At 42.3% G+C, this 144,179-nt stretch overlaps 2 protein-coding genes and 1 long non-coding RNA gene across 4 annotated transcripts in view; 2 read left to right on the top strand and 1 right to left on the bottom strand.

The window, feature by feature from the left end:
* Positions 1-2,433, top strand: part of LOC129620702 (uncharacterized) — a 9,820-nt gene extending 7,387 nt beyond the window's left edge. The window contains exons 2-3 of the long non-coding RNA XR_008698678.1: positions 1,598-1,786; positions 2,233-2,433. This is a non-coding gene — a long non-coding RNA (uncharacterized LOC129620702). The remainder of the gene's footprint in view (positions 1-1,597; positions 1,787-2,232) is intronic.
* Positions 2,434-37,087: 34,654 nt separating this feature from the next.
* Positions 37,088-38,543, bottom strand: GPR65 (G protein-coupled receptor 65). Its single transcript, XM_055536457.1, has one exon. It carries the CDS (start codon positions 38,111-38,113, stop codon positions 37,088-37,090), a length of 1,026 nt encoding a protein of 341 aa, XP_055392432.1. The 5' UTR covers positions 38,114-38,543.
* A 25,067-nt stretch (positions 38,544-63,610) lies between these two features.
* Positions 63,611-120,750, top strand: GALC (galactosylceramidase). 2 transcript variants are annotated; one of them, XM_055538830.1, is made up of 17 exons: positions 63,611-63,807; positions 74,901-74,969; positions 75,227-75,290; positions 76,821-76,934; positions 81,434-81,573; positions 83,904-83,942; positions 88,599-88,729; positions 96,257-96,412; positions 97,301-97,425; positions 98,851-98,978; positions 104,847-104,936; positions 105,656-105,742; positions 107,737-107,887; positions 109,124-109,304; positions 115,295-115,458; positions 116,850-116,926; positions 118,908-120,750. In XM_055538830.1, exons 1-17 carry the CDS (start codon positions 63,613-63,615, stop codon positions 119,052-119,054), a joined length of 2,058 nt encoding a protein of 685 aa, XP_055394805.1. In that variant the 5' UTR covers positions 63,611-63,612; the 3' UTR covers positions 119,055-120,750. The 2 variants fall into 2 exon arrangements, with proteins under 2 accessions (XP_055394805.1, XP_055394806.1); XM_055538831.1 differs by lacking the exon at positions 63,611-63,807 and adding an exon at positions 74,447-74,735.
* The last annotated feature ends 23,429 nt before the right edge of the window (positions 120,751-144,179 follow it).

Genomic DNA, 144,179 nt, shown 5'->3' with positions numbered 1-144,179 from the left:
CCCATCCACAGCATCCTGTTGGCTCTCTGACCCCCAGACCACCGCACTCTAATTCATTCTCCTCACTGACACCAGAGTCATCTCCCTTTGATGCCAACATGCTCATGACACCTCCCAGAGCAAACTCCCCGAGTGCTCAGTTGCTCAGTCATGTCTGACCCTTTGTGACCCCATGGACTGTAGCCCACCAGGCTCTTCTGTCCATGGGATTTTCCAGGCAAGAATCCTGGAGTGGGTTGCCATTCCCTCCTCCAGGGGATCTTCCCAATCCAGAGATTGGACCCGTGTCTCCTGTGTGGGCAAGCGGATTCCTAACCACTGACGCCACCTAGACCCCTGCTCTGTGGGATCACTGTGTATTCCTCAGGTGTGCAGTTGGTCCTCTTATCACCAGCTGTGTGTGAATTTACTCTTTCCACCTAAACGCACTTCTCCCAAATCACCAGGTGGCATTTTAGTCACCTTCCTGGTCTTAGGTAAGGTTTTCTCTGCTTCAGGAAGCAGTTCCTGACTTCTCAAGTTCCAGTTAGGGGCCTTTGTATTCTAGAGCATCCCCAGACAAATTTTACTTGCTGTTTATTTATCTGGATTCCGTGCCACACAGAAGGCCCTATGAGAGCTGGAGTCTTTTCTGTTTAGTTGAGAAGTATGCCTCTAAAATCTGCAATGCAACCTGAAACATGTGAGCACTCAACAAAAGCTAATTAAATGGAGAATGGTGTCAAATGTCTTAGGAAGACCTAAAGTATTAATGTAAGAATTGACCATCATGCATGAGTTCTGACAACCTAGAGGCCCCTAATGGCCTCAATAGGGGCAGTTTCAGTGGAGAAGTGACAGCTGAGGCCAGGTCTCATGGGGCTAGCAGGAAGTGGACACAGGAAGTTGCTTGGTTTAGGACATCTTCCCCCACTCCACGACTGGCCAAGATGCCCTTATGAGGTCTATGGGCAGGACAAGCAGTGGACAGAGGAAGGTACTAGACACCCAGGATATTGGTCTGGAAGAAACAGCAAAGGAGCTAAGGCACCAACATAGGCTGAATTCTCCACGAGGCACCAGAATCAATGTCTAGAACCCCCCAATACTTGTAGGGGCCCACAAGATTGTTTTAATTTCATTTTTAAAAGGAATAACAAAATCTGCCTAGAATCCTCATGAATCTCCATTCATGATGCTTGGATTATAGTCTTCCTTATACCAACACAGTCAAGAAATATAATTGGTGACATTATTTAACAGAGGAAGGAGATCCCATAGGAAAAGGGCCCCCAGCCCACAGCAATCTCAATGCACCCCAGCAACTTTGCTGACCTCAGGAAGTCTAGTTTTTCCTCTGAGATTAATTTGTCATGAATCAGGTCACCCCCTTTCTTCTTTCTCTCGGCCTTTGGCCCCCCACTAGCTTCAGCTCTCCCATGCTTCCTAGGTTGATGTGATGGGGAGACAACCCAATCCTCTGATATTTCAGAGACTGTCATTTGGAAAGGTCTTAGAGGTTCCTGACAAGGCCAAGAGCAAAACTGTATTTTATGATTTTTAACTCAGATATTGGGTTCAGCATGCGGGCATGTCTGCGGATTTCTCTTTCCCCTAGGGGTAAGCAAAGTCTACAAGCAAAGATACCATCTTCCTGGAACTGAAGAGGGAGAAAGACCATTCAAACTGCCAACACAGCACAGAATCTGGAAACAGGAAGTGCTGACTTTGTTGAATGAAGCAATTAGGAACTACTGTTCATGACCAGATGGGTGAAGACACCCCAGGGAAAGAACAGGGAGCCTGGGTAAGGATTGCCTCCCCAAGAGGGACACTGAGAGGAACAAAGAAAGCTTCTTAGGAAACACTTGAATTAGGGACACCTTTCCCATCCAGACCGACTTTGTTCTAAGGGAAGGTCTAATTTGCTTTAGAGAAACTGGGAAGTTCTCAACTTTATAAGAATCTGCACTTTTTAGAGGAGATAAGTCTCTCTCTAGCCCTTGGTATAGGGGGCCAGGGTGGGGTGTATGTGTCGGGGGGAAGGGATTGCATTCAGAGTCCATATAAAGGGCTTTGTTTCTTCAGGCTTTTCCATGTGGGCACCACCTGCAGCCAACACACACAAGGCCTCCGTCTGTGGGAGGGTGAACCAAGGCCTGGTTCAGAGCCTGAGTTCCATGGCTGCACGGCAAATGCTTTGTCTCATAGGAGTGTATCAAATTAAGTCATTAATCCATTCATCCTCCTAAGCCCCTTCAGATGCTGGAGATTAAGCGTGAAGAAGCCCGCCCGGCCTGCTTCGAGGCACTTCGCTTTGTGCCCAGTGTCTGGTACGGTCGCTTGTTTACTGCCTCTCCCTGACTCTGCTCCGTGAGATTATAATCTCCACGAGACTGCGGACTTGGCTCTTTTGCCCACTGGTCTGAATTTAGTGCCCAGAACGGCTCCTGGTATGGCTGAATAAATGTTTGTTGCCTGATTTTGGATGAATGAATGAAATTATTTTATCATTCCTAATCCTGAACAAACTGTTAAAAGAAAAATCCAAGAGCTTCATTCATTCAGTTTTGATTACCATTTTCCAAGAATTTGATTTTGGAAATGTTTATAAAGACATGGTAAAATTAACATGGAAACATCAACACTTTTCTTTAATACAAACTTGATATAAGTATGTAACAGAGCACTCCCAAGCTCTACCTAAACTTCTTATGTTACTCACTTGAAGGAATTTGAACTTCACTTGAACTAGCAATTGTCTTTAGTAACTTCTAAGTATAGCTTTCACCAGCTCAATAATGCAACTCACCTTTTAGTTGTTTGAAATAGTTCTTTCACACAAGGCTAAATTTCCTACTAGGAAAGATTAATCTGTTTGCAACGAGCTCTGCACATGTTCAAAACCTGGTTGGTCTGTTTTGACATTTAAAAGGAAAACAGACTTGGGCTCTGAACCAAATCAAACAGCTCTGCAGGAGTGAGCCATATGGCCTCGTAAAATGATCTGGTGACAGAACTCAGCCTTAAGAGCATCAGGTATTGAAAGTCACATGCAGTGACTGTCTCTTGAGTTCCTCTATTGAAGAGTCAATCCTTTGGTGTCAAAAAGCTTCTTAATCTTTACGTTTTCCCCTATAAATTTGGGAGAACTAAATACTCTAAGCCATCAAGTCTTGAACAGCCAGTCAAAATTGTGAATTAGTGAAGTAGGGGGATACAAGACAACAGGGAATCTGTGGTGGGGGTGGGGTGGGCGGTGGGCATAAATGTTTATGGCTCCTAATTTCTACCCAGTAGCAACTTCAGACTTTTACTTAGAAGGATGACCACCCAACTTGGGCTGGGGATGGGATGGGGCAGCTGGTGGTGGTGCTTGAAGCTAAGTTTGCATAGTCATTTACATAAAATAAACATAACATGCTTTGTTCCTGTCAAGGTGTGAGGACAGCGCACAAACAGAAATTGTATGGGAAGGATAACTAAAGGTCCCACCGGGATGCTATTCCTGGCTCAGATCCATTGCTGCCCTGTGAAAACTGGGCCCAGCCTTGTTAGAGCACTTGCATTTTCTAAAGAAGTTGAAAACCTCGATTTTTATGAGAAATATCCTGGTGGTGGTGGCGGTGGTGGTTTAGATTAGGTATCAGAAAAGGCCTGCTTGATAAATAAGGTGACATCTGAGTACCGTCTTGAGGAAATTGCGAAAGAGTGAACCACGAGAGATAACAAAAGATGAAGCAAAGAGTGCACAGCCCTGTGGCTGCAGTGTGCCTGTGAGCCAGAGAGTGGCCATTGTGTCTGAAGAGGACCAGTGGGGAGAAGAGAGGGTGGATACGACGGCAGAGGAGGAGCAGGGAGGGCGGAACATGGAAGCCCAGACAGGTCTGGGGAGGGCCTTGATAAGCCCATGATGGGAGTCACCTGGGAAGCTCCTGGGAGGCTTTGACTGCAGGAGTAACTTGAGCCAAGCTGAAATCATTTCTGGCTGATGCCATGGGGAAAATAATTAATTTTTTAAAAAAGGAATGAGAGTGAGATCAGGAGAAAAATGAGAAGGCATATTGTCTTGAATGAAGTTCAGCAGTGCCAGTGTTCTCCAAATAAGAGACAGTGAAAGTGAAAGTCACTCAGTCGTGTCTGCCTCTTGGCAACCCCATGGACTGTATAGTCCATGGGATTCTCCAGGCCAGAACACTGGAGTGGGTAGCCTTGCCCTTCTCCAGGGGATCTTCCCAACCTAGGGATCGAACCCAGGTCTCCTGCATTGCAGGCAGATTCTTCACCAGCTGAGCCACAAGGTAAGCCCAAGAATACTGGAGTGGGTGGCCTATCCCTTCTCCAGGGGATCTTCCCGACCAGAAACTGAACCGGGGTCTCCTGCATTGAAGGCAGATTCTTTACCAGCTGAGCTATGAGGGAAACCCCCAAACGAGAGAGGCTCTAAGTAAAGGGTGGGGATCCTCTGGTGGCTCAGATGGTAAAGAATCTGCCTGAGATGTGGGAGACCCAGATTCAGTCCCTCGGTTGGGAAGGTCCCCTGGAGAAGGGAATGGCTACCCACTCCAGTATCCTTGCCTGGAGAGTTCCATGGACAGAGGAGCCTGGCAGGTTACCGTCCGTGGGGTCGCAAAAAGTCGCAACTTTGAGTAAAAGGTGGTTTCTCTCTCATTCGTAAGTTCAGAGGTCTGAATCTAGAGGTCGATGGGAGCTTTGTTTGCCAAGTCCTCAGGGAATCAATAACTTTTCAAGTCATTACTCTAAGGACTTGTCTAGGGCCCGAATACAGATAGAAAAGAGCAAACTTAAGGCTGCCTATCTGTGGGTTAAAGAGTCAACTGTTTAGCAGGAAGCAGGATGAGAAAAAGATAAAGAGAAAGCCATAAAAGGTACCTTACAGCTATCTCTTAAGGAAGCTTCCTAGAAGTTCCATAGATTTTCTGCTTATATCCTCTTGGCTACACCAAGCTGCAAAAAGTGTTAGAAAAATCTAAATTTTGTTAAAAATTCTATCAGTGTAGAAGGTGGGAATCTAGATATTGGGAGGAAATAAGCAGGTTTTTAAAATTTATTTTTAAATTTGTTTAGGTTGTGCCTGCTCTTTGATTACCGCGTGCAGGGTCTTCAGTTGTGGCGTGCAGACTCTTAGCTGTGCTGCGTGAGATCTAGCTCCCTGACCAGGAGTCGAACCTGGGCCCCCTGTATTGGGAGTGGAGTCTTAGCCATTGGACCACCAAGGAAGCCCCAGAAATAAACAGTCTTGAGCCCAGGACACAATCATAGTAATCCAGTGAGAGATGATGGTGATGGAGGTGGTACAATGTGGTCAGATTTTGGATATAGTCTGAAGTAGAGGAAAGAGGACATGCTTATGCACTGGTTGTGGAGGGTTAGGGAAAGAGGATGGAGGCTTTGGCTTAAGCAACTCAAAAATGGAGCTACTCACATTGAGCAGGATTAAGGATAATCTTTGGGGACTTCCCTTGTAGCTCAGTTGGTAAAGAGTCTGCCTGCAGTGCAGGAAACCTGGTTTGATCCCTGGGTCGGGAAGACCCCCTGGAGAAAAAAATGGCAACCTACTCCAGTATTCTTGCCTGGAAAATCTCATGGACAGAAGAGCCTGACAGGTTACAGTCCATGGGGTCGCAAAGAGTCGAGCATGACTGGGTGACTAACATTTACTTACTTACTTGGGCTTCTTTGGTGGTTCAGTGGTAAAGAGACTGCCTGCAATGCAGGAGACGTAGGAGGTGTGGGTTCGATCTCTGGGTCAGGAAGATCCCCTGGAGGAAGGCAAGGCAATCCACTCCAGTATTCTTGCCTGGAAAATTCAATGGACAGAAGATGCTGGAAGGCTACAGTCCGTAAGGTCACAAAGAGTTGGACACGACTGAATTGATCAAGGACGCATGCAAGAATAATCGAGTTTGATTTTTGGGAGAGTTAATTTCGGCACCCAAGTGGAGATGTCAGGAAGGCAGTTGGATATGCAAGCCTGGGGTTAAAGGGAGACCTCTAGCTTAAACAAGAAACCCATCTGCATAGACATGGTGTCAAAAGCTACGAAACTTGACAAGATCGTCTAGAGAATGAGTGTACATCAGTTCAGTTCAGTTCAGTCACTCAGTCGAGTCTGACTCTTTGCGACCCCATTGAATGCAGCACACCAGGCTTCCCTGTCCTTCACCGTCTCCCAGAGCTTGCTCAAACTCATATCCATCGAGTCGGTGATGCCATCCAGCCATCTCCTTCTCTGTCTGAGTGTATGTAGCAAAGAATGAACATAAGATATGGAGCCCAAGGCATCCCAACATCAAAGGCTGGGGAAATAGAGAAGTGTCCAGTAAGGAGGGCAAAGAACTGAGAGGGCGGGTCCCTGGATAGCAAGAGAATCAAGTATTTCACAAAGGAATGATAGACTGTATGAAATGCTGCAGCAGTGTGTATGCCCAGCAGTGGGATTGCTGGGTCATAAGGCAGTTCTATTTCCAGTTTTTTAAGGAATCTCCACACTGTTCTCCATAGTGGCTGTACTAGTTTGCATTCCCACCAACAGTGTAAGAGCGTTCCCTTTTCTCCACACCCTCTGCAGCATTTATTGCTTGTAGACTTTTGGATCGCAGCCATTCTGACTGGCAAAACCAATACAATATTGTAAAGTTAAAAAAAAAACATATAAAGATTAAAAAAAATAAATAAATGCTGCAGCAGGTTGAATAACACAGAGATTATTTATTAATTGACCATTGGGTTTGGCAACATGAAGGTCATCAGTGATCATCATATCAGCTGCTTCAGTGAAATGGTGAGGGAGAAAGCCTATTTGGAGTGCGTTCAAGAGAGAATGAAATTAGAGAAAGAGTGAATATAGACAAATTGTTTTCAGGGATATATAAAAACTAGCAGAGAAATGAGATAGGAGTTGAAAGGAGGTATGGAGTCAAGTTTTTTGTCTTTTAGAATGAGATCTATTACAGCATATTTTGTGTGTTGATGGGAAAGATCGAGTGTAGGGGAAATTTGGGGATGCAGGAGAGAAAGGAGAGAGTTGTTTGGAGTAAGATCTGTGAGTAGAGAAGAGGAAAGGATGCCCAGTGCACATATGGAGGTTTTGGCTTCAGAAAGGAGCACAGACAATTCACCCAGGAGGGAAGACAAATTCCATGAGAACAGATGAAGGTAGGCAGTAAAGGCCTGGTGGGAGCTCGTGGAAATTCTCCCCTGACTGCTTCTGCTTTCTTACTGAAATAGAATTCCAACTCCTCAGCTCAGAGTGAGAAGGAGGGTAGAGGAGCTAGAGATGTGTGAGGAGAGAAGAAACTATGAAGTAGTTCTGTAGGAGGCTGGGTGAGTGAGTGAGCTGTGGAAAGGTGATGAAGCTGCTGGGCACCACTGGGACCGATGTCATGCCAGGCCATGGGCTTAAAGCCTGTGACTGTGGGGGTGGGCAGACAGTTGGATGGAAGCAGAGCGGGGGTAAGAAGAAAGGGCAGCAGAGAGAGAAGTGCTGGGGAAGGAGGGCAAGGGTGAAGCGTGGACTCACCCGGGGGAGTCACAAGAAGTAAGAAGAGACCATACAATCTCACCTCGTCCTAAAGGAATGGGATGGTGATGAGGGACAGTGTAAAGGTCTTGGATTCAACGGATCACCTATAGCCTTTCTTAGAAAAGTTGAGCCCCTGTGACTACTGTTTAGCATGACATGTTAGAGAATGCTAAGCCGCAGTTAAAATAAAATCCAAATTTCAGTGGCTTGAAAAGCAAAGAGTCACTATGATAGGATTTGAGTTGGTGGCCTCTCTGCACCACACAGCTACTGAAGAAACCTGCCAGCTTCAACACGTGACATCTAGAAGTCATCCAAAACCTTCCCACATCAGTTGGTCAGCAGGGAGAAAAGGCATAGAGGGACAAGTGGCAGAGGCTTCTATGGGCCATGCTTGGGAGTGGCATGGATCACTTCAATCATACTTGATTGAAGGGAACTTCGTCATGTCTCTGCTGGGGGTGCTGAGAAGTGAAGTCCAGCTGCGTGCCCAGAAGGAAGGGCAGAAGGGATTTTGGTAGACATCTAGCAATCTGTATCACAATTAGCCCCTTTGGTCACCACCCCGCCTTACACAAAACATGCATACTCTTTAGGGGAGAAAAACCGACATTTCATCTGACAATTTTATCGGTTTTGAAGACTAGAATCTCCAGGTGAGGCTCAGACCACTGCTTCAGGTCCAGATCTGATTTCTCAAAGTCCAGCATGCTCTGAACCAAAAAACAAGTTACCTGCCTTCTCTCTGGTCAGCTAATATACAAAGCGGATAGGATGATCGTGATAAAAACTCTCAGAGAAGTCCCTAGTCCACAGCAATGATGGACTCCTGTTTTGGGGGATATTGTAAGGAACCCCAACCCTTTGAAGAAAATGTCTTGGTAGATTCTGGGTCTGTCCTTTCAGGGGGCTTTCTTGTCCATTGTTCTTGGTGGCTAGAGGACAAGAAAAGTCTTATCCGTTATTCCCATGGTTATGTATGGGGTGGATATTGGGGAGTATGTTATAAGGAGTTACACACTTTTCAAATTACACTTTCTGATCCTGTATGAGAGCAATTTTACAGACACAAGCTTGTGGTTTCCGGGCAGTGCAGTTTGCCTAAAAACATGAGAGGCTTCTGACTTACTTGGTTGCAGTCGGTTTCGTGTGGAAGTAAATAAGCTCCAAATTCTTTTCTAGGTTGGTTCTACAGTCTTTTTTTTTTTTTTCTCAGCCCATCCACTTTGCCCTCGTGGAATTTGCATTGACGTCTGAAATGGTCATCTTAGGTGGCAAGGCAACGTGCTTGATGTTATCTTTTTTTCTTTTTTTCTCAGCCCATCCACTTTGCCCTCGTGGAATTTGCATTGACGTCTGAAATGGTCATCTTAGGTGGCAAGGCAACGTGCTTGATGTTATCTTTGTCACTGGGCTGGCTCTCCCTCCTTTTTTATGACCTACAAATCTTCTAGCATTTGATGTACAGAAAACACCAGTTTTCCCAGCCCTAAGAAGCTCTGAATTCTAAGAGTGTTTTTATTTAGTTTCACTTCAGCCGGCAAACTAGACCATTTTTGCCTGAGATCATCTCTTTCTTGTAATACTTTGCTAAAAGCAATAAATAGTGGCCAATGTACACTAATATTCTTGCTGCTTCTAATTGCTTCCCCTAGAGCTACAGACTTAATAGGCTTTTGGTCTGCCTTCTGAGTGATCAGAGGTGATAATTTTATTAAGTTATTTTTCCCCATGGATAACACGAGCTCTAGTTCTCAGTCTTAGATACGTGCTTGCCTCCTTCCTTTGTTCTGAACAGTAAACTAATTCCATACGTTTTAGGTGTTTGCTATGGTACTTATGTTCAGGTAATGATTTCAGGTAATTGATTAGGGAATATGGTAACATAAGCCCCTGAAATCCAGTGGCTTAAATGAAAAGCGTGTTCTTCTCTCACTGAGGGAGCGCAGGGTGGCGGTGGCTGGGGCATAGGATCTCAAGGACCTGAGTGTGATGGTGAGCCTGCTGTTTCCCACACGGTTTCCTTATGGTTCCCTCCCCAGTTGCCTGGAGAGGAAAGCACGTGGAGGAGCATGACTGGGGGTTAAGGAGCTTGCCCTGGCAGGGTGCACACGATTTCTGCTCACATTCCACTGGCGAGAACCTAGTCACATAACTGTAAAGGAAATCAGGAAATGTACCCCAGTCCAGGAAGAAGGAAGGAATGGATTTAGGCGGTCAGCTTGTGGTCTTTATCTCACACAATAATAAAGAGTGAGGACAAATAAATGGGACTAATTCTTCCTACGTGTGTGTGCTAAGTTGCTTCAGTCACCTCTGACTCTTTGCAACCTTATGGACTGTAGCCGGCCGCGCTCCTCTCTCCATGGGATTCTCCAGGCAAGAATACTGGAGTGGGTTGCCATGCTCTCCTCCAGGGGATCTTCCGAAACCAGGGATTGAACCTGAGTCTCTTACATCTTCTGCATTGGCATGTGGGTTCTTTACCACTAGCGCCACCTGGTCGGCCCAATTCTTCCTATAGAACAGCTTAATGTATTTGAAGTGTCATGACATCATGGGAAGAATAAGAGGAGGATATATATATAAGGTTTATAGAAGGGACAAAGGGCTAAATTAAGGGATTAAAAAAAATCAATGGACGGAATTCATTAAAATCAGTGCCTAATAAAGAAAAAACTTCATCTGATTTGATCTGGTTTGCAGCAACAGAGATAGACGAGAAAACTATCTTTTGAAGATTATTGATTTTTCCATTTCTAGAAGCTGAGATATCCTTCACTTTGAAAAGACCCTAAGAATAAAAGTGACAACAAGGAGGCTCATTTTAAAGGAGAATACAGTGCATGATACACTTCAATTTATTTCAGATTAAAACAACAATGCTTTGCTTATCACAAGAATTATTTGTTGTTTAGTGGCTAAGTTGTGTCTGACTGTTTGTGACCCCATGGGCTGCAGCACGCCACCCTCCTGTGTCCTCCACTATCTCCTGGAGTTTGCTCAAATTCGTTTCCATTGAGTCGGTGATGCTGTCTCACCATTTCATCTCTGTCACCGCCTTCTCCGTTTGCCTTCAATCTTTCCCAGCTTCAGGGTCTTTTCCAATGAGTCGGCTCTTCACATTAGGTGGCCAAAGTACTGGAGCTTCCGGCAAGGACAGATAATAAAACAGAGACCTTATTTTACAATAGTAAGCAAAAAAACTTTTTGAAAGGAATAATCCAAGACCTCTGATTTTAGGCAGATAGTGGATCACATTAATACAAAAACTTGCATAGCATGTAGAAATTCAGAATACTATATATAATATACAGAAAAAAATTAAAGTGTGCTTCCAGATATCACATAATAGAAAGAAACTTTGCAGAAGTAAGAAATAAATAAGGAATGAAAAAACAACCATAGGTCCAGACGATGTTATAGGCAAAGTTCTAACAATTCTTCAAAAAATACAAACTGGTCTCATACAAACCAGTCTAGAATATAGAAAAAAAGGGAAATTGTTGCATCTCATTTTATGCCATATGGTAATCGTTGTTTCATCAGCCACACTAAAGCCTCTGACTGTGTGGATCACGACAAACCGTGGAAGGCTCTTCGAGAGATGGGAGCACCAGACCATCTCACCCGTCCCCTGAGAAGCCTGCATGTGGGTCAAGAAGTGACAGTTAGAACCCTGCATGGAACAACTGATTGGTTCAAGATTGAGAAAGGAGTACGACAGGGCTGTCTGCTGTCAGCCTGTTTGTTTAATCTGTATGCTGAGCACATCATGAGAAATGCCGGGCTGGGTGAGCTACAAGCCAGAATCAAGATAGATGGGAGAAACATCAACAACCTCACCTATGTGGAGACCACTCCGATGGCAGAGAGTGAAGAGGAACTAAAGAGCCTCTTGATGAGGGCAAAGGAAGAGAGTGAAAGAGTTGGCCTAGGACTAAATATTAAGAAAAAACTAAGATCATGGCATCTGGCCCCATTACTGCAGGGCAAATAGAACGAGGAAAGGTGGAAGAAGTGGCAGATTTCCTCTTCCTTGGCTCCAAAATCGCTGCAGATGCTGACTGCAGCCATGACATCAGAAGATGATTGCTTCTTGGAAGGAAAGCAATGAGAGACCTGGGCAGTGTGTTGAAAAACAGAGACATTATTCTGCTGACAGAGGTCCACATAGTCAAGACTATGGTCTTCCCAATGGTCACATGCTGTCTCGAGAGCTGGACTGTAAAGAAGGTAGAACAGCAAAGAATTGATGCCTCCTAACTGTGGTGCTGGAGAAGACTCCTGAAAGTTCCTTGGACAGCAAGGAGATCAAACCCGTCAATCTTAAGGGAGACTAACCCTGAATTCTCACTGGAAAGACTGATGCTGAAGCAGAAGCTCTAGCATTTTGGTCATCTGATGTGAACAGATGACTCATTGTGAAAGTCTCTGATGTGGGAAAGATTGGGGGCAGAAGGGGAAGAGGGCGTCAGAGGATGAGATGGCTGGATGGCATCACTGACGCAATGAACATGAACTTGGGCAAACTCTGGGAGGTGGAGAGGGACGGGGAGGCCCGGCGTGCTGCAGTCCATGGGGTTGCAAACAGTCAGATACGACTGGGAGACTGAACAACAAAAACAACAATCTCCAATACAGAGAAAGCTTTCATAATACTAATTATTAATGCTAATACTAATTTGTAATAGAAACTTATAATACATTTTTTGACCTGAAAAAGGAAATCATAAGAAAGCATAAAGCAAATATTACACTTAATAGTGAAATCTGACAAAGAAGTCTGTTATGCCAATTTTATTCAACATTATTCTGCAAGAGCTAGTTAGCAAAGTAATGTATGAAAGTAAGTAAAATTTAAAAGGATAGGTAAAGAAAAATCAAATTGTCACTACTCATAAGCAAAATATTAATTTCTACATAGAAAACTAAAGGAATTTAAAGGCCCAAACTAGAGCTATTAAGAGACTTCATCAATGTTGCTCGATACTAGATTATCTTATGAAAAATGAACTCATTCTTGTGCATCAGCCATAACCAACGAAAGGATGAATTTTTAAAAATGCTATTTGCAGCATCAAAGTGACCTAACAATAAATCTAACATAGATGTCTAAGATCTTTATGGAGAATATTATAAAACTTTATTGAAGGCCATAAAAAACATTTAACAAAAAATAGAAACATATGCTAACTTCCTGGATGGGAAGTCATAAATATGTAAAATTTCCCAAAATGTATCTGTAAAATTCCATGCAATTCTAATTGCATTGAATTCTACAATTCAATAGAGTGTCCTCAGAAATTTGCTAAATTGGTCCAAAAAGCTTGATGAAGTGTAATGGTATAGAAAACGGCACAAATCCTCAAGAAAAGAGGAGAGGGTATAGATACAGACTTAGCTGCATACCAGAATTAAGAAATATGTAAAAATGGGATTGTACAGTGCAGGAAGGATGGTTATTCAATTAATGGTGTCAAAAATGTGCTTCCCCTATGGGAAAAAAAAAAAAGATGTTTTAACTTTTACATACACATCACGCATTAAAATAAATTTCAGAGAGGGTTCTGAGTATGAACCATAGACTCCCCAACCTAAGAAAGCAGCATACTTATCCACCTACATGATGATTTATAATTGGCAACGTGAAGAAATGGGGCAAAGATGGTTCCAGGCTGAAGGAGCAGCATTTGCCCTGAGGCAGAAAGGATCACAGCAAAAAGGAGGAGCCCTGTGTGATGGAAGCTTAAGGAAAAGGAGGAGATGGCCAGAGTTGAGGGTTGATATATTGTTAGGACCGTGTCAGACCCCAAAGCTCGTGTGTGCCCTGTTAAGAGTTTTAGAATCCATTCTAAGAGCAGTAGCAGCCAAGAGGGCTTTCAGTGGGACGTGTCCTAATCAGACTTTCCTGAAGATCCCTCTAAGCGGCTGTGTGAAGAACGGATGGGAAGATGAGGAAAGACCACGCTGGAGGCTCTATTGGGTGTCCAGGGTCTTGCGTGATGGACAGGACTGTGGTATTATGAGAGAGACATTTTAGAAGGACACCTAAAATGGGAGACGATAACAGGAACAAAACTGTATTTTGTTACAGTTCTTCCCGTAATTTCACACAGGAAGTCTAAAGCTCTAAAAGTTGCTAAGGCCACCAATAACGTCTCATTTCCTTATGTTTAGAGCTAACAGACCAAGGAAGCAGAGAGGCCTCACACTTGGGTGGAGGCATGGAGGGATGAAGAGAACTCTAGACTCACTTGGAGAGCTTTGTTCAAGTTACATCCATCCTGGCCACTCCAACCTTCCAATTGAGATGCGGGAGATTCTAACAGGGGCCAAAATTAGGTGACTTATTGGGAATTTAACAGGATAGCATATGAAAACTTGGGCTTCCCAGGTGGCACAGTGGTGAAGAATCCTCCTGCCAAAGCAGGAGACACAGGAGACGTGGCTTTGATCCCTGGGTCATGAAGATTCCTTCAAGAAGAAAATGGCTCCCCACACCAGCATTCTTGCTGGAAAACTCCCTGGTCAGAGAAGCCTGGCAGGTTGCATTCCATGGGGTCTCGAAGAGTTGGACATGACTCAGCAACTGAGCACACACGCATGCATATGAAAATTCAACCATGTTGTTGTCTTACTACTTCGAAGAGAAGTTCGGCTGACCACTCTTGGCGATAGGACAAAGCTTGCTGCTTTTACACAGACTGAGCTCTTTATGACCCTCAGAAAAAATGCTTACTCTATTGTGAGATCTCCAGTAGTCCACGAGGAAGTAAAGGGAAGGGGGAAAGGAGGTATAAACCTCAAGTCAGGGGCATTTTCAAGGGAGCAAAGGAGGACTGAGCAGGGGTGGAAGACCACAGTCCTGGCTGCCGTGGCTGAGTGCAGTAGCATCCTGGCTGGACGTTCACGTAAAGGGCCAGAGCTGGACAGCATTGTTACACAGGGGCTCAGGGCCTAGACCCCTCAGCAATTTCCCAGCATCCTGTAACCTTCGACAGTGTAGGAAAAGGAGCCCTAGACATCACTAGAGCTTTCTCAAACTAAGCATCTTGCTATCTCTGCCCCCAGGCCCACCAATAATCGTGGCAGTGAAAATTCTAGAGCCTCTCTCTTAAGGAGTCTTTCCTAAGGACAGCCCTTTTAGCACATTGAGTTCTCAAGAGTTTTCTCCATTCAGGCTTCTCTGGTGGCACTGTGATAAAGAATCCACCTGTCAATGCCGGAAACTCGAATCAATCCCTGGGTGGGGAAGATCCCCTTGAAAAGGAAATGGCAACCCACTCCAGGATTCTTGCCTGGAAAATCTCACGGTCAGAGAAGCCTGGCGGGGTTGCAAAGAGATGGACACGGAGTGACTAAACAGCAACAGCACCTAGATTCAATCTGGAAGAGACCCGCAAGAGTGTCTAAGCCGCATTTTACAGAGGAGACAGCCAGGCACTTGGTTCAGGTCATACAGCAAGAGTCTGTATCACTGGGACAACGATTCAGGTGTCCTGCCTCCCCATCCAAAGCCACATCATCACACACTTTCCACTTCAGGAAAGGGAACTTGGCCCAGAAACACAATCTACTTCTAACCTCCCTCGACGAAATGTGAACTGCTGCTTGGTTTGTGATCAACTTATGGAGTTGATATTATGAACTCCATACTATGAACGTACAATAGGAGAAATTCATCAGGATGCACTCTTTCCTTTGGGCTCCCTCCTGTTCTCACATCTATTACTCAGCTCTCAACAGGGCATTTCAGTTTCAAGGAGTCCGTGAAATAACCATGTGGTGCCATTATCTCAAATGCAGCCACTAGGGGATAAACATCCATGGAATGCACAATACCTTGGGCAGGCTAATGGCTTGTTTTGAAAAGGTTTATTTCTAGAAAACAGCAAAACAACTTACTTTTGTTTTCGATTGAAAAAGAAGGCGAATTTAAAATGTTAAAGTGTGTGTCCTTTTATATTTGGGTTTCTGGCCATTTCCTGCAAGAACATCTATTTGTCATCAGGCATTTATACATAGGCCTGTAGAAATGTTTGCCAAAAAGACTCTAGGGTGATTGGGGTCTTTGAGATATTTCATGAGAACGTGCAGGAGAGTTACAGTCTCGCTTCCTCTCTTGGACCCTCAGCAGGTTCCTTTAGAAAACTAAAGACTTTGGAAGTTTTTTCATGTAGCCCTTTTGCCAAATTTCTTTGACCATGAAACCTTTGTAAATGTTTTTTCTTTTAGCATCCCTAGAACTTCGGTTCCCCAGGACACTCTGGGAGGTGCTGGTTCATGATAACTCTTGGGAGCTTCCAACCCAGAGGGCCTTTTTTGGGCCCCACTGTCTGTCTGTGGAGCCTCACAGATGTAGTTCCAGCTGTGAGCCCAGCACCAGGGCGATCTGACATCGGCAGGTTCTTCCCTGTCACAGTGTGACAGACAGCATCTTTCCACTTCTTTTCGCAACTCTTGAATGTCTGAATGACTCTCAGTGAATATTAACTGTTACTACCTTGAGGCTTGGACCTTGGAAGAAGCATTTGTGATCATCCAGCTCCTGTTGCCATGCTGAACACGTCCCCTGGGCTGAGAGCTGAGCCCTCGCTGGGTCAGCAGGCTGCCCTGACCCCAAGCCCTGGGCGTGCAGATCTCAAGGGTCACGGCAGGCTGTTTAGAACTTTCTTCTCTACCCCTCTCCCTCACATTTGCTTCCCCAGTCCCGCAAAGACCATCCAGTTCATCTCCTTGTCCCATGCCTGTGATTTTTGGAAACTGCTTTGTTTGGGACATGCCCTTGAGAGGACTCACCTGAAGCATCAAATATTTACAAGCATTTCTGCCATACTGATGCAAGGTTCCTCCAAGAAGAATTCTGTTCACACTTTCCCAGAGCACTGTCATTGAGACCACATAAGTGTAAAAAGGGAAGAAGCCAATGGTAGAGCTGGCTTAAGGAACCGAAGTCCTCCTCCCCTTTCCCTGCTCTGCGGGTCCGCGAGTGCTGTGATCAGCCCTGGCTGCACGTCCTGGCCATGTGAGGAGCTTCTTTTTTTTCAGATTAATTTTTATTGAAGGGTAGTTGCTTCATAATAGAAGGAAAACTGTATCTGAAGAGCTTTTAAGACACAGGCCTTGGGGCCCACCTTTAACAATTCTGACTTAAATGGGGGAGTCCATGCCTGCATCAGTTTTAAAGCACCAAGGTAGCTCAATGGTACACATCAGGGTCGCGTCTCCCTGATTTAGAATAAAGAATCAATGACGGTGAAAAACACCACCGGTAGCCAAATCATCAGGAAGAAGAGCAGCTGAAATATTTCACAGGAACGAATCCACCTGGCCACCCACAGCCCCTCTCCAGCTGTCCGCCTGATCACCCACAGCTCTTCACACGACTTTCCTTCCAGATGCTCCGAAAAGTCTGACAGCACAGTGTTCACCCCCGCTCCTGCCGCGTGCACTCGCGGCTTGTGAGAATGGGAAAATACAGCGGCAACACTTAAGGCACTTTCTTTACAGTCGTCACTGGTGTGACGTTACAGCTAAAACTTTACAACCTGGGTTGGATTTTCATCCAGCTCTGAGGCGCCCAGTGCAGGGCAGTAGTAACTACAACTAACAATATAATTTGCAAATTCCATTTTTATGGCTCTTTTATGGTTTGATGTCTAGGGTCACTTCTGATGCCAGTCATTTAGCTGGAGGTCCCTTGAAAGCACAGCTTAAAGGCTTGAAGATAACCCCAGAGATCAGGACGGGAGGAAGGTAGACGTGAGCACAGCTGGTATGAGGCTCTGTTGTAACCAGGCTGCCACTAGGGGTGACTGACTGCTCCGTTCTGTGCGTCCATCCCCCGAGAAGACCACAGACTGCATCGTAGGCCTGTTCATTAGTCAAGGGAGAGAGAGGAAATTATTCGGTAATAAACTGATGAGCAGTAAACTTGGTTGGGCTTCCCTGGTGGCTCAGCCGTAAAGCATCGCCTGCAACGCAGAAGATGTGGGCTCCAGCCCTGGGTCAGGAAGATCCCCTGGAGAAGGAAATGGCAACCCACTCCAGTATTCTCGCCTGGGGAATCCCATGGACAGAGGGCTACAGTCCTGGGGGGTCCAAAGAGTTGGACATGACTCAGTGACTAAACCACCACCTTCAAACTTGATCATCCATTTTGTATGGATGGCTTGGCTTGAGTCTGGAAGGTACAGGACTGGAAAACCAAGGACAAAAGTCTGAGGGAGAGGTACATAGACTGGCCCAAAGGAATGGCACGAAGGTCTGCAGCCCGTCAGGGAGCATCCACTGCAGGGGCTCTTCCTACAACCAGCAGGGAAGGATGACTGTGCCGGACAACGGGGCCAAGAACAGAGTGGGCGTGCGGCAGAGACGTGACGGGTCCTCACCGTCTAGCTAATGCTGCTCCGGAATGCCCAACCTGCTGGCAGCGAGACCAAGGAGATCACCCGGGCTTGGTAGCGGGCTGTTTACAGTAGACATCGTCCACTCTGGGGCACAGAAATTCGTCCTTATGGGATTGATACTTAATACAAATTTTCTGTATATAGACTCTAAACATATTTAATAGTTGTATGGCAACATCTAAACTTCCCTGGTGGCTCAGATGGTAAAGAATCTGCCTGCAATGCAGGCGACCCAGGTTCGATCCCTGGGTTGGGAAGATGCCCTGGAAGGGGGCATGGCAACCCACTCCAGTATTCTTGTCTGGAGAATCCCATGGACAGAAGAGCGTGGTGGGCTACAGTCCATGGGGTCACAAAGTGTCAGACACAAATGAGTGACTAACACACACACACACTCACATGCACACACACACACATTGCAACATTTATGGCTCAACAAAGGCAAGGAAAATAAGGGCTCAGTTTTCAGATATGAAGGTCAACGTCACCCCACCAGGACACCAACCCAGACCAGGATCCCCTGGGACGTGGAGTCAGGAGTAACCTTCCTGAAGCACAAATTTGATCCTGTCATTCACTTGCTTAAAATTCTTAATAGCTACGTATTGACCTCAACAGAAAAGTCCAAATGATTTATCTGTGCTAAGAGATTCTCTGGGGTCTAACTTCTGCTTCTTTCCACGTCTTTTTTGCCACTGCTTCCTCGCAGTCAGTGCCAACAGAGCTGAACTGCTTTCACTTCCTCAAGATAGAGCAGGCTGTATGCTGCCCCACAGCCCGAAACCCCCTCTCCCGACTTGGTTAATGCCGACTCAGCCTTTTGACCTCAGAGGAGCACCTAGTGTTCTTGGGTGCTTTCCTAGCTCCAAGACTGAGTCAGTGGTGGGTGTGCCCACTCACCCTTCCTCCTCACTCTCACTGAAACACTCGCTATATTGCATTGCTTGTCCCTGGATCCCTATTAGATTATGAATTTCCCAATATTCCAGGAACCCAGCAAAACTTAGGCACCTGATGAGAATTCATGAAAAGAAATAGTAAGTGAATCAGGCACTTTTCTTTTCTATTAAAGTGTTTACTATCCTTTGTATCATTTAAGAAGATGAGTGTGCATTTTTTTCTCATGCACTTCTCCGATGTACTTAAGAAGTAAAATGAAATGGAAGATGAATGGCGTGAAACTGATGGGAAACCTTACCCGAGTAAAGTTTATTTCATTGGGCTTAACCTCTTATAGTCATCTTTAAGGAAAAACAGATTAAATTCCATATATAGGTTCTCAATCGTTGCATATTCTCCTACATTTTTATATTTCACAAATCCCAGGTTATATTTTTACCACAACAGTGTACTGCAATACTGAACACTCTGCCTCTTGACACTCTCGCTGGTGGCTTTGAATTTTGTGACATCATAATTAGAATTCAGACTTCATAGTGACTGACAGAGAACAGCAACTCAATACAGCTGTTCCCTTCTCAGCTGCTGACATGGGGTCCTCAGGGGATAGTGGCAGTCCTTTTCCCAGAAAAGTGTCCCCAGTATATCTGCAATGGGTACATAAGAATCTCCTGAAATGAGAGGAATAAAATTCCCTCTGCATCTTGACCCAAGTAAGACCTGTTGTTCAGTGAGGATCAGTCAGGGTTTATTGGGAGAGAGAAAGAACAGCATGGAAACAGAGCCTATACATTAAGGAGATTAGGGTCCCAAGCTTTGGACTCAGACATTTGGATTCAAATTCTACTGCTTTAAACCTCTCTAAGCTTCAGTCCTGTCATGGACGATGGGGATAAGAACGTCTACTTCAGATGATTGTTGGGGAGATTGTCATGGACGATGGGATAAGAACGTCTACTTCAGATGATTGTTGGGGAGAGTGAGTAAAATATCGGATGTGGACTTCTCAACCATCTCAGTGCGCTCCTAGGAGTTACCATGGCTGAGTTCTCACAAAACTGGAACATAAGAGACTCTGATGGAAAGAGTCTTAGGAACCAGAATATTCACAGAAGGCTGGGGCTTGAGGAAAAGGGGGATTAAAGAGGGACTGAGGGGAGTGTCTCCCTTGTCTCTAAGGTGTGTGCTAAATCGCTTTAGTCTTTGTGACCCTATGGACCGTAACCCACCAGGCTCCTCTGTCCATGGGATTCTCCAGGCTAGAATACTAGAGTGGGTTGCCATGCCCTCCTCCAGGGGATCTTCCCAACTCAGAGATAGAACTCCTGTCTCTTATGTTTCCTGTATTAGGCAGGGTTCTTTACCATGAGTGCCACCTGGGAAGCCCTGCTCTAAAGCAGTTTATATCAAACCAGAGCTTCCGATCTGGGGTTTGAAGATCAGGCAGTCATCCTAGAATGCAGCAGTGCAGAAATGAATTGTGATAAGCCTAGTTATTTGATGGAAAATATTCTCAGCAAACTGCAGGGGAGAGATAGCAGGAAGACCCATGGCTAATGCACAGCTTTTAAAGGGTTTGCATAACTCACTGGGACACATGGATGTTTTCTGCTTTTGCCTACTCATAAAGAGATAATAAGCACAGTGACTCACTGTCAGGCAGAAAACTTGATTAACCTTTTTTATTCTTCCCCCAGCAATAAGCAGAATCGCAGTAGATCATTTCCTCAGTGCAATCCTGGAGTAAACTGGAGGTTAATTTCTCATTAATTCATTTCAACTTTCCCATGGTTAAAATATACTGCCAAAGAGAGAGTGACGCAGATCGGCTTTAGAACTTTTCCTGATGTAAGAATTTAAAAAATGCACACCCATAAATAAAACATTGTATTTCCTACGCTCATATACAAAGGCTGAAATGATCAATATGGAATTAGTCCTTTGTCATTCCCCAAACACTTTTATATCTAATATTTCATTTAGATATTTCATCAATATGTCACCGAATGACAAATACCATCGGATGGGCAAGGAAAATATTATCTTCACATTAAAGATGGGGAAACTCTGTCTCTGAGAGATTATCTGATTTGTTCAAGGTCACAAAGCTAGTGAACAAAGGAAGTAACAAGTCTTAAGATCCTAAACCAAGATAAAACCACAGTGGACCTCATTGCTGTTGTTGCCACGTATATGCGCAATCCCATGTGTTTCCAGGGATTTTTATTGTGGCTGTTTCGCAGGCAATGCTGCAGTATAGGAGTTTAGACAAGGGCTTACAGGCAGACATCTCATGGCCCATGAATAGAGTGTGAATATAACTGGAAAATGGAATACTGTTTTCTTGATCTTTGTCTATGCAGCTTTGTCCTCTGAGAGGCTGACCTTATGAACCATAATGAGACTTCTGCTTTTGGCTCCCTGGTAGGTCATCCAATAGAGACTTTCTGCGGAAAAGTAGACGGAAGGGCGAGAAGTTCTGGGGACTTGTTTCCCCAGCTCCCATGTTGAGGCTGCACCCTCACTGAAGGTCACAGCCTCAGCCCAGCTGCCCTCTCCAGTCAGGTTTGAGGACCACCCCCACCCCTTGCCCCTCAGGCCCAGAGGTGTCAGGGAGCCCAGATGTTGCTACCCACAGGTGCTGCACCATCCCCGTGGCTCCACTACCCTCTGACCTTGCTTTTGTAAATATCTCTTTGAGACGGTTGGGCGGCACCATTGACTCAATGCGCCCAAGTTTGAGCAAACTCCGGGAGACGGTGAAGGACAGGAAGCCTGGCATGCTGCAGCCCATGGGGTCTCAAAGAGTTGGACACGACTGGTTGAACAACAGCAACACTTAAACTCTTTCAGATCATCTGAACCTGAGTGAGCCCTCCATTGCCTGCCAGTATCCTTCCTGACATTACCTTCTGGAGCTAACATTGTTGAAGGTTTCTATTCCCTGAAAAGAAGTCCAATCTTCCCCTTTTATAAGGTTAAAGAAACTAACTTTCTTTTGATTGAGAATAATACAAGGCTCGTGTCTGGTGTCACAGATGTACCTGGACCCCAGAGCCTGGAAGGATGCCATCACAGAAACACTCTTTTCCCTCCTCCTTTTGGTATTAGTATTCTGATTTTCCCTTGCGAAGCCACTCTTTCTTCTCCCTTCAGTCTCTGAGCTTAGGGTGTGACTATCTTAGACTCCGGAGCAGGCCTTGTCTATGAGAAAAACTTAACCACAAAGACTGGGAAGCAAGGGCAGGGGAACCAGAATCACGAGTCAGGAAAGAGAGTTCTCTCTTCTCCCTGGACTTCCTAAGCTGTGGACCCTCAACCTGGAGGTGCCAGTGGCCATCTCTGACTTGATGTAAAAGCTAAAAAGAGCAGAAGGGGAAACAGAAAGATGGTGAAAAATGTCTTCCTGGCGCACACTGAGTTGAGCATTTGAATTCAGCCGCATCTGAAATTGCCCCTGGACTTTACTTTTCTGGACCAATAAGCTTCACCACCCCACCCCCCTCCCCACCCCCACCGCCGGCTTTGACAATTTGCTTTGTCGCCTGCATTCAGAAGGATTTGCAGCAGAGGCAAAACCTCCTGATGTGGGAGACATGAAACGTCTTACAGTTTTGGTCATTTGGAAGTTATATGAATTGTTTCACCATTGTGACTCTTCATCTATGATAGAGGGTTTTGTAGTAGATGTTCTTCAAATGCCTTTCAAGAGTGGAATATGGAGAAGGAGTAAAGGAGGCCAACCTTCCAACTCAGAAATAAGAGGCAAGTCTTGCCTCCAAGTGAGCTCATCCCTGCACATTCCTGACAGTGAACAGGTAGCCTTACTCCCCACACAATAGAGGCCGCTGCAAAGAAAGACCACACCCAGTCCTTGGCAGTCCCATTGATATTCCTAGGAGATCCCATCTGTCTTCCCTTCTTCAAATCCACCAAGTACACAATGTAATTTTCATGATATCTCTCTTCAAATCTAATTAGCACATCGGATGATCACATAAATATTCAGTGCCAGGGTAAGCTGATGTGCTAGGTATCGTGGTCATTAGCATTCTATCTTTATGTGCATCCTCCTTGGAAGGGACAATTCATTTTCATCAAATGGATGCCGGGTGGGGGGATGAGTTTTGAAGCAAAGAGGATGGAAAATTTTGGAATACGTCATCTTCCTTATTATCTATCCATCCATTCTTGCAGCACCCAATGGCCAGGATACTGTTTCTGGGCTCTTCCCAGTAGCTCTATTTTCTGCTATTATTTTCCAGTGGAAGACACTTTAGCTTGAATAAACTAGGCTTATACAAAATGAAGAAACAAACAAACAAACAAAAAACCTCAAAATGAATGTAACAGCAAAATCCTGCCCCATCTGCCAAATTTTTGTTGAGTTTCAAGGACACAGTTTTAATCAACATGTGGATGTGGGGAAGAAACTATTACATTGTCTCCTCTCATCCCCACTGAAGGTGAGGAGAAGACTGAAATTTGCACATTGAGGGTATTTTAGTCTCTGCTGGCTTAATGTCCACTGCACGTGTGAAATAGACAGCTAGTGGGAACCTGCTCTATCGCAGGGGGCTCGGTGTGGTGTTCTGTGGTGACTTCGATGGATGGGATGAGGGTGGGCTGGGAGGGAGGTCCGTGAGGGAGGGGATAGATGTACACGTGGAGCTGATTCACTTCGTTGTTCAACACTGTGAAACACCTATGCCCCGATAAAAAGGTAAACAGTCTTTTAGAAATTTGATTAGTATCTTTTGGATAAACAGTCTAATTCAAGATTCCTGTTTCTTCTTGGGACTCGTCTTAGATAGCCACAAGACGGTACCTTGTGTTAGCAAAAGCAGGGGGGTTTGGCTGCTCGCTCCCCCAAAAGCCAATAAACAGGCCAGGCTGGTGGACAGGAAAGCTTGCTTCATTTCAGAGGTTGGCAACTGGGGGTTGGAGAGAGGGTGGATGTCTGTCCAAAGACGGACTCCCCCAACTGGCACCAGGGGGGCAAGAGCTTTTATAGACAGAGGCAGGGGGCTACGTGCAGAAACAGCGCAGTCAGCTCTGACAGTCACCCTCAGGCTGGTCAGCAGTGGTCTGACCAGCGTCATCTTGCTTGTTTCAGGTACAGTTAATCTTCAGTTGCAAGGTTGGTTTATTTCTGTTTCTTTGAGGCCAATTCTCGGAATTGTGGCAGCTTAGGTCAAGGCTACAGTCTGGTCATCGTGGAGTTAACTCCACCCGGTGGGGCTTCAGTGTCTATAAAACAGCTCATGGGGTACGGCTCAGAATATTGTTTACAGCCCTTGCTGCTGCTGCATCGCTTCAGTCGTGTCCAACTCTGTGTGACCCTATGGATAGCAGCCCACCAGGCTCCCCTGTCCACGGGATTCTCCAGGCAAGAGTACTCCAGTGGGTTGGAGGAACCCACATAGCCCTTGAGGAGGAACCCAAAGTCCTTGACTGTGCTTAATGAGTATATTATTTGGTTTCCTTTGATTGCTTTCCTTCGTTTTTGCATGTTCTCATTTATCTGATTAAACTTACTCTTTGACTAAACTTTTCCACGGGCAGGAGGCTGGCACAGAAAGTGGTGGAGGTCGTGGTGGGGATGGACTGGACCACAGGGTCTTGCTCTGTTTCCCTGAGTGGGAAGGGAAGCTCCTGTGTCCTCTGTGATGAGGAGGAGGGTGCTGTTCCCCTGCTGGTCCTGTGTCATCCCCTGGTCTGCTCTAGCCTTTGAGGTGGTGTCCTGCCCATCTCCTGGGACCCTCCCGGTAGAGCCGCTGACCTTGCAGTCAGCGTGACTTGTCCCGTGCTGGCTGTGGGGGTCCAGGGTTTCTCCCTCACCTAGGTGCTCGCCAGAGCTGCAGGTATGCTGCATCTCAGCCACCTTTTTTCATCCTGGGGATCCTCTGGATCTCCATCACCATCCAGCCTCTGCCCTGGGATCACTCCTGCCTCCCACGCGCCCCCCAGAGTGATTCATGCTGTTCCCATTGCCCTCCTCACTCCTGCACCTTTCCACTTCTGGGAGTGATACTAGAGGGGGGGATCCCTCCCAGGGCCGGAGAGTGGGCTCCTGTCTAACACTCAGAAATGAATTGTCCCATAGATACATGCGCTGACAAAGTAAGAGACTTGATTGAGAAGGGGTGCCTGGAAGGTAAGCAGAGTCAGCAAACCAGGAAAACTGCTCTGCTGTGTGCCTCGTGGTCTCTGGTTTTATGGTGATGGGACTGCTTTCTAGATTGTCTCTGGCCAATTACTGTGACTCAGGGTCCTTCCTGGTGGTGCACACCCTGCTCAGCCAGGATGGATTCCTGCCAGAAGATTCTGAGAGGTAGGTAGGACATATGGACTGGTGTCTCCTTTCGAACTTTCCCGAATTCTCCCGGTTGGTGGTGGCTTGTTCCCTGTCATAAGACAACCCACGCAAATGGTTACTATGGTACCTGGCCAGGACAGGCTGTTTCGGTCAGTGTTCCCCAGCAGGAGCACATAGCAGTGTTTGGACACCCTCGCGCCCACCGAGCTGACCTCCGGGCACCTCTCTCAGCACCCTTATGGCTTACCACGGTGTCTGTGTCTCTCTTCCATTGCCATTTTCTATTTTTTTAAAGAGTTCCCTGAAGGTGGTCTCCTCGCTGAGTCCCAAACAGGACAAGCCCCTCTGCTTTGTCCTTTCCCCCTTGACCTCTCTCCATCTGAGCCCAGAGGCACGCACCCTCTCACTCCAGTATTCTCTACTTCACGGCTTCCTCCTAGAATCAGAAGGATGTAGGAAAGAATCTTTTTACCCAGTGGGGCATCAGCAAGCAACATCTTTCACAGATTGTATTTCTTTGATACTTCCTTCCTTTCTCCTGGGCAGTAAACTGGGCTTTAATGATGACAGAACATCACTCATATGAGAATGGAAAGTGGACTCATTTAATGTCTTCTAAAAACGATTCCGGTTACCTTTAGACTATGCAAAACTTCATGCTCGTTTCCAGAAAGGGAACTGACTATGGGCTTGGAAGAGACACACAGATGAAGAAAGTGTGGTTTCTGCTCTCAAACAGCTCTGGCCTGGTGGAGGGAGACAGGCATGGACCCACTCACAGAAGAGCCAAGTGTGGCTTGCACCACAGAGCTGTGAGATCAGAGAGGTTGTACAGCATCTTAAAATTGCGCAGGGTTCAGTCTAACTGCTTTCTTTCAATTCTGCAAGTTAAAACCATAGCCAGAAACCTACCTGAACACAGTTTTTGAAAGATAAAGATGTCTGTCTTTTAGCAAACTTCAGGTAGGGATATGCATTGGGAATAGGAGGGACCACAGACATACTCATTGCCTGTGGTCGGGTACAGTTGTACCTTCACTATTTTTTATCTGAGTGTGTTAGTCGCTCAGTTGTGTCTGACTCTTTGTGACCCCCTGAGCTATAGCCTGCCAGGCTCTTCTGTCCATGGAGTTCTCCAAGCACGAATACTGGAATGGGCTGCCATTCCCTTCTCCAGGGGATCTTCTCAACCCAGGGATCGAACTCAGGACTCCTGCATTGCAGGCAGAATCTTTACCATCCAAGCCACCAGGGAAGCCCTAGTTGGTTGTAATTGAGGAAGAAAGGCCTGGGAGAGGGTGCCATGAGATCAGACCAGGTATCTCAACAAGTGGCCCTCCCTCCTCAAGGGTACTGGGAAGCTCCTCAGAAATACGAATTCTCAGACCTCACCCCGGTCCTGATGGGTCAGAATCTCTGGGAATGAGGCTTTATAGATAAAACCTACCCAGTTTTTCCTCACTATGTGTGTGTCCTGTGGGTGTCGTTCACTGCTCACCCGAAACACTCCGCTTCTGGCACTTATGGTCACCAAACTGACAACAAGCAATCCTCTGCAACACCAGCTGGGTGTCCTCCAGTTTACTTCAGTTCTGACACTATCTGCTTGGAGACACAGCGTCGGAAGCCACAGGTTGAGGACTCAGTCCCCGAACATACTCCCTTCAGATGCCTGTCACCAGCATGAGCAGCCCAGGGTACCCACGACTTCTGACCAACTTGACTACAAATCAGAGGCTCCTATGGGCTTCCCTGGTGGCTCAGATGGTAAAGAACATACCTGCAATGTGGGAGACCTGGGTTCAGTCCTGGGTCTTTTCCAATGAGTCAGCTCTTCGCATCATGTGGCCAAAGTATTGGAGCCTCAGCTTCAGCATCAGTCCTTCCAATGAATATCCAGGACTGATTTTCTTTAGGATGGACTGGTTGGATCTCCTTGTAGTCTGAGGGATGCTCAAGAGTCTTTTGCAACACCATAGTTCAAAAGCATCAATTCTTTGGCACTCAGCTTTCCTTATAGTCCAACTCTCACATCCGTATCTAACTACTGGAAAAACCAGAGCTTTGACTATATGGACCTTTGTCAGCAAAGTGATGTCTCTGCTTTTTGATATGCTGTCTAGGTTTGTAATGGTCCTCCTTCCAAGAAGCAATCGTCTTTTAGTTTCCTGGCTGCAGTCACTGTCCACAGTGATTTTGGAGCCCAAGAAAATAAAATCTGTCACTGTTTCCACTTTTTCCCCATCTATTTGCCATGAGATGGGACCAGATGCCATGATCTTAGTTTTTTGAATGTTGAGTTTTAATCTAGCGTTTTCACTCTCCTCTTTTACCCTCATCAAGAGGCTCTTTAGTTCCTCTTCATTTTTTGTCATTAGAATGGTATCATCCACATATCTGAGGTTGTTGATATTTCTCTTGTTGGGTAGCAAGGTACAAAAAAATTATTTTGCTTGTGAATAAAAGATATTTTCACCTCTTCCTGCTTAAACTGTCTCATTGGGTTAACTCAGCTACTTTGGGGTGAATGCTGAATCTTTCAAATACATTCCATCTCTCCTAGCTCCTCCCATAAAGGCTGTGGAGTGAAAGAGGTTTACATTATTTTGCGGTAGCAGGAGAAAGGCAAGGTTAAGCCTCTCACATGGCATTCTATGCAAATTAGAAAAAAAATGTGTCTTCCTTAAGACACTTTCCTTTCAGTGGTGGAACATTTTCACACTGATCTTGTTGGAACACATTGCTGCCATATGCTCTGAAACTGCCATAATGAACGTGTGAATCTATGATGTCCGTGGAACATGAGCTGCCCTGTAGACACTGGTTTTCTTGTGCAGTGCACACCCTGCACAGCTGTATGCTAACCTCTAGCTTTGTACCCACTGCTGTGCATCAGGGTGAACACATAACTTCCCCCAGAGGCTTGCAGCTGCCTGCAGGGAAAGCACATTCTTTGCCTTAACTATTCTCCCCTACACACTCTGAAGTTTCTGAGATTCAGCAGAAACTCCCCAGGCCAAGAGGTTCAACATTTGCCTCTGAGGTCCTCATTCTACTTTTTGTTGCCTCTTCCCTATGGCCCACTGGGGTCAGGTGGCCAGGCTTTTCCACTTTCTTGTGTAACAGGAACTTTGGTTTATGTCAAAACTGCATCATCACTTCTCTTGGCTTAGAGAAAACTCCAAATTTAAGTCATCCATGCCTGATTCTTGATATGAAATGGGAGCGCAGGGGATTTCAAAATTCTTTTCTTTCCTCATAATGTCTGGCTTTTGAGACGTTGCTCTCTAGAGACAATTAATACTGGCTTCCTTTTTCTAACTAAAATTCCGCCCCCCACCTTCCTTTTCCTGAAGCACGAAAACTCATGCTTCAGTGGATAGGTCCCTTGGGTAGCAGTATTTTCTAGATTTTAAAATCTATCAGGCAAGCTCTCACAAAAAATTGTATTAGTGTATCTTTTTCTTGTGGTACCTTATTGAGGGCTGTAAAAAGAAAGCCAGAGACTCAGATGTCCTGAGGTTTTCCTGAAAGCTCCCTGATGTGAGAGCCTTGGTGGGCCTTTTCTGAGTCCTGGGTCATAGCAGAAAATGATTTAGGTGGTTGTTTTGCAGCCATTCAATAACAAGGGCCGGAGAAGGCAATGGCACCCCGCTCCAGTCCTCTTGCCTGGAAAATCCCATGGATGGAGGAGCCTGGTAGGCTGCAGTCCATGGGGTCACACAGAGTTAGACACGACTGAAGTGACTTAGCAGCAGCAGTAACAAGGGCTGCTAATTTCATAAGCTGGAGCTGTCCCATCGCCCTCTCCTTCAGACCTCTGCAGCCCTGTTTACTGACAGTCTTCGCCTGTAACTTACATCACTCTTACTTCCACGTGCCACATTCTGTTAGGACATGTTGGGGTTCAAGAAAGGGCCTGACTCAGATTGACTTGGAGAATAAGGAAGCTGATATGGCTCATGTCGCTGCCCTGTGCAGAGACTCAGTGCGAGAGCAGACCCAGCTTCAGTGCTCGGAGTCCCTGAGTTCTCGTGGCTTCCACGTGTTGGCTATTTCATGATCACAGAATGGCCGCGGAAGTTCCAGGAGACTCGTCTGCATATGACGTAAGTGAGTGAGTAAAGTCGCATGGTCGTGTCTGACTCTTTGCGACCCCATGGACGGCAGCCTACCTCTGGAGTGAAAGTGGGAGCCTTTGTGCAGCGTTCTAAGTTCACCTGGACACACTGAACCAATCACTGTTCTTGGGGATTGAGATTTTTTTTTTAATTAATTTTTTTAAGTTGGAGGATAATTGCTTTATACTGTTGTGTGGGTTTCTGCTGTACAAAACTCAAATCAGTCATAACTATACATATCCCCTCCTCATGACCCTCCCTCCCACCCTCCCTACCCCTTCCATTCTAAGTCATCATGTAGCACAAGGCTGGGCTCCCTGTGTTACATAGCAGCTTCCCACTAGCTATCGATTTTACACATCAGCTCAGTTCATTCACTCAGTCGTGTCCAACTCTTTGCGACCCCATGGGCTGCAGCACGCCAGGCCTCCCTGTCCACCCCCAGCTCCTGGAGCCTGCTCAGACTCACGTCCATCGGGTCGGTGATGCCCGCCCCCCCCCCCCCCCCCGTCTCAGCCTCTGTCGCCCCCTTCTCCGTAGTGTATGCATGCCAATGCTACTTTCTTAGTTCGTTCCACCCTCTCCTTCCCCTGCTGTGTCCGCAAGTCTGTTCTTTGCGTTGCATCTCTACTGCTGCCCTGCAAATAGGTTCATCATTACCATTTTTCTAGATTCCATATATATGCATTAATATATTATATTTGTTTTTCTCTGTCTGACTTACTTCACTGTGTATAACAGGCTCTGCTGCTGCTGCTGCTAAGTCGCTTCAGTTGTGTCTGACTCTGTGCGACTCCATAGACGGCAGCCCACCAGGCTCCCCTGTCCCTGGGATTCTCCAGGCAAGAACACCGGAGTGGGCTGCCATTTCCTTCTCCAATGCATGAAAGTGAAAAGTGAAAGTGAAGTTGCTCAGTCGTGTCCGAATCTTAGCGACCCCATGGACTGCAGCCCACCAGGCTCCTCCGTCCATGGGGTTTTCCAGGCAAGAGTGCTGGAGTGGGGTGCCATTGCCTTCTCCATAACAGGCTCTAGAAAACCATAATTCAAAAAGACACGTGTACCCCAATGCTCATTGCAGCACTATTTACAACAGCCAAGGAAGCAAGCTAGAGGCCCATTGATGGATTGAGTGACTTTGATCAGCTTCACTTCTGTACCTGCTCCGCTCCTGAAGCCAAGAACCACATGGGTTTTGAAGAGAATGTCTACCTGATGGATAGGTTTGTGGGTCATTGGCTGGCTTCTGGTCCATCTTCTCAATGAGCTCTGGGCCTCACGATAGTCAGGGAGGCAGCAAAGAACAACAGAGGTTCAAAGAACTGCTGAAAGCTTAGATAATGGTATTGTCACTGGAGATCAGTAGAGACTGGAAATCCAAGTTTCCTCCTTCATTTTCTTAGCATCGTTAAATCTCTCTGATTCTGGCGTAAACCTGAAAAAGGACAGCCCAGTAACGACTGAAATGGAATTTCCTGTAGCTTGGTGGTATGTGGGCTGGGCGTTCTAACTAAACGTTTTGTAACACTGAATGTGTGAGAAGAGACACACAAGCCATTTCATAGTTTGCAACAAAATTTAGTCCATTTATGAACATCTGACTACAAATTTAAAGAAAAAATATCATGAGCAAAGAATGACAGATGCTAATCCAAATAATTCCTATTTTTTACCAATTTAAAATATCATTGCTAATATTTGTTTCTATTTCACTTTAACAAATGTAGGAAATATTAATTAAAACTTTCTTAAAAGAAAACTATTTACCCTTAACCTTATTTTCCCATATAATCTTAAGAATTTTCAACTGAAAATACAAATAGTGCTAAGGGTTTCAGAAACCTAACTCTGGAGTTAGGATCGAGAGTGAAATTGTACCATTTTAGTTGATTCCACTGACTGACTTATTATTTATTCACTTAACAAACAAGTTTGATTATCAAGAGAACACCCTTAGCAACAGTCCTTTTAGGGGTCAGGGCAAGGTTTGTAGAGCAAGAGAAAGAATCCCTGCCTATTCCAGACCCTGCTGGGAAGTTTATTCGCCCAAGGGGAGCCAGGTGAGCGCTGGGAGGCGGTAGGCCTTTCCACTTGGCAGTGCTTCAGAGCGCAGGGTGTCCCAGCTCCCTTCTTGGGTAAGTGAGAGACAAGCATGGAAGGCATTGCCCCAGAGGTTCACAATAGCTTTCCTTAGCGTCAGCGTCATTTCCGTGAGTGGGTGGGTGGTATGACAGAGGGCTTTTTGCTATGTACGTATTTACAAACACTAAGAAAGCGCCACAGAGCTGGCACTTGTGCATGCGTCTAAGAGTGCCGGGATGTCTCTCTATGACATTCCTACAGAGGCACGTTTTAGTCCATTATTGCAGGCTTTTGATTCGATTCATTTAATCATCCAAAGAATTCAGAGTTTCCAAGTTAATCTATCTGTTAGGAAGTGTCAATAGTCTTGGAGCCAAGACCAGAAATTTTGCAGTAATTTTGAAAAGGATCCTTTTAGAAGGATGTTTACAAGTTCAATTACATTTACGAGAAGGATCAATGAAATTCTGGGAACCAAAGTTAATATTTTTCATAGCATCGGCTAGTCCAGTCACTGCAGAGTGAGATTTCTTGATTGTATTTGATTTTGCAATTAACTGAGCACAGATTTCCTAGATAATGACATTTATAATTTATTCTAAAGCTCACCCTGAGCGATGGCACGGAGGCTTCTCCAGTCTATTCCTTTATTGACTTGCTTTTTGAACACCTAATTGTAACATTATTTGAGGAATCATAATCTGTTTTTAAATGTGTAAAAATCCACTGGTGCTTCATAAAGAGCTTATGAAAATTGTAGGCAGAGGAAAAGTAAATTATAGGCCATAATATGTTTAATGATATGCAAATGCTGTTAAACTAGAACATGATTGTATTACTATTCTTTGGGGAAGAACAGATTTAAAGAATTCAAAATAGCAGATGTAAGTTTTTAGTGCTGAGATCTAACAATAATAAATTAGAAATGGAAAGTCATACATATACTGAATTACATCTTGACTTTCATAGATTTTCATTTCATCACCATAGACAAAACTGCAAACAGCTCCCGGCTCATATTTTACGTTTCTCTTCCTGTGGAAGGTGGCCAGTGGGTAAGATAACTAAATTAGAACAAGTCATCCGTGTTATTGCGACAATCGTGCAGAAATTATGCAATTCAGTCTGTGTTCTCTCAGGTGTAAACTGACCAATTTAACCAGCTTGAAGGAAAAAAAAAACTAGAATGACATAGGGAATTTGGTCTGGTCTTTGTTGTTAAATCGTGTCCCACATTTTGTGACCCCAGGGACATTAGTCCCCCAGGCTCCACTGTCCATGGAGTTTCCCAGGCAAGAATACTGGAGTGGGTTGCCATTTCCTTCTCCAGGGAATCTTCCCAACCCCGGGATTGAACTCGGGTCTTTGTAGGAGGTCTGTTTACCAGCTAAGCCACCAGGGACACCCAAACCAAGCGAAACTATCTAATGGTTACCAAGCTCTCTAGAAAGCAAAGAAATAAAGAATACAAACTGAATTTCAGCACTTGCCCCCATTCACTTCCAATTCACAGGGAATCTTGCTTGTTTCTTGGTTGTAAAAATGTCATTCTAAGCTCCTCTCTGCTTTTGGGGAGTGGCAGCTGTGAACTGCGAGGTCCTGAATAGAACGTGATCACCACCTGCTGGCTACAGACAGGGATGCTATGTGAATTTTCTTGGCCAGCAACAAGTGATGTCAAAAAGGATCTTGGAAAAAGCAGGGGAATCTTAACTTCCACATCACTTTCCCTTCACCTGCGTTTGACCCTGTGTAGCCTTTGTCAGCTAATTCCTGCACAAAAGGGGCATTCACCTAACGCAGCTGAAAAACAACCCTGTCGTGCTCCAGCAGTAAGGGTATGGAATGCCAAAGAATAAAAGAAAAAAATTTAACTTGAATCAGGTATTTACACTGTGAATGGAGAATTAAACTGGACACCCCTGCTTTCTTTTAAACTGACCTTCTATTATCTTCCCCCAGAGGCTGTCTGCTCAGGACATGTAAATAAAAGCTCCCAGTCAGACCTGGATACTTTCAGAATAGCAGAGCAAGGGAAACAACGTGTATACGAGTTTCCTTAGCACAGCCTCCTTGGCAGCCACTTTGGGTTGAAGGAAGAAGATGGGAGGAGGGAAGAGGAGGGAAGAATCTTCGCAATGTCTCCCAGCTGCTGATTCAGTAAACAAGGAAATAAAACACCCACATGTGCATTGTTTCAGAAGGCAAAGAGGTCGTATGTGTTCTCCTTGTTGGTATGATTGTTGTTCAGTCGCTAAGTTGTGTCTGACTCTTTGTGATCCTGCGGATTGCAGCACACTAGACCTCTTACGAAACAGTACAAAAATAGAGTGAAAGGTCTCAGGGAATTTTTGCCTGTTTGTTTTTGTGAGATGATGTGGGTTGCTTGTGTGTGTCTATGAGTGTGTATTATTTGTGTGCTGCTGTGTCTATTGTAGGAACAGACTTCTGATTCACAGCAGGGTCACCTGATGGACCTAGACAAAGACGCCTCTTATCACAAAGACCTTCCTGGGTCAGGGTGTTATAATAGCTGCCGTGTTTCCATAGCAACCTGTGGATGGGTTTCACCAGAAAAGAGCAGAAGCCCCATGCATGAATGACTGATGACAGTGATGACTGGGAAAGCAGAAGCCCAGGATAAGATAAACACATTATGAAACGAAATACCTACATGCTGTGTATTACAAATTCCACTTTAAAATAGGTACTTTCTAATTAAAAGTGGATAAAGTCAAGAGAAGTAATTGGCAAATAATTGCTTATTTGATCATAACATGAAAGATTAGAAATATAGTATCTTGGGGAGAATGTTTAGCTTAAATTGGAAAAAGGGAATAAATCAGGTTGGAAAGGGAGATTTTCTCAGGTTGCTCCTGGGGAAGTGATGGTATGTAATTTGAACAAAATGAGGTGGTTATTTTTTATGTCTTTTAGCTTGTTCTTCACCTGTGGTGGCTTAGATGGTAAAGCATCTACCTGTAACACAGGAGATCCAGGTTCGACCCCTGGGTCAAGAAGATCCCCTGGAGAAGGGAATGGCTACCCACTCCAGTATTCTTGCCTGGAGAATCCCATGGACAGAGGAGCCTGGTGGGCTACAGTCTGTGGGGTCACAAAGTGTCAGACATGACTGAGCGACTAGCACTTAGACATCACCTGTGAAGCTTCCCCCAGACTAGGTAGGGAAAAAATGGAGACTTTAAAAACCTGTTCTCAGTCTCTCTACTAGCCTATCCTAGATGTCTTAATTGAGTTCACTCAAATAAAAAAATAATATTTTTAAAAAGGAAACAAAAATAAAAAATTTAAGCGAAGTAAAACTGGACTCTGCCTCTCTGTTTATGGTGATGACCATAGCTGCATCTCCTCACAGCTATAAATTCCTAGAAGCAGGCTCTATTGAGAATGTGGAACCAACAGCAAAGCTCCTTCGATTATAATGGACTTGCTGAAACATCTAGAGGAAGTAACCACAGCCATGGTGTGTGGGATCTAGCCCTTACCAGCTCACGTTGCTGTATTCCTACCCCTAGAGTCCCTCCAGGGACTATCACTTGGGTCAGGTCAGTTCAGTTCAGTTGCTCAGTTGTGTCCGACTCTCTGCAACCCATGGACTACAGCACTCCAGGCTTCTCCATCCATCACCAACTGCCGAAGTTTGCTCAAACTCATCAAGTTTGTGATGCCATCCAACCATCTCATCCTCTGTTGTCCCCTTCTCCTCCTGCCTTCAATCTTTCCCAGCATCAGAATCTTTTCCAATGAGTCAGTTCTTCGCATCAGGTGGCCAAAGTTTTGGAGTTTCAGCTTCAGCATCAGTCCTTCCAATGAATATTCAGGACTGATTCCCTTTAGGATGGACTGGTTGAATCTCCTTGCAGTCCAAGGGACTCTCAAGAGTGTTCTCCAACACCACAGTTCAAAAGCATCAATTCTTCAGTGCTCAGCTTTCTTTAAGGTCAAATCCTCACATCCATACATGACTACTGGAAAAACCATAGCCTTGACTGCAGCTAAGTCACTTCAGTCGTGCCCGACTCTGTGCGACCCCATAGACGGCAGCCCACCAGGCTTCTCCGTCCCTGGGATTCTCCAGGCAAGAACATTGGAGTGGGTTGCCATTTCCTTCTCCAATGCATGAAAGTCAGAAGTGAAAGTGAAGTCGCTCAGTCATGTCCAACTCTTCAGTTAGGAAGAAAAATGATACCTACTTAAAACTTGGCAGAGTAATTTATATAATGAGAAAATATAAATATAAAGGAATATATCAAGATTTTCTAAATACTCTAAAGCCCCAAAGAAGTCTGTGAATGTAAGACTTAATATAATAAATGTCTTTTTTTGGTCTCTAGCATATCTTTTTGTCTAGACAGGAAACTTCTGGTAATTTCAACCATACTGTATGTGTGCTTGCTAAGTTGCTTCAGTCGTTCCGACTCTGTGCGACCCCATGGACTGTAGCCCACCGGGCTCAGTCGAACCTGCAGGGATCGAACCTGCATCTCTTACATCTCTTGCTTTGGCAGGCGGGTTCTTTACCACTAGCGCCACCTGGGAAACCTATACAACCACCCTGTACTCAACAGCAGATTTTGAAAGAACCAAACTTTTTAAAAATAATGATTTTAAAGAAGGTAAAAAGTTCTCTGAGTAGCTGAAGGAAATTTTATAAGGCTCATGTCCTTTATATTGTGGATGAGGCCTTCAGACTCTCACTCAGAGACAATTTACTTTTATAAAGAGCTCTTACAAGCTAGTGACTTAGTGACTGTATAAGGTTCAAAAAGCTTATTAGATCATTTCTCTTGTAACCTCACTACTTAACAGAAAACTTGGTACATAGAATGGGCTCAATAAATATTCGTTAACTAAGGAGACAGATGAAAGCAGTATTTAGTAGGTGTTGTTGGAGACAGGTCCATATGATTGGGAGGAGTGATGGTCTGAAATCCAGAGGAGAGGGAAAATCACCATGACCATATACCATGGTTACCACTTTAAAAACGCACAGTCCAATACAGCCTATTACTCCCTGAGAGGTTAGAGCACAGATACAAAAACAATTGCCATGAACAATAATGACCCCAAGTCATTAGGAAAATATTCAGTTTTATTTAATTCTCATTTAATAAAAGTCAGGGAGCTATACAACCTTTAAAAAAAATATTTCCATTAGGATTAAAATTGTCCCTCAATGGGAACACATGTTTAGGTTTCGTCTGCAAAATATAATCTCGATGGCATAATATCATTAATATTAATGAAACTGGAGCCTGTTATACACAGTGAAGTAAGCCAGAAAGAAAAACACCAATATACTAACACATATATATGAAATTTAGAAAGATGGTAACGATAACCCTGTATGCGAGACAGCAAAAGAGACACAGATGTATAGAACAGTCTTTTGGAGTCTGTGGGAGAGGGAGAGGGTGGGATGATTTGGGGGAATGGCATTGAAACAGGTATAATATCATATACAAAACGAATCACCAGTCCAAGTTTGATGCAGAATACAGGATGCTTGGGGCTGGTGCACTGGGATGACCTGGAGGGATGGCACGGGGAAGGAGGTGGGAGGAGGGTTCGGGATGGGGAACACGTGTATACCTGTGGTGGATTCATGTTGATGTATGGCAAAACCAATACAATATTGTAAAGTCATTAGCCTCCAATTAAAATAAATAAATTTATATTAAAAAATAAAAAAAAATATACCTTGGTTCTATTCCAGGATGTCTAATTCTATAGTATCTTTGGTAGATACAGAAAGTACACTTTTTCCTTGTCTCTTTGATTTATTAAGCTTCCCAGTAAAGAACTTTAATATATTCCACATATCTGATCTTCCTGTCTCAGTTATGAAGCAGTACAGGATTGGGTCAGCAACACAATTTAAACTTGTTAATGCAACTGTGATTCTGTAGATCTTATAACTTTGCTTCCCAGACTTGGAATGGTCAAACACTTGTTCTTTTAAGTTCATGTTATGCTCTAAAATGCTGCGAATCAGCAACATCACATGAAAGGGAGTAAAACACAAGATAAAAGTCAACGTGATACTGATAAGTAGTTTTATGATTCTCTTCCTTTCCCTGTGTTCCGTGGCTTGATTTTGCCGCACAGCTTGGTAAACTTTCTTGTTGCAAGTCATTATAATGACCAGAGGTATCACATAACCTATACACGTCCTAGCAAAGTTAAACCTGATTTGCCAGTTCTCCAAAGGATATTTATCATAGCATAAAGTAAAGTTAGACTTCTTGGCGTCACAATATTCGACAGCTGTTTCGTCTTCCCACAGAATGATAGCATTGAGGATGGTTTCCAAAACCCAGATAGTGAGGCTGACCATGAATGCACATTTTCTCGACCTTAGGAAAAAGAACCTCAGAGGGTAGACCACCGCCAAATACCGGTCAATCGCAATGCAGGTGAGGAAAGCTGTGCTGCTGTAGAAGTTCAGGTACATGAAAAAAGCACTCCCTTTGCACAAGGCAGGAGAGAACGTCCAATTGTCCCTATTCCAAGTATAATTGATCCACAGAGGGAGAGTTGAGGCGTAGAGCAGGTCCGAGAGCGATAAACTGAAGAGGTAAATGCCTAACTCGTTTTTTTGCTTTGCCTGCAGAAAAGACACACAGAGAGAGCCGATGTTGGCTGGAATGCTGACTATTACCACAAAGACATAAACAACTGGGAACAAGTAGTGCTCCAAGTCATGCTGCTCGTCAATGCACGTGCTGTTCATCGCTTCTTTTTAAGGGGCCGATTACATTTGTTCTCAGACAGGAAATAGCAAACTGAGTCTTGCCTCTTGATGATTTGCTTTCAACACCTAATTCTCTTTTGCTAAGACTGTGTCAGTTTTCCTTTGCTTTCAAATGTCCTGATTGGTTCATTGGTGGTCTTAAAGATGAATGGAGATCAATTTTCACACAGGTATCGGTGGGTGGAAGTCAGGGTTCAGGCTCCTGGCAGTTACGAAAGGAATCAGTCGATTTTAAGGTGCAGGAGTCCAAGCACTTACTATCACGGAAGGCTGATGAAGAGCTCTGGAGGATGAACTAGCTTATCCATCAGTTTTCATAGAGTGCTGTTCTTCAGTTTAGTTTCCTTCGCAAAACTCAGAGGAGACTGGTGCAAACGTGAATATACAAGTTTTCATTTTCACAGAGGATGGCATCTCTTTTTAAAATGCTTTTGCTTCTGTAATGAAAAACAAACTAGAATAGTTTGGATGTTTAAAAGAGACATCATTTTTGAAAGAATCTTATTTTATTTCATTTATTGAGGATATCAAAATGCATTAAATTTCATACACTGAAGGTGTTTAAAAAGGGAAAATGGTCTAGCAGACTTCAGTAAATGAAATCAAGCTGAGATATTTGACTTATTTCAAATAAAAAATATTCAAAGGATGCTGGGTTAGAAGGAATTATGTTTCCCACTGGACATAATCTAAGAATGCAAAATTAAAGTCAAAAGTCATTTTAGAAGCTAATTTTTAAAAAAGATGGCAAATTCAGTTATTTATTTGTAATCAGTAAATGCTTTTGAGTGTATGGTAAACTGTGTGATTACAGCATTTCAAGTTTTTAATTTCATATGCAATCTCTGTATAAGGCACTTATTTTCAAAATAAGCTTACGAGCCAAGAAAAAATTGTCATAAGAGGTTTGATAAAGTGAAGCATTTGAAAATATAGCAGCTTGTTGAGCCTTCATAAATAATTAAGCCACACTACCTCATTTGTTTTTCCTTTCCTTTCTTTGTAGGCTAATTTACTTTATCATTCTCATACTCTTGTGAAAGACAGGGCAGAATGTTCTCGATTCTGGGTAATATCTTGTGATCTTCAGTTTCTACCATTTATATCTGATTGCTTACAAGTCTAGTTTTCTAAAAAGGTCTGATGTTGTAGATTCAACATCTACAGAAAGAAAAGCACAAGAAAGAGGGAAGCCATCCTCCTCTCCACACTAGAACAGGGAAGTAGTTAGGTCTGCTGGTGCTTCGGCTGATTTATCTGAGGGGATATTCACAGAAAGCTCTGTGGGGTCACCAAGCTGGGAAAGGAAGTCATGCCCTCTTCCTGAGTAAGCCAGAGAGTGAACCAGGTCCAGAGCCCGGAGTGTAGATGACACAGCACAAAACGGAGAACTACAATTCCCGAAATCGCCTAGTGTTTCCACACCTAAAAATATGACTCAAATCCTTTCAGATCAATAGGGAATCCTGCCAGAGAGGGAAAAGGGGAGCAAGAGCTAAGATCAGAGAGGTAAGTGAGCTGGGTACCCTAAGGCGTATGTGGGTCTGGAGGAACTAATTTTGACAGCAGAGAACCAGGGACAGAGCGTGGGCCTGCGCAGGTAGCAAGTGGTGCTCGGTCATCCATTACCTGCTGAGGTCCAGGAGCCTCTGCCCTCAAAATAAAGACGCTAAAAACACACTTCACACGTATGTGTAGACCGCAGGGTAAGTTGGCAAGTTCCCTGTCTTAGCATTATTTCTTTGAGGAATTCTCAGAAAAAGCCCCATATCTATCCATGGCCTCTGGTTGGTCCTCACTTGGGAACGGGGTCTGAGACTACACTATTAGTTTCGTTCTGAAAACTTAAGGTCGACAGTGATTCAATACTGGATCTATGTGCTCAGCCTCATTAGTCATCAGGGAACTACAGACTAAAACCACAGCGAGACACAACTACGTAGGCATTCACCAGAATAAATGAAATGAAAAAGAGAGCAAATATTAATACCAAGTCTTGATGACGTAGAGCATCTGGAACTCTCATATATGGTTGGGTGGAAAACTCTTTGGCTCTTATGCAAATCTTATGGTTCAGCAACTCTACTTCTAGGTATGCGCTCAACAGTAAGACATAACATGTGGTTCCCAAGACACATGTGGTAGAATTAGAATGTTCACAGTAGCATTATTCGTAATATCCCCCAACTGGAATGCCTAATAGCAATAGAAAAGATACTTTTGAACCATCGTGCTGGAGAAGACTTTTGAGAGTCCCTTGGACAGCAAAAGGATCAAACCAGTCCATCCTAAAGGAAATCAATTCTGAATATTCATTGGAAGGACTGATGCTGAAGCTGAAGCTCCAATACTTTAGCTATCTGAAATGAAGAGCTGACTCATTGGAAAAGACCCTGATGTTGGGAAAGATTGAGGGCAGGAGGAGAAGGGGGCGACAGAGGATGAGATGGTTGGATATCATCGACTCAATGGACGTGAGTTTGTGCAAGCTCCGGGAGATGGTGAAGGACAGGGAAGCCTGGCGTGCTGCAGTCCATGGGGTCGCAAAGAGTCAGACACAACTGAGCAACTGAACAACAACAAAGAATCTATACATCAATAAAAGGAACAAATTACTGTTACATGCAATGATGCAGCTGAAGTTCAGAAACAACGCAGACGGATAGAAAAAGGCAGGCACAAAGGGTCCATATTGTCCGATTAAGAACCAGGTAGCATTAAGCTGTGCTTTCAGAAATGAGGATAGCTCCCCATTTATTGAGGGCTTTCTGCATGCTGGACTCCATGTTAATGGCATGTATATTTGTTATAATACATGTTTTACAACTCTGCTGTTTATTACAATTCTGTATTACAAAGAAGAATTGAGCAACATATCAGGCAATTAGCCCCCAATCACCTGTCTGCTCTTGGTAGAACTTGGCTGCAATCCTAGGTTGTGATTCTGAAGTCTCTTGACTCTTAACTACTTTGTCTTCTGCCTTTATATAAAAATACTTTAGAAATCTGAAGTGTTTTTAGGGTTTGGGTCTTCCAGCTATAATGACTCTTCTAATTAAAGAAAAGGAGGTCAATAATAATTTCTGCAAACTAGATATAAAATAACCCTAAACTTTCTAGAAGGCTTTACTTTTATATTCTCTATTAAACTGCGTGGGTTTCAAATAAACACGGGAGAATGATCATCTCATGTCACGTCTCACACTCAGCGACAGCATGTCTTTATGTTCCCTTATATTTGTCAACATGTTTTCTTCCGAAGGTTAAAAGTGTTCCTTTTCAGTAATTTATGAGGCAATACATTTTAATTAGGCTTTTATTTTTCCTGTATTTGCTTTTAGGAATAGATAGCTAAAACCGAGCAAATATCCTGCTACCACTGTGAAAAAAAAATTCTTTGAGTTAGGAGGCTGAATTTTGAAGGGTCTATTGTTTAGATCAGGAACCATCTGTGAATTGTTTTAAAGTTGAAATGAATTATGTGCCACCACTCATAATGTGGTGATAAAGACAATGTAAGCTAGACCCACTGGAAGTGGGAAGGAACCTCGTGCAGTCCCTTTCTTCTCAACAAAGCCCATCTGCCTTGCTGCAAGCAGCCATGTAGAATGTCGTGTTGAACGTTTAGCTGTTGTAAAAAACTGACGAAGAGGAGTCAGGTGGCAGTGGCCTTTGGGGAGGGGCTGGGTGATGACAGGAAGAGGTTGCCCGGAGGGCTTCTGAGAACCGAGAGGCGTTCTCTTTCTTGATGTGAGTGTTGCTATGAGCAACCTCGGGCTACAGCCACGGGGTCGCAAAGAGCCAAACTTGACTGAGCGCCTGAGTGCAGCACCGCAGCACACGAACAAGCTTGTAAGAAGCTTGAACAAGTTTGTAAAAATGTATCAGGCTGTAAGCTTTGGATACGTGCATTTTTTTCACATATGGGTTATGTTGTGGTTAAGGTTAAAAAGTGGAATCAAAAGGCTGTGTGTGATGAGATGTAAAGAATCTTGACACTAACACCTGGATTTCCTGCGGGTGGAGCGTACGTGCCTTCCTAAGAAATGCTATGATTCTACTCGTTTCCTCACATATAAAAGGCAATTTACAGACGCAAAACAAAACTGTAACTTAAGTAATTTGAAAATGAATTCACCTAAAACAAAGGCTTACCAGATGGAAAAGTGAGTCTACTAAGGTGCTGGAAGAAGCAAATAGAAATCATACCTTGAGGAGAGCTCCCTTGACCAGGCTTTAAAGAATTCTCACAGATAGGGTTCGAACAAATATGAGCTGATTAAAATGCCCTCCGTCCACACACACACACACACACAAAGAGACTCGATTTTAAAAATAGATAAAAAGAGCATACATCCTGCTACCACACGGAGAGAAAGACACAGACAGAAGTTAGCTACTATGTGTGAAATTCAGCAAACAAACAGGAAAGAAGAGACCTGGATCCGCAAAAGCCTTAGAGATGAAATTAATAGATATACAACACAAAACAAGCATGCCCAATATGTTGAAGAAATAAAAGAAGGAATCTGAACATATGAATAAAGGATCCAGAGACAATGAAAGATAACTAAGCATATGAAAGATTGAAAGAGTCTTTTCAGAAATAAAAAACTTAATACTTAAAACTCAACACGGGACTAACCAACTGACCAACTCCAGTTGAAGAGAAAATTAGTATGTTGCAAGGTAGAGCTAAAGAATCAACACAAAATTATCAGTGTTAAAGAGATGTGAAAATACCATACCACAGAGATAAGGAGGATAAAGTGAAAAGGTCAGCATATGTATAACTGAAGTTCCTGAAGGACAGAAGAAAGTCGGGGAGAGGCGATGTTAGAAAAGATGCTGAGTGAAAGACGTCTGAAAGAGATGCAGGACAAGGCATCCTCAGATTATGAAGCTCAGCAAATCCCAAATAAGATGAGAAAAACAAACAGAAATGGAAATCTCTCCTTAGATGCCTTGCAATCAAGCTTCAGATCACCAAAGACTAAGAAAAAAAAAAAAAAGAGCCAGGGAGAAAAAACGAATTACCTATTAAGGATGAAATTTCAACCAAGACCTTTTCAACAGCAATGATAACAGAAATCAGAAGGCAGTGGATTGATATTTCCAAATTGCTATGAAAAAAATATGTCATCCTTTAATAGCCTACTCAACAGAACTAAATTCTAAAATAAGAACACAAATAAGGATGTTTGAAGATAAACTACCACTGAGACCACTGGCCCCCACAATCCTCATTAAAGAGACTTCTAAAGAACATAAGAGGAGAAGGAAAATGTCCAAGATGCCCAAAATAGAATAAGCTACCAAGGATGGAATTCTCATGGTTACACAACGTTACCATGACCAGGCTTACGGATCTGGGAAGAAATTTAAACCATGAAACTACTCTTCCTTAGAAGCGGGACTGGGGTCTGGGTGATGGGCAGGAAGGGACCACTTCCTCTTTTGTCCATGGTACTTAGCAAAAAAGCATCTCTCTCTGTCTCTCTTCTTTTTTTTAAAAGGAGTTCTTCTCTGGTGGTCCAGCGGTTAAGAATCTGCCTACAGATGCCGGGGGACCCAGATTCGGTCCCTAGTCCGGGGAAGATGACGCACTTCCGAGAGGCAACTAAGCCTGCGCACCGCAACTACTGAAGCCCACGCACCGAGTCTGGTGCTCCCCAACGAGAGAAGCCCCCTCCATGCGAAGCCCGCGCCCCACACCTGGAGAGCAGCCCCCGGTTCGCCCCATCTACGGAAAGCCGGTGCGCGGCAACAAAGACCCAGCGCAGCCAAAGATAAACGCATCTTGAAAAAAAGATAAGAAGGATCAATTGGAAAAAAATGACTTTGAGACGACTTACAAAATTCTCAACGGAATACATTTCTTTCTTTGCAGAAACATTTACTGCCTTAGCTAAAACAGCCGCGAGACTACATGGTTTGATGAAGCAGGTCCTGAAGCCTTCTGGGTGGGAGCACAGAGACGGTGGTGACGGAGGCTTGTGGTTACGTCGTGTGGGCTCTGGAAACTCAAAGGCTCTCGGCAGTTCTTGGGGGGACTTGTGACCACGTGTGTGTTTATCTGTTTCAGCTTTCACAGGTGTCACTCAGCAACCATTTTATAGAGTTCTTGTGAGGACTGAACGAGATGACACGTGAAGCCCAGTACTAAACATGGTAAGCCTTTACTACACGTGAACTGATACTGTTCTAACGACAACACTGGTTTTGTTGTTAAGTCGCTAAGCTGTGTCCGACTCCTTTGAGACCCCATGGACTACTGGAGCCCGCCAGACTCCTCTGTCCGAGGGATTTTCCAGGCAAGGACGCTGGAGTGAGCTGCCCTTTGCTCCTCCAAAGGTTCTTCCTGACCTAGGGATTGAACTTGCGTGTCCTGCATTGGCAGCTGAGTTCTTTACCACTGAGCCACTAGGGAAGCCCAACAAGGCTGGTAGCCTGTGATCTCGCCTACATCTCCTGAATGGAGATCATCTGGCCAGCTATCCAGAGCATAGCAGAGAAGCCAGAGGCACTCAGAGTGAAATTTACATAATAACGTTTCACATGTCATACCAAACTCAGAAGATGAGAGCTGTTAAATTAATTTGTGTGAATCTCAGATTAAAATGGAACCCATAGTTCTTATCATTCATGCTGCTTTTCAGATATTGTTTTCACTACTTTAATCATATTTTGAGAAAATTGCTTTTAGATCCAGTGCTGAGAAATTTGGGTTAAGGTTTTGATTCTGACTTTAATTTCTACCTAATGCCTAAAGAAGATAATCCACAGCTTCTAAAACAATACAGACCATTGATGACAATGATCCGAAGATAAAACATGGGCTGCCATCTCTGGGGTCGCACAGAGTCGGACAGGACTGAAGCGACTTAGCAGCAGCAGCAGCAGCAGCAGCCGCAGGAAGCCTTTGCCTTCACTTACCAGTTGAATAGCTACTTGTTAAGACTCCTATGTGTCAGACAAGTGATAGTCACCTATTAAGTTATTAATTAATACTGGAAATATTATTTTGAATTTTATTAATAATGTGGGAAACACTCATATTGGAAATATTATTTTCAAATTTCACATTATTTCTGATGGTATAAAAACTTACCAGTAGACCACTATGTTGGTGAAAAAGTGTGCTGCATAGCTCTATGGCCAGGAGTTTGCTTGTTTCTTCCTAACCACTTAATTTTCAGTTTGTCGATATACTGTTTCCTGTAGAGGAAACAGAGCATAAACATTCCCCTTTCATGTTTTGACAGTTTTACCTAACTCTTTTACACGAAGATTTTGACATCCTTTATTACCACTCTAAGTAGAGAGACCATACGTCATCCCCTTGTCTCCCTGTCTTGTAGTATCACATTTATACAGTCTAAACTGGCCAAATGTTGCAAATATCACTGACAACCATTCAAAAGTATGTTAGCTACTTAAATTTTTATTTTTTAATCTTACACTTACCCATGTTCCTTGGGACGGTGACTCTGTTGATCGAGGAGTCAGATACATCTGCTTGCACCCAGAAGAGAAACCAGCATTGTTGAGGGGACAGGAAATTGAACTCATATGTTGTCATAAACCAATGAGGAAGCAGCATCTTAATGAGATTGAAGTCCGTTATCCAAGTTTGAGCAACAGAAGTCTCCTAAGGATTTTTAAAGATGCTTTATTTATTATTTACTGTTCTATAATTTTTAGAAATCACTTTTCTGTGTCTCAGTTACAATTGTATACTGATATTATATGTGCTTTATTTAATAGAATATGTACTAGAATCACATTCATTTGTTCATTCCCTCTTTCATTTATCTGTCAACACATATATCTATCCTACTCTGAGGGCACTGTGATGGGAAATATATAGGACCTGGTTCTAATCTCTAAGGGGCTTATCAGTTAGTGAAGGAGATAATAACCACCAAAATGGATAAATACTCCGAGAGGTATAGAAATATAGGATGAGTCATTGGATGTGTGAACTATGGATGTACGAAACAAGAGAAGAGGTTGTAGATGGAATCAGGGTGATCAACATCCTAGGAGAAAAAGAGTAGAGAGAATGGAGATTGGGTGTATAAAGAGCTTTGTATGTATGCTTAGTCGATTTTCCAGGCAGGAATACTGCAGTGGGTTGCCATTTCCTCCTCTAGAGTATCTTCCTGACCCAGGGATCGAACCTGTGTCTCCTCTGTCTCCTGCACAACAGGCCAATTTTTTTTTTTTTTTTTTACTACTGAGCCACTGGGGAAACCCCACATAAAGAGCATATTCATTTCTTAATGGCATGATGGTAGGGCCACAGTAGCCAACTTGGTAAAGATTTTTTTTTTTAAAGATATTAATGGGATTAGGTACATAGTATTTATTATAGAACCACTTTTTCCTTTGATTTTCCTCTTGGAATAGAAGAGTCCATCAGAGATTGCTAAACCATGTTAAAAACCAGGTGAACTGGTTTGAAGGTGAAAGTTGCTCAGTGGTGTCCAACTATTTGGCACCCCATGGACTGTATCCTGCCAGGCTCCTCTCTCCATGGGATTCTTCAGGCCAGAATACTGGAGTGGGTAGCAGTTCCCTTCCAGGGCATCTTCCCAACCCAGGGATTGAACCCAGGTCTCCCACATTGCAGGCAGATTCTTTACCAGCTGAGCCACAAGGGAAGCCCAAGAATACTGGAGTGGGTAGCCTATCCCTTTTCCAGGAGATCTTCCTGACTCAGGAATCGAACCGGGGTCTCCTGCATTCCAGGTGAATTCTTTACCAGCTGAGCTATCAGGGAAGCCCCCTAAGTGGCTTAGACAGATCAATAATTTTATGAAACTTGAAAATTTATTTAAGAAAGATGAGGGTTATTACAATGAAAACTCATGTAGTATATTAAGGTTGACAGTTGCTACCAAATTTGTAAGTGATTTGATGTGAAGTAAAATTAGGTCCTAGAAGTTTTGAGATGTTAAAAAAGTCAGAAACATTATGTTTGAACCCCACTGAATGAACTTTTATTACAAATGAAGGGGAAATTTTTACTTTATAAGGACAGAATTAATTTGAAGTGGAAAAATTTAACTTCATTTTAAAAACTACAATCATGATGATTTGAGTCTGTTCCTGTAAAAGGAGGTTAGATGTTCCTGTTGGTAGAGTTTTTAAAATTTCTGCCCAGAATTGGAAAAGATGACCTTGTGATATAACCAAAAATGTTTTCCCTTGAAGTTATTCAGGATGTAATAGGTGTGCAATGGGTTTCCTATACTTCTTTTGTAGGTCTTTCATTGAAAATAATTAAAGTACTCATTTAGATTTATCAGGTACATTTGCAAAGTAATTTAGCATATACTAACTTAAAAGCAATATAGCATACAGTAACTTAAAAATTCAGAATATCTTCTACTTTTACTGAAATAATGAAAAATGTAAGTACAACACAGAAAATTAATAGTAAGACCCTTCAGTTCAGTTCAGTCACTCAGTTGTGTCCGACTCTTTGCAACCCCATGGACTGCAGCACGCCAGGCCTCCCTGTCCATTACCAACTCCTGGAGTTTACTCAAACTCATGTCCGCTGAGTTGGTGATGCCATCCAGCCATCTCATCCTCTGTCGTCCCCTTCTCCTCCTGCCCTCAATCTTTCCCAGCATCAGGGTCTTTCCCAGTGAGTCAGCTCTTCGCTTCAGGTGGCCAAATTATTGGAGCTTCAGCTTCAGCATCAGTCCTTCCAATGAATATTCAGGACTGATTCCGTGTAGGATGGACTGGTTGGATCTCCTTGCCATTCAAGGGACTCTTAAGAGTCTTCTCCAACACTATAGTTCAAAAGCATCAATTCTTCGGTGCTCAGCCTTAAGCCTTTACAAAAATGAAAGCAATGATTTCATTTTCTTATGATTCTAATCCAAAATTTTTGTTCGGCTTCACACATCCACTTATCTGTGGCTTCTATACATGGGTATCTCATGATACTCACAATTTCTTATTTTACCAAAATAACCTACACTTCTGCTTTTAGGGAAATGCTATTTTCACATCCACATGAGGTTTTTATGTATTTTGCTCTTCAAAAGAAAAAAAAAAAAAGGATGTTGTTTAAAAACACAAGAAACACAAACTTTCACTTCTGATTAATTAGGAGAAAAACTGTGGCTGCCCTATGCTGAAATTTGTCAATTCCACATTATAAGAGTCTTGAGAACTTTTAAATAACTCTGCTTCTTATTAAGTCCAGGTTTTCTGAAGCCACAGGATGGAGTCCCAGCACTGGCCTGTGGCAGAACTCTTGGACTGCCCGTGGGGAAAACAGGAAGAGTGTGTGGTTCTCCCTGCCTCCAACTTCTCCACAGGGCAGACAGTGCAAGAGCTGAATCTGCTGACGAAGTGTCCTTTGTTGCTACGTTTTCCATTTGGTGCAATTTCACTAGTCAAATCCACAACTCAACGTGGCAGGGAACATTCTGAAATACTGACTTATTTCCCCAGCCCTACTTCCTTTTACCCTATCCCTACCCATCTCCCCGCCCTCCCCTCCCCCCCCCCCCACACTCAATTAGCCACTTTGAGTGTTTATTGCCTCAAGATAAGGAGTTCTTGGCAGAAAAATATGGAATGGGGGAGGAGAAGACAATCCTGTTTGGAATTTCAAGGGCTTTAGGCAACCTAGGAGAATGGCTCGGTTGGTAAAGAATCTGCCTGCAATGCAGGAGACCCAGGTTCAATCCCTGGACTGGGAAAATCCCCTAGAAAAGGGAATGGAAACCCATTTCCGTATCCTTGCTTGGAGAATTCCATAGACAGAGGAACCTGGTGGGCTACAGTTGCAGAGAGTCAGACACAACTGAGCGGTCAAGCACGGGAAGATGGGCAGGACCGAGAGGCAGACAATCTGCTTGGAAGCGAATCTGTTCAGATAAAGCAAAGCCTCCTGCCCCTGAGAACAGATCTGAGGCTTCTCTGGCCTGATGGGGCTGGGACTTAGGGCTGTGAGAAAGGAAGTCGTGAGAGGTCAGATGTGGTAGCCGGACACAGGGGCCCTGTGTTCTGACTGTGTGTACCCCCTCCCCTGCCAGCCCTGAGGTGGGGTGGGGTGGGGCCACGGTGATTCTGATGAGCTGGGGAGGAGGGTGGACCTGTCTCTCATGTGCAGGGGTAAGTCCAGATGGGAGGCTGTCTCAAGATGACATGTGTGGGCAGCCTGAGCCAGCATCACCAAGTTCCCTGGTGCCTGGCACAGCACAGGCCAGGCACGTGAGGACCACTCAAGTGATGGAAAGCATCGGCCTCCCCTTGGTGCTTCCAGTGGCCCAGTGGGTCAGAGAAGAAGCCTGGCTGCCAATGACAGGGGAAAACCCTGCTGAGTCCTGTGTGGGCTCTGCTGACGACCAGGAGGGAGTGAGGACATCCCAGGAGAGGCCAGCATGGGCAGAGGGCAGCAGTGAGGCTCAAGGGTTGAGCTAAATCCCTCCAGCCTTAGCAGCATACAAACTCCCAGGTTCTTACCTGGTGTTACGGGCTGACTTTCAACCCCCTACCTCTCTGCCAAAATCCATATGTTGAGGTCCTGCTCCCTAGTACGTCATAATGTGACTGTATTTGGAGAAAGGCTCTTTAAAGAGGTGACTAAGCTGAGATAAAACTGTTAGTCCAATCTGATTGGTGGTGTCCTTATAAGAAGAGAGATTTGGACTCACAAAGAGACTCCAGGGATGCACATGCATAGAGGAAAGAGCAGGTGAGGACAGGGAGAGAAGGTGGCCATCTGCACACCGAGGGGAGACCTCAGGAGAAACCAGCTCTACCGACACCTCGATCTTGGACTTCCAGCCTCTAGAACCATGAGGAAATAAACGCCGCTTTGTTATAGCAGCCCTAGCAGAGTATAATAAATACAAGTGCAATCCAGAGGAAGAAGAGGTTAGATCCTGAATTGACTGTGAGCAAGCGTCTACCAGTTTCGTAGAATGGGGTATTAAACGGAATTTTAGTTGAGTTACAGAAAGATAAAGAATATTTTACTTCTTGCATCTCTGATTATGGCCTGAGATTGGAATGCGCATTTTAAGATCAGATGTTTGACCTAAAATGTTTAATTCAGCAAACATTTGTTAAGCCTTTGCCTAGCAAAAATATTTTTCTCATTACTTGTCAGGGGGGTTAAAATGTAACTATAAGATGACTTTCATTTGAGGGGTTTTGAAAGTTTAGGCTTCCCAGGTGGCGCTAGTAGTAAAAATTCTGCCCGCTGAAGCCAGGAGACTTAAGAGATGTGGGTTCCATTCCTGGGTGGGGAAGATCCCCTGGAAGAGGGCATGGCAGCCCACTCCAGTATTCTCACCTGGAGAATCCCATGGACAGAGGAGCCTGGCGGGCTACAGTCCATAGGGCAGCAAAGAGTTAGACACGACTGAAGCCTCTTAGTACACACGAGTGAAAGTTTTAGCATCAGGCTTCCTTTCTAAAGATGCAAATATATTACTCGGGTTGGAGGGGAATATTAAGTGGTCAGATAAAACCGTACTCGGCGTCTACACTGACAAAGCTCCCAGGGTCCATTTGCACCAGTACTTCTCCAAGTGAACTTCTTGGGTTGGCAGTGTTAATGTCATTTCTGAATCTTTGAGAATTACAGTTCTTGGTCTCACCCCAGGCCCAGGGTCAGAAGCTCTGGGGCTGGAGCTCAAAGATGTGTGTTATAAAAAGCCCCCCAAGTGGTTTTGCTACCCCAAAGTTTTGAGAAAAATTGGTGTACAGGATGGTTGCCTGGATAAGAGATGGGGGAGGAGTAGAGAGACAGAGGGAACAGAACCTCTATAAAGGGAAGAGTGTGGAGACACTTTCTGTTCAAATTCTTCCTTAGTTTGGGTACTTTAACCCTATCAGAGAGGAAGAAAGTTTTCCCTGTCCTTCTAGGTTCTTCTGGCTGTTCCAAGAGGGAAACTGACATGAGGCTGAAGCATTGGGTGCTGTTGCCAGGGGCTCTGAAGAGCTCCAGCACCATAGTCCTTTATGTCTCTGCAGAAAGACTTCACCAAGAAGCAAGGGGATAGATAAGAAGTGATTTATTAGACTTGGACACGTTTGAGGCTTATAAGTAGATGCCCAAGAACTCAGTGGGCTACAGTTTTATAACTGAAAGGAAAGTGGGGAGGGGGAGAAGACCTCCTTTGTCTTTCTTGAGTAGACGTCATGCTTCCATTATCAGCTCCTCCCCCAGGTTGGGCAAGGGAGTTTTCTTGTCCCTACACGGTAAAGCTAAATTCACGAATTATTGTCATTTATGTGTGCAGAGAGCATGTCCTAGAGATCATTCACTTACTGAGCTCACTGGGCAGGGTGTGGGGCTCATGCCACCGCTGTTTTATTGTTTGGGGCAGGGCTGGTACTTCTGCATGGTTTTGTTGCTAAGCAAGCCTGCTTGGTTTTGTGGTTAAACCAACCTGCTTTCAGGAATCACCATTAACTTACAGGGGTCTCCCATATATTTTTCTACATACAATCCCCTAGTGGGATAAACTATTCAATTACCTACTTTGTCCCTTTAATCTGTCCCTATCAAGGTAGGTTAACGGGAAAAAATAAGACAAAAATTTAATAGTATGTATGCATGGGAGAGGCCCAGGAACACTGAGGAACTCACCAAAAATAGCTGAAGTCCTTAAATATTAAACCTTAAATATTATCTTCAGCCAAAGACAAAAGAGGATATTGGGGGCAGTGGTTTGAGACTTCAAAGGGGAGGAAGGTAATTCATATAGAGATGGGAAGGCAAACGTTTGGTAAATAAATGTGTGCTGGTTTACATGGAGACAGTGGAATGTCTCTGATGCCCAGACTCTGCCAAGTTTCCCCCATCACTCTTAGTCCCTATTTGCAGATTTCTCTGGTGATAACTCTATTCTGGGAATAGGCCCTTTATCCAAATTCTTTTAGGCAGTTAAGGGGAAGTGTAACAAGGAAAACTTCCAAACTCTTCTGTTTCTTAAAAATAATCTGTCTAAATCCTTATACCAAAGAGACACATTTCAGGGTGGCAGAATTTGTTCCCTTACAGCTTTATCATCTCTTCATCAGTTCTTAAATTCCACTCTGCATCATTGTGTCATTAGTTCATTTGGTTTTGCCCTTTTAAAAAGCTGAAGCTAATGCAGCCTCTCATTTCAGACTTGTAAATGATTTTGACTTAAAGCTTAAGTCAGAACATAACTATAGTAACAGTTAAAATGGAGACATGTTATCAAACTAAGGACTGGATCTTTAATATCCTAAACATCTCATTATGGTTGTTGTTGCTGTTGTTTTGTCTCTAAGTCGTGTCCAGCTCTTTGTGACATAGCCCGCCAGGCTCCTCTGTCCATGGGATTTCCCAGGCAAGAATACTGGAGTGGGTTGGCATTTCCTTCTCCAGGGGATCTTCTTGATCCAGGGATGGAACCCATATCTCCTGCACTGGCAGGCGGATTCTTTACACTGAGCCACTGTTACCAAGTTCAAGCTCACTCTGCTTGCTGCTTGAGAGGCTGATAAATCTGAGAGACAAGATGTTGAGGCCAGGAATACAACTTTATTTGGAGAGCTGGGTGACTGAAAAGATGGCAGACTAATGTCTCAAAAAAAAAGTCATCTTATGTGGTGCTGGTTGCCAGGTTTTTTTTATGAATCAGAGATAGGGGGAAGATGAGGAAACAAAATAAAAAGACCATTTAACTCTTGCAGATATCTCCTAGAATGGGAGATGTGCTAGTTTCACTTCCTTACAGCCATCTCACAGGTGGTGTGAAATGGAATATTTCCTTCCCTATCCATAGACAAAGAATGCCACAGTCCTTCACAGGGAGGCAGGGCCAGGTTATCTCCCCGAGGCAGGCAATTATGTTTGCCTATAATAACAGAAGTGGCAAGATAAAGGTTAAAGTCCCAGAAGCAGATCCAGTTGTTGTTCAGTCGCGTCCGACTCCTCGCAACCCCAGGGACAGCAGCACACCATGTTTCCCTGTCCTTCACTGTCTCCCAGAGTTTTCGCAAACCCATGTCCATTGAGTCGGTGATGCCACCCAACCATCTCATCCTCTGTCTCCCCCTTTTCCTCCTGTCCTTAATCTTTCCCAGCATCAGGGTCTTTTCCAATGAGTCAGTTCTTCATATCAGGTGGCCAAAGTATTGGAGTTTCAGCTTCAGCATCAGTCCTTCCAAAGAATATTCAGGGTTGATTTCCTTTAGGATGGACTGGTTTGCTCTCCTTACTGTTCAAGGGACTCTCAAGAGTCTTCTCCAGCACCAACTTTTGAGCATCCATTAAGCATCAGTTCTTCAGCGCTCAGCTTTCTTCATGGTCCAACTCTCATAGTTGCACGTGACTACTGGAAAAATCATAGCAGATCCAGTATGAAGTCAAAATTAACCCTACACCACCAGGGAAGCCAAATACCTCTTTAGAAGATCTAACATGTATTTCCTGATGTCTATAAGTTACAGAAACAAATTTTAATGCATTTGTTATGCTCACTTATTGAAGTAATCAAATTTAGGAAGATGAACTCCAAATAGTTTCCTCAAGTACTGTGGAATGTGCAAAATGATTAGCTTAATTTTTTAAGTCAGGATAATAAATATAATTCCTTGTGGAATTATCTGTTCTGTCCAGTTTGCTTATGCTAGGGATTACCAGATAATCTTTTAAGATTCAGGATCCAAAAACTGTTTCATGAATTCAGGTTTAACCAAGACATGCACTAATATTTATGGAGGTACAATTCAAAGGATAGCGCAGAGAAGGAGGAGAGATGATTGGTAAAAAATTGAGTCAACTGGGGCAAAGGGGCTAGGGACAGAGCGCAGGGAGGATGGGAAGCCAGGTTAGTTGTTATAGGTTCTGCGGCATCAGGACTGGTGAAGGCAGGTTCTGTCACCCAAAGCTGTGAGTCATACCAGGATCCAAAGAATGAACAGAGCAGAGATTATAGTGAAATCCAAGAGTGATGGGAATGCCTGCCATTTTATAGAAAATAATGCTAGAACCTTTATTCCCCTTGATGCTTTTTTTTAGAGGATGTTAAAATATATTTGCAAATGTGCTGTAATTGGGTAAATCCCTTCTGTTGTTTTATAATACCTCTTTCTATAAAGAAGCCTTCAAAATATTAGTTACTGCAACATTTAAGACTATAGCATATGAGTGGTCTGCTGAAACGCATCATGGGCAAATGTGATCTTAAATATGTTTGCAACATACAGATGGCCAGCAAACACATGAAAAGATGCTCAACATCACTCATTATTAGAGAAATGCAGGTCAAAACTACAATGAGAGATCACCTCATACCGGTCAGAATGGCCACCATTAAACAATCTACAAACAATAAATGCTGGAGAGGGTGTGGAGAAAAGGGAACCTACAGCCTTATTTGGAATGTAAACTGATACAGCCACTATGGAGAACAGAACGGAGTTTCCTTAAGAAACTGAAAATAGAACTACCATATTACCCAGCAATCCCACTCCTGGGCAAATATCCAGAGAAAACCATAATTCAAAAAGATACATGCACTCCAATATTCATTGCAGTGCTATTTATAATAGCCAGGACATAGGAGCAACCTAAATGTCCCCCAGTAGGAGAATGGATAAAGAGGATTTGTACATATATCTGTACATACATACATACAATTCCACATACATGGAATATTATTCAACCATAAAAAAGGATGAAACTGAGCAATTTGCAGTGATGTAAATAAATCTAGAGACTGTCATACAGAGTGAAGTCAGAGAAAAGCTAATATTGTTTAATATCGCTTATATGAGAAATCTAGAAAATGATACAGATGGACTTGTCTGCAAAGCAGAAACAGACACACAGACATAGGGAACAGACATATGGATATGGGGAGGGGAATGGGGTGGGGTGAATTCTGGGAGACTGGTACTGACATACATGCACTGCTATGTCTAAAATAGATAACTATTTTATAATGAGTTATCTATTTTAGACATAGCAGTGCATGTATGTCAGTTCCTACTATAGAGCACGGGGAACTCTACTCAGTGTTCTGTGGTGACCTAAATGGGAAGAAAATCCAAAAAGGAGTGGATACATGTATATGTAGGGATTGCCTAGTGGCTCAGATGGTAAAGAGTCTGCCTGCAATGCAGGAGACCTGGGTTCGATCCCTGGGTCAGAAAGATCTCCTGGAGAAGGAAGTGGCAACCTACTCCAGGATTCTTGCCTGGAGAATCCCATGGATAGAGGAGCCTGGTGGACTCAGTCCATGGGGTCTCAAAGAATTTGACATGGCTGAGTGCACGCACGTGGATACACACACACACACACACACACACACACACACACACACAGCTTTGCTGTACAGCAGAAACTACCACAACATTGTAAAGCAACTATACTCCAATAAAATTAGTTTAAAAAAAATAGAGTACATTCACAAATTCTTTGACACTCCTCCTCTCAAGAGGTGGAGCCCGGTTTCCCTCCCCTGGAGTGTGGGCTAGACTTAGTGACTCACTCCTAGCAAATAAAGCAGAAGTGATGCTGCGTTGTTCTGGAGACGAGGTCAGAATAATCCTGTGAATTCCCCCTCAGGCTCTCTCACTTTCTCTTTTTGCTCACTTGGTCTGAGGGAAGTCAGTCTGTGTCGTGAGAACAGGCCCACGTGGCAGGGATCTGAGTGAGCCGACAGCGTTGAATACCCGCCTTGGACGTGAATGTCCAAGCCTCCAGATGACGACAGCGCCTGCTAACGTCGCTCCTGCAGCGTCACGAGGGGCCCTGAGCTACACCACCCAGCCAAGGTGACCCGAGGTCCCCGCCCGCAGAAACTGAGACGGACTAAATATTTATCACCTTCCCTAATAGCTCAGTCGGCAAAGAATCTGCCTGGAATGCAGGAGATTCCTGGGTTGGGAAGATGCCCTGGAGAAGGAAATGGCAACCCACTTCAGTGTTCTTGCCTAGGAAATCCCACGGACAGAAGGAGCCTGGCATGTTACAGTCCATGAGGTTGCAAAAGAGTCAGAAGCGACTTAGCAACAACAATCTGTATAAAATACAAGTCTACATTTTTGAAAACTTCTTATAAAAAAACCTGCAAAATGTTTTACTGATATATTTTTATATTGACTGCATTTTTATCAACAATACTTTGGGTTTTTGTTTTTAGTTGCTGTGTCCAACTCTTTTGTGACCCCCATGAATATGGAGGTAAATAAATGTTAATCAAAATTAATCTCATATGCTTTTTTTGGTCAACTTTTTTTTGGCTTCTAGAAAATTTCAATTTATATATACATGTTTTGCCTTCTATTTATTGGACAGAATTGTACTAGATGTTTAAAAAAAAATCTTCTGAGCCATGGGTACTGTTATTTTTTTCATGCCTAAGACTTGAAATTAGGTGGACTCTAGAATTCATACCCTGGCAGGAGTGCAGAAAAGATACTGACAATCCAAAGACGAATAGATGTATCATGGGTGACACAGAGGGGGACAGCAAAACCTCCTGGAGTTCTTCATTTGAACTAATCCACGCATTAATGGGGATTCCCAGGTGGCACTAGTGGCAAAGAACCAGCCTGCCAACACGAGAGACCTGAGACACAGGTGCGACCCCTGGGGCAGGAAGACCCTCTGCAGGAGGGCATGGCAACCCACTCCAGTATTCTTTCCTGGAGACTCCCATAGACAGAGGAGCCTAGTGGGCTACAGTCCATGGGGTTGCAAAGAGTCGCACGTAACTCAAGTGACTTAGCACACACCACATGCATTAACAATTACCAACAAAAGAACTACACAGGGTGAAGGCAGTGTTTAAAGTGGGGGAAATGCAGATATAGAGGCTGAGAATTCTGTGTGGTGATCATTTCCAATCTCATTATAACCTGTTGTATCAGTCAGGGTTCTTTGCTGCGGGCATAAGCATCTGAATGCAGAGTTCCAAAGAATAGCAAGAAGAGATAAGAAAGCCTTCCTCAGCGATCAGTGCAAAGAAATAGAGGAAAACAACAGAATGGGAAAGACTAGAGATCTCTTCAAGAAAATTAGAGATACCAAGGGAACATTTCATGCAAAGATGGGCTCGATAAGGGACAGAAATGGTATGGACCTAACAGAAGCAGAAGATACTAAGAAAAGGTGGCAAGAATACACAGAAGAACTGTACAAAAAAGATCTTCATGACCCAGATAATCATGATGGTGTGATCACTGACCTAGAGCCAGACATCCTGGAATGTGAAGTCAAGTGGGCCTTAGAAAGCATCACTACGAACAAAGCTAGTGGAGGTGATGGAATTCCAGTGGAGCTATTTCAAATCCTGAAAGATGATGCTGTGAAAGTGCTGCACTCAATATGCCAGCAAATTTGGAAAACTCAGCAGTGGCCACAGGACTGGAAAAGGTCAGTTTTCATTCCAATCCCAAAGAAATGCCAAAGAATGCTCAAACTACTGCACAATTGCACTCATCTCACACGCAAGCAAAGTAATGCTCAAAATTCTCCAAGCCAGGCTTCAGCAATATGTGAACCGTGAACTTCCTTATGTTCAAGCTGGATTTAGAAAAGGCAGAGGAACCAGAGATCAAATTGCCAACATCTGCTGGATCGTGGAAAAAGCAAGAGAGTTCCAGAAAAACATCTATTTCTGCTTTATTGACTATGCCAAAGCCTTTGACTCTGTGGATCACAATGAAGTGTGGAAAATTCTGAAAGAGATGGGAATACCAGACCACCTGATCTGCCTCTTGAGAAACCTTTATGCGGGTCAGGAAGCAACAGTTAGAACTGGACGTGGAACAACAGACTGGTTCCAAATAGGAAAAGGAGTACGTCAAGGCTGTATATTGTCACTTTGCTTATTTAACTTATATGCAGAGTTCATCACGAGAAACGCTGGGCTGGAAGATGCACGGGCTGGAAGAAGCACAAGCTGGAATCAAGATTGCCAGGAGAAATATCAATAACCTCAGATATGCAGATGACACCACCCTTATGGCAGAAAGTGAAAAGCAACTTAAAAGCCTCTTAATGAAAGTGAAAGAGAAGAGTGAAAAAGTTGTCTTAAAACTCAAGATTCAGAAAACGAAGATCATGGCATCTGGTCCCATCACTTCATGGGAAATAGACGGGGAAACAGTGGAAACAGTGTCAGACTTTATTTTTTGGGGCTCCAAAATCACTGCAGATGGTGACTGCAGCCATGAAATTAAAAGACGCTTACTCCTTGGAAGGAAAGTTATGACCAACCTAGATAGCATATTGAAAAGCAGAGACATTACTTTGCCAACAAAGGTCCATCTAGTCAAGGCTACGGTTTTTCCAGTGGTCGTGTATGGATGTGAGAGTTGGACTGTGAAGAAGGCTGCGTGCTGAAGAATTGATGCTTTTGAACTGTGGTGCTGGAGAAGACTCTTGAGAGTCCCTTGGACTGCAAGGAGATCCAACCAGTCCATTCTGAAGGAGATCAGCCCCGGGTGTTCTTTGGGAGGAATGATGCTAAAGCTGAAACTCCAGTACTTTGGCCGTCTCATGCAAAGTGTTGACTCATTTGAAAAGATTCTGATGTTGGGAGGGACTGGGGGCAGGAGGAAAAGGGGACAACAGAGGATGAGATGACTGGATGGTATCACCGACTCGAAGGACATGAGTCTGAGTGAACTCCGGGAGTTGGTGATGGACAGGGAGGCCTGGTGTGCTGCAATTCATGGGGTCGCAAGGAGTCAGACACGACTGAGCGACTGAACTGAGCAAAAAAATGAAAGACTTAGAAATCGAGATATGGCAAAGAATTGCTGCTGAGGCTGCAGAATCAGCCTTGTAAAATGGGCTCCTGGCAAAGGACCAGAAGGGTAGCTCACTCCATCCTGCCTGAGCCCTTAGGATGGCGCTCCTCCCCCTACTACCCTGGGGACTTCGGTCCCTCTGGGGCGCCTCTAGCACCGCCTCCTTTGGACTCTGCTCCGGGCTGCTTTCTCAGAGGCCTGTACATTGAATCGCACTTCCAAGAACAAAGTCCCAGGTTTGGGGAACTGACTGAAGGGTCCTGGTCACTGGGGCTCTTACATGCTGAGGGTGAGAAGAGGGACGGTGCGGTGCCTTAACTCCTGAAGGAGGTGGGATCTGCCTCCCACCAAGACTCATACAATGGGGGATCAGCCACACACAGGAAGACACGGATTTGGATGACCGTAGACAACAAAATTCAAAGCAGTACAAAGACAGGAAGAATCCGTTCCCTCAACACTGTCTTGGTTCTGTGGAGAGCAGTAAACTCAAGAGTTATGTTCTAGTTAAATTTATATCCCATTGATGTTATTGTTCATATAATACACCCTTCAATATCTTGTAGTATATGATCATTCTTCTAAGTGTTATATAAATATTAATTCAGCTAAATTTCATATTAACAGTTCTACCATTACTATTTATGGATGGTTAAACTGAAGCCTGAAGAATGTAAAGAAACCTGGCCGAAATCACACAACTAACAGGTGGAAGGAGAGATCTGAAGCTATGTTGTCTGGCTCCTGGGCTGATTGTACTGGCTTGACTACCCTACCACAGTGCTTCTTATTCTAGCAGTTTTTATCTGTAGTTATACTTAAGAAAATGTTTAGTAAACAATACATAATTTATTCCATTATGTGGATTCTGTCCATTGAACTATTTTTACTGTCTTTGTATAAAACCCTGAGTTAACTGAGAGAAGTCATAGAACAAGGACTGATGTAATTAACAGCTGAAATCAAAAAACTTATGCAAAAGTTGTAAAGATCAGATAAATGGCAGATGTTACAGGATAGTTCATGAAAAGAGAATACTTCATAATTTGACCCTGGTGGACTCTTTAAGAAATGCTTCCAAATTATCTAGAAGTAATTTTTTTCTTATCCTCTTATATGATTATTTAGTGACTTTCCTAAAAATCAAACTTTTATTTTGTTGTGTCAAGATATTAAGTCTTATACAGACCCAAGTTATACAGGAATTTGCCTGTATTTTCTAATAGAACTTTTAGGTTTCCATTTTTTAAAAACACATTTAGAGCTTTATCCATTTGGCGGTTATACTTAGATGTGGTATGAGGCATAGATCAAAAGTTTGATCTTTCTTTCAATATCACGTTTTTAAAAGCCCATCTTTCTCAGTGATTTGAGGTACCATCACACCAGTGATTTCTGTTTAAGTTCAATTTAAGTTTAATTTCTGCTAAGTTCAACATATATACTGAGTACCCACCATGGGTTGCACACTGCTGCACTTAAGTACAAAGAAGAAGACTTGGCATGTAGCCTTGAATTTCTGGCAGCCTAATTCAGAGTCCTAAAAGTAAAACCATTTCTGAAAGTGAGACAGCAGACTTTATCAGCAACGTTCCATCTTTTAGACAAGATTGCGCTCACTTTCCTCAAGAGATCATCTGATTTGATCACATTTTCACTTTAGAAAACTGAGAAATTTGCTGGGGCTGAAGTGCAGTTTGACACTCAGAAACACTGTTTATTTAAGAGAAAAACTCCTTATTTTTAAAACTCATCTGACTTTTGAGAACTGAGAGACCCTCTTTTCTTACTGCCTGGTATATTTCAGGGATCCCAATAAAAGAGAAGGGAAGCCGAACACACCATCACTTACTTGTCTGGTAACTGCTGTTTCCCTCTATTTCACATCTTCAACAAGTAGCAGTGCTGTGCCCAGCAGTCCAAGTATCTCTTTCTTAGCTTGCACTTACTGCTTTTTTATTAGAAACTTTCTTGACTAATGGTTTCCTGAGCATAAATGAGAAATTTGAAACAAGAGATGTTTTCCCTGATAAGGAATTACTTTGGTTATGAACTAACAGGAACTAGTTGTACACCTTTTCTGTTAAACATCCTGGTCCTCTTTCCCAGCTATTGCACACTGCACAAATATTTATAGGGTGCCTCCCAAATACAAGGTACACCGGTGCACTACAGGATGACATACGCTGGGTTCCGATTTCCAACTTCCCAATTTTGCTTGTATGGTGTTTTCCCTCTATTTTCACCTTGGTACTTCCCTTCTGGTTACATTATTGTGCATATGTTTTAGGGCTTTCCCTGTGGCTCAGCTGGCAAAGAACCTGCCTGTCAATGCTGCAGATGCATGTAGACTCGGGTTCAATCCCTGGGTCAGGAAGATGCCTGGAGAGGGAAACTGCAACCTGCTCCAGTATTCTTGCCTGGAAACTCCCATGGACAGAGCTACAGTCCATGGGGTTGCAGTGCATATCACAGATACAAAATCTCAGGGTTGATAGGAAGCTTAACATTTACTTATCAACCACGTCTGGCATCCACTGGTGCGCCAACCCATGTTTAAAATTTTATTAGAACAGATGGATCAGCGTTCTGGGAAGAGAAATCCATGGCACTTGAATAGCTACACCCTTGAATACAGCATAATCACACAGAATGATGACTGTAAGGAACGTAGGTCAGATAAGTGCTGTAAGAAAATAGAGCACATGAAAGAGAACAAGTGACAACATACAGGGAACTATGTAACTTATCATCCAAGCCAGAACATTTTTGAGGGTCAAAGGGACACTATTAATAATTGGATTAGGACATTAGACACCAACTGGGAGTGTTTGGTAATAGTAGATCGACAGTAACTTAGGGAAATGTTAAGAGTAAGCATACTGTCCACTATGAACCTACAGATATCCTTAAGGGCCTGATGAGTGTGATTACGGTACTGCTCAGATAAACTTTTCCTCTTATTGTAATTGTAATCTTGACACTTACATTTAGGTTTGAAGTAAAGGGGCAAAAAACTCAGATTCCAAATAGAACCCTGTAGACAAAGGCTCCCTCAGCCTAAATAGCCTTTGGGTTGTCTCCCTGCCATTTTGCAGTATCCCAGGTTTGCGCAGGCACTGATAACCAACTCCATGGCTTTGTCTAGGGAGATATTGGGCTCAGAGATATTTTCTCTGCAGTCTCTCAGTAGTCTTTCCAATTTGCTTCAATGCCAAGGAAATCAGAAATTTCAGCTCAGTGCCAGACGTGAAAGGGATCCCAGCACAATTCACAACTTTCCTACCAATTTAGGGGTATCTGCTGGGAACCATTTCAACTGGCAGCGGAAAGTACCCTACGCAGCTACACAGTAGGTACCAGGATGAATTACCTCGTCAGCTAACACTTGCTATGTGGGTGAAACTTTCAGCTCGGATTTACTGCGTTGTCTGTTTCCTTGTTTGTATGCCATTTAATTATTTTTAATTGTTTGTATGCCTCCTGCGGCTGGTCTTCTTGTTTCCTCTTACATAACGCGGAAACTCAGGCTCAGGAAGCTAAGTGATCCACTGGAGGTGACAGCTAAATGGGGTCTAAGACAGAGGCTGCGAGCTGGGTCCTCTTTCTAGTTCAGCCACCGACTGGCACATGGTACAAATGCCCTGAGAGGCTTCAGTTCAGTTCAGGCACTCAGGCGTGTCACACTCTTTGTGACCCCATGGACTGCAGCACGCCAGGCCTCCCTGTCCATCACCAGCTCCTGGAATCCACTCAAACCCATGTCCATTGAGTAGGTGATACCATCGAACCATCTTATCTTCTGTTGCCCCCTTCTCCTCCTGCCTTCAATCTTTCCCAGCATCAGGGTCTTTTCCAATAAGTCAGTTTTTCCCATCAGTTGGCCAAAGTATTGGAGCTTCAGCTTCAGCATCAGTCCTTTCAATGAATATTCAGGACTAATTTCCTTTAGGATTCACTGGTTGGATCTCCTTGCAGTCCAAGGGACTCACAAGAGTCTTCTCCAACACCACAGTTCAAAAGCATCAATTCTTAGGGGTTCAGCTTTATCTATAGTCCAACTCTCACATCCATACACAACCACTGGAAAAACCAGAGCCTTGACTAGAGGGACCTTTGTTGACAAAGTAACGTCTCTGCTTTTCAAAATGGTGTCTAGGCTGGTCATAATTTTCTTCCAAGGAGCAAATGTCTTTTAATTTCATGGCTGCAGTCACCATCTGCATTGATTTTGGAGCCACACACCGCCCCCCCCCGCCCCAGAATGAAAGTCTGTCACGGTTTTCATTGTTTCCCCTGTTTGCCCATCTGCTTGCCATGAAGTGATGGGACTGGATGCCATGATCTCAGTTTTCTGAATGTTGATGCTTGGGGAGGTCCATGGTAAGCCATTCACTGCACGACTCCCTTGGCTTTGGATAGCCATCTTTTTCTTCGATAAAATGCTCCAATAGGTGATGCCAGAGGCGGGGCACCGAAGTGACAAACGCGGAAACCCGCAGTCAAACCCTTACGTAGAGCCCGCTAGAAAAGGCTCGCTCCCCACCCCCCACAACACGAAGGCGGCTGCGTCAGCGACCCGCAGCCCACACTCAACATGGCGGCGGCGGCACCCGCGGCCTCCTGCCCTTCTCCATCATGGCGGCGACCGGACCCGCCTCCCTGGGCGCCCGAGTCATATGACCTGTCACACAATGGCTGAGCGCCTAATTCAGGCCTCCTGGCAACGCCGGGCGAAAGCCATGACGGCCGCCGCGGGTTTGGCGGGCCAAGCCGCGGTGCCCCTGCTGCTGTGCGCGCTGCTGGCACCCAGCGGCGCGTACGTGCTCGACGACTCCGAGGGGCTGGGCCGGGAGTTCGACGGCATCGGAGCTGTCAGCGGCGGCGGGGTGAGGAACGGGAGCGGGGCGAGGGGCGTCCGGTCCCGCCCCGTCCCACAAGCCCCCGCGGCGCGGCCCCAGCGTTTCGACGCGCGCGCGTCGCCGCCTGAGGCGGGCGCCGGTCCGTGGCTGCTTCGACGCCGCGGCCGCGCGGCTGGATCCCGCGTTCGTTGGTTTAAGATGACCCCATAGAGACGGTTAGGTTAAACAGATGAGGGTCTGGAGGTCCACCGACTAAGTGACAGGTCTAGATAGTGACAGGGCGGGGGGCTCAAATCCTTCCTCAACTTGAGCACGGGGGCCTGAGGGGAAGGGTCTCTTCAGAGGGCACTCCGGGAGGGTCGCTCCAGAGATGGCGAGGGGCCGGAGGCGCGTCCGTCCGCCGAAGAGGATGCCCCGGAGGGATGTTTTGACTGCGCTTGTTATTTTTGGGTGGGGGGTCGGAAAGTCCTGGACAAAGACTGCAGCTTGCGGTTGGGCTCTTTCCAAGGGGGCAGGCATCCCATAGGTTTTGTTTAAAGGGACGACAGGTGCCTCAGGTCCTCTTTAGGAAGGTGAGAAGCCAGAAACGGGCTTTTTAAAGTCTTTTTTTCTAATATCAGGCCACGCCAGTATCACCTGATACTCTCGGACTGTTTTGCCCTCGGATGGCAAAGGCCTAAGGGGGTGGGGTGAGTTGCCCGCTGGAAGAGGCCTCGTTGGTGGCTGTTGATGTGTGCGAAGAGAGGGAAACGTTCAGGTGCACAAGAAATCACCTGGTCTGTCTGTAAACGCAGACTCTGGCCTTCTCGCCAGCGCCCATTCTGACTTTAGAGTTCTGGCGTGGGGCCTGAGAATCTGCATTTTAACAAAGGCACCAATTGATTCTCGTCGTAGGTATTGAGAGAACTTTTTTATTGATTCAAGGACCTCTGGAGAAGGTTGTTTTCTTTTTTTTTTTTTTTTAATGAATTTTTAACTTTAGAAATCGTTTTAGATTTACAGAAAAATTGACAAGACCATACAGAGTTGTCATATACCCTGTAACCAAGCTTGCTTCTATTATTAGCATCCCTCGTTAGTATGGGACATTTGTCCCAACCGATGTTGGTTACCTTAATGAAAGTCCTTACTTCCTTTCATATTTCCTTAGTTACCCAATGCTCTTTTTCAGTTTCAAGATCCCACACAGGATACTAATTACACTTAATTGGCTTGTCTCCTTACCCTTTTCTAGGCTGTGTCGGTTGGGATAAGTTCCTCTTATCTAGGCATTCTAAAATACCTAAGGGAGCCTACCAGTCTCCTCCATCCATGGGATTTTCCAGGCAAGAGTACTGGAGTGGGTTGCCATTTCCTTCTCCAGGGGTTCTTCCCGACCCAGGGACTGAAGCCAGGTCTCACTGCATTGCAGGCAGACGCTTTACTGGCTGAGCCACCAGGGAAGTTCCTAAGGGAGACATGAGGGCCATACCAGCTTAATGCAAAGTCTGCGTGGGCACAGCGGATAATTTCCTTAGTTCCCTAGTTATGCTAACAGGTGGCTCCCAAGCCTGGGAGCTTGCTACAGTGGCACGATTGTTCTTGGCTCCTAACAATTTGCTTAGTCCTGTCAGCTTGTTCTTTGTAACCTTTGTCTTGCCTTTGTTTTATCCCCTTATGTTTATAGCCTTTGAGTTCATGGCGTTTGTGGTGGCAGGTCTTTGGATGAGAGGGATTTTCTTTTTTGTTCCCCAGGACAGAACTAGAGCTGATTTTATTTGAAAATGGCAAGGCTGAACTCTTGAATGGGTTGTTTGTTGAATTGAGTCAGATGGAATGTGTGTCCTCGGATGCAATTCAGAACGAGCTTGAGTTGCTGTTTTGGGCGGGTCTCATCCTATTGATTACCAGTGTTCTTGCACTGGCCTCTGTGATTCTTAGGATTGCAAGATGCCCTCGGCGAAAACCATCGGAAAACTTTGAACAAAACAAAAGTGTATTGCTCATAGGTCCTGGAGAGCACGTGGCATACCTGGGTCACACCTGGTGATGGGAGGTAGAGAAAGAGAGGGTGTGGGCCTGGGGTTCTGCTTTCATTAGGGTCAAGGGTGGAGGCCTTGGGCTTTGTGGCTTTTCTTTGGTGACCTGAAACCTTAAGTGTGGGAATTTAAAGTTCAGGGAAAGAAAAAGTGGCCCTAATGATGGTCCGCTGGTGAAACTGACCAAGATCTTGCAAAGAATCCCCCCTCCCCCCAACCTCAGCTTGGCTCTGGGTTCTTTGGCTGCAGTATGTTTGTTGGAGACAGCCATCTCGGAAGTGGATACCTCTTTGAAGTGGATGCTTTGCAATCAAAGCTTGAGTCCTGCACTTGCATTACAAAAAAGGAAAAACCTGACCACTGGGTATTGCACTACAAGCCACCCTTAATGCCCAGGTATCAGAGTAAGTTTGAGGACCTTAAACTGCCTGAATAGCTGATTTACTGAAAGTAAGGGATAGGGCCTGTTGTAATTTAGAAAGGATTATAGTAGCACTCGTGTAATTATACTACAGTCAATAGTTTGCAATCCAATTGGTAGCCATTGTCCTAAGCTTAAAAGGTCACACTTTGAAACCAGGTCAGTGATCTTGGGGCCCGAGGAATCTTCAAAGATTAGGTAATACTGTGATTAACATTTTGGGCCATCTGAGTGGGTTTGAGTCTGGCCTGGGGTGGTGGATTGCTCCATATCTCATCCAACCACGGTCAGTTCCGTTAAAGAGTTGCGTCTCATTTCAGGCGACAGTGATGCAGGTATGCTTACAAGATTGGGTCTATATGGTGCAAATACTTGATTCAGTTTATGTAATAGACATTTCTATGAAAACAAAAGAAAACAATGGCTAGCGGAGCAGATTGTAAACCTATTCTGAATCCTGAGGGCAGCCAGTCGCGATTTCTAGATGTAGAGCATCTTCAGATGGAGTGGGGACAGACGGTAGCAGTCATAGATCTTCCTAAGTTGAGTTTGACTATCTCGGGATCTTTCTGAGTGGTCCACAAAGCAACAGGCATGAAGGTTGTTCAGATATGAACTGTTGTGATTTCTCTGGAGTTTGTATAAAGTTATCACACTTTAGGTTGCATAACTTCAGGAAAAGGGAGATTTTAGTTCTTAATAATTTAAAGTCAGAAAGGTGGGAAAAAGTCAGAAACATTAGTTTGACAAGCTGTATTCAGATGTTGGAGGAAATAAGAATTCAGTATCTGGTCCAGTTTACAGGTAGAAAACAAACTTCAAGGACAATTAACAGCACTAGAATCTGATAATGGGCTTCCCTGGTGGCTCAGATGGTAGAGTCTGCCTGCAGTAGAGGAGACCACAGTTTGATCCCTGGGTTGGGAAGATCCCCTGGAGAAGGAAATGGCAATCCACTCCAGTATTCTTGCTTGGAAAATCCCATGGACAGAGGAGCCTGGCAGGCTACAGCCTGATTATCTGCAGAGTGTACTCTAGTTCTTCACTGAAATATAATTTTCTCTCTATCATCACCCCTTACTTCCACCTTTTATTAGAGATAACCAAAATAAGGCTAATTTCCTTGCAAAATAAGTATGGTCTTATTAAACTTATCCTGATTATATAAGTGCAGCCAAAATAATAATTGACCATATAGGTTCTTTTAAGTGTGCTCTGTTGGACATTTGCACAAGGAATCACAGATTGGGCTATTAAAAATCTCTCTCAAGGCTAGGAGGCCAAGCTGTGAACTTATCATCAGACTTTTTCTGCAATCCTGATAGATTTGGGTGAATTCCTTTCTTCTCGAGGTCCACCAATATTCTGAGATTCCTGTATCTGCCAAGAAGTGACCTTTCTTACTTAACTGGAAAGGCTTCTGGGAACCCTGTAAGGCAGTTACCAGGCTGATTTTTCCAGGGAGCTTTATTGGCTCCATGTGCTGTGCTTAGTCTCTCAGTCATGTCCGAGTCTTTGTGACCCCTTGGACTGTAACCCACCCAGCTCCGCTGTCCATGGGGATTCTCCAGGTAAGAATACTGGAGTGGATTGCCCTGCCTGCAACCCACTGCAATGGGTTGCAGTGCACCCACCTGCAATATGGCAGACCTGGCTTCGATACCTGGGTTGGGAAGATCACCTGGAGAAGGGAGCGGCTACCCACTCCAGTATACTTGCCTGAAGACTGCAGCCAAAATGATGGTGTAGAGTTCGCTGACATTGGCTCTGTCAGTTCAGTTCAGTCACTCAGTCGTGTCTGTCTGTGACCCCATGGACTGCAGCACGCCAGGCTTCCTTGTGCATCACCAACTCCCAGAGCTTGCTCAAACTCATGTCCATTGAGTTAGTATCCCATGCAACCATCTCATCCTCTGTCATCCCCTTCTTCTCCTGCCCCCAATCCCTCCTAGCATCAGGGTCTTTTCCAGTGAGTCAGTTCTTAGCATCAGGTGGCCAAAGTATTGGAGTTTTAGCTTCAACATCAGTCCTTCCAATGAATATTCAAGACTGATTCCCTTTAAGATGGACTGGTTGGATCTCTTTGCAGTCCAAGGGACTCTCAAGAGTCTTCTCCAACACCACAGTTCAAAAGCATCAATTCTTTGACACTCAGCTTTCTTTATAGAAAGCTTTGGGCATATTTCTTTATATGCCCAAAGAAGAGCAGTGCCAAAGAATGTTCAAACTACAGCACAATTGCACTCATTTCACACACTAGCAGAGTAATGCTCAAAATTCTCCAAGCCAGGCTTCAACAGTATGTGAACCATGAACTTCCATATGTTCAAGCTGGTTTTAGAAAAGGCAGAGGAACCAGAGATCAAATTGCCAGCATCCGTTGGATCGTCAAAAAAAGCAAAGAGTTCCAGAAAAAATGTCTACTTCTGCTTTGTTGATTATGCCAAAGCCTTTGACTGTGTAGATCACAACAAACGGCGGAAAATTCAAGAGATGGGAATACCAGATCACCTTACCTGTCTCCTGAGAAATATGTATGCAGTTCAAGAAGCAATAATTAGAACTGGACGTGGAATAACAGACTGGTTCCAAATTGGGAAAGGAGTATGTCAAGGCTGTATATTGTCACCCTACTTATTTAACTTATATGCAGAGTTTAGTTCAGTTGCTCAGTCATGTCCGACTCTTTGCGACCCATTGAATCACAGCACGCCAGGCCTCCCTGTCCAACACCAACTCCCGGAGTTCACTCAGACTCACGTCCATCAAGTCGGTGATGCCATCCAGCCATCTCATCCTCTGTCGTCCCCTTCTCCTCCTGCCCCCAATCCATCCCAGCATCAGTCTTTTCCAGTGAGTCAACTCTTCACATGAGGTGGCCAAAGTACTGAAGTTTCAGCTTTAGCATCATTCCTTCCAAAGAAATTCCAGGGCTGATCTTCAGAATGGACTGGCTGGATCTCCTTGCAGTCCAAGGGACTCTCAAGAGTCTTCTCCAACACCACAGTTCAAAAGCATCAATTCTTCGGCACTCAGCTTTCTTCACAGTCCAACTCTTACATCCATACATGACCACTGGAAAAACCGTAGCCTTGACTAGACAGACCTTTGTTGGCAAAGTAATGTCTCTGCTCTTCAATGTGCTATCTAGGTTGGTCATAACTTTTCTTCCAAGGAGTTAGTGTCTTTTAATTTCATGGCTGCAGTCACTGTCTGAAGTGATTTTACCTTAGAGTTCTGTAAATTCTTACCCGGTTTATCAACATGATCTGAAAGAACCCTGTACTTTAAGCAAAGAGTTCTCTCCAAAAGTCTTGAAGATGAAGCACTTTTGGAAGAACATTTTTGCCAAAACAGTAAAACAATAACTATCTGAAAATGACAAAAAGGCTTAAACATGGGCATATTAAAAATCTGATAAAGTTCATTGTAATTCAGTTGATAAGGAAATTTGGTTATTTCTGTAACCTATAGCATTTTAAGATAATAACTAGAATTACAAGTGATAGCATTATACCAGGATATAGCAGATGTCTAGGAATTTCATGTAATTTCTGGAACACGTACGTTAATGTATCAATACAAATATCATCTAAAGAAAGTGTAGTGTTGCATCTTACTTGACAATGCTTACTATACAGTTTAACATGCCAAATAAGCCTAATTAGTTTCATGTCTTTTTTATAAGGAGAAAGAACGCATCTTTGAGATGTCCAGGGCCCATGTGGAGAAATCTCAAGAAGTTAATATGAGGTCAAAAAGACTTCATTTAGAATTTATTTGGGGAAGTTTGTCAAAAATACAAATTGTGTTAAAACACTTGATTAAATAGGGTCATTGGTCACTGTGAAACAATAATTATCCATTTAACCAAAATGACAAGAATTTCACAGGCAAATATATAAAGTTACATAGTTTAAACCCAGTTTATCCACCCCCATCCACAACCTTAGCTCTTCTAATAGAGAAGACTCAGGGCTTCTTTTTAAGTAAAGATTTGATAAAGATAATGTGAAGCGTAGAATATTATTTTGATAATATCTGAATCTTATTTCCTAGGTAGGTTCCTTAAAAGGTAAGGAACCTTTCCCAAGCTTATCAAGAACAGACCAATAGTCTAATAAAAATTTGTCTTTTTAGCAGATTAAGAATAATTCTTAGTTTTTAATAAGTATACTATTTATTAAAGCTTATTTTTAAAAATCCTTATAATTTAATTTTTGGCCAGCTTGACTACACAAGGTAAAATTCCCTCTCCTAGCTTCTATATCCATTCATTTTGTCTACTCTAGGACAAAATTACTTTCATTTCCCTTAACAGAAATATATCTCCCTACCCCATACCTTTTCTCAGGCAAAATACATCGTACTCTTCTTGAATTGTTCCTCATATTATTTCTAGTATTTTAATTGCATATATTAATTAGATTGCTTAACTCTTAGAAACCTTAATTTCTAGTGACAGGATGTTTTTACTAATAGATCTAAATATCTTTTGTTTCTCTGTAATAAGAAACCTAAAGTAGATAAACTTGTGTTCAGTATTAATGTTTCAGTGTTTTATATTATTTGGAAATTATGTGTGTAATGAATTTCCATCATTTAGCAAAACTCTAAGGTTTCAAGTTACCAATGAGATTTGGGTGACTAGTTTTAAGTAGACATTAGCATAAAACATAATTATTTTTGAAAAGTGGATTCCTGGGCAGTCAGAACTTAAGTTAGGCCCTTGCACTCCAGAAAGGAAAAGACAGTGGATGACTAAGTTTTTAGTCTGATCATAGATCTGACCTTCTGCTCTGGGCAAAAAATCTTTTCCCTAAGCCAGCTGATTTTTACACTTTTATTTCCAAATGTTGCAGTCTTACTCATAGGTGCTGGTACATATTTCAAGATAAACAGACTAATGTACTAATGTATTTATCCTTTACTACTATGATTCTCCTTTTTATTTTGGTGGTTTAAACCTAGGATAGCCAGTATTTCATAAAATGAGGATTCATCATGTCCTAACACCTTTCCTTTGATGTTAAATCCATTGTTTAACTTACTCAAAGTGGAAATCTTTTGTTATTTTATGTTTATTAACTATTTAAAATGAGGTTTGTTTCATAACTCAGAACAGGAAACTCTTTTCTGATAGTGTCTCTGTGTGTAATGTATTACTCATCTCAGAAGTTCAGTAAACACTGATTGGATGAAAATGATTGCAATACTATATTTGCACATCACTCCTTTCTGGAGTCCCTGGATGTAGCACAGTTTGTAGCAGTAAGTGTTTGGAATATTCTCATTTAGTCTGCATCTTTGGTAGGGAGAGCAGTATGGTGCACATGGACTTAAGACCAGATTGCCAGGGATCTGTTCTGGGCTCCTTGTCACTCACTGTACAGGCTTGGGCAGGTTATTTAACCTCTCTGTATCTGAGATTTTTTTTCTGGGCACACTGATAACTGCACCTGCCTGGTTGGAACATTGTGAGGATAGATGTCAAAGATCAAAGGATGGCATCTGCAACGTGATTAATTTTGGTTAATATCATTCTGTTTCATACATTAGAGGGGAGGAAGTTATCCAAGGATTTTAAGTGAAAAATACATTCAGTGCCTGCCATTTATTGAGAACATAACTGTTTTCCAATTTTTGTGCCAAGGCTTCATCCTTGGCTTTTATAACAGGCCTTATTTAGGGAGCATGATTAGTATCAATAATTTGGTGATTTGTTATTGCTTCATGGTACATTTCAGCACTTGGCTATACTGCTAACTATTGCTGTTGATAAAACTAATGCTTCTGCACTGGGTGTGACTATCAGCTGGCGATATCCTAATGACGTGATATGATTGCTCAAAGTTGGCCCTTTCTTTGTTAAGGATAGAAGAGCATAGAGAGCAAAAACAACCTCCAAACAGCAAAGCACACTGTTCTAGCGGCAGTCTATGTTGTTCGCATGATACAGAGCAGGCAGCATTGTTCCCCTTGGGTCAGGAGTAGGTTAGCATGTGTATACAGCACTCATTCACTTGAATATTTGAGCCTCTACTCGTCTGTAAGCTTTTTGAGAAAGTGACTGTATTTTTACAAGCACTTTGTGTATACAATGCCTGTCATCTCTTGAGAGCATACTATGTGCCAGCTACTGTGCTGAGTGCTTCCTATATCTGAATCTAGTGTTGGGACAGCTGAATGAGTAAGCCGACCCTTCGCACATGATAATTTGCCCTTGGTCACACTGCTTGTAAATGATGTAATCAGGATTCCAGCTCCATGGACTCAGACTATATTATGTTGCCTGTACTGGTGAACCTAATGATAACATAAGAGATATTAAATAAATGCTTGTTGAATAAGAATAAATGGGGATATGAACTTGAATGGGACCCAGTCGTTGTCCCCAAGGATCTTAGAGGTGAAACAGTGATGAGGGTGTGGGATAGAGGGATTAATGGTGGGGCTGTGGACCTGTTGCTGAGGGAGACCAGAGTCCACAGGAGAGGCACCTATGTCGCAACGCTGAGGAAGAGCAGAGGGAAGTCTTCCTTGAAGAGGTGGAGTGTGACCAGAAAGCTTGGACTGGATTTGGCCAGATGAGGGTGTAGAGTGCATTTGATAGATGAATGAATAAAGAAACTGTGCTACATAAATATAATGGAACATTGCCCAGCCTTAAAAAGGAACACATTTGAGTCAGTTCTAATGAGGTGGATGAATCTAGAGCCTATTTTACAGAGTGAAGTAAATAAAAAAGAGACAAATATCATATATGAATATATATTTATGGGCTCTAGAAAGATGGTACTGATGAATCTATTTGCAAAGCAGTAAAGGAGACAGAATAAAGATATATTAGTTTGTTATACCTACATAGATGATGTGAGTTAGAATCCAAATAAGGAATTTGGGTATAAAACTGAACAATCTGAACTTTATTCTGAAAGCTCTTGGAGGGAGGGAAATTCTTTCATCTCTTTATTCTTCCATCTTTCTTTATCCATGCATTTTGATGCCAGTCTTTTTAAAATTTTTATTTTTAATTGGATAATTGCTTTACAATGTTGTGTTGGTTTCTGCCATACAACAGGAATCAGCCACAGGTATACATATGTCCCCTCCCTTTTGAGCCTCCCTCTCACTTCCCACCCAGCCCACCCTCTGCGTTGTCACAGAGCACTGTTCTGCACTCTCTGAGTCTCAGCAGATCCCCGCTGGCTGTTTGGCACATGATAATGCACGTGTTTCCATGCTGTTCTTTCAGTGTGTCCGGCCCTCTCCTTCCCTCAGTGTGTCCACAAGCCTCTATGTCTACATCTCCATTGCCGCCCTGCAAATAGGTTCATCAGTACCATCTTTCTAGATTCCATATATATGCATTAATATATTTTTCTCTTTTTGACTTACTTCACTCTGTATAGTATGCTCCAGGTTCATCTATCACATTAGAACGGACTCAAATGCATTCCTTTTTATGGCTGAGTAATATTCCACTGTGTATATGTACCACAGCTTCTTTATCCATTCATCTGTTGATGGACATCTAGGTTGCTTCCATGTCCTAGCTGTTGTAAACAGTGCTTGATGCCAGTCTTGTATGAGGTTTCCTGAGTAGCCTGGCCTGGGGACACTGTGTCGTCATTCTTAACAGCAAGAGATAGCACCTATAAATCTCTAATAAGACTGAGGAGAGTAGAGGTTCCTTTAAGAATTGCTGCTTGTAATATTGTCAACAAAGGTCCGTCTAGTCAAGGCTATGGTTTTTCCAGTGGTCATGTATGGATGTGAGAGTTGGACTATAAAGAAAGCTGAGCACCAAAGAATTGATGTTTTTGAACTGTGGTGTTGGAGAAGACTCTTGAGAGTCTCTTGGACTCCAAGGAGATTCAACCAGTTCATCCTAAAGGAGATCAGTCCTGGGTGTTCATTGGAAGGACTGATGCTGAAGCTGAAATTCCAGATCTTTGGCCACCTGATGCGAAGAGCTGACTCATTTGAAAAGACCCTGATGCTGGGAAAGATTGAGGGCAGGAGAAGGGGACGACAGAGGATGAGATGGTTGGATGGCATCACTGACTCAATGGACTTGGGTTTGGGTGGACTCCAGGAGTTGGTGATGGACAGGGAGGCCTGGCGTGTTTTGGTTCATGGGGTTGCAAAAAGTTGGACACAACTGAGCGACTGAACTGAACTGAACTAACTGAATATTTTCCTACAAGATGTTGAGGGGAAAAATTGCCTGAGATTCATCTTTCCCATTCTTGGCCCCCAGATATTGTAGGTGACAGACAGTCTTGAGGTAGAGAAATTGTTTTATTTCTTCTAATAACTACTCTGTGAGTCTAAGCCCTCAAGATAAATCTGTAATAATGAGATTCATCAATAGACTTAGCAACCTTAACCTCCCAGCCAACCGTCACCAACCCTCATCTCAGTAGAAGAGAAACATGGTTGTTGCTCAGAACCTGTGTTTTAGCTGTTGGACAAACATCAGCCCTATTTACCCAGCTATGAGCAAAACAAAGGTAGGCGAACAAAGAACCTGGGAAATGACTTCCCACAGCTTGGTGCTGCCTAAGAGCTGGCTAACTGTGGACGTGCTAGATGGCATGTATAAACACTGTGAAAAAGTGCTCATGATTAGATTTGTTTTATTCATGCTTTTGAAAACTTTTTTTTTTTTTTTTTAGGCAACCTCCCGACTTCTAGTAAATTACCCAGAGCCCTACCGTTCTGAAATACTGGATTATCTCTTTAAGGTAGTCAACAAATAATGATTTAATTGTGTCTGTGATATTTTAGAAACTGTGGTGAATTTCAGCAATAGTCTTTAGCATCTTCACAATTCTAGTTTTTAAAAATCTGGTAAATTACTTTCAGAATAAGTTACTGTCTATTTGAAGTTTTGCTTTGGTTTTCTCATCTGTAAAATCAAAGGCAGTGGTTAGTAATTGTCTTGAAGTGTTTTCCTTCATACAATAAATCATACTGTTAATATTGTTACTTCTTTCCCCAGCCAAACTTCGGTGCCTCATTGCATATTCTAAAAGTTGAAATAGGTGGTGATGGGCAGACAACAGGTAGGAGGATTTGGGGACTGGGATATTTGCCTCCAATATTTGAACCTGTACCTAAACTCGTAGACTGTGGTTTCAGAATATAAATAATGCCATTTCTGACGTTGATTACTGTTTAGATTGTTCTTTATTGTTCCTTTTTCATTATAGTTATTTAAAAAATATTATATCAAAACATGTATTTTTTCATACAAAGCAGCCTGTGGACTTTAGATTTCTTATTTAGTTGAAGAATCAGTAGTAAATAAATCCACAGTTTTTTATAAACTAATAGTCACTAGACAGAGAATAGGGAGAGAGTGAAATTTTACTGAGAAGTTTTAAGAAAGTAAGTTTTTAACGTATTAAGCATGTAAAAAAAAAAGGTGTTATTAGCTTTAAATAAAATATGTGGCAAAATATAAATAATTGGTATTTCAAGGATACAGTGTTTTTGTCCTTTAAAAATAATTTTAACCAGTAAATTTGCAGTCTTTATTGTCATCATTTTGATTGGCTTTGTGTAATACATGTAGTCAATTAAAAATTTTTTAGGTCTCTGGTTTTCAGGAAGAAGAAAATTCTCTCAATGCTTATATATAGCTTATTTTTTTATGGGTTAGACTCCATTACAGTATGAGTATTAGAGTGTTGTCTATATGCCTGTGTTCCTGTTAGTGACTTGTAAGTAATTTTTGTTAAATAGATATATCTGCATGATGGTATTGGTATTTAATTTATGCTGAAAGAAAAAAATGCAAATTAAAAACAAAAAAAAAAGCCCCATAACAAAACCATCCCCTAGCTGTTATAGGAAGGCATGCATTTTATTGTGAAACCCTTTTTTGCAGAATAATGACTGGCCATCTTCATTTGCTGAAGCTAGATTAGAGATAGAGATACAGAAGCAGGTAGCTCTTGTGAATGCTGATGTTTATGTTTAAGAAGAAAAGGGCTGGGGCGCCTCTCCCAGGCCAGATGTATGTGAAACGTAGGAACACATGAGGATTGATATTATTCACCTACCTAGACACCCTGTAGAGATTACTATAGACTTTTCTTACACTGGGAAAGTGTGCTTATTCCTATTTTCTCAGTGTTCTGTTGTCTTGATTTAAGGAGGCATGTCATAGGCTTAAGGCACAGGGTTTGGAAATTGGGACTTAGCAGCTCAGGATTCATGTCTGGGATTGAGAAGCTAGAAGCTGAGGTGGGCTGAACTTAGAGCTGGGCGTGGGGATTTGAAAACCCGAGAGACCAACTCCCAGCAGGATATTAGTCCTAGAAATTTTCAGCTATGCGAGCTGATAACACTCACGGCTTATGATAGAAAGTTGTGGTTTATTATTTAAGACCTTTGTGATGCTGAGGATAATGGAAAAGTGCAATAATATACTCTGATCATCTATCTTTAAGTTACATAAGATTATTCTTATGTGCCCCAGGTCAGGATTGGATCTGGAAGCTACTTGGCTGCAATATGTTTGTGTGTGTAGAGTGTGGCCTATGAATCACCATTAATAGTCTCCTTTCTGTTTGCTCTCTCCCCTTCAGATGGCACAGAGCCCTCCCACATGCACTATGCACTGGATGAGAATTATTTCCGAGGGTATGAATGGTGGTTGATGAAGGAAGCTAAGAAGCGGAACCCTAATATTACACTCATAGGTAAGAAGTGAAGTTTGCCATACTTTTGTAGTCTGCTTCCTTTTAAAGTTCTGAATTGTGTGTGTGGAGTACCTGTTACTGCTGAAGTGCTAATCATGTGGTTAACACTGCCAGTACGCTACCAGCAGCCAAGCATGTGCCAGCCATGCATCTTCCTTTGCTTGTGTCTGATACTTATCCTGCCTCTGGAGGGAGGTGTTATGTTCTCATTTTATAGAAGCATTGGAGGCTTAGAGAGTTATACCACTGACTTAAGGTTGGAAAATTAGTAACTGTCAAAATCATATTTAGAACCTAAGTCTATTCTGTGTTTTTCTTTTTTTGGTGGTATTATACTAATTTCCTCAACAGAATGTCTCATTAAAATTTGTAAAAGGACAGTGTTTATAAGATTTTATATTGTATATGCAACTGTGTCAACTTAAAAAAATGTACAATGTGAGAGTTATGAGTTAAGTTTTCTCTGGGGCAAAATGAGATTGCAGCCCGGGAGACAGCACTTGAGAAAGAGGAAAGAGTGCCTCCAGAGAGGCAGGGGAGGCCAGCGTGAATGTGGTTTTAGTGAGGGGAGCACGTGCCGGCAGGTTCACATTTTTGTGGAAGGTTTCTGCTGGCCATGAGGGGCAGGCATCCGCATGAGGGAGTTTAGCGCTTTTCTAGAGACGAGGAGATACAAGAATTGGGCTCACAAAATGGGCTCCTGAAAGTATGTATCACCGAGTGCTTCATTTCTGCTCTCCACCCTGAACTCCTTTCAGGGATATTGAAAATTGGCAGTACAGTGCGCATGATTAATCCTTGTAGAGGTAGATGGAGGTGCCAGTTTATAGTCAGCAGCAGTATATCCCAACTAACTTGCAAAATTGTGTGTTACATACATTAGTGGATCCCACTTCTAGAAGAGGTGCATACAAAAGTGATTTTTGTTGTTTGTTTTGGACCTCAAGGATGTGGTGGGCACACTGTTCGAGGCGGGGATGCCTAGAACAATCCTTTCCTTGTGGAGCTTAAATTCTAGTAGCAGGATTATTTCTCACCTGAGACTATATTCCTTGTACTGTTCTCCTGTAGCAGTGTACAGTCCTATAAAAGATTTCAAACACACACAGAAGCATACTTTTATCATTTGAAATGACCTTGGTTATTTCAAATAGGCTTACACATTCAGGCTAAATTGTGTGATTTATTGAGGTCCATTTTATAGGGTTTCAGTTGAGTTCAGTTGCTCAGTCATGTCCGACTCCTTGTGACCCCGTGGACTGCAGCACGCCAGGCCTCCCTGCCCATCACCAATTCCTGGAGTTTACTCAAAATTATGTCCATTGAGTCGATGATGCCATCCAACCATCTCATCCTTTGTCGTCCCCTTCTCCTCGTACCTTCAATTTTTCCCAGCATCAGGGTCTTTTCCAGTGAGTCAGTTCTTCATATCAGGTGGCCAAAGTATTGGAGTTTCAGCTTCAGTATCAGTCCTTCCAATGAATAGTCAGGACTGATTTCCTTTAGGATGGACTGGTTGGATCTCCTTGCCATCCAAGGGACTCTCAAGAGTCTTCTCTAACACCACAGTTCAAAAGCATCAATTCTTCTGTGCTCAGCTTTCTTTATAGTTCAACTCTCACATCCATACACGACTACTGGAAAAACCTCAGCTTTGACTAGACAACCTTTGTTAGCAAAGTAATGTCTCTGCTTTTTAATATGCTGTCTAGGTTGGTCATAGCTTTTCTTCCAAGAAGCAAGTGTCTTTTAATTTCATGGCTGCAGTCACCATCTTCAGGGATTTTGGAGCCCCAAAAAATAAAGTCAGCCACTGTTTCCACTGTTTCCCTATCTTTTTGCCATGAAGTGATGGGACCGGATGCCATCATCTTAGTTTTGTGAATGTTGAGCTTTAAGCCAACTTTTTCACTCTCTTCTTTCACTTTCATCAAGAGGCTCTTTAGTTCCTCTTCACTTTCTGCCATAAGGGTTGTGTCATCTGCATATCTGAGGTTATTGATATTTCTCCCGGCAATCTTGATTCCAGCTTGTGCTTCATCCAGCCCAGCATTTCTCATGACGTACTCTGCATGTAAGTTAAATAGGCAGGGTGACAATATACAGCCTTGACATACTCCTTCCCCAATTTGGAACCAGTCTGTTGTTCTACGTCTGGTTCTTACTGTTGCTTCTTGACCTGCGTACAGATTTTTCAGGAGGCAGATAAAGTGGTCTGGTGTTCTATCTCTTTAAGAATTTTCCACAGTTTGTTGTGATCCACACAGTCAAAGGCTTTGGTATAGTCAATAAAGCAGAAGTAGATGTTTCTCTGGAGCTCTCTTGCTTTTTTGATGATCCAGTGAATATTGGCAATTTGATCTCTGGTTCCTCTGCCTTTTCTAAATCCAGCTTGAACATCTGGAAGTTCACGGTTCATGTACTGTTGAAGCCTGGCTTGGAGAACTTTGAGCATTACTTTGCTAGCGTGTGAGATTAGTGTGATTGTGCTGTAGTTTGAACATTCTTTGACATTGCCTTTCTTTGGGATTGGAATGAAATCTGACTTTTCCCAGTCCTGTGACCCCTGCTGAGTTTTCCAAATTCGCTGGCATATTGAATGCAGCACTTTCACAGCATCATCTTTTAGGATTTGAAATAGCTCAACTGGAACTCCATCACCTCCACTAGCTTTGTTCATAGTGATGCTTCCTAAGGCCCACTTGACTTCGCATTCCAGGATGTCTGGCTCTAGGTGAGTGATCACACCATCATGGTTATCTGGGTCATGAAGATATTTTTTGTATAGTTCTTCTGTGTATTCTTGCCACCTCTTCTTAGTATCTTCTGCTTCTGTTAGGTCCATACCATTTCTGTCCTTTATTGTACCCATCTTTGCATGAAATGTTCCCTTGGTATCTCTAATTTTCTTGAAGAGATCTCTAGTCTTTCCCATTCTGTTGTTTTCCTCTATTTCTTTGCATTGATCACTGAGGAAGGCTTTCTTATCTCTTCTTGCTATTCTTTGGAACTCTGCATTCATATATTATATCTTTCCTTTTCTCCTTTGCCTTTAGCTTCTTTTCTTTTCTCAGCTCATTTGTAAGGCCTCCTCAGACAATCTTTTCGCATTTCTTTTTCTTGCTGTGGTCTTAGCTTATAGGGGTTAACGTCACGTTATTTTTAAAATAATTTTCAACCATCAAAGGACAAGCGTAAGTTTTTCTAAGTAAAAAAAAATGAGGAGTCAGTGTGTTTTTTCTAAATGGACTTAAGTAAGTGTTTTCAGAAATTGAGCAGTAAAAAGCATCATTGACTTCCTCACATACTTAACCCCTGGGCTGCTTTCAAGGTCAGTTCCCATTTAAATGCAGAAAATCTGGCAGGCTGAACCCTGTCCTAACAAAGACTTACTCATGGCGGGCCTTCAGAATGTATTTGGCATTTCACTGTTTTAAAACATTTCATTATTTTAATGTCACATTTCTTGTGTAGATACAACTTAGGCATTCTTCTGGAGTTTAGAAAGATAAGCATTTTGTCATTTTGATTTTATTTTTTTTCAGTGGTAAACTAGATTCGTAACATATTAACAGTTAAGGAACTTAATGTTGATCTTATTTTAATATATTAGTAAGCGAATTAGGATTTAGAATCATAATTAGTGCTTCTTTTCTGTCTCTTTCTCTTTTTTAAACTTAATAATAACTGGGGTATTAGAAGAATGTGGATTATTTGTTCAATATCATATAACAAAGGGCTATTTCCCTACTGAGTCACCGGCACTTATATTGCCGTAAAGAAAAAGTAGTTTGCAAAGTTTGATGACCTTCCTAATTAGTATTTAGATAGCTTCAGGTTGTAAGAAGACGTAGTGGTGAGTGAGGAATTTGTATTGTGCTTGCCTCCCAGAAGTAGTTAAGCATAGTGTTAGTCGCTCAGTCATGTCCAGCTCTTTGTGAGCCATGGACTGGAGCCTGCCAGGCTCCTCTGTCCATAGAATTCTCCAGGCAAGAATACTGGAGTGGATAGCTATTTTCTCCAGGGGATCTTTCTGACCCAGGGATCAAACCAGGGTCTCCTGCATTGCAGGCAGATATCTTTACTGTCTGAGTCACCAGGTTAAGCATAAGCCTTTCAAAACTCTTTGATTTGCCTTCAGAGAACAAAAATTGTACATTGAATATCTTTTTAGCAGGGGTGGGGATATTAAGTTATATGTACATTTGTTTCTGTTGGTAAATATCATTGAGAAAAGGGTTTCTGTTTGTTTTTATTTCTTTTTATTGAAAGAGCCCTTAGAATCACGAAACGTGACTCTCAGGATCAGTAAGGAGTTACCGTGCTCATAAACTGGAAGGGAGTTTGAGCATTTGAGCGTGGCATGGGTCTTGCTGTCGTCAGACCTTTGCTGGCTGTGTGCTTAGGCTGTGTTGGTGGCCCTTCTGCTTGCTTTGCTTTGGTTTTAGTGGTGCCCACACTGTTACACCTGATCCAACTCTGCCTGTTCGTCTCCACAGGGCTGCCATGGTCGTTCCCTGGATGGCTGGGGAAGGGCTTCAATTGGCCTTATGTCAATCTCCAGCTGACCGCCTACTACATCGTGACCTGGATTGTGGGCTCCAAGCATTATCATGACCTGGACATTGATTATATCGGAGTCAGTAATTTATTTTTCAGAACATGATTAAGCTTTGAACATTTATTTATAATTTTTAAAGTAATTTCTGGCACTTTGTTGACATCTTTGTGTTCTGAGACTAATTTGTTCTGTTGGTGTCTGTTGACAAATTATTGCTGTGTCACCACTGATCCTTCCTCTCTGTCCATCCACATCTTCCTGCTTTTGAAACCTGTATGTAGTTTATGCCTCCCTGCACGGTTTCTGTTTTGTTTTTGGTACCACCCCAGCTCACATTCTCCTTCTTCTAAGCTTTCCCTAGTTTTTCTGTTAATAATTCTTACAACAATAATGTGTTTTTACTTTTATAGTTTAGTGATTAATCTAATTTTGCTCCCTCAATCTTCTGTGGTTCTAAAGTAGAGAGTAGCAGACTTCTAAAAGTGCTAGAGAGTAGATATTTTAAGTTTTGTGGATCAGAAGACAATATTAAGGATATTATGTAGGTAATTATATAACCCTTTAAAATGTAACCGCTTAAAATTGTAAAATCCATTTTTAGCTTTCAGGCTGTAAAAAATACGAATGGTGGGTCTGATTAGGCAGGCTGTTAGAAATATGCCTACTCTTGTCCTGAGCTGTTGCTTAACCCCTTTTAATGATTTAAAAATGCGAGGCCTAACATCTTGTGGTTCTAGCTGGTCTGTTGGCTGGCTGGAGGCATGCCTCACCCCGCACTGTGCCCCCACAGAGCCTCATACATACACAGTGGGTCTCTATACACTTTGGCTAATAAATATGCTGTCAAAACTGATTTTAAAAGCTTTCGTGCAGTTAGCCAGCAATTACAGAGCCGCTCCTGTGTTGCAGGCATTGTGACCAATATATCTTGGGTGGGGGGGCACGGTTAATCAGCCCTTGAGCTGAGTGAGAGGGGCAGACACTGCAGCAGGTGCACGACAGGGCCCTAGGACCCTATACGGGGCATGAGTGCAAGCCAGGGGCTGTAGGAGGCCAGAAGCAAGAACATACTGTTTTTGTTATGCTTCTCTAGATTATAACTGAAAGTTTGTTGTGTTTGAGAACTTTCTTAAATACCAAGTATTTTTAACCCATAGTGAAACTAAATGTAGGTGTGAGTCTTGCAACATTCTATTATGGTAAAGTCACAGAAAATGTTTCTGTCAGAAAATGTGTTATTCACATCTCTTTTAGACTCTTTATAACCACACACCATGGTAAGGAAGTTTCTTTCATAAGATCACTTTCCAGTTGGTAAAGAATCTGCCTGCAGTGCAGGAGACCTGGGTCAGGAGGATCCTTTGGAGAAGGGCATGGCAACCCACTCCAGTATTCTTGCCTGGAGAATCCCATGGACAGAGGAGCCTGGTGGGCTACAGTCCATGGGGCTGCAAGAGTCGGACACAACTTAGCGACTGAACCACCACCACCAGAATCACTTGAGTGAAAAGAGTATTTGGAAGCTATGCCCATCTCTCAGGTGCAAAATGAAAGTCTTAGTGAAGTTCTATTTCAACCCCGAAACCTCATGCTGTTGATTATAAGCCTGAGAGATTTGTGCATGTTCCTTTTATCTGTCTTCATTAAGAGTTTGCTTTCATGATGGCACACATCACTGTGATTCTCTGTGTGTGCTAAAGACATGACCCCTGTGTAGTGTCCTTATTAATACTTGGCTTCCAGGGGTGCTTGTAGGGACTGGTGAGAATTACTGCCACAGTCCTATGTGTGGCACGTGTCTAGTGCCTGCCGTAGTTCCTGGCATACACTGTCTTGTCAATCTTTATTGAATTATTTAATATTCCATTTTTAGAAATCTCTGGAGTAAGTGACTTTTCGAAAAATACCCTCCAAATATGTTAAGGTTTTTAAAAACACTATTTTAATTAAAATTTATGTTGTCTTATAAATATCTATCAGAGAAGGCAATGGCACCCCACTCCAGTACTCTTCCCTGGAAAATCCCATGGATGGAGGAGCCTGGTAGGCTGCAGTCCATGGGGTCGCTAAGAGTCGGGCATGACTGAGCGACTTCACTTTCACTTTTCATTTTCATGCATTGGAGAAGGAAATGGCAACCCACTCCAGTGTTCTTGCCTGGAGAATCCCATGGACGGAGGAGCCTGGTGGGCTGCCGTCTATGGGGTCGCACAGAGTCAGACACGACTGAAGCGACTTAGCAGCAGCATAAGTATCTATAAATTTGATAGCAGGACATTCTATTAAGTAAGAAAAAATGGCTTTCCAGATAATATGAAAGATGGTGAGAGAAGAGGCATCTTAGTGGTAGCGTTTACTTTCTGGCACAAAATCTTACAATTCTGACATTTTGACTTTCTGTTTTGCAGATTTGGAATGAGAGGGCATTTGACATTAATTATATCAAGGTCTGTACAACTTTAAAATCTTTTTATCTTTAAGTTATTAGTGAAAAATCCCTTTATAGTTCCATGGAAATCAGTAGTAGGAACACTGCATTTTTTACAGCACAGTGATGTGTTTTGCCAGTTGTAACATAAAATTATATAATTCCTTCTAATCCCCAAATTGCCTTTGTCTATAGAGTTGTGGTGAATTTTCCTATTTAAAAATTCATTATTTGTATAATTATGATAATTGTTATGGAACAACTATATCATTTAGATTTTTAGAATGTCAAGAAATGTAAATTTTTCTTTCATTGTCATGTATCAAATTTGTAGTATATTATCTCATTCTCGGTTTCTTTGGAAACAAGAAATTCTTTCTTGTTTCTTTTTCCTGTTTCTTCCTTTCTTTCTCCTGTTACATTGGAGTGTGTTGTATGTTTCTATTTGTGATTAGCAAATAGATAGCAACTAATATTTGCAAAGTGTGTTTCTTTTAGAGGTACTTTGCCTAAATATTTATCTCTCTCTAATTCTTACTGCCCCTTTATGGGGTAGCTATTGTTATTGCTATTTTTTAGGAAAGGAAAATCTGAGAGTAATAGCCCTTCCCATCACTGGAAAACAGATGGCAGTTTAACTTTTCAAGTGGAGATATTCTCTGGTTTACTTTATAGTTCTGTCTTGTTTTATTATGTCTTTTCTCTAAGAAATAGAATTTCATGGTTACATTTTTTTTTCTTTAAATTGAGTGTCTTATTCTTTTAAGCACATCATATCCACTAAATTTATTTCATTTATTTATTCAGTCAGTCAGCCAGGAAGCATTTACTCAACACCTAGTTTGTCAGACAACGTATATGTGCTTGGAATACAAGGATAAAACGTGCTTTTTCTACCCAAAAAGAGTTCACATTTGGGGACTGTAGAGTCCCATATGACCAACTGAAATATCAGTCATGATTTCTTTAGTAGAATAGTGCTTGTCAGGGGGCGCAGAGAGGAGGTGATGCCTGTGTCTGAGATTAGGGAATTCTATTTAAAGACTAGTTGGAATCTTCAAGCTGGGATGGATATGAACTCCACAAGTTGCTAAGGCAGACGATGCCATTGGGAAGACGTGAAGACGGAGAAGTTAAGGGGTTTGGGGGCAGAGCAAGTGGAGAAAGACGGATTAGACCAGCAGGGGCACTGAGCCATCAATAGGCTGGTGTGTTTTGGATTAACGGCATGATTTAGTCACTAGTTGTGTGGAGGAGAAGGCATAGATTGAGAGGATTGAATGCAGCCAGAGCCGGGTAACTCAAAGTTAACTGCAGGGGGCAGGCATTACCAGCGAAGGGGTGAGAGTGCGGCAGGGGGGGTGGGTGGCCGTGGAGGGCGAGGAGTCGTTAGTGGCAAGCTGGGACTAGGATGAGTACAGGTCTGATGAGAGCAGCAGGAAGACAGAGCAGAAGCCAAGTTAGTGCCCGTATCCCGTGTAGCCCTATAGTCAGGTAGACCGTGTTGCTGTGATGAACTCTCATCTTCCCAAACTTGACATTTCAAGTCCCCCACCCCCCGCCCCGCCAACCCCCACCTTGGGATTACACATGTTCTCTTTGAAAGAAGTGAAAGTGAAAGTGACATCGCTCAGTCATGTCCGACTCTTTGCGACCCCATGGACTGTAGCCTACCAGGCTCCTCTGTTCATGGGATTTTCCAGGCAAGAATACTGGAGTGGGCTGCCATTTCCTTCTCTAGGGGATCTTCCCAACCCAGGGATCAAACCCAGGTCTCCCGCATTGCAGACAGACGCTTTACCATCTGAGCCACCAGGGAAGCCCATATGTTTGTTTTTAGCTGTGTGTATTTTATTTGAAAGAAGCTTTAAAAGCATTAGAATTTAGTTTCATTTTTGTTTTAAGCTAATGGTCTGCAACTAAGGTGGTTGTTTTATTTATTTATTTGTTTTTACTATTAAGAGCCTGTTGCATATTCCTTTGCATTCTAATTCAGCTTGCCTGATTTGAAAGACTAATTCCTATTCCAAGACTCATCGTCAGTGTTCTAAATGTTTTAGACTTTGTTTGCTTTTCTCTCAAACTGTAGTTTGCCTGCAGTAACACATCTTAGGAACTAACTTGTAGTTTGCATTTGCCATTTTTGTAGTAATATTTTCCTAGAATCTGTGTCCTGTTTGTTAAAAGGCCCATGAGAGAGAGTTCAATAATGGCACATGAATGCAGGTATTCAGATTCAATAAGCTTAATGAATATATATTCCATATAGTATAGTAAGATGGCCCCTGGAAATAATAAGGATTTGTCTTTAAGAGTAGAAATAAGTATAGTACAGACAAGCAATGTATGTGAAGATGGCAAGGCTATTTTTTTCTTTTATTTTTGCTGTTGACATTGTATTTGGGATTCCCTGGTGGCTCAGATGGTAAAGCATCTGCCTGCAATGCGAGAGACCCAGATTTTATCCCTGTGTCAGGAAGACCCCTTGAGAAGGACATGGCAGCCCACTCCAGTATGCTTGCCTGGAAAATCCCATGGACAGAGGAGCCTGGTGGGCCACAGTCCCTGGGGTCACAAAGAGTTGGACACAACTGAGTGACGTCACCACACTGTATTTATGATTGACTTTGTTTTTCAGTTGTGTCTGGAAAATCCCTTATAGGATCTGAGCGTAGTGAATGGAAATGGATGTCTCTGGACCCTTGTTCAGTTCAATCAGAACAGCATCCTTTTCATTTATCTTATAAGTAATACTTCTGTCTAGACTTTTGTTGGGGGAGAGGGAGGGTGGAAAGGGAAAGATTCCACAGCAAAAACATTTGGAATACATTAGATAAAGCTTTGCTCAAAGAATGCTGCTTTTCATCCTCATTTTGGCAATTTATGTATAAAACACAGTTTCTAGACTTGTATATTTTAGAGTATTATTTGAATATACCATATTAAAAAGTAAGCAATTTTAGAGATGATGGTCTAGGAATAGAATTAGAAAAAATAGATACATCATCATGATAAATACAAATGTGACTGAGTTTCTCTCCCTCCTCTCTGTAAGAGTAAGAAAGAACTTCAGAATGATGAGACTCAAGCTGGTCTCCTAACAGAGAGCTCGGGATTCTCAGTCCTACTGAATCTTGAGTTGTTTGTTGTTTAAACGCCAAGTTGTGTCCAACTCGTGAGAGTTAGTTGATCTCTAAGGATCTGTTCAGATTGCTTTCAGAGTGGAATTGGTGAGAGCACATTATTTGGAAATTTCTTTAGTTCAGAAAACTCAGAATGTGAAAAGAGAGCTTGTGAAATTCTTTGTTCCCCCTTAATCAATATTTACTGAGCGCCTGCAACTATGAGCCTGATAGTTCAGAGTACGTGGGGGGTGTCGCAGTAAGTTCACACACAGCCGTCCATCGAGAACTACTGTTTTGAGATTGGCATCTTCTGCTCCTGGGTGAAATGATGTCCCCTCTTCTTGGGTCCTACTGCATGTATTGGCAGTCCATACTTCTCAGTATGGACCACTCTGTGATTGTCTAGGACACCCTGTTAGTGTTAGCGTGCTGGCGAGTGTGTTTGCCACTGGACAGCGAGGACCCTGTCTTGTGCTTCTTTCAGGGCCCTCTTGGGGCCCAAGCACAAAACAAAGTGCTCTGTGCTCTGTGAATTTATTCCTGTTACAATTTAGCTTGTTGTTTTTAATCTGGTGGGTGGGTAGTCCTACAGACTGATTTTATTGCCTGTGCTGTGTATACCTATGAAAGCGTTGAGGGTAACAATAGAATATTTCTTGTTTCTACTTATAGCATGATGCAGAATTCTAATAATTGTAGTATTTTAAGTAATGGCAGAATATTTAAAGACATTGCAAAATGCTCAAAATAAAATGAAAAGTTTAAGCATTTCATGTGTGTGTGCTCAGTTGTGTCTGACTCTTTACCACCCTCTGGAGCCCACCAGGCAATGTGTATTTAATCTGATCCCAATTTACTGTGTCTCCATAAGAAAACTGGAGAAGGCAATGGCACCCCACTCCAGTACTCTTGCCTGGAAAATCCTATGGACGGAGGAGCCTGGTAGGCTGCAGTCCATGGGGTCGCAAAGAGTCGGACACAACTGAGTGACTTCACTTTCACTTTTCACTTTCATGCATTGGAGAAGGAAATGGCAACCCACTCCACTCCAGTACTCTTGCCTGGAAAATCCCAAGGACGGCGGAGCCTGGTGGGCTGTCGTCTATGGGGTCACACAGAGTCGGACACGACTGAAGCGACTTAGCAGCAGCAGCAGCAGCAGCAGCATAAGAAAATTCCTGTAAGAATTCATATCAGAGTAGTGTTTTTTTATGGATATTACTACTCTGATTTTTTAAAAAAAATTTTCCACCATTGCACCCAAATTTTCTATGGCTAAACATAATTTTAAAGTCAGAGGGAAAATCCTTCTAAAATATTTTTGCCTCTTGGGTTTTTTTTTTTTTTTCTTTTTACATTCCCATGAAGTAGATTATTTTAGTGACAGTGTTTTTTCACCTCTCCACATGGGGCACATTTCTATTGAGAAATAATGTTGACACTCTCATCCTGCTTATTGAATCTGAAGACACTTTAGCTCACTTGGTTGTAAGTCAGCAGCTGAAAACTCATTTTTAACCTTTCCTGTGTTCTGCTTCTCTCTCTGAAAGGTGTTAAGAAGAATGCTGAACCATCAAGGTCTCCAGCACGTGAAAATCATAGCGAGTGATAATCTCTGGGAGCCCATTTCTGCTTCTATGCTGCTTGACCCTGAGCTCTTGAAGGTGATTGATGTAATAGGGTAAGGAATGTTTTACTTTGAGAATGAACAGTTTCTGGTTGGTTGCTCAGTCAACGGCGCCTTTGTTTTTGCCTGCTTTTCCCCTTTTGATTATATTTTCAGAAGCTTGCTTTCTTGTATTTACTTAACTAAAGCATGTATAAATGATACTTCATTCCTTTTTTTCTTTGAAAGGTGTGTATTTTGGGAATCTTTCTATGACAATGTAATAATGTATTGATGACTTTTGAAATATTGTGTCAGTGTTCAGAAATACAAAACATGATTTTATTTAGATTAAGGGGCAGAGTAGTGTTTACATTTTAGAAATTATGAAGGCAGTGTTGTCTCTCCCTCCCGCTAAGTGTTCCTGTCTTGCTCGATTTGGATTCTCATTCAAGGAGCTTATTCTCATGGTGAGACTCTACCATTCCAGAAAGGATTTGTTGTTGTTTAGTCTCTCATTCGGGTTCGACTCTTTGTGACCCCATGGATTGCAGCACACCAGCCTTTCCTGTCCTTCACTATCTCCCAGAGTTTGACTCAATGGACATGAGTTGGAGCAATGATGCCATCCAACCATCTCATCCTCTGTTGTCCCCTTTTCCTCTTGCCTTCAATCTTTCCCAGCATTAGGGTCTTTCCAAATGAGTCAGCTCTTCCTATCAGGTGGCCAAAGTATTGGAGCCTCAGCTTCATCATCAGTTTTTCCAGTGACCACTCAGGACTGATTTCCTTTAGAATGGACTGGTTGGATCTCCTTGCAGTCCAAGGGACTCTCAAGTGCCTTCTCCAACACCACAGTTCAAAAAGGTCTTTGGTGCTCAGCCTTCCTTATGGTCCAACTCTCATATCCATACATGACTACTGGAAAATCCATAACTTAGATTATTTCCTGCCTATTTCTGAAATAGTTAAGAGTTTCAGTTTGTATTGTTTAGTATGGGGACCACTAGCCACAGGTGTTACGAAATGCTTGAAATGTGGTTAGTCTGAACTGAGGAGTGTTATAAGTGTAAAGCACACACACTGGATTTTAAAGATGTGTTAATAATAGAAAACTAAGTTATTAATTATTTTTCATATTGATTACATGTGTTGAATGATAGTATTTTGGGTATGTTGGGTTAAAATATATGATTAAAATTTTGTTTTTTTTTTTTTAAACATAGCTACTAAGATTTAAAGTTACTTTGTATAGCTCACATTGTATTCCTATTGGACCAATCTGGTTTAAACTGTGACAGTATTGTGTTTAACCTCTTAGTGAATTTGTTGTTGGGGCCTTGGCCCAGTTTCCAGCCTGTGAAGCCAGTTGTTGTCAGTGCTTCCATCAGGGTGGGGTCTGCCCCTGTGGAATGAGTGCCTGTTGGTCACCTGTCACCTCCACTGTCTCCACGTTCTGTCTGCTGATCCTGCCCAGTCCCGATGCTGCAAGACTCCTGGGGACTCTCTGCCACCTGGTTTTGATGGGGATATTGTGTGTGGGTTTTAATTTCCATCATGAGATTGGTCTATTTGGTTTCAGGAGGAGTATAGTGTGGAGTTTCAGAAACTGGGCTGCTACCATGATCCACCTTGTCTATAAGTTTTATTTCTCCTGTAATACACATATGTTTTTCTGATAGGACAAACTTTGGTTTACTTTCAGTGATCTTAATCTTGTCATTTAAAGTTTGAAAAATCATGCCATGAAATGATAGAGACGTTTTGCCTAATTATATGCATTTAAAAATTATTCTTAAAGAACTTTTACATTATTTTGTTGAACTGTAGATCTGGGCATCACAAGAGACCTGGATTTTAGTATCAGTTCTAACCCTCTTTTCTCAGATTATTTGATAAATCATTCAGGTTTAAAATGTAACAGTTTCTTTATTTTCTGAATGAGCAATATAATACCTATTTCTATAGTTTTGAAAGAGATGCTTTTTGGGATTTTAAAGATAAGTCATACTCTTTATAGAAAATTTGGAAACTGTAGAAAACTATAGAGTTGGAACTTACTCAAAATCTTAATATCTAGAGATCATTAATAGCATTATAGCATGATATTTTCCAGGGTATTATTTTTTATATTGAGTATTTTTTATTTTTACCAGAGACATACCAGATATATATTTGACTGAGTGATAACTAGATGAGTCTTAAAATTAGCATTTCCTTGAGGTGTCAAAACTGAATATTATGATCATGGAATGAAGTTCTGGGATATAGAATAAGGGCTTCCCAGGTGGTGTTAGTGGTAAAGAACCTGTCTACCAGTGCAGGAGATGTAAAAGATACGTGTTTGATCCCTGGGTCAGGAAGATCCCCAGGAGGACATGGCAACCCACTCCATTATTCTTGCCTGGAAAATCCCATGGACAGAGGAACTGGAAAGGCTATAGTCCACAGGGTCGCAGAGAGTCAGACAAGACTTTGAAGTGACTTAGATCAGATCATCAAAATGTTCAGTTCAGTCGCTCAGTCATGTCGGACTCTTTGCGACCCCATGAATCACAGCACGCCAGGCCTGCTTGTCCATCACCATCTCCCAGAGTTCACTCAAACTCACATCCATCGAGTCAGTGATGGCATCCATCCATCTCATCCTCTGTCGTCCCCTCTTCCTCCCACCCACAATCCCTCCCAGCATCAGAGTCTTTTCCAAGGAGTCAACTCTTCGCATGAGGTGGCCAAAGTACTGGAGTTTCAGCTTTAGCATCATTCCTTCCAAAGAACATCCAGGGCTGATCTCCTTTAGAATGGACTGGTTTGATCTCCTTGCAGTCCAAGGGACTCTCAAGAGTCTTCTCCAACACCACAGTTCAAAAGCATCAGTTCTTCGGTGCTCAGCTTTCATCACAGTCCAACTCTCACATCCATACATGACCACAGGAAAAACCATAGCCTTGACTAGACGGACCTTTGTTGGCAAAGTAATGTCTCTGCTTTTGAATATGCTATCTAGGTTGGTCATAACTTTCCTTCCAAGGAGTAAGCATCTTTTAATTTCATGGCGGCAGTCACCATCTGCAGTGATTTTGGAGCCCCAAAAAATAAAGTCTGACACCGTTTCCACTGTTTCCCCATCTATTTCCCATGAAGTGATGGGACCAGATACCATGATCTTCGTTTTCTGAATGTTGAACTTTAAGCCAACTTTTTCACTCTCCTCTTTCACTTTCATCAAGAGGCTTTTTAGTTCCTCTTCACTTTCTGCCATAAGGGTGGTGTCATCTGCATATCTGAAGTGATTGATATTTCTCCTGGCAATCTTGATTCCAGCTTGTGCTTCTTCCAGCCCAGCGTTTCTCATGATGTACTCTGCATATAAGTTAAATAAGCAGAGTGACAATATACAGCCTTGATGTACTCCTTTTCCTATTTGGAACCAGTCTGTTGTTCCATGTCCAGTTCTAACTGTTGCTTCTTGACCTGCATATAGGTTTCTCAAGAGGCAGGTCAGGTGGTCTGGTATTCCCATCTCTTTCAGAATTTTCCACAGTTTACTGTGATCCACACAGTCAAAGGCTTTGGCATAGTCAATGAAGCAGAAATAGATGTTTTTCTGGAACTCTCTTGCTTTTTCCACGATCCAGCAGATGTTGGCAATTTGATCTCTGGTTCCTCTGCCTTTTCTAAAACCAGCTTGAACAACTGGAAGTTCACCGTTCACGTATTGCTGAAGCCTGGCTTGGAGAATTTTGAGCATTACTTTACCAGCATGTGAGATGAGTACAATTATGTCATAGTTTGAGCATTCTTTGGCATTGCCTTTCTTTGGAATTGGAATGAAAACTGACCTTTCCCAGTCCTGTGGCCACTGCTGAGTTTTCCAAATTTGCTGGCATATTGAGTGCAGCACTTTCACAGCATCATCTTTCAGGATTTGAAATAGCTCCGCTGGAATTCCATCACCTCCACTAGCTTTGTTCGTAGTGATGCTTTCTAAGGCCCACTTGACTTCACATTCCAGGATGTCTGGCTCTAAGTCAGTGATCACACCATCATGATTATCTGGGTCATGAAGCTCTTTTTTGTACAGTTCTTCTGTGTATTCTTGCCACCTCTTCTTAATATCTTCTGCTTCTGTTAGGTCCATACCATTTCTGTCCTTTATTGAGCTCATCTTTGCATGAAATGTTCCCTTGGTATCTCTAATTTTCTTGAAGAGATCTCTGGTCTTTCCCATTCTGTTGTTTTCCTCTATTTCTTTGCATTGATCACTGAGGAAGGCTTTCTTATCTCTTCTTGCTGTTGTTTGGAACTCTGCATTCATATATTATATCTTTCCTTTTCTCCTTTGCTTTTCAGTTCTTTTCTCTTCAGAGCTATTTGTAAGGCCTCCCCAGACAGCCATTTTTCTTTTTTGCATTTCTTTTCCATGGGGATGGTCTTGATCCCTGTCTCCTGTACAATGTCACGAACCTCAGTCCATAGTTCATCAGGCACTCTGTCTATCAGATCTATTCCCTTAAATCTATTTCTCACTTCCACTGTATAATCATAAGGGATTTGATTTATGATTTATGGATCAAAATGTTACAGTTTGTTAAAATTATGTAATTGCAGAGAATAGCAGTCAGATTTTCCAAGTTAGGATTTATAGTTCCAGAACATGAATTGTGAACCCTGTCAGGTGCTAGCTTTCTTTTCGGGTCTCTGTGTGCATTTTTACAGTACTGACGAGCTGCCTGTTTTCACCTGAGGTCAGTGATTCAGGTGGAATCTCATTTTCCTCTGATTCCTTATTTTATATTCTTTATTATATATTCATTTTTCCTTAGGAAACCATGGAACGCCAGATTGATGTGCTTACTTCATCTTTACTAGGATAATTAATTCCCAAGTAGGATTTTTTTTCGTAAAAGATTCATGACCGAAATGGAATTAAATAACTAAACACTAAAGTTTGTTGTTTTTCAGTCGCTCACTCATGCCCAGCTCTTTGTGACCCCATGGACTGCAGCGCGCCAGACTTCCCTGTCTTTCACCATCTCCCGGAGCTTGCTCAAACTCCTATCCATTGAACTGGTGATGCCATCTAACCATCTTATCCTCTGTCATCCCCTTCTCATGCCTTCAATCTTTCCCAGCATCGGAGTCTTTTCCATTAAGTCAGCTTTCACATCAGGTGGCCAGAGTATTGGAGCTTTAGCATCTGTCCTTCCAATGAATATTCAGAACTGATCTCCTTCAGAATGGACTGGTTGGATCTCCTTGCAGTCCAAGGGACTCTCAAGAGTCTTCTTCAACACCACAGTTCAAAAGCATTGATTCTTTGGTGCTCAGCATTTTTATGGTCCAGCTTTCACATCCATACATGACTATAGCTTTGACTATACAGACCTTTGTTGGGAAAGTAATGTCTTTGCTTTTTAATACACGCTCTAGGTTTGTCATAGCTTTTCTTCTAAGGAGCAAGCATCATTGAATTTCATGGCGGCAGTCACCATCTGCAGTGATTTTGGATCCCAAGAAAATAAAGTCTGTTACTGTTTCCGCATCTATTTGCCATGAAGTGATGGGACTGGATGCCATGATCTTTGTTTTCTGAATGTTGAGTTTTAAGCCAACTTTTTCACTCTCCTCTTTCACTTTCATCAAGAGGCTCTTTAGTTCTTCTTCACTTTCTGCCATAAGAGTAGTGTCATCTGCATATCTGAGATTATTGATATTTCTCCTGGCAATCTTGATGCCAGCTTGTGCTTCATCCAGCCAGGCATTTTGCATGATGTACTCTGTATAAGTTAAATAAGCAGGGTGATAATATACAGCCTTGGTTTACTCCTTTCCCAATTTTGAACCAGTCTGTTGTTCCATGTCCTGTTCTAACTGTTGCTTCTTGACCTACATACAGGTTTCTCAGGAGGCAGGGAAGGTGGTCTGGTATTTCCATCTCCTTCAGAATTTTCCAGACTAAAATAGGTCTTCACAATCATTCTTTTAATGTTAAGAATACTACTGTTCCAAACCACAAACATAAGAATTGTGATATGATTCAGTCTCTGTTATTTTGCTTGTATTTTTGTTAAATTTTTTGTCAGTAGTTGTTGTCTTAAGAAGTATACACTCTTCTCCCTAGAGTTCATGTGCTAACTCTTATACTGTTAGCCTCTTTTCTATTTTACATTTGAAATTTCTTAATTGTTTTTATATTCAATAATCAGTCACTTCCACAACCATCATTATGACAATATTTTAGCCTTGGAACACTAAATATACATTTATATTTCAGTTGACTCCTCCCAAATGCTAGAAGAAGGGAGAAGTTCATTGCTCTGGGAAGGGTTTCTCCAACTCTGCACTGTTGATATTTTTCACTGGATAGTTCTTTGCTGTGGGGACATGTTAGGGGCATTGTAGGCTGTTTAGCAGCGTCTCTGGTCTCTGCACACTAGATAACGGTAGCAACTCCTGCTGTGCCTTCTCCACCAGACAGATCACCCAAGTTGAGAACCACCACTGCTCTGGGTTTAATAACTTCTTATTTTTATTCAAAGAAGAGTCCTCTGGGTTTTTGTAGGTTTTGTTTTAGTGTTTTTGTTTTTACTGGGGAATAAATGCCAAGCTGTCTTTCTCTGTATGAGGGGTAGAGCAGGGGAGGAAATACTATTGATACTTTATGAAATAAGCTCATTAGTATTTTTTTAAATTAAATAAGTACTGTATCTCTTTATAACAAATGAACTGGGTCTTCCTTGTGATAACTTCTCTGGTGGTGGCCTGTGCACTTCTGTCATTATTGCCTCACAGCATGTGGGTCCCTGACCAGGAATTGAACCTGCGTCCCTTGCATTGCAAGGTGGATTCTTAACCACTGGGCTGCCAGGGAAGTCTTACTTTTGGTTTTCTTTTTCACTCCTTCCTTTCTACTGTCCAAGCTCATTACATCCCCTGGGAAGTCTGAATCCTGTCTCCACCTCATTCATCTCTTGGAATGTTCTAGGCCTCTTCTGCTGCCTCCATCTGTTGACATCCTTCCCTTCTTGTTATGGTTTCCAGGAAGAGGTCTTTCCCACTGATGATCTCCCTGCTTCTGTGCGTTGTAAGTGCATCTCATCCTCAGGGCGTCCTGAGACCCAGGGGTGGGAAGCAGATGCTTACATACAGCCTGACATCTACCTGGAAGTTGCCCATTGTTTTAAGATAGAAAACCTTGGCAAAGACACGTATGTTTGTTCACTCAATGAAAGTTGTAGTTGCTCAGTTGCGTCTGACTCTGTGACCCCATGGAATAGTCCATGGAATTCTCCAGGCCCGAATACTGGAGTGGGTAGCCATTCCCTTCTTCAGGAGATCTTCCCTCCCCAGGTATTGAGCCCAGCTCTCCCAGATTGCAGGCAGATTCTTTACCGGCTGAGCCATCAGGGAAGCCCACGAATACTGGAGTAGGTAGCCTATCCCTTCTCCAGCGAATCTTCCTGACCCAGGAATTGAAACGGGGTCTCCTGCCTTGCAGGCGGATTCTTTCCCAGCGGAACTACCAGGGAGGGTACTTACTCAGTAAATATACGGAAGTGCCTGTTCTGACTTTTTACATTTCCTCCCTCTCTTTTCTAGAGCTCATTACCCTGGGACACTTACAGTAAAGGATGCTAGGTTGACTAAGAAGAAGCTTTGGTCTTCTGAAGATTTTAGCACTGTAAATGGTGATATGGGTGCAGGCTGCTGGGGTCGCATATTGAATCAGAATTACGTCAATGGCTACATGACTTCGTAAGTTATTAAAACGTTTAAAGGTTTTCATTTTGAAAAATTTCAAAGCATAATAAATAGAAAAAAGTACAATGGACTTCCATAGTCTTACAACCTAAATTCAGTGATTTAAGCATTTGCCTTATTTCGTTCATCCGTCCTATACCTAACACGTGTCAGCTCTAGAAAGAGAAGGCAGGAAGCTGCGAACAGAAATAGAGCTTATTTTGGGGTCTGATATATTGTCTTAGATATGGTTAAGTTATTTCCCTGACTTAGATGCTTTTGTTCCCTTAAAATCAGTTACTACTGAGACCTCTTCTGCAGGGGCAAGCATTGTGGGCAGGCTTAGATCACAAACTGGCTTAGGCCTTAAATGGCTCCTCTTGTGTCAAGAGAGTTATGTGTGGTTCTCTTGCCCTGCCCTGTCTGCCTACACCATCACTTGAGCCCTGGCCGTCGGACTCTTAAGAGTTCTCATTGTAAAACTTTACAGCCGCTGAATCAGGTCATGAAATTATGTCATGAAACTGGGGCATTAAGAAGGCTGACTGTCAAAAAGAAAGCGGTATAGATAAAGTCTTTATCTGTATTTGACTCACGTTTGTGGTACTGGTAGGTTGTGACTCTTTTTCTGGTTATACAGTTGTGCAGTAAAAATTGTGCACCTCATATACATTTGTATTTTTTATTATATGATTCACTATTAAAAATATTGCATCCCTCACTTGATTTTTCAAAATGTGGGTGAACTTAGGCAACTTAAATTTTCTTGTTTTGGGTGGTAATTTTACCATTTGCATATATTTGTGTAAACTTTGCTAAGGTCTTTTATACTATAGGCTTCTAGACATTTACACTTTTATTACAAGCTGCTTGGTATTTCTCTTTTATCAAACAATCTTTTAGCACCATTGCTTGGAACTTGGTGGCCAGTTACTATCAGCAGTTGCCATATGGGCGTTGTGGACTGATGACTGCTCAGGAGCCATGGAGTGGGCACTACGTGGTGGAAGCTCCTATCTGGGTATCAGGTGTGGTTCAGATCCCATCCCTCACTGCCTGCCTTTCTTTCTAAGAGACAAAGCAGAAAGCACTTAGCGGGAGTTATAGAAACACTGTGTGTGTGTGTGTGCACGCATGTGTGTGCACACACACATTGGTTTTAAGTGTATCTCGGTTTTAGCAAGATTTGTCCTAGTGTTTTATAAGACTCTTTCGGGTAACTAAGCTACTCTCTGTATTCCATTCTTGATTATTCTAAGACCAAGCTCTTTTTTCCAGTTGATGTATTTTTCACAGGGATTTATAGTCATGACATTAACCATGTAATCATGACATTATTCTAAACTCAGGTTGTTCTTTAATAAATACGAAAATGCTAAGTTTTGGATTTGTATTAACTCCTTAAATTGGATTTGGTTAACTCCTTAAATGTTGAAATAGTTGGTCCCACATTATTTCAGTGAACTAACGTACTTTTATGATTTTGTCACTGTTTCTTGGGGGGTTAATTTTGTCACTTCCCAAAATGGGACAAGGAGTATCACTCAGTACATTTCTAGGACAAGCTTTGGAGGTGCCCAATAAATAAGTATTGTGAAAATAAACTTGTTTAAAACCATAAAGCTTAGTTTTTGAAATATTTTGTTAACTTTTTGAAAACCATATTCTTTGTAGTTATATTAAGGTGGTTTAAATAGAGATCAACAAAAACTGGGAGGAGATAACTTTATTTACTGTTGGAATAAAGCAGTTTTTCAGTAGTCTTGAACTGACAGAGTGTGGTTTATTTATTTTTTACCAGTCATTCTAAGAATATTCCCTTAATTATACCATTTAACTAGGCTAATTACTCAAAAGTTGAAACATGAGGCTGGCAAATATTTTTTCCAAAATAGAAATTAGCTGTTAGACTCAGTCATACTTGGGAAAGTTTTCCTTTTAAGCGTCTCGGTTCTTTGGTCAATCTAATAATTGACAAAAGACAGATCACCAGGAAAAAAACACATTTTAATTTTGTACATAAAAATATGGGGCTCAAGTTTGCAGTCAGGCAATTGAGGCTTTTTAATGCCATCCTGAGCAAAGGAATGAGATAGGGACCTGGAGCTTTACAGGGGAAGAAGACCATTCATCGGAAGAGAAGAACAGATATTTGCTGTGCCATGAAGATAAGTCTTTCAGATAAAAAGTTATTGTTGGTAATAGCTCTCTTTCTGGGCTGGGTCTCCTATCTAGATTCTTTCAGGCAGTTGAAGGAGAGAGAAATTTTTTCTTTAGTCTTCTGGGTCTTGATTGCCAGCAGTTCAAAATAATACGCATGTTAAAGTGGCACATTTTGGGGTGGCATACTCTGTTCTCTTTCAGCCTCAAGTAAGTAGAAAGCTTTTTATTTCTGGAAGAATCCTATTATCACCACTTTAATGTTATTTGGGTCTTTCTCTGCTTTTCTATAGCTCATACTACTCAGTTTACTCAACCAGGTTGGTATTACCTGAAGACAGTTGGCCATTTAGAGAAAGGAGGAAGCTACGTAGCTCTGACGGATGGCTTAGGTAACCTCACTGTCATCGTTGAAACTATGGTAATTCTTTGTTGTTTTTATTGGATTAATTCACTTTGTTAGTATTCGGGGAAAAAAGCATAAAATGTAACTGAACACCTTAAAGAAAAAAAAGGAGCTTTTCTTTTCCATGTAGGATCCCAGGACTGGGATGACCAGTCTGTGGCTTGACCTGGTCACTCTCTGGGCTGAGGGTCCACCTGTGCAAACCTTCTCTTCCTTTCAGATTCATCCCAGGCGTGAAGGACCCAACTTTATGCCTTTTTTCCCCATTCTACACAGTTACGTGGAAATCTTTCTTGCAGCTTTGGTTTTAAAGAAATTCTGCCAGTTCTTCAAGTAGCTGAAGGGAAAGGGCATGAGAAATACTGATATTCTGCTTCTCTCCCAAAGATATTGTTGCCTTCACCTGGGAACTGGGAGTGAGGGAGCCCCATGTTCTTGGCTGTACCTACTTGGCCTGGAGTTTCTGTCAGTCCAGCCTGAGAGAGTCAGGGAGGGATGGCTTGTGGTTTAAATGCCATATACTCTTGATGCTCATACCGAGTTTTAGTAGATTTTCTTGAATACTTCTGTATTTGTAGTGTGCCCTTAGGATCATTTCCAGACTGTAGCATTATTAATATTTAAATAATTTTCACTAGTTTCATTGGGAGTATATTTATGGAGCTCCTCACACTGACATTCTAGAAGCAGATCTCTCCTTTACTCATTAGATATGGTTTCCTTCAGTTCTTTGAACATTTTTAAATACCTGATATTTTAATGTGTTTTGTCTAAGGAGTATAATATCTAATAGGTAATGGCTAGGCTTTCTCAGACATTGTTTCTGTCAACTGCTTTTATATCCATATATGGGCCATTCTTTCCTGTTTCTTTGCAAATATCATATATCATTTGTTGTATCATATATCATATATATATCATTTGTTGAAAGCTAGACACGTTACATAAAATAACCTGGACACTCTGGACATCAGATTCTTTCTCCTCTCTAGCATTTGTTGTTGCTTTTTGTCATGGTTGTTGCTGTTTATTTGCTTTGTGACTTTCCTGAACAGATTCTGTAGTTTGCAAGCTTTATCATGTATGGCCACTGAAATCTCTGCTCAGTTTTCTTAGTGGTCAGATCATGATGGTACAGCTTTCCTCATGTTTGGAACTAGCAAGTGTCCCAGCCTTTGCTGACAGGCTCTGTATATGTAATGGGGGCATGCTTCAATGCCCAGGTGGGCGGTTTACAGCTCTGCCTTAGCTCTTACTTCCTGTTTGAGCCAAGCTCCCAGGGAGGCTTGAATTTCCCAGTAAAGCCATCTGGGGCTATAGTTTTCTTTGTGGAAAAGTTTTTTAACTATAATTTCAACTTCCTTTACAGATAAAGGGATATTCAGTTTGTCCATATCTTCTTCAGTGAGCTTTGGGTTTTTGTGTCTTCAAGGAAATTTGTCCATTTCATTTAAGTTGTTAAATTTCTCAGCACAAAGTTACTGCTATTATTCCCCGCTGTTCTCTTAATATATATATATGTATATATGTATATATATACATATGTATATATATACACTTTGTATTGATGTCACCTCTCTTAATGTTCATAATTGCAGTTTGTATTTTTTTTCTTCTTATCCTGGTTTCATGATTAGTCTGGCTATAAGTTTATTCAATTCTGTTAATCTTCTCAAAGAATCAGCTTTTGATTTCTCAATTATACAGTCTTGTTTTTCTGGTTTTGTTTGATTTATCGTTTCATCTCTATTATTTTCTTTCCTCTGCTTACTTTGTTTTTTTAAATTAAATTAAAAGTTTTATTGAAATATAATTGATTGACAATATTGTCTTAGTTTCAGGCACCCAGCATAATGATTCAATACTTTATAGGTTATGCTGCCTTTAAAATTATTACAATATAATGTCTGTATTTCTCTGTGCTTTACAGTGTACCCTTGTTGATTATCTGTTTTATACCTAGTAGTTTCTATCTCTGAATCCCATACCCTGTGCTTATTTTGGTTTTAATTTGCTCTTCTTTTGCTAGTATCTTAAGCTAAAGTTTCTGTTTTAGTGGCATCCCACAAATCCTGCTGTGCTGTGTTTTTATTTTTGTAAGTTCAAAATTCTTTCTAATTTCCCCTTTTATTTTTTTCTTTGAGACATAGATTATTTAGAAATTTGTTATTTAATTTGTAAATATTTGCAGATTTTTTTCAGACATTTTTGTTATTCATTTCTGACTTAATTCTGTTGTGGTCAGAGAATAGACTTTGTGGGACTTGAATCTTTTTGAATTTATGAAGACTTCTCTTATAGCTAAGAATGTGGTGTACTTTGGTAAATGTTCCTTGTACAGTTGAAAAGAATATGTATTCTGCACTTATGAATGAAGTGACCTATAGATGTTAATCCAGGCAAATTGTTTGATAGTTTTGTTCAAATCACCTGTATCGTTGTTTATATTCTGGCTAGTTGTGTGTCAGTTATTGAGAGGAGGTATTAAAATCTCTGGCCCAGAACCTTATATTGTTAAGTCCTCTGTGATTGTTAAATCCCATAAAGTAGGAACGATGTCACAAACTTCCTTTGATCCACACCATGGTAATGATGGCTTCCCAGGTGGCTCAGACGGTAAAGCGTCTGCCTGCAATTTGGGAGACCTGGGTTCAATCCCTGGGTTGGAAAGATCCCCTGGAGAAGGAAATGGCAACCTACTCCAGTATTCTTGCCTGGAAAATCCCATGGACAGAGGAGCTTGGTAGTTTATGGTCCATGGAGTCGCAAAGAGTCGAACATGACTGAGTGACTTCACTTTCCTTTTTTCCTTTACTTTATGGTAATGATTATTTTGAAAAAGTGATGTTGACAATGAGATTTGTTGTATATATTTAGCTGACTGCAGTTGTGCATTTGAAGGTTATACTTGGGTGAGATGCCTTCTTGGTGAAAACATCCCAAGCATTTCCTTTTTTTGGATGTATATCACTTAGAAAACAGAGCATAAGTTTAATCTTATGTGTGTGCCATCAGATGACTCTGGAATTCAAAGTCTGACTCAGTCAAAATGCCATTAAGTTTTATTTTGAGTAGGTATATACAATGTTGTTGTTGGTCAGTTGCTCAGTCGTGTCCGACTCTTTGTGATCCTGTGGACTGCAGCACGCCAGGCTTCCCTGTCCTTCACCATCTGCTGGAGCTTGCTCAAACTCATGTCCATCAAGTCAGTGATGCCATCAACCATCTCGTCCTCTGTTGTCCCCTTCTCCTCCTGCCTTCAGTCTTTCTCAGCGTCAGGGTCTTTTCTAATGAGTTGGCTATTTGCATCAGGTAGCTAAAGTTTGGAGCTTCAGCTTTAGCATCAGTCCTTCCAGTGAATATTCAGGACTGATTTCCTTTATGATGGACTGGTTGGATTTTCTGTGGTCCAAGGGACTCTCAAGAGTCTTCTCCAACATTACAGTTCAAAAGCATCAATTCTTCGGTGCTCAGCCTTCGTTATGGTCCAACTCTCACACCCATACATGACTACTGGAAAAACCATAGCTTTGACTAGACGGACCTTTGTCGGCAAAGTAATGTTTGCTTTTAATATGCTGTCTAGATTGGTCATAGCTTTTCTTGCAAGGAGCAAGTGTCTTTTAATTTCATGGCTGCAGTCACCATTGGCAGTGATTTTTGGAGCCCCCCAAAATAGTCTGTTACTGTTTATATTGTTTCCCCATCTATTTGCCATGAAGTGATGGGACCAGATGTCATGATCTTAGTTTCTGAACATTGAGTTTTAAACAAACTTTTTCACTCTCCTCTTTCACTTTCATCAAGAGGCTCTTTAGTTCTTCTTTGCTTTCTGCCATAAGGGTGGTGTCATCTGCATATCTGAGGTTATTGATATTTCTCCTGGCAATCTTGATTCCAGCTTGTGCTTCATCCAGCCCAGCATTTCTCAAGATGTACTCTGCATATAAGTTAAATAAGCACAGTGACAATATACAGCCTTGACATACACCTTTCCCAATTTTGAACCAGTCTGTTGTCCCATGTCTGATTCTGTTGCTTCTTGACCTGCCTACAGATTTTTCAGGAGGCAGGTAATGTGGTCTGGTATTCCCATCTCTCGATGAATTTCCCACAGTTTGTTGTGGTTCACATAGTCAAAGGCTTTAGTGTAGTCAATGAAGCAGAAGTAGATGTTTTTCTGGAATTCTCTTGCTTTTTTGATGATAAAATGGATGTTGGCAATTTGATCTCAGATTTTTCTTCTTTTCTAAATCCAGCTTGAATATCTGGAAGTTCACGGTTCATGTACTGTTGAAGCCTGGCTTGGAGAATTTTGAGCATTACTTTGCTAGTGTGTGAAATGAGTGCAATTGTGTGGTAGTTTGAATACTCTTTGGCAATACCTTTCTTTGGTATTGGAATGAAAACTGACCTTTTCCAGCCCTGTGGCCACTGCTGAGTTTTCCAAATTTGCTGGCATATTGAGTGCAGCACTTTCACAGCATCAGTTTTAGTATTTGAAATAGCTCAGCTAGAATTCTATCACCTCCACTAGCTTTGTTCATAGTGATGCTTCCTAAGGCCCACTTGATTTCTCACTCTAAGATGTCTGGCTCTAGGTGAGTGATCACACCATCATGATTATCTGGGTCATGAAGATCTTTTTTGTACAGTTCTTCTGTGTATTCTTGCCACCTTTTCTTAGTATCTTCTGTTTCTGTTAGGTCCATACCATTTCTGTCCTTTATCGAGCCCATCTTTGCATGAAATGTTCCTTTGGTGTCTCTAATTTTCTTGAAGAGATCTCTAGTCTTTCCCATTCTGTTGTTTTCCTCTATTTCTTTGCATTGATCGCTGAGGAAGGCTTTCTTATCTCTTCTTGCTATTCTTTGGAACTCTGCATTCAGATGGCGATACCCTTCCTCTTCCCTTTGCCTATAGCTTCTCTTTTCTCAGCTATTTGTAGGCCTCCTCAGACAACCATTTTGCCTTTTTGTTTTCTTTTTCTTGGGGGTGGTTTTGATCACCACCTCCTGTGTAGTGTTATGAACCTCAGTCCATAGTTCTTCAGGCACTCTGTCTATCAAATCTAATCTTTTGATCTATTGTCACTTCTGCTGTATAATCTTAAGGAATTTGATTTAGGTCATACCTGAATGGTCCAATGGTTTACCCTAGTTTCTTCAATTTAAGTCTGAATTTTGCAATAAGCAGTTCATGATCTGAGCCATAGTCAGCTCCTGGTCTTGTTTTTGCTGACTGTATAGAACTTCTTCATCTTCAGCTACAAGTAATATAATCAGTCTGATTTCGGTGTTGACCATCTGGTGATGTCCATGTGTAGCGTCTTCTCTTGTGTTGTTGGAAGAGGGTGTTTGCCATGACCCGTGCATTCTCTTTGCAAAACTCTGTTAGCCTTTGCCCTGCTTCATTCTGTACTCCAAGGCCAAATTTGCCTGTTACTCTAGTATCTCTTAATTTCCTACTTTTGTATTCCAGTCCCCTATGATGAAAAGGACATCTTTTTTTGGTGTTAGTTCTGGAAGGTCTGGTAGGTCTTCATAGAACCATTCAATTTCAGCTTCTTCAACATTAGTGGTTGGGGTTTAGACTTGGATTACTGTGGTATTGAATGGTTTGCCTTGGAAATGAACAGACATTTCACATTGTGGATGTGACTGGTGACAGAAGAAAAGTCTGATGTTGTAAAGAGCAATATTGCATAGGCACACACAACAGACATTCAACAAAGGTTTTGTTAGAAATAGTCTTTAAAAATTTAAAATACACTCTTTGTCAATAGTGTGTGACTTCTGTTAATCTAGGTGCAGTAAATGACTTTTTCTTTAAAATGTCCTATGTCTCATCTGAATAACTTACATGATTTTTTTTTCTCCTTAGAGTTATAAACATTCCAAGTGTATACGACCACTTCTTCCCTATTTCAATGTGTCACATCAGTTTGCAACGTTTGATCTTAAGGGTTCTTTTGTAAGTAAATAAGTGGAACTTTTATTTTGGTTTTGATTTGAGAATTTGTATATTTTATCATGAACTAGGAGTTTTTAAGTGAAATATTATCAGCTATTAAGAGTTTTCATATGCATTGTTAAATGACTTGTTGTCTTCTCTTTGCTGACTGGCTTTAGTCAGGAAGTACAGAAGCCACGAGGAGGTAATGCTCTTTGTGCTTGTGAAGAATCCTAACAAAAGTCACTTACAAGAAGGTTGTTCTTTTTGGTAGAGCATCATTTGTGTAGTTGAGGAAGCTTTCCAGCACTGCTCTTTACAACATTCGATATAAAAAGACACAAAATTGTTGTTATTTCTACCTATTGTTAGATTTGAATACAGAAATATATACAGTGCACTTTCTAGTAATTGTGTAAGCATTGTTTTTTAATGCCAGAAAATTCTTAAAAAGCTTTTTATATAGGTATAATAATAATGAGTATTTTTGAAGCAAAGATACAAATCTTTTTTAACATTTGCCAAAAATCTGCAGTGTTTGTAGGAAATAAAGTATTTGCTTGAATAATGTCTTCCTACTTTTGAAATGATTGTTACTTAAGGTTTGAGGTGGGTCTTTTGGTAGGTAGAAATAGAATGCACCTTGTCCTTAGTTCATTCTTGCTGGTACAGGTTTTAGAAGTCCTCCAAGAGAAGATGGTGAATCACTCAACAGTGCTTTCTTTGTGTTTCCTCTTCAGAGTCAAATACCAGAGCTACAGGTGTGGTATACCAAACTCGGAAAACCATCGGAGAGATTTCTCTTCAAACAACTGGATTCTCTATGGGTAGTTTTAAATAAATTCCTATAGTTTGAGCATTGCAGTAGGGAACAGAAATTTGATTAATGAATTAGTTTTTAGTTTCATAATTGATTTATGGCTGAAGCATAATAGAGATAAAGTTGCCCCCCATTTTTTAAAATAGAAGTCCTCTTCAAGGAAGTATGTTTTGGTAGATGGGTTTGCTCTTGGTATTTAGTTTGTCTTGGTGAATGGTACCATCACTTGGTTGCCCACGTCAGAAATTCGAGTCTCATTTGAGACCGTCATTCCCACCCATTCTTTGAATACCCTCAGTGACCAAGTACAGACCGTGTCACCCACATAGTTCTCCTGCCCAGGCCTCATTCTCCACTCCCACTGCTCCTGCTTATTCAGGTCCTCATAGATCTCTCGTGGATTTCAGAAACTCTCTCTTGCTCGTTTAAGTCTCTCTGTCAAACATCGCATTGCCCCTAGAGCTGGTTTTTGTCTGTCCTTTGCTCAGATGCCTTAATGATTTTGTCAGTTCACATTCCTTAGTGTAACATGTGACCTCAGTACTACCTCACGAGGTAAAAGAATGCTTTATTTTCTAGAGGCCTGTCCTACTAAATTGATCTTTCTTCTCACACTAAACTTCTTGCAATTTTCAGAGCATGGGTATGCCAAGTTAATTACTTCTGTGACTTTGCACATGATTTTTCTTCCTCTTGAGGTGCCTTGTTTGTATTTTTATCATCCTTCAAGACTCACCCCAAGTGTGGCTTTCTCTGAAGCCTTCCCACCAGTCTTAGGGTCATAGCCACCTGGGGATGTGTGTTTGCCTAGTAGGCATGTCCCTGCTGCACCGGATGCCTCGATGATTGAGTCCCCGCCTTATACATCCTTAAAGGTCCCTGCCTTTTTGTCCCAGGTGCCTAGTGGTGGTTTCTTATCAGTAAATGTTTCAAAGACTGAATTGGTCTGTGCAAGCATATCACTTAGCCTAATTGACACAAATCTACTTTTTCTGGTAATTATTACTGTTCTGTGACTCAACTAGTCACTATCAATAAATGTAAGTGTAGCGTCTACTTTTTGTATGACACATTGCTAGAAATAACATCATAAAATTGATTTTCCCATAAGAAAAATGTATCATTTAGGGTTATTCCTAAGCCAGAATATGGTATTAGATATTTCATAGACCTGACCAACAATTTATTAAAGCAAAGATGTGATATAAACACCTTTAATTCAAAGTAGAAAAGAAGAACTGCTCAGATTTCATGAAGTGGATGTACATTTAGTGCCAACATCAATTATGCAAAAGCTTTCACTGTCTTTAGAGGCCTGTATTTGCTGTAGGACACCTATGATGTAGGGAATGTTTCTTCTGGGTCACTCTCTGAGCTTAGAACTTTATAAATATTGTCTCATTTAATACAACAGCCCTATGTGGTATGTATTTTCTACTCATTTTAGAGATGAAGCGATTATGGCTTTAAGAGATTAAATTGGCAAAACATAAACCTAGTTTGCTAATTGAAATATGTATTGAACATGTAATGAGTAGGTAGGACTCTTATTTAAATTAATAGTAAGGTTTTCTGTGTTTAATAGCTGAGTCAACAGTAAGATTTTACAGATATTTCTACCTTAGTAAAGTCCTAAAAAATAAATAAGCAGATCTCTTGGGTACGTATATTGAATTTATACACAGGCTTTAAAGATCTTACAGTCTAATGGAAAAGCATAGACTGATAGAAATAGATTTGGGGGTCATCTGTTCCTTCTTCCTTGTATGAAGTGAAATTCTCCTAATATCCTTTCTAGAATGTAATTTTATAAAGTTTTCTAAACAACTTAAGAAAAAAATTTCCAGGGCCTTGGTATTAAGTGTGTATATTCACAAATAATTAGGGACTTCGAACAGAAATCACGTTGGCATTTCTTAAGCTCATTTTTAAAAAAGCTATTTGACTCACGTGAGATGAGCCGAGGCGCCTGGCTTGACCACAGCGTCGTTTCTCTCTCAGCTGCTCGACAGCGGTGGCAGCTTCACGCTGGAGCTGCAGGAGGACGAGCTGTTCACCCTCACCACGCTCACCTCCGGCCGCAAAGGCAGCTTCCCGCCGCCTCCCAAGTCCCAGCGCTTCCCCTCTGTCTATGAGGATAACTTCAACATTGGTAAGTCTTTGTACTGACACTTAACTTGGTTCCCATTTTCAGCAGTAATGGATAGATTTCTACCTATCAAACTGGTGCAAGATGGAGTCTGTGAGAAGTACATTGATTTAGTTCTAAATCTCTATGTGGTTAAACGGACCTAATTTCTGTTACTTCCAAGTAACCTTGCAACTTGAGGGCCTTGTAATTTTCAGTGCCAGAAAAAATATAGAGGTTATTGTTGGAATGAAAGTTGTACAGACCTTACTCAACTTACAGTAGGGTTAGGTCCTGATAAACTCACTGTAAGTTGAAAATACCATAAGTCAAAAATGTACTTCATGTACTTTAATATACTTCGCCTACCAAACCTGTTAACTCAGCCTAGCCTACCTTCAGTGTGTTCCGAACACCTACGTGACCCAGCAGTTGGGCAGAATCCTCTAACAAAGCCCAACAAGGTGTGGCATGTCTCCTGTCGCTTCCGATGCTGTAAAGAAAGTGAGCCCAGGACGGCCGTCAGGGTCCACAGTGGTGCTCAGCGACTCTGCTGTTTACCCTCGTGATTGTGTGGCTGACGGCGCTGTGGCTTTTTGCTGCTCACGGCCACTGCCCGCATCACGAGAGGGTGTGCTCATCAAAATCCAAAGTTTCAGGTACAGTTTCTACTGAGTGCATATCACTTTCATACCATTGAAAACTGGGAAGTCAGGGCAGTTAAACAACTTGCCTTGGGAACTGACTGAGCTGGACTTTGAACCCAGGTCTGCGTGTTCCTGAACTCAGGGTCTTTCCTCTTAAGCATTTGCATGGATTGAATATGTAAAGTCTGTATGTCCGACTGATCATATTGATATTTAATAAAGATGACATGAAGTCCGTAGCTCTTTAATTACCTAAACCCTACCCTTTGACTATTTATAAGTATCATTTCTCTGGTAGCTCAGTGTTCAAGATTCTGCCTGCCAATGCAGGAGATATGGGTTCAATCCCTGGGTTGGGAACATCCCCTAGAGAAGGAAATGACAACCCACTCCAGTATTCTTGCCTGGGAAATCCCACGGGCAGTTTGGCATGCTGTAGTTCGTGGGGTTGCAAAGAGTTGGACATGACTTAGTGACTGAACAACAATAAAAAATATCATTTGCCTATTTAAAACTTTTCAAAAGTATATCAGAATGTACCAGAAAACATTAGAGAGGAGAGATGCTGTAAGGATTTGATAACTGAACACACAATTTATTGTGTTCTGAACAGATTACCCGTTTTTTAGTGAAGCTCCGAATTTTGCTGACCAGACTGGGGTGTTTGAATACTACGTGAATATGGAAGACCCCGGAGACCATCGCTTCACTCTGCGGCAGGTTCTCAATCAGAGGCCCATCACGTGGGCTGCCGACGCGTTCAACACCATCAGCGTTATCGGGGATTACACGTGGTACGTAAAACTGACCTCGTCTTTACCATAGATGTGGCGAAATAACCTTGTAATGTCGTCAGGTACTTTCTGAAGCCAGGGCGCCGCGACAGCCCCTTGTGCGGGAGCCTGAGAGGCCTGTGCTAACTGTTGACTGTCATAGTGGGCGCACGCCAGCCGGCCGTTCAGCTGTTGTTCCGTGTCCTTCCCTCAGATTTCCCCAATTTAATAGTAATCGTTGCAGGGTAAGATTGGTTTTAATGTGAAATCTGAGGGCTTTGGCCCCAGTTATAATTTAAAATTTATGCATAAGCAGACTTTGCAATGGCACCCCATTCCAGCACTCTTGCCTGGAAAATCCCATGGATGGAGGAGCCTGGTGGGCTGCAGTCCTTGGGGTCGCTAAGAGTCGGACATGACTGAGCGACTTCACGTTCACTTTTCACTTTCATGCATTGGAGAAGGAAATGGCAACCCACTCCAGTGTTCTTGCCTGGAGAATCCCAGGGACGGGTAGCCTGGTGGGCTGCCGTCTATGGGGTCGCACAGAGTCGGACACGACTGAAGCGATTTAGCAGCAGCAGCACACTTTGTGATATGCGTGTTGTTTTTAAGCTTTTGTTTTTGCTGGAGAGTTGATCCGTTGATCTGGCGTTGCCACCTGCTGGACCCATACTTGAATTACACTGTTTTAGCCTTTGCAAAATCTGTTTACAAGGTGACAGTAGATGGCAATAGTAAAAAGCAAATCAGCTTTCAGTTGGCTAGTGAATTTAACTAGTATACCTCCACCGTGAGACATAAAATACAAGCATTTCAGGCTTAGTGATAGTAACTATTAATGCGAAGTCACAAAATAGCCATATCTGTAGCCTGGAAATTGGACAGGGAAGGGAAGATAATTTGGAAGAAAGCCTTGAATTATTTATTTGAGAAATGCTGTAGAAAGTCTCTATCCCTTTTGCAGAGCCTTAATCTGTGTTATAAAATGCAGTTCTACTCACAAGCTCTGATATAAGTCTTGAGAAACTTTCAGTTATTCAAAGTTTCTGGAACCGTTATAGCATCATGAAGAATTATTAGGATAAAGAATTCTTACCTAATTTAGGATGACTTTGGTGGATTATCTTTTTATACACAGAAATACTGTTTATACCAGCATCTCTGTTCATTTCAGTTCAGTCGCTCAGTCATGTCCGACTCTCTGCAGCCCAATGGACTGCAGCACTCCAGGCCTCCCTGTCCATCACCAACTCCCGGAGCTTGCTCAAACTCATGTCCATCGAGTCAGTGATGCCATCTAACGATCTCATCCTCTGCCGTCCTCTTCTCCTCCTGCCTTCAAACTTTCCTAGCCTCAGGGTCTTTTCCAGTGAGTCAGTTCTTCGCATCAGGTGGCCAAAGTATTGGAATTTCAGCTTCAACATCAGTCCTTCCAATGAACACTCAGGACTGATTTCCTTTAGTATTGACTGGTTTGATCTCCTTGCAGTCCAAGGGACTCTCAAGAGTCTTCTCCAACACCACGTTTCAAAAGCATCAATTCTTCTGTGCTCAGCTTTCTTTATAGTCCAGCTCTCATATCCACACATGACTACTGGAAAAACCATAGCTTTGACTGGACGGTCCTTTGGTGGCAAAGTAATGTCTCTGCTTTTTAATATGCCATCTAGGTTGGTCATAGCTTTTTCTCCAAGCAGTGAGTGTCTTTTAACTTCATGGCTGCAGGCACCATCTTCAGGGATTTTGGAGCCCAAGAAAATAAAGTCTCTCTTTGTTTCCATTGTTTCCCCATCTATTTGCCATGAAGTGATGGGACCAGATGCCATGATCTTAGTTTTCTGAATGTTGAGCTTTAAGCTAACTTTTTCACTCTCCTCTTTCACTTTCTCAAGAGGATCTTTAGTTCCTCTTCACTTTCTGCCATAAGGGTGGTATCATCTGCATATCTGAGGTTATTGATATTTCTCCTGACAATCTTGATTCCAGCTTGTGCTTTATCCAGCCTGGCATTTCACATGATGTACTCTGCATATAAGTTAAATAAGCAGGGTGACAATATACAGCCTTGACATACTCCTTTCTCAATTTGGAACCAGTCTGTTGTTCCATGTCCAGTTCTAACTGTTGCTTCTTGACCTGCATACAGATTTCTCAGGGAGGCTGGTAAGGTGGTCTGGTATTTCATCTCTTTCAGAATTTTCCACAGTTTGTTGTGATCCACACAATCAAAGGCTTTGGCATAGTCAATAAAGGAGAAGTAGATGGTTTTCTGGAGCTCTCTTGCTTTCTTGATGATCCAATGCATGTTGGCAATTTAATCTCTGTACTAGACACTTTATCTGGATATTCTGGTCATGTCAGTAGGCTTTGTTATTTCCTCTTTTTTTTCTTTTTAACTAATGGTCTTATTGTAAGACAGGTGACTGAGTTTATCTGTCTAAGGGATGGGCCCTGCTATATTTCGACCACTAGTCTGGAAGCCAGCTGCCGTAGATACTTTGTGGGCCAACCCTTATCCTCCATGCCTGTGAATATTCTACATGAAGTTCTCTCTGAATCCCAAATGTTTTGTTTCTGGCTGAGAATCTAGAAAAGTTGAGAGAATTTCATTTTAAAAGAGAGATGATTAACCAAAACTCTTTGTAACTTTGAAGGTTTTGCAGTATATACATAGCAGTACTCAATCTTACTATTGCAGTGGGGAAGGAGATAGGGAAGGGGGGATGAAGTGAAGTGGGGAGAGAAGGAAAGAGTGACATATTCTGAAAGAAAAAGAACCAGAAAACTGCAGTCATGCTTCCGTCCTTCTTAGCTCTGCCCTCCTCCTGTCGTTTCACTGCTCAGGAACACACCGCGATCCCCGCCTGCTGCCAAACCCGATCCACACTTCCGGGCCTGATTCCAAAGCCTTGTAACATTTGCTCTCATCCTGTTTACTTTGTTTTGTTCACCATTATCCTATTCTGGGTGCAGGGGAGCCGGAGCTGTTGAGAGATGCACACGCATTCCACGTTCATTTCTGTCCCTGGCCGTGACGCCGGTTTATTGCAGGGAGTGGAGGGAGTGGAGGCTGGGTAACACTGAACGCTGCTCTGTGCTTCCGATGGCTGCTTTATGCTGAAGGCAGCACCCTGCCTACCGTACAGGCTGGGAAACAGGCGTCGGGGTAAGATTGTTCAAGATCCCATACTCTTAAATTCAGAACCAGGGCAAGAGGCCAGGTCTGTCCCGCGCTGTAGCCCCTGCTCCTTGGACTTCCTCTCACAGCCTTGTTTTAGTCACTGTCTTCTCCCTGAGGGCAGGAACCAGAAAGTTCGAGTGTATTTACAGTGCTATTCCAGTCAATCAGCTCTATACATGCAGGGTGCCATCAGTTCTTAGGACTGTGTTTAGGACAGAATTTCCCTCACGTTTGCTGCTGCTGCTGCTGCTACTGCTAAGTCGCTTCAGTCGTGTCTGACTCTGTGCAACCCCATAGACGGCAGCCCACCAGACTCCCCTGTCCCTGGGATTCTCCAGGCAAGAATACTGGAGTGGGCTGCCGTTTCCTTCTCCAATGCATGAAAGTGAAAGTGAAGTCGCTCAGTTGTGTCCCACTCTTAGCGACTCCATGGGCTGTCCATGGATTCTCCAGGCCACAATACTGGAGTGGGTGGCCATTCCCTTCTCCCAGGGACTGAACCCAGGTCTCCTGCCTTGCACGCGGATTCTTTACTAGCTGAGCCACCAGGGAAGCCCTGCTGCTGCTGCTGCTAAGTCGCTTCAGTCATGTCTGACTCTGTGCGACCCCATAGACAGCAGCAGCCCACCAGGCTCCACCATCCCTGGGATTCTCCAGGCAAGAACACTGGAGTGGGTTGCCATTTCCTTTTCCAATGCAGAAAAGTGAAAGTGAAGTCGCTCAGTCGGATAAGACTCTTAGCAACCCCATGGACTGCAGCCCACCGGGCTCCTCCGTCCAGGGCTTTTCCAGCACTGGAGTGGGTGCCACTTCCTTCTCCCTCACGTGTGGATTTAGTTAAGTGTCAGTGCAGTAATTTGACTATAGAGGGTGGACTTTCCCAAAGTGCTTCAGACTTTCATCTGATTAGTAAGCTTTGGCTGGGATCTGAGGACAATCACAAAATTATCTTTTTCTGAACAGACCTGAACTCTTGAATCCTTTTGATAAAATTTGCTCAATATGTTGGCTGGTTTTTATTCTCTCAGCACTTCTGAGGGGTTATGACTTTGGAAGATGAAGCCAAATTTTTATTCTGTTTTATTCATTATCTAAAATTGTCTGTAAGTTCTGATGCAAGAATAATTTATTATGGAATGTGATGTAAAAAAAGGAAAACATTTGATCTTCTCTTACTCTCGCAGTAAATAGAATGAGTTTATGGTGCTGACAGGTTCTGATGAACCAGCAGAGAGGTAGGGGATTCAGAGGTAGGGGAACCAGTCTGGTTCCAGGTGGTCTCATGCTGGTGGTGATCTGCACAGAGAAGAGCACTCTCTGCAGGGGGAGGACACACAGGAGAGACTGGGCTCTAGTTACTTAGCATTTGATCTTCCCGTAAAGTAGCCCAGCTTTGATTAAATGATTAAATGAGGATTTTCCTGATGGTTGTGTACCTGTTGGAGGTGCTTCTTTTTTATATTTTCCTTTACAAAGTAACATTTCCCTGTGCAAAATTCAGTGATGAGAAATGTAAAAACCACATAATTCTAGATCCAGTTTCTCCCCATTTCAAAAAATGTATTTCTTGGCATTCTTTGTTTTAGATAAATTGCTTGCTTTATTGCTTGGCTGTGTGCAAACTGATTCTTTCCCATTTGCACTTAAAATTTGAGTAGGAGGGGAATTGTTTTCAGAGGTCATGTTGGATTGGGGTGATTGTGGGCTTCTCTGGTGATTCAGCGGTAAAGAATCCGCCTGCCAATGCAAGAGACCTGGGTTTGATCCCTGGGTCAGGAAGATCCCTTGAGAAGGCAGTGGCAACCCACACCAGTAGTCTTGCCTGGAGAATTCCATGGACAGGGAAGCGTGGTGGGCTGCAGTTCTTGGGGTCACAAAGAGTTGGACACGACTTAGCAGCTAAATAACAACAAATCACTGCAAAAGAAATCTGGTAGCATTTGTGAAAGGAAGCCTGGAGGAGAGCTCATTGATGATGCTCTCCTGGTTGGCTCAATCTTTCTCCTCCTTTGATATACTCTGTCAGTCAGCACTGCCAAAACCCGGCTGTTACTGCCTCTTCATAGGCAGAGATACCCTGTAGGGGAAAATGGTTCTTAGAGTGAGATTTCTGGACCTGCAGCATCAGCGTCACCTGGCAGACTGTTAGACTCGAAGGTTCAAGGGCCCACCCTATACCTGCTGAGTCAGACCCTGAGAGTGGGGCTGGCAGGTGGAATCGAACACGCCCTCCAGGGTGATTTCCCCGGGGCTCAAGTCTGAAAACTCCTGCTGTAGAGTCAAGGGAGAGTGGACTCTGACTTGACAAGAGAAAATAATTTTAGATCTTTCTTCTGTTGTTTTTAAGTCTTGTTAGGGTTAAATGTAAAAATTAGCCTCAAAGTAACTTTTCCTAGAGGCTCCTAATACGTTGCCTTCACTGCTTCTCTTTGCTGATGTAAATAATAAACCTTTTTGCTCAGACTTACGTGGAAACCTATCTTTTATGTATTCCTAGAAAAAAATGGATTCTTATATTCTTGGAGTAAGAAGTTATTTTATTATAGAAATACAGGAAATATATTCTTAGGAAACTTGAAAACAATAAATATTATTTTCCAATAGTAAGTCATTTAAAAGAGGCAATGAAATGACTTGACTTTAGTCATGTAAAATTTAAAACCATTATTGGTGAAGACTCTTGAAGCCCATACGTGCTATTAATGTGGACTTAGCGAAACACACGCTTCCCTCAGTTAGAAGTTTGGAAGCACGTGGCTGTGAAGTGGGCCATTGGTGCTGCATTTGAAGTGACATAATTAAAAGCGCTAACACTTTGGTTCTGCAGGTCCAATCTGACTATAAAGTGTGATGTGTACATAGAGACCCCTGAGAAGGGAGGCGTGTTCATTGCTGGAAGAGTCAATAAAGGTGGTATTTTGATTAGAAGTGCCAGGGGGATTTTCTTCTGGATTTTTGCAAATGGAACCTACAGAGTCACAGGCGATCTAGGTAAGTGCATTCTTCTGTAGCACGTGATTTACTATGTGATATGTTGCTGTGAGTGTCTGCTTTTTACCTATGGGAGTAATGAAATACCTCACCATGTTTGAGCATCTAATTGGGAAGAGATTCAACATGTGTAAGCAAACACCAAACGATTCCACATTATAGTGTTAATTAATTAGTACAGAGGCAGCTCAGTGAAAGAGGAAATTGTGCAAAGTCTCTCGGGTATTGTAGCCTTGAGCTAGGCTGTTAGAGTAGGGTGTGGGGGTAAGGAGAGAATACTCAGGAAATTAAAAAAAAAGCAGAAGTATAAGAATGTTGCTGGTGTGCTTATGGAACTATAAAGGGAAGAATTAACTGACTTAAAATGGAGATACCCTATTTCCTAATTTAGTCAATAACTTGAAAACAGCTTGACTTTATTATTCATCTTAACAGTCTCTGTCTTATGTATAATAGTATTTTATCTAGAGTAGGTACTTAGTATCTGTTCAAGTTGAATTCCACCCACTTCACTTTGGTTTGGGTACACACCACTCTGTTGAAACTAGATCTTATTGGTTTCTCTTTCTGATTCAAAGTCTCTTGACTTTCATCCTGCATTAATGAAAAGTCTTGTCTCCTATTGTTTTCCCCCTTTGCTTCTTCCTTAGGTTAAAGGGCTCCAGTGATAAAATAGAAGTTAAAGAGTGAGTGGGTAATAAGGACATTAGAATAGAAGTTGCATAATCATAGCATGACTGGTCTGGAAGGTACCTCGAATTTTCCAATCCAAAAGAGAGTGCCAGAGAGGTTAATTGATTTGCTGAAGGTCTCAAAATGAGGTAGTGGAAGAAGTGGAACTAGAGATTTAAATTTCTGTCTTCAGTCCCCACTGCCCTGTGTCTTAAACTGCCCATTGAACATCTCATCCTGAGTTTCTGTCAGGCATTCAAATATAATACATTCAAAAATTGACATTATTTTCTCTCTAATTCTCTAATGCAATTAATATTACCTTGTAGTCAGTTACACTACCTGGAAATCGTATGGTAGTTTTTTGACTGTTCCTGCTTATCTTGCATATTTGGTCTGATCAGGTGTACATACAGACCTGAATATACATGCTAAGGCATCATGTACCCTGCTTGGTTTGTAAGTTTATTTTGCTCATTTTCTTGTGAGCTCATGTATTGTTATTGCTCAGGGTAGGATCTCTGCATGTTGAGTGCATTCCTCAATGAAGGATGTTTTTTGTTTTAAATCAGTTGTAGAATTAAATCTTGGAAATGTCGATCTTTATTATGACCGACTTTGCTACATATGGATGTACCTAAGAACCCCCAGTGAGTTCTGCGATTCAGTGATTTAGATTTTAAAAATATGCCAACTAGGATAATCTTTTTGTGTTACAGCTGGATGGATCATATATAGTTTAGGACATGCTGATGTTACAGCAAAAAAATGGTATACACTCACTTTAACTCTGAATGTAAGTATTGCTAATCCCAGTTCCTGGAGGTAAAATGTTCTTTTCTTGTGTCTTTTTTTTTTTTTTTTTTTTAACATTTTATGTTATCAAATGAGATGGGGAAAGTGTGATAAACAGTGGAAAACAGGCAGAGAACCTGCCATGATGCCAGCAAACCACTAGTCCTTGGGATGCTAGTGTGGGTCTGGGTTATTTCACCTTTGTGAACCTCTGTCCTTATCTTTAAAATGGAAGTAAGCTCTGTGGGTTGTTTGAGAGTTAGATGATTTTTATTTTTTTTCACTCGACACATTTTTACCAAGCGTCTACTATATGTACTGTTGTAAGTACTAGGGATATAGTAGTGACCTAGACAGGCAAGATTCCTGCTCTCTCAGAGCCTCTGTTCTTCTGGGACAAGAGTTACTAAGTTTGTTTTTTTTTTTTTTTCCTGTAAAGGGCCAAAGAGGAACTATTTTAGGCCTTGAGCGCCCTATGGCGTACTTTGCAGTTCTTCAGCTCTGCTTTTGTAGGGAGAATGGAGCCTTTGACAGTAGGTGGATGAACCGGGGTGGCTGTGTTCCACTGAATTTATAAAAATAGGTGGCTGGGCTGTGGACCAGAGCTGGCTGACTCCTGCTATAAATAAGCAAATAAAACTGTGAAAGTAAAAATGGGATAATGAGATAAAGTAGCTTCCCTGCCAGATTCTCCAGATAGCAGCCAGGGAAGGCCTCTTGAAGGTGGTGACCGAGCTGAGGTCTGAGCGGAGGGCGCGCTCTGACTGGCCGGGTGGGAGCGGCGGTCAGAGGATGGGGCAGCGGATGCCTGGGGCGGGGCGGGGAGACGAGCTTCTGTGCATAATGGGGTTTGTGTGTGCAAGCCCTGGGCTCAGTGTACTAGTCACCAGTCCCTCAGTGGCGGAGGAGGTGCAGCAAGCACTTTCAGAGCTGGAGCTGGATCGCTGTGAGGTGTGCAGTAATGGGAGCGTATGTGGCTCTGCATGTGGAGTTGGGCAACTCGAATTCAGGTCTGAGCATCACTGGTAAATCTGTGATTCTGATTGCTCGTCACCATGTCTGTAGCCATAAAACACAAGAACTAAATGAAGGCCCATTCCATTATAAGTGTATGACTCAAGAGCAGATTTTATTTTGACTCCGCCTAGCGCTTTGGATCTTTTGCTCTTCACCCTTTTGAAATTAGCTAGTTTTAAATGTGGCCGGAAGGAGTGTGCTGTGAATGTTTGCTCACAATCAAGCTGTAATAATGGTAAGAGCTGTGTGCCAGGCACTTAGCTAAGTAGGAAGGGCAGCTGTCTGAGAAAGGTGTTATGTTTATCTTTCTCTGTCAGTGACCAGTACGTTGTTCCTGTGGATATTTCTCTCTTCTTCCATCCACTCCCCCCGCCCCTCCCAGTCACCAGTTTAAATGCTGGTTACTGTTTTTCTAATATAAGGGTGAGCTTTTGAAATGACCTCGAAGTGATATTCTGTACATGAGGATAAAACAATAAAATGAAGGTTAATTACTCTTCTCCTGGCTGGGCTGATTCTCTTTCATGAAGACCTTAAATAAACATCTTGGCCCCTGCGGAACCGTCTGAAGAGCTGGTAGCTGTAAGCTACAAAGGATGTAATTGCAACTATGTGTAAATAAGAAATATGTTTTATTTTAGTGAGCTTTTGTCTACAATTTTATCATGATGTTATGAAAAGTGTTACATTGCAGCAGATTTTACAGCATTTTGGGGGAGTACAGGAAATATTGAGGATTTTTTGCCTTGGGAACTGTTTATATAAATAGATGAGAATTTCCTTTGAGAAAATTTCCCCTGCATTTCAAACTTCTGCTCAAAGTTGTGGGATTGTATTGCCTTGATGAGTCTTGCAAATATTTGCTACATATTTGCTACGCTAAGTGGGTGGCCCTTCCATTGAGCAGCAGGCTTCAGAGGACCATTTTCCCATGTGTCTAAGGGGTGTGTCTCTCTCCATTCCAGGGTCGTTTCTCCTCTGGCAAGCTGAATGGCAAGACCCTCTGGAAGAACATCTCTGTGAACTTCCCAGAAAACGGCTGGGCCGCGATTGGGACTCACTCCTTTGAATTTGCGCAGTTTGACAACTTTCGTGTGGAAGCCTCACACTAATCCACAGAGGGCCATGGGACACTCTGCATTGTCCTTTTTGGGTTTGGTTCAGAGCCAATTCTCGTTTTGATGATCAACATAGGAGCCTTTCAGAGGCGAAAAATAATGAAGAGGAAATGGGGAGAAAAATATATTTTTGCTGATCCTCCTGAAGATTATTTTAGAACTAATTCCAAGGGGAAACAGATGATGCTTTAACATGACCTGATGTGTCCCATACATAGGACACGAAGTACGCGGGTCCCATCCTTGGGAGTGGTTAGGGTGTTGAGACCCTGACGCCTTGGGTTAATGCCGAGGTAGCTTTTGCCATCTTACTTGCCCGTGCAGATGGCCAGGACTCGCTCGGACGGCGATGTGTCTGTTCACGCTGACCGCGTGTCCCCATCATGGGCCGCACCGCCCTCGTAGGAAGCTGAAGACCCTGGAAGTACTGCTGTGCGGGAACCACTCCAACATGTTACACCTGCACTCTGAAAGTATTTTTTTCTTTTCCTTTTTAAAATGATATATTTTTGAATTATGATGAGTCAGATGATTTGAAAAATAGCTCATTAATAACTACCTCTAAAGATATTTCTACAGTAATAAATGTTAGCAGATTAATTGGGTTACCTGCATTTTTTTTTTTTTTTTCTCTTCTGGGTCCAGCTTTTAGTCTTGTGACCCTTACAACTCTGTGAACGTTTTCCCAGGTGGCTGGAAGGAGGAAGAAAGCTCCCTGGCATGCAGCCAGTGCTGTTAGTGGGTCGAAAGGTAAAATTGGAGCACGTTTTTTGTTTCATTTCACTGTGGCTTTCTGGCCTGACTTCTCTCCTGGCGCGGGTGACACGCTGCAGTAACTAAGGAACACTTCCACCTCCTTGTGCCTGGGGGTGGCGCCCCCTGCCTCTCGCGGCTGTGTACAACGGCAGCATCCTCTAATGTGTTGTGGTTAGAAGTGTTTATTTAATTGAAGTACAAATATGTTTAAGTGTAGGTGAGAATGTTTCTCATGCATTATAATTTATATCTAATCATTAGTGTACCCCCTTGAAGAAAATCAGTTATTCAAGTGGATAAAACATTTTTTTTTATAATGAAGGTTTAAAAGTTCATTGAACTAATTCTACAGTTTTGGAATTTATAATGATTTAATGTAGGCGAAACCAACATGAAGTTTTGTATTACCATTAGAGACAAGAAACTAAATTTTAGAATAAATCAGGTTACAGAGGAAAATTTTTAAATTAAAACCAGTCTAAGTGATTTCCAGTTTAGGTCACTGCATATTTTTAAAAACTAACTTTATTGAGGTGTAATTTACATATAGTAAAATGTTCGCATTTTAAGTGTACAGTTCAATGAGTCTTGGTAAATGGATAAACCAAGATATCAAACTGTTTCGTCACTCCAGAAAGTTCTCTCTTATACCTATGCAGTCATTTACCCTCACCCCACCCTGATCCCAGGCAATCATTGATCTGATTTCTGTCACTGTTGATAAATTTTCTTTGTTCCAAAACATTATAAAAACGGTATCATACACTGTGTACTCTTTTATGAATGATTTCTTTTACTTATCATGAAGTTTTTGACATTTGTTTATGTGCTATGTATGTATATCAGTGATTTGCCCCATTGAAGGGGTATACCACAATTTGTCCCCCCAGCTTTTAGAATTATGAATAAAATTGTTATGAACATTCGAGTACAAGCTTTTGTATGGACATATGTTTTCATTTTTTCTGGGTAAATGCCAAGAAGTGAAATTGCTAGATCCTATTGGGAAGTGTGTGTTCAACTTTATAAGAAACTATCAAACATTTCCAAGTTAATTGTATGATTTTATACTCCCATTAGAAATGTTTGAGAATTTCAGTTGCTCTACATTCTTGTCAGTGCTTCCTATTATTATTATTTTTAATTTTAACCCTTTCTTGTGACTCTGTAGTAGGTTCATTAGCTGCTGCTGCTAAGTCGCTTCAGTCGTGTCCGACTCTGTGCGACCCCGTAGACAGCAGCCCACTAGGCTCCCCCGTCCCTGGGATTCTCCAGGCAAGAACACTGGAGTGGGTTGCCATTTCCTTCTCTGATGCATGAAAGTGAAAAGTGAAAGTGAAGTCGCTCAGTCATGTCCGACTCTTAGCGACCCCATGGGCTGCAGCCCACCAGGCTCCTCCATCCATGGGATTTTCCAGGCAAAGTGCTGGAGTTGGGTGCCATTGCCTTTTCCAATTCATTAGCTGCTGGGCATCTTTTCAAGGGCTTATTTCCCTTTCATATATTTTCATGCAGTGTTTGTTCAAATCTTTTGCTCGTTTAAAAAATATGGTTCCTTGTCTTATTCTTGAGTTGTAATAGGTTGCTATACATTTCAGGCGCAGTTGTTTTCTAAACTCAGATATGTATTTTGTAGATTTTCTCCAAGTCTATATCTTCTGAAAAGTAAAAAATTTGAATTTGGTAGTCCAATTTGTCATTTTTTCCTTTTATGATAGGTGCGTTTTTGGTGTCCGAAGATATATTTGTTTGGCCCAAGTTAACAAGGATGTTTTCTCTGTCTTCTAGAATCTTAGTGTATTTCTGTATTCAGATCTGTGATCCCCTGTGCATTACTTGTTGTTCATGAAGACAGATGAGGATTGAAGTTCATATTCTTCCTGTATGAATATTCAGTTTCTCCAGCATCATTTGTTAAAGACTTCCTTTGTCAAAAATCAATTGACCATACATGTGTACAACTAATAATAGACTCTCTATTCTGTTCTACTGATATGTCTGTCTGTCTTTAGGCAAATACCACATTCTCTTCATTAGCAAACACCCTTTCCAACAACACAGATGACTCTAAACATGGACATCACCAAATGGTCAATACCGAAATCATATTGGTTATATTCTTTGCAGCTGAAGATGGAGAAGCTCTATACAATTAGCAAAAACAAGATCTGGAGCTGACTGTGGTTCAAATCATCAGCAAAACTTGGGCTTAACTTGAGGAAAGTAGGGAAGACTGCTAGGCCATTCACATATGGTCTAAATCAGATCCCTTATGATTATACAGTGGAGGTAATGAATAGTAAAATTTGAGCTCAGCTTATATCCTCCAACTGTCCTTCTAAATTGTTTTGAATAATCTAGATCCTTTACATTTCCATAAGTTTTTGACTCATATATTTCTGCAAAGTCCTTTCTAGAATTTTGATTGGAATCACACCAGCATTACAGATGGGAAGAATGAGTATCTTAATAATATCGACCCTTCAGTCTGTGATCATGTTCCATCATCTCCATGCTTTGAGGCTTTCTATAATATCTCTCAGCAATTTCTGTAGTTTTCACTGTACAGTTTTTATACATATTTTATTATATTTATCCTTAAATATTTTGTTTTTTGATGTTATTGTAAATGGTGTTTTCTCCTTATTTTATTTTTCAGTTCTTTGTTGTGCACGCATCAAAATACAGTTGATTTTCTTTTGTTGACCTACAGTCCCACCACATTACTAAATTCACTTATTTTAGTAGCTTTAAAAAAAACAAAATTTTTAGAATTTTCTACATATATGATAATATCATCTGTAAGTACAGATAGTTCATTTCTAGTAGGTCTGCTTTGTTTCTGGTGCCTTATTTCACGGGCTAGGACTGCTAGTACAAGGCAGGGAAGATGTGGTAAGAGCAGATGTCCTTGCTGTATTCCTGACCATAGGGAAGAAGTGTCTTTTGTCATTAAGTGTGATGTTAGCTATAGTGTTAGATATAGTGTAGATATTTCTTTTCTGTAGATTCCCTTTATTTAGGGAAAGTTGCCTTCAATTTCCAGTGTGCAGAGAATTTTATTGTGAATAGAGATTCAATTTATCAAAAAGTGATATGATTTTTATATACCTAATAAGACAGTTATATGATTTTTCTCCTTTATTTTGTGAAGATGGTATTTCATGTTTGATTTTTAAATATTAAAACAGTTTTGCCTTCCTGAGATACATCATGACCAAGTGGTGTTTATTACCCTGTGTGTATATAGTAGTGAATTTGATTCCTTGGTATTTGGTTAAGGGTTTTTATGTTTATGTTTACATGGAATATGGTTCTAGTTTTTTTTTTTTTTTAATGTCTTTGTCTGGTTTTAGTACCAGGATGATGTTTTATAAACTCAATTGGCAGGTGTTCCCTCCTTTTCTTTATTTTTTGAAAGAGTTTGTGAGTTTCTTAAATCTTAGATGGAGTTCATCAGTTGTATCAGTCAGGGTCTCCGAGGAGGCAGAAGCTACACTAGGAAAAACTTCACAGAGAGAGTTTCTAACTAGTAACAGGATCAACTGCTTAAAGGTAAGGAGACCCCTGAAGAATACAGACATGGCCGCCACGGAGACAGCCGCTCTCTCGGCTGGGCAGAGTCCTCAAGGAAGGAGCACACCCAGAGGAGGGTTTCCAGGCAAGGCCAAGATTCTGATCTCACTGGAGGTGGCATGGCCCTGGTTCTGTGGATGGCCCAGAACTGCTGAGATGGTGCCGCTGCAGCTGGCAAGCAGCAACCTGGCTTTGGGGGTGGACTTGAGACTCACTGGGAAGCCGCCTCCTGGAAGGTTGCTGAACTTTAGAAAGTTCCCCTTTGTGGTGCTGGTGGAGCTTTTCTGGGAAAACTGCTGGCGTGTTGGTGAAAGAACCTGGTGGGTCAGGGCCTCTGGTTGTCCCAAGCCCTCCCTGACAGGGAGGCATCACAGGGTGTCCCCAAGGCTGCAGTGAGCTCGCCACGGGAGCAGGAAGAAGAAAGCGCAGTCTTGAGGATGGAAGCTCCTTGCTTCTGAATGTCCCCGTGGTACCCGCCTCACTGGCAAAAGAAAGCGTTTACAGGCCCCAGTTCCAGGGTCACAGAGCAGGTCAGAGAAGAGGACTTGCTGAGAAACGGCAGAAACAGAGCTCTCCAGCTTCTAAATTTCTTATGTCAGTTTTGGCAGTTTGTGTTTTTCAAGGAAGTTCTACATTTCATGTAAGTTGTCTAGTGGCATAAACTGGTTTATAGTATTTCTTTATTGTCTGTAAGACATTCCTGATATGGCCAGTCTGTGCCTGTTCTCTTTTCTAGCATAGCTGGAGCTTTGTCAGTTATCTTTTAAATAGCCAGCTTTTGGGTTCTTAGACCTTTTTTTCCTTTGCTTCTTTATTTTCTGTTTTATTGATTGCTATTTGTACCTTTGCTATTTATTTTCTTTAACTTACTTTGTGTTTAATTTTCTCTTTTTCTAGCTTCTTATGATGTCGGCTTAGATTTTTGATTTTGGATCTTCTTTTTCGTAAATATAGGCATTTAATACTAAACTTTTCTCTAAACACTAATTTAGCTGCATCTCCCATATTTGGATACGTCATGTTTTTATTCTCATTCAGATCAAAATGGTGTCTAATTTCCTTTGTATTTTCTTGTTTTCCTCTGGCTGTGTTGTGTGGCGTGGGGCTGCTGGATCACCAGGGAAGTTCCAGAAGCGTGGTGTTTAATTTCCAATTATGTGAGGATGTTTTAGATTTCTTTTTTTGTTACTGATGTTTAACTTCATTTTGTTGTGGGTCAGTGAATAGCTGTTTGATTTCAGTTATTTTGAATGTATCTAAACTGGTTTTATGACCCGATTTATCTTAGTCCATATACCCTTGAAAAGAATACAGATTGTGTAGTGAATGGCTATGATGTTTTTTGTTTTTTTTTTAATTAAATTTTATTTTATTTTTAAACTTTACATAATTGTATTAGTTTTGCCAAATATCAAAATGAATCTGCCACAGGTATACATGTGTTCCCCACACTGAACCCTCCTCCCTCCTCCCTCCCCATACCATCCCTCTGGGTCGTCCCAGTGCACCAGCCCCAAGCATCCAGTATCCTGCATCGAACCTGGACTGGCAACTCGTTTCATACATGATATTTTACATGTTTCAATGCCATTCTCCCAAATCTTCCCACCCTCTCCCTCTTCCACAGAGTCCATAAGACTGTTCTATACATCAGTGTCTCTTTTGCTGCCTCGTACACAGGGTTATTGTTACCATGTTTCTAAATTCCATATATATGCATTAGTAAACTGTATTGGTGTTTTTCTTTCTGGCTTACTTCACTCTGTATAATCGGCTCCAGTTTCATCCACCTCATTAGAACTGATTCAAATGTATTCTTTTTAATGGCTGAGTAATACTCCATTGTGTATATGTACCACAGCTTTCTTATCCATTCATCTGCTGATGGACATCTAGGTTGCTTCCATGTCCTGGCTATTATAAACAGTGCTGCGATGAACATTGGGGTACACGTGTCTCTTTCCCTTCTGGTTTCCTCAGTGTGTATGCCCAGCAGTGGGATTGCTGGATCATAAGGCAGTTCTATTTCCAGTTTTTTAAGGAATCTCCACACTGTTCTCCATAGTGGCTGTACTAGTTTGCATTCCCACCAACTGTGTAAGAGGGTTCCCTTTTCTCCACACCCTCTCCAGCATTTATTACTTGTAGACTTTTGGATCGCAGCCATTCTGACTGGCGTGAAATGGTACCTCATAGTGGTTTTGATTTGCATTTCTCTGATAATGAGTGATGTTGAGCATCTTTTCATGTGTTTGTTAGCCATCTGTATGTCTTCTTTGGAGAAATGTCTATTTAGTTCTTTGGCCCATTTTTTGATTGGGTCATTTATTTTTCTGGAGTGCAGCTGTAGGAGTTGCTTGTATATTCTCGAGATTAGTTGTTTGTCAGTTGCTTCATTTGCTATTATCTTCTCCCATTCTGAAGGCTGTCCTTTCACCTTGCTAATAGTTTCCTTTGAGGTGCAGAAGCTTTTAAGGTTAATTAGGTCCCATTTGTTTATTTTTGCTTTTATTTCCAATATTCTGGGAGGTGGGTCATAGAGGATCCTGCCGTGATGTATGTCAGAGAGTGTTTTGCCTATGTTCTCCTCTAGGAGTTTTATAGTTTCTGGTCTTACGTTGAGATCTTTAATCCATTTTGAGTTTTTTTTGTGTATGGTGTTAGAAAGTGTTCTAGTTTCATTCTTTTACAAGTGGTTGACCAGATTTCCCAGCACCACTTGTTAAAGAGATTGTCTTTAATCCATTGTATATTCTTGCCTCCTTTGTCAAAGATAAGGTGTCCATATGTGTGTGGATTTATCTCTGGGCTTTCTATTTTGTTCCATTGATCTATATTTCTGTCTTTGTGCCAGTAGCATACTGTCTTGATAACTGTGGCTTTGTAGTAGAGCCTGAAGTCAGGTAGGTTGATTCCTCCAGTTCCATTCTTCTTTCTCAAGATCGCTTTGGCTATTCGAGGTTTTTTGTATTTCCATACAAATTGTGAAATTATTTGTTCTAGCTCTGTGAAGAATGCTGTTGGTAGCTTGATAGGGATTGCGTTGAATCTATAGATTGCTTTGGGTAGTATACTCATTTTCACTATATTGATTCTTCCAATCCATGAACATGGTATATTTCTCCATCTGTTAGTGTCCTCTTTGATTTCTTTCACCAGTGTTTTATAGTTTTCTATATATAGGTCTTTAGTTTCTTTAGGTAGATATATTCCTAAGTATTTTATTCTTTCCGTTGCAATGGTGAATGGAATTGTTTCCTTAATTTCTCTTTCTGTTTTCTCATTATTAGTGTATAGGAATGCAAGGGATTTCTGTGTGTTGATTTTATATCCTGCAACTTTACTATAGTCATTGATTAGTTCTTGTAATTTTCTGGTGGAGTCTTTAGGGTTTTCTATGTAGAGGATCATGTCATCTGCAAACAGTGAGAGCTTTACTTCTTCTTTTCCAATTTGGATTCCTTTTATTTCTTTTTCTGCTCTGATTGCTGTGGCCAAAACTCCAAAAAACTATGTTGAATAGTAGTGGTGAGAGTGGGCACCCTTGTCTTGTTCCTGACTTTAGAGGAAATGCTTTCAATTTTTCACCACTGAGGATAATGTTTGCTGTGGGTTTGTCATATATAGCTTTGATTATGTTGAGGTATGTTCCTTCTATTCCTGCTTTCTGGAGAGTTTTGATCATAAATGGATGTTGAATTTTGTCAAAGGCTTTCTCTGCATCTATTGAAATAATCATATGGTTTTTATTTTTCAATTTGTTAATGTGGTGTATTACATTGATTGATTTGCGGATATTGAAGAATCCTTGCATCCCTGGGATAAAGCCCACTTGGTCATGGTGTATGATCTTTTTAATGTGTTGTTGGATTCTGATTGCTAGAATTTTGTTAAGGATTTTTGCATCTATGTTCATCAGTGATATTGGCCTGTAGTTTTCTTTTTTTGTGGGATCTTTGTCAGGTTTTGGTATTAGGGTGACGGTGGCCTCATAGAATGAGTTTGGAAGTTTACCTTCCTCTGCAATTTTCTGGAAGAGTTTGAGCAGGATAGGTGTTAGCTCTTCTCTAAATTTTTGGTAGAATTCAGCTGTGAAGCCGTCTGGACCTGGGCTTTTGTTTGCTGGAAGATTTTTGATTACAGTTTCAATTTCCGTGCTTGTGATGGGTCTGTTAAGATTTTCTATTTCTTCCTGGTCGAGTTTTGGAAAGTTGTACTTTTCTAAGAATTTGTCCATTTCTTTCATGTTGTCCATTTTATTGGCATATAATTGTTGATAGTAGTCTCTTATGATCCTTTGTATTTCTGTGTTGTCTGTTGTGATCTCTCCATTTTCATTTCTAATTTTATTGATTTGATTTTTCTCCCTTTGTTTCTTGATGAGTGTGGCTAATGGTTTGTCAATTTTATTTATCCTTTCAAAAAACCAGCTTTTGGTTTTGTTGATTTTTGCTATGGTCTCTTTTGTTTCTTTTGCATTTATTTCTGCCCTAATTTTTAAGATTTCTTTCCTTCTACTAACCCTGGGGTTCTTCATTTCTTCCTTTTCTAGTTGCTTTAGGTGTAGAGTTAGGTTATTTATTTGACTTTTTTCTTGTTTCTTGAGGTGTGCCTGTATTGCTATGAACTTTCCCCTTAGGACTGCTTTTACCGTGTCCCACAGGTTTTGGGTTGTTGTGTTTTCATTTTCATTTGTTTCTATGCAAATTTTGATTTCTTTTTTGATTTCTTCTGTGATTTGTTGGTTATTCAGCAGCGTGTTGTTCAGCCTCCATATGTTGGAATTTTTAATAGTTTTTCCCTGTAATTGAGATCTAATCTTACTGCATTGTGGTCAGAAAAGATGCTTGGAATGATTTCTATTTTTTTGAATTTACCAAGGCTAGCTTTATGGCCCAGGATGTGATCTATCCTGGAGAAGGTTCCATGTGCGCTTGAGAGAAAGGTGAAATTCATTGTTTTGGGATGAAATGTCCTATAGATATCAATTAGGTCTAACTGGTCTATTGTATCGTTTAAAGTTTGTGTTTCCTTGTTAATTTTCTGTTTAGTTGATCTATCCATAGGTGTGAGTGGGGTATTAAAGTCTCCCACTATTATTGTGTTATTGTTAATTTCTTCTTTCATACTTGTTAGCATTTGTCTTACATACTGCGGTGCTCCCGTGTTGGGTGCATATATATTTATAATTGTTATATCTTCTTCTTGGATTGATCCTTTGATCATTATGTAGTGACCTTCTTTGTCTCTTTTCACAGCCTTTGTTTTAAAGTCTATTTTATCTGATATGAGTATTGCTACTCCTGCTTTCTTTTGGTCCCTATTTGCATGGAAAATCTTTTTCCAGCCCTTCACTTTCAGTCTGTATGTTTCCCCTGTTTTGAGGTGGGTCTCTTGTAGACAACATATGTAGGGGTCTTGTTTTTGTATCCATTCAGCCAGTCTTTGTCTTTTGGTTGGGGCATTCAACCCATTTACGTTTAAGGTAATTACTGATAAGTATGATCCCGTTGCCATTTACTTTATTGTTTTGGGTTCAAATTTATACACTGTTTTTGTGTTTCCTGTCTAGAGAATATCCTTAAGTATTTGTTGGAGAGTTGGTTTGGTGGTGCAGAATTCTCTCAGCTTTTGCTTGTCTGAAAAGCTTTTGATTTCTCCTTCATACTTGAATGAGATCCTTGCTGGGTACAATAATCTGGACTGTAGGTTATTTTCTTTCATCACTTTAAGTATGTCTTGCCATTCCCTCCTGGCTTGAAGTGTTTCTATTTAAAGATCAGCTGTTATCCTTATGGGAATTCCCTTGTGTGTTATTTGTTGTTTTTCCCTTGCTGCTTTTAATATTTGTTCTTTGTGTTTGATCTTTGTTAATTTGATTAATATGTGTCTTGGGGTGTTTTGCCTTGGGTTTATCCTGTTTGGGACTCTCTGGGTTTCTTGGACTTGAATGATTATTTCCTGCCCCATTTTAGGGAAGTTTTCAACTATTATCTCCTCAAGTATTTTCTCATGGTCTTTCTTTTTGTCTTCTTCTTCTGGGACCCCTATGATTCGAATGTTGTAGCATTTAATATTGTCCTGGAGGTCTCTGAGATTGTCCTCATTTCCTTTAATTCGTTTTTCTTTTATCCTCTCTGATTCATTTATTTCTACCATTCTATCTTCTAATTCACTAATCCTATCTTCTGCCTCTGTTTTTCTACTATTTGTTGCCTCCAGAGTGTTTTTAATTTCACTTATTGCATTATTCATTATATATTGACTCTTTTTTATTTCTTCTAGGTCCTTGTTAAACCTTTCTTGCATCTTCTCAATATTTGTCTCCAGGCTATTTATCTGTGATTCCATTTTAATTTCAAGATTTTGGATCAATTTCACTATCATTATTCAGAATTCTTTATCAGGTAGATTCCCTATCTCTTCCTCTTTTGTTTGGTTTGGTGGGCATTTATCCTGTTCCTTTATCTGCTGGGTATTCCTCTGTCTCTTCATCTTGTTTAAATTGCTGAGTTTGGGGTGTCCTTTTGTATTCTGGCAGTTTGTGGAGTTTCCTCGCTGTGTGTGGGTTTGTACAGGTGGCTTGTCAAGGTTTCCTGGTTAGGGAAGCTTGTGTCGATGTTCTGGTGGATGGAGCTGTATTTCTTCTCTCTAGAGTGTAATGAAATGTCCAGTAATGAGTTATGAGATGTCTATGGTTTTGGGGTGACTTTGGGCAGCCTGTATCTTGAAGCTCAGGGCTGTGTTCCTTTGTTGCTGGAGAATTTGCTTGGTATGTCTTGCCCTGGAACTTGTTGGCCCTTGTGTGGTGCTTGGTTTCAGTGTCGGTATGGAGGCGTTTGATGAGCTCCTGTCAATTAATGTTCTTTGGAGTCAGGGGTTCCCTGGAGTCAGGGTTTGGACTTAAGCCTCCTACTTCCAGTTATCGGTCTTATTTTTACAGTCGTTTCAGAACTTCTCCTTCTATACAGCACCATTGATAAAACATCTACGTTAAAGATGAAAAGTTTCTCTACTGTGAGGGTCACTCAGAGAGGTTCACAGCGTTACATGGAGAAGAGAAGTGGGAGGAGGGAGTTAGAGGTGACCCAAATGAGATGAGGTGGAATCAATAGTGGAGAGAGTGGGCTAGCCAGTAGTCACTTCCTTATGTGCACTCCACAACTGGACCGCTCAGAGATGTTCACGGAGTTATACAGAGACGAGAAGGAGGAAGGAGACAGAGGTGGCCAGAAGGGTAAAAGGGGGGAATGAAAAGGAGGGAGACAGATCCAGCCAGTAATCAGTTCCCTAAGTGTTCTCCACCGTCTGGAACACACAGAAATTCACAGAGTTGGGTAGAGTAGAGAGGGGTTAGGGAGGAGACACAGGCGACCTGGTGGAGAAAAAGGAAAGTCCAAAGGGAGAGAGAGCAGTCAAGCCAGTAATCTCGCACCCTAGTGAAAAATGGGTCCTGAAGATTGGGTTCTTAAAGGTACAAAACTGGTAACAAATACATAAAAGCAAAAATTAAAAATCTAGAGTATAGAGTTTGGAATTTCAAAAATACGATGTTAAAGAAAAGAAGAAGTAAAAGAAAGAAAGAAAAAACGAACAAAGAAAAACAAACAAGGTCGCATAAATTATAAAGAAAATACAGGTACAAAATTGATAACTAATACCAAAAAGCAAAAATTAAAAATCTAGAGTAGAGTTTGGAATTTCAAAAATACAATGTTAAAAAAAAAGAAGAAAAATAGAGAAAACAAACAAACAAAAACAAACAATGTCGCAAAAATATTAAAGAAAATACAGGTGCAAAATTGATATCAAATACCAAAAAGCATAAATTAAAAATCTAGAGTAGAGTTTGGAATTTCAGATATACAATGTTTTATAAAAGAAGACGAGAAAGAAACAGAGAAGAAAAAAAAAGGTCACAGAAATTATAAAAAAAAGTATAGGTACAAAATTGATAACATATCAAAAAGCTAAAATTAAAAATCTAGAGTAGAGCTTGGAATTTCAAAACTACAATATTAAAGAAAAGAAGAAAAAAAAACAAGGTCAGAAAATTATAAAATATATATATGAAGTTTGCTGAAGAAGAAAAAAATAGGGTCTTTTTTTTTGCAAAGTAATAGGTTATAAAAGTGAAAATTAAAGGAACAATAGAGAACTTAAAATTTTTTTTAAAAAAAATTTAAAAAGAAAGAGAATGATCGTAAAAATAGTAAAAATATATCTATGACTTTCTCTGGTTTTGTTGTGAGTATTGTGGGTTCAGTTCATTTTTGGCTAGTTCCTTGGTCTGACTTATATTTCTCAAGATCTATAGGCCCCTTCCTATGTAGTCCGTAGTAACCACAGGGTTTTAATCTATTGCCTGTAGCTTTCAAGGCGGTTCCCTCTGTTATAGCTTCTTCTATTTGCTGGTCTCTTCAGTGTCTGGTTTCCGCCCTGACACAAAGGGGACGGTGGAGGACACTTTTTTTTTTTTAGGCTCACTTGTTCAGTTGTGCTGTGGGGAGGGAGGGAGGGATGCTGCAAACAAATAACACTGGTGTGCGCTCGAAGTGCCTCAGCCACACTGGGTCTGCCCCCGCTCACGGCGCGTGTGTCCTCCCTGCCCACACTGCTCGGGCTCTAGGTTGTTCTGCCGGGAACAATCCGAGGCCAGCCCTGGGCAGCATGCACCTCCCAGGTCCAAGCCGCTCAGGTTCAGGCACTCGGGTAGTCCTCAGAGGCGTAGACTCGGTTGGGCCTGCGTTTTGTGCTCTTCCCAGGTCCGAGCAGCTCAGGTGATGAGGTGTTTGGTGAGCGCCAATGCTGCGACTTATGGCCTCCCCGCCACTCGGTTATCTGGGTGTAAAACCGGCGCACCTTCTCAGGCAGATGTTGACCGTCCAGACCCCCAAGAAGTTTTAGTTAGCAAAGAAGTCTGCTTACAGTTTTATAGATAATGTCTCTCTTGGGCTGCGATTGCCCCCTTCCGGCTCTGGCTGCCTGTCACCGGAGGGAGAAGGTCTGCAGCTGGCTATCTCTGTTCAGTCCTTTGTTCCGTGCGCGGGCCTGGCGGTGTCTTAGGTTAGGGCTGGCTTTTCGCGTGGTAGATATCCCACAGTCTGGTTTGCTAGCCCACATTATTTCGCTCAGATAGCGCTCAGGGTGTTTAGGCCAGATTCTTACTCTAAGCGATGCAGCCCGCGCTGCGCCTCCCTGCCCAGCTCCCGCTTGCTAATGGCGTGTGCAGGCGTCTGCGCTGCTTCTCCGCTGGGGGAGTTACCGTAGGGCTTGCAATCTGTGAGTTTTAATTGTTTATTTATTTTTTCTCCCTGTTATGTTGCCCTCTGTGCTTCCAAAGCTTGGCACAGATTCGGCAGTGAGAAGGTTTCCTGGTGTTTGGAAACTTCTCTCTTTTTAAGACTCCCTTCCCGGGACGGAACTCCATCCCTCCCTCTTTTGTCTCTTTTTTTGTCTTTTATATTTTTTCCTACCTCCTTTCGAAGAGTTGGGTTGCTTTTCTGGGTGCCTGATGTCCTCTGCCGGCATTCAGAAGTTGTTTTGTGGAATTTACTCGACGTTTAAATGCTCTTTTGATGAATTTGTGGGGGAGAAAGTGTTCTCCCCGTCCTACTCCTCCATCATCTTGGCTCCTCCCCCCTATGATGTTTTAAAATATGAATTGTTGTGTTGGTTGATAGTCTGGTTTCAGAGGTCTAAGCCCTTACTGGTTTTCTGTCCACCTTTCCATCAGTTATTGAGAGAGGAGCGATAAGTCTCCAAATACAATTGTGTGTTTTTTCCTTCCCCTTTCAGCTTGGACAGTTTGATGGTTTTGGAGCTTTCAGAGCTTTGTCAGGGCAGGTCCAGAGTAGCCTCTATGCTGGTCTGGAGCACTCCTTTTCCTCAGGCGCAGCATTCTGTAGCAGTTGAATGAGTTCTCCACTCTACAGCTCCACTGTTGTTCGGCTCTTGAACACCTCCTGCCTCTGTGAGAATTTTACTAGTTGTTCAGCTCACAGGTCCTTGGTCACTGTTCTTTCCCTGCTGATTCTTTGCCTGGCCCATGGAATTTCACCCTATGAATACATAGATTGGTCTGGAGCCGGAGATGCACATGGGCCCCTCTGCAGATTTCTGGGCCTCTTTTCCTGCGTAACTGCTTTCTCTCTGACGCTCTGGACTGCAGACTGCAGGTGTCTCAGCCTCCTTGAACTCTGATCCGTATCTCCACTGCTCTACACGACCCCGCCTGGGGAAATGCATTCCCTGTATTTCCCCTCCGTGTACTGGAATCTGCTAAGTGCCTCCACACAGAAATTGGGGAGCGCAGGGCTTGCCTCAGTGATTTCCCCTCTTTCAGGGCTCACAGTCCTGGGATGTGTTGTCTGCTCTGAAACTGTTGCTTAACAGGTCCATTTCCAGTTAATGTTCTTTCATGGCTGAAAACGGAACTCTCCACTCATTCAGCTTGATATTTAGCCTTCATGAGTCTTTTCCAAAATCTTTTAACACTAATGATATGAATCCCATATTTGTTGACTTTGATGTTGTTTTAGGTGGCAGCTTGATCTTCTCCAATAGCTTTTAACTTTTTAGGTAGAGAATGTCTGATGCTTCTTCATTCCATGTATTGGTGCACGCACGTGGATAGGTGCCCAGCAAGGCCTTGATTTCTGGTTAGGTTTGTTCTGATACACTGTGCTTGCTTATGGCTCCTGGTAACCATGAGTTGTATTTATTAAAGTAGACACCAAGCCTCTAGATAAAAACCCTCTGTAAATGGCTGAAGTTACTTCACACACTGTCTGAGCTGTTTGAGCTGCTAGAACAAAACAGCAAACACTGGGGCAGCTTTTTCACAACAGACATTTATTTCTTGAAGTCCTGGAGCCGGGGAAGTCCAAGATCCAGGTGCTGCATCTCACTGTCTGGTGAGGACTCCTTTTCTGGCTCATAGCAGCTCCTTCTCACTGAGTCCTTAGACAGCAGAAGGGGCCAGGGACCTCTGGAGCCCTTTTATGAAAATAATAATCCCCTATCCTCATGGGGTTCTCTTCAAGGAGATCCAACCTGTCTATCCTAAAGGAAATCAGTCTTGAATGTTCATTGGAAGGACTGATGCTGAAGCTGAAACTCTAATACTTTGATCACCCGTTGCAAAGAACTGATTCATTGAAAAAGACCCTGATGCTGGGAAAGACTGAAGGCAGGAGGAGAAGGGGACGACAGAGGATGAGATGGTTGGATGGCATCACCAACTCAATGGACATGGGTTTGGGTGGACTCCGGGAGTTGGTGATGGACAGGGAGGCCTGGCGTGCTACAGTCCATGGGGTTACAAAGAGTCAGACATGACTGAGCAACTGAACTGAACCCTCATGACTCGATCGCCTCCTGAAGGCCCCATGTTCCAACACCACGGTATTGGGTGTTAGGATTTCATCATATGAATCCTGGAATGTGGAGGACAGAAGCATGCAGGTCATAGGGCACACCTAAATGTCACACCTGAAGGAGCACCGTGAGAGTGCTAAACTTGGTCCTAAGGTCTGGGCTCAGTGCCAGCGCTCTTCCTTACTGATTGGTTGAATCGCTTAAGCCTTCTGGGCTGAAGCTGCTGTTTCTATAAAACAAAGACTCGAGGCTGGCCCCTGAGACTCCTTCCAGCTCTTGCTCTGTAATTCTGTGCCTTGTAAAATCTGCATGTCTTTATTGAATTCAAATTGTGCTTACCTGAAGAGGTAATTTTTTTCCAAATCAATACCGTTTGCTATGCATTGTTTTCCACAGAGCAGATTATCAAACAATGCTTTGTACATTTTCACTCCAGCAAAAATGGCCTCATCAAGTGAAATCATTTTGCAAATGCTAGTCTACTTCATTCTAAAGTAATATAGATAAGCCTTGTGGCAGATTCCATTCTTCGAGTTATGTGACCTGCTTAAGAAAGACCACTTTATCACTCTCACGGAGCTATTAGTAATATTTCAAGCTATCGTGGTGTCTAAACATTGTGATAAGTGAGACTAGAATCAAGCGATAATCAAGATGCAGAAACCACATGATTCAGAAACCACAACATTGCTCATAGATGGATTCGTCATAACATTTGATTTTTTCCTTTTGTCTTGTTGATATTTTTCTTTCACTTGCAGGAAATATTTGTTTCTTTCAAGTATGTCGGAGGTATTATGCTTTGATCCGATCATTCTGAAAATAGCTCTGCGCTTCCTTCAAGCACGTGGATAACCTGAAGCAGTTTTAGACGAGTTCTCCTTCCTTCTCCTCACATCCTCTCATTCCCATGGCCCTTCTTCCTCAGCCCCTCCTTTCTCACCTTCTTTCTCTCCACCTCCCTCTTTCCTTCCCGCTCTGATAGAATTGAACTTGATGTCCCACATGATCGACAATTATTAACTCAACTAGAAAAAATGCAAACACTTTAGAGGAATGGTGGGGATCCCTGGGTAAGAAACGCAGTGATTTTGTTCCCACTTGATATTTATAATTTTCACACTCACTGAGGGAGGGAAACATTATGAAACTCAGGGATTGGAAGATCGTACTGAAAAGACAGCTTATTACTTTCTGCATCTGTTTTGCAGATTGCACTGACTAGTGTTTTTGAATTGCGTGGTAGGCACTGAACACAAGGTAGGCAGTGTTTCTAAGCCCGTGTTAAAGGCGGATATGCAGGGTGACACCACGTGCTTTGGGAACCAGTGTGGGCTCCAGTACTCTTGCCTGGAAAATCCCATGGGCGGAGGAGCCTGGTGGGCTGCAGTCCATGGGGTCGCTAAGAGTCGGACGTGACTGAGCGACTTCACTTTCACTTTTCACTTTCATGCATTGGAGAAGGAAATGGCAACCCACTCCAGTGTTCTTGCCTGGAGAATCCCAGGGACGGGGGAGCCTCATGGGCTGATGTCTATGGGGTCGCACAGAGTCGGACACGACTGGAGCGACTTAGCAGCAGCAGCAGCAGCAGTGGACTTTGGCAGCTATGATATTGCTGCATTGGATTTACTGCTCTGTTTGCCAACACTGACGGGCTGTCAGCTGATCAATTACCAGGTACAGGCAGAGGATACAATTCCCTTTAAGGTGAGTAAGTAATACTATGCTTACCTGTGTGTGGCTTTTCCATGTGGGGGACACAGTGGCATTCACCCAGGCGGGGCTGCACAGTTTCTGACCCTGAGTCTCGTAAGAATTCTTAGCTTCTTGTGATACTGTCTAACGGGGGTAAGAACATGGCCAGACTGACTGCAAATGGGATTCAGGGCATCTCTGCCCACTTGTCTCTGCCCAGTTGCTCTGGAGACTAGACATCTACATGGCTTCTCCTTATGTGTAGCTGGTAACAGTCCAGGATATTTGAGAATTTCCTTCAAGACTGGGTGAGTTGAAGATCAGTTTCCCCCAGCAAGTCCAGGCCACAGAGCCTCCCAAGATCTCTTCCTACATACCCTCTGTGACAGATTTACACCAACTCTGATTGTTGTTCATTGCTAAGTTGTGTCCAACTCTCTGCGACCCCACGGACTGCAGCATGCCAGGCTTCCATGTCCTTCACTATCTCCTGGAGTTTACCCAAACTCATGTGCATCGAGTCGGTGTTGCCATCCAACCATCTCATCCTCTGTCGTCCCCTTCTCCTCCTGCCTTCAATGTTTCCCAGCATCAGGGTCTTTTCCAATGAGTTGGCTCTTTGCATCAGGTGGCCAAAGTGTTGGAGCTTCACCTTCAGCATCAGCCCTTCCAGTGAATATTCAGAGTTGATTTCCTTTAGGATTGGCTGGTTAAATCTCCTTGCACTCTGATTACCTTTGCAAATAGTTAAGGCTTGCAAATAAAACTAAAACTACCTAAAGATGCTAGAATGTTTAATTTTATGTGTCAACTTGGCTAAGCCATGATACCCAGATATTTCTTTACAGATGTTTTTGTGAAGATATTTTTTATATGAGATCAACATTTAAATGAGTAAACTTAAAGCAGATTACCCTCCATTGGGATTCCCAGGTGGCGCGGAGGTAAAGAATCTGCCTGCCAAGGCAGAAGACACAAGACACATGGGTTTGATCCCTGCATTGGGAAGATCCCCTGGAGGAGGAAACTGCAACCCATTCTAGTATTCTCATCTGGGAAATCCCATGGACAGAGGAGCCTGGTGGGCTACAGTCCACGGGGGTTGCAAAGAGTCAGAGACGACTGAATGAGCACGCGCGCGCGTGCACACACACACACACACACACACACACACACTCCATAATATGGGTGGGCCTCACGCAGGCAGTTGAAGGCCTTAATTTAAAAGCAGACTGACGTCCCTGGAAGAAGAGGGGACGTGCCAGGACTCTGGACGTGAACTGCAGCTCTCCCCTGGGTCTGCATCCTGCTGGCCGACCTGGCAGAGTTGGGGCTTGCCAAGCCTTTCACGTCGTGTAAGCCAATTCCTGAAGATAGATTTCTCTCTCTCTCTTTCTCTAAATGTGTACTTCCTGGTGGTCCTGTTTCCCTGGAGAACTCTAGTAAGATGCCTTTATCAGAGAAGTGCATTTTGGCATTCTTAAATGGATGTAGATAAAATCTTCCATTTGGATTACTGCATTACATTTCCTAATAAAAATGTAACAACGCAAGGGGTTTGGGTCATTTTTTATAGAGGACAGAAGAGCACACGGGAAACGTTCAACAATCGTACACATTTCTGAACGAATGAAGAATGAAAAGCCTGCGGTTGGTCTGTGATGGCATTCCCCGCCCCTAGCAGTGCAAAGGGTGTCAGAACCAGTCTAATCCTCTAAAGAGAGTACACACGGCTTGCTAACTGATGGTGATGCTTAAGTAAAAAGCTTGTCTGAAAACATTGACTTTGGAAAAAAAAATTACTCTTTTGCCTGTTTCAGTAGCATTTTTCTTCCCACATATTCTTTTTGTTGATTGCTCTTCATGAGGGGAAAAAGGGCCAGACCCTTCCCACTTAAGAAGATGTACTGGAAAGAGCAATTGACGTGTCATTACTGGAATTCAGTAACATTCTAGCCAGAGTCACCAGAAAGGCTGGAAATGAAGATCCTTTAACAGGGCACATAGACACTCCACGTAAAGCTGGGCTCAGTTGCCCGGAAGAAGTGCAAAGTGCGGAGCAGGCAACTACCAGCCTCTGCCACTCCGTGCTTCTCTTATTAGTTTTATTTAAAATCTCAGTCTGTGGAAAAGCATTTTGCCTAGTTATTTTCGGCACTGCTATATTAAATCTGGCAGGCCTGAATCATCATTGTTTTTAGGGAAAAACAAAAGGCACATACACACACTTAAAATTACTGGAAAATGTTAGAGCTGGCAGGCATCTTAGACATAATCTGGCCCAATATCTTCATTTTTCAGAGGAAGAAACCGAAGCACAGAGAGGGGCAGTGACTTAAATAAATGTCATAAGGTACCATGAAGACTTTTTGGGAACAGGAAGTTGGTTGTCTCAGCCTGTGTTTATACCCCCCTAATCCCTGGCATTTCAAGTTTAATCAAAGTCAGAAAGCTATCCAGCCCTTCAGGGCTGCATTTGTTTCTTTCCGTGAAACTTAACTGTACAAATACCTGCCATTTGGGAATCAGCAAGCCCAAGTAAAAGGTTGCAAATTCTTGCTGTACCACTTGCAGTATTTATTTTTAGCAGCAAAAGGATCATTCTCATTCTTAGCATCTTGAAATAATAACAGCCGGCATCTACTGAGAATTAGTTTGTAAGCTCCGTGGAAGCAGGGATCAAGTTTGATTTTCCACATCACCATATCTGTCGAGCCTGGCCCAGTCCGTGATGCATGCTACGTAACACAACAAGTAAATAGCTGTTGGGTGAGTGGCCATAGTGTTTACGAGGTGGCAGGCACTGCGCTAAGCACTTTTCATGCGTTCTCTCATTCCATCTTCATAACCATCCCATGAGGTAGGTAATATTTAAAACTAAAAATTGAAAAAGTGCCCAAGGATGAAAACACAGTCTGTCTGACTGCAGGGTTACCATTGATTATCGTTTGAAATGTATAAAACTACTCTTAGGTTAAGTGTGGAGGGGAGTTTTAAAAGTCTGCCTGGCTGACATGTTATCCAGCACTAAAGTTAAGTTACTTAGCCTTAAAAAAATGGAAGAGTGAAATAGGAAAAGACTGACCTACCGGGTTAGCTAAAGATGAGTATTTTGGGAGGAATAGAATGAGGTTGACTTTGCCAACAAAGGTCCGTCTAGTCAAGGCTATGGTTTTTCCAGTAGTCATGTATGGATGTGAGAGTTGGATCATAAAGAAAGCTGAGCGCCAAAGAATTGATGCTTTTAAACTGTGGTGTTGGAGAAGACTCCTGAGAGTTCCTTGGACTGCAAGGAGATCCAACCAGTCTATCCTAAAGGAGATCAGTCCTGGGTGTTCATTGGAAGGACTGATGCTGAAGCTGAAACTCCAATACTTTGGCCACCTGATGCAAAGAGCTGACTCATTGGACCCTGATGCTGGGAGAGATTGAAGGTGGGAGAAGGGGACGACACAGGATGAGATGGTTGGATGGCATCACCGACTCTATGGACATGAGTTTGAGTAAACTCCAGGAGTTGGTGATGGACAGGGAGGCCTGGCGTGCTGCTGTCCGTGGGGTCGCAGAGAGTTGGACACAACTGAGCTAATGAACTAACTGAGCGGAGAATAATTATGCAATAAATTTTCTACCTGTTTTGAGAGTCAAGGGGCTTTCCTCTGAACCATACATTCAGTTTGAACATGCCATCCTGTGGGGTTTCACTTCTAGGTCACAGATAAGAGACACTGAAGCCTTATCCCCAGGCTCTGTGCTCGTGATGCTAAATCCTCCCCAGGAAATGGTGCATCTGTGCAGGTGCAGAGCGGAGCGGTGAGCTGCAAGAACTGGCTCTGTGCTTTCAATGCCTCGGGCACTGCTTTTCCACATTGTTGGGACAAGTTTTATGTTTTTTGTGTATGGATTTTTTTTTTTTTTCACTTGAGGCATGACTACTACTGCTAGAAGCCTGTGTTAGGAGGTGAGGATGAGTTCCCGTTTCTCAGAGCCCTGCAGAAAGACCTAAGCCATTGTGTCTGGAACAGAATCCCCAAAGCTGATCCACCGGACCGCCTCGGTCCAAGGCCCAAGTCTTTGAGTGGATGCAGCTTAGAGACAGTGAGGCCACATTCCTTTAAAGGTTTTGTTTTTCCCTTCCCTGCTTGTTTCCGGAGCATGGTTGTTTTGACTGTGGATGCACATGTCATACAACCGCCTGAGGAGACCCAACACACCGATGCCAGGCTCTGTCCCGAAGGCTCTGGTTTGGAGAGCGGTCTGGCCGTTGGCATTGACGATGGAAGCATCCCAGGTGATTCTGACGTGTGATCAGGGCTACAGGTCGCTCTCGTGGCCTTACAAAGCTCCTGCCTCTGTGACCATTGTTTTCCTTTGCCTGTCCCCCCTTCCCACGCCCTGACTCATGTGGCCTGGGGGCTTCTGCTGTGTTTGGAGGGCATTTACAAGGAAGATCAGAGACTGCGTTTGACTGGGCTGTGGAATGGGTGGGGGGAAGATGAGGAAGGCTTCTATGAAACACAGGGTGAGGTGTGTGTAACAGTGGATTATTTCTCTTTTTAATTAAAAGTTAATGAATAAACCTAAGGAAAGAAAGAATTAAAACTAAACAAATGTGGACTGGAAAAATTTTTATGACTTTTCTGTAACCAATAAATCTGAGTGCAGATTGCCTTCTAACAAGTGGAAACATTAGAGTAAATGAATGCTTTTGTAAGAAATGGGCTCAATAAAACAGACTCAACAGGAATTGAAAAGAAAAAGAAATTGACCAATTATCGTGGAAGAAATTGAGCCATTTGCCATAAAACATCACACACAAATAACGTCCACTTGGATGATTTGAAATTATTGAGGGTCAGATGGTTTCTAAGGTTGTTTAAAAGTGTTCCAGAGTAGATAAAAAGAAGTGAAACTTCTGAATTATCTTTATGAAGCAGGCACACCGTTGATAAACAATGATGAGTGAAGGTATCACTTGAAAACAATTAGGTAAGCAATTTAATTTTTCTTAAGAACATTGATATAAAAATCCCATATGCAGTATAAGCAAATAAAGCAGAACAATGCATAAAAGGTTAGCACCGTGGTGTAGAGAGGCTATTTTAACAAATCAAAAATGGATCAGTTTGGGAAATCTGCTGAAGGAATTTTCTGTTTTGATGGGTAAAGGAGGGGGAAGTATCATGATTTCAAGACATGTGGCAAAGGCATTTGACAAAAGTCAATATATGGCCTGGATAAACAAAACAGTAAAATAGAAATAGACCATCTCAGGGAAATTTCCATAGGTTTTCATTACGCTTAATGGTGAAACACTAGCACCAGTTTTTAAAGTTGGAAGTAGACAGGATGCCCACAGCAATAACCACTATGATTGAACAGATGTAACACTTTTAGACCACCAGGTGAACAATGGTTTCTGTGTGGCAGGCAGATTATTTCATCCTCCCAACACCCTGAAAGACAAATGCTAAACTCTTCACATTTTACTGATGAGCAAATAAAAGCACAGAGGAGAAACTGGCCCAAGGTCACCCTACCAGGGAGTGACAGAGCCAGGATTGGAATCTGTGCCTGGACGTCCTCTAGGAAGAAAATTCTTGATAATAGGAGACTCGGATAAATGGAGACTGGAAGACATTTTTGTAAGGATGGCATTCACTCTAAACTTATTAATGAATTAAGAAATTCTCAGATTGTAATTCCAATAAAACTTCCTTAACTTGAAAAACCAATTCTGAAGTTCCTCTAGAGAAATGGGACTTCCCTGGTGGCTCAGACAGTAAATCGTCCGCCTGCAATGTGGGAGACCCGGGTTCAATCCCTGGGTTGGGAAGATCCCCTGTAGAAGGAAATGCCAACCCATTCCAGTCTTCTTGCATGGGGAATCTCGCGGACAGAGGAGCCTGGCGGGCTACAGACCAAAGAGTGGGGTCACAAAGAGTCGGACACGACTGAGCAACTTCACTTTTCACTTTCCACTAGAGAAATGGGTATTCAAGAATAGCCAGAAAAGATCTGTAAAGAAGTTTTCAGTCGGTCAAAATGTTCCCTCAAGTTTCTTTATGAGATCTTGTATGTGTGCTCAGTCGCTCAGTCATGTCCAGCTCTGTGTGACCCCATGGACTGTAGCCCACCAGGCTGCTCTATCCATGAAGTTTTCCTGATAAGAATACTAGAGTGGGTTGCCATTTCCTGCTCTAGGGGATCTTCCTGATCCAGGGATCAAACCTGCGTCTCCTGCCTTGGCAGGCAAATTATTTACCCCTGAGCCACCTGGGAATCCCTGTAATATTGAATGGAAGAACAAATGTATTTTTTGTTTTGTTTTGTTTTTCCAACCCAATATAATGTTAGAAAGGAGGGACAAATTGAGAATTAAGACTGACATGTACACATGGCTGTATTTAAAATAGATAACTGAGAAAGATCTACTGTATAATGGCAGAGAACTATGTAACTTAAGTGGGGAAAGAATTTGAAAAATAATAGATACATGTATTAATATACATATAACTGAATCACTTTGCTATCCAGCTGAAACCAAGACTACACTGTTAATCAACTGTGCTCCAACATAAGATGTTGAAAAGATGTTGAAAAGAAGTATAGTGAGGAGGAACTTTAAGCTGTAGCCTTGCAGTTGGCATGGTAACTGCCCAGGAATCAACCAATGGGGGGTATAGAACAGGGGTCAGCAGTCTAGGGATAGCAGGCCAAACACAGCCATGCACATCCATTTACATGGTACCTGTGGCTGCTCTCATGGTACAAAAGCAGAGCTGAGTAGCTGCACCAGAGACCATTTGACCAGTTCAGCAATATTCACTCTCTGTTCTGTTACAGAAAAGTTTGCCAACCCTGGCAATAGAATAAAGTCTGCATCAAGCGTCTATAGATGGCATTTAGAAATCAATGGGAGGATTGCCGTGGTGGTCCAGTTGTGAAGAGTCCACATGTCAATGCAGGAGATGCAGGTTCAATCCCTGGTCCGGGAAGATCCAACATGTCACGGAGCGACCAGGTCCATGCCCCACAACCACTGAGCCTGTGCTCCAGAGCCCATGCTCTGCAACAAGAGGAGCCACCTCAGTGAGAAGCCTGCTCACCACAGCTAGAGAAAGCCTGCATGCTCAAGGAAGACCCCGTGCAGCAATGAATAAATAAAATAAAGTAAATCACTGGGAATGGGAATTCCCTGACTGTCCAGGACTGACCAAAATAATAATAATAATAACTGGGATTATTTAATTACAACAGTTGTCTTATTTCCTGTGCCCCTCTTCCTCCAGGATACTCATACAAATGCCCTATATTAGGTAAAAATTGTACTGAAAGAAAATAGACCATTTATCAACCTGCTGTGGAAAAACTTTTTCCAGGGTTGCCATCAGTGAGGATTAAGAAAGAGTGTTAAAATATGACTACAAACAAACAAACAAAAATGTTTAAATGGCAAGGAAACAGCAGAAACAATCAGATCAGATCAGATCAGTCGCTCAGTCGTGTTCGACTCTTTGTGACCCCATGATTCACAGCACGCCAGGCCTCCCTGTCCATCACCATCTCCCGGAGTTCACTGAGACTCATGTCCCTCGAGTCAGTGATGCCATCCAGCCATCTCATCCTCTGTCATCCCCTTCTCCTCTTGCCCCCAATCCCTCCCAGCATCAGAGTCTTTTCCAATGAGTCAACTCTTCGCATGAGGTG

The sequence above is a fragment of the Bubalus kerabau genome, chromosome 10 (genome assembly GCF_029407905.1).
Source record: "Bubalus kerabau isolate K-KA32 ecotype Philippines breed swamp buffalo chromosome 10, PCC_UOA_SB_1v2, whole genome shotgun sequence".
In the NCBI taxonomy this organism is placed as follows: Eukaryota; Metazoa; Chordata; class Mammalia; order Artiodactyla; family Bovidae; genus Bubalus; species Bubalus kerabau.
The sequence above is the reverse complement of the archived record's forward strand: the minus strand, read 5'-3'. Positions and strand labels throughout refer to the sequence as shown.

Excerpts from the sequence above, each read along its gene's own strand:
- GPR65 (XM_055536457.1), bottom strand. The coding sequence starts at position 38,113 with ATGAACAGCACGTGCATTGACGAGCAGCATGACTTGGAGCACTACTTG.
- GALC (XM_055538830.1), top strand. The coding sequence starts at position 63,613 with ATGGCTGAGCGCCTAATTCAGGCCTCCTGGCAACGCCGGGCGAAAGCC. Across the intron at positions 105,743-107,736 it reads AACAACTGGATTCTCTATGG|CTGCTCGACAGCGGTGGCAG; the intron begins GTAGTTTTAAAT and ends TTTCTCTCTCAG. Across the intron at positions 107,888-109,123 it reads TGAGGATAACTTCAACATTG|ATTACCCGTTTTTTAGTGAA; the intron begins GTAAGTCTTTGT and ends TGTTCTGAACAG.